This window comes from Neomonachus schauinslandi, chromosome 9, assembly GCF_002201575.2.
Source record: "Neomonachus schauinslandi chromosome 9, ASM220157v2, whole genome shotgun sequence".
Taxonomy (NCBI): Eukaryota; Metazoa; Chordata; class Mammalia; order Carnivora; family Phocidae; genus Neomonachus; species Neomonachus schauinslandi.
Window position 1 is genome coordinate 112,072,495 of NC_058411.1, and position 137,386 is coordinate 112,209,880.

At 52.6% G+C, this 137,386-nt stretch overlaps 8 protein-coding genes across 13 annotated transcripts; 4 read left to right on the plus strand and 4 right to left on the minus strand.

Annotated features, from left to right (window-relative positions):
* The first annotated feature begins 5,369 nt into the window (after positions 1 to 5,369).
* CSK (C-terminal Src kinase) lies at positions 5,370 to 24,525 on the plus strand. The gene is made up of 13 exons (XM_021693810.1): positions 5,370 to 5,989; positions 19,453 to 19,532; positions 19,900 to 20,013; positions 20,136 to 20,248; positions 20,595 to 20,814; positions 21,646 to 21,739; positions 21,926 to 21,991; positions 22,075 to 22,174; positions 22,271 to 22,361; positions 22,815 to 22,888; positions 22,976 to 23,171; positions 23,296 to 23,382; positions 23,641 to 24,525. Exons 2-13 carry the CDS (start codon positions 19,518 to 19,520, stop codon positions 23,821 to 23,823), a joined length of 1,353 nt encoding a protein of 450 aa, XP_021549485.1. The 5' UTR covers positions 5,370 to 5,989; positions 19,453 to 19,517; the 3' UTR covers positions 23,824 to 24,525.
* A 5,130-nt stretch (positions 24,526 to 29,655) lies between these two features.
* On the plus strand, positions 29,656 to 41,592 carry LMAN1L (lectin, mannose binding 1 like). The gene is given in 15 exon segments (XM_021694045.1): positions 29,656 to 29,833; positions 32,724 to 32,878; positions 32,992 to 33,099; positions 33,187 to 33,245; positions 34,600 to 34,699; positions 35,060 to 35,180; positions 36,007 to 36,062; positions 36,638 to 36,770; positions 37,107 to 37,258; positions 37,949 to 37,978; positions 37,980 to 38,042; positions 38,384 to 38,451; positions 39,535 to 39,658; positions 40,282 to 40,409; positions 41,466 to 41,592. Coding segments are annotated over 15 exon segments (1,602 nt in total).
* Positions 41,593 to 42,661: 1,069 nt separating this feature from the next.
* Positions 42,662 to 46,131, plus strand: CPLX3 (complexin 3). The gene is made up of 3 exons (XM_021694025.1): positions 42,662 to 42,825; positions 43,984 to 44,071; positions 45,910 to 46,131. Exons 1-3 carry the CDS (start codon positions 42,662 to 42,664, stop codon positions 46,129 to 46,131), a joined length of 474 nt encoding a protein of 157 aa, XP_021549700.1.
* Positions 46,132 to 51,384: 5,253 nt separating this feature from the next.
* Positions 51,385 to 58,287, minus strand: ULK3 (unc-51 like kinase 3). Its single transcript, XM_021693789.2, is given in 16 exon segments — positions 51,385 to 52,554; positions 52,673 to 52,739; positions 52,959 to 53,006; positions 53,386 to 53,426; positions 53,506 to 53,584; positions 53,670 to 53,734; positions 53,864 to 53,966; positions 54,204 to 54,244; positions 54,445 to 54,550; positions 54,694 to 54,849; positions 55,289 to 55,371; positions 55,592 to 55,735; positions 56,446 to 56,550; positions 57,103 to 57,223; positions 57,308 to 57,448; positions 58,104 to 58,287. Coding segments are annotated over 16 exon segments (1,419 nt in total). The 5' UTR covers positions 58,206 to 58,287; the 3' UTR covers positions 51,385 to 52,537.
* A 744-nt stretch (positions 58,288 to 59,031) lies between these two features.
* Positions 59,032 to 81,843, minus strand: SCAMP2 (secretory carrier membrane protein 2). 2 transcript variants are annotated; one of them, XM_021693782.1, is made up of 10 exons: positions 81,685 to 81,843; positions 69,143 to 69,211; positions 68,607 to 68,705; positions 67,938 to 68,066; positions 66,502 to 66,619; positions 65,925 to 66,053; positions 65,038 to 65,197; positions 63,939 to 64,040; positions 60,782 to 60,902; positions 59,032 to 60,585 (listed from the first exon to the last, which is right to left on the minus strand). In XM_021693782.1, exons 1-10 carry the CDS (start codon positions 81,739 to 81,741, stop codon positions 60,451 to 60,453), a joined length of 1,119 nt encoding a protein of 372 aa, XP_021549457.1. In that variant the 5' UTR covers positions 81,742 to 81,843; the 3' UTR covers positions 59,032 to 60,450. The 2 variants fall into 2 exon arrangements, with proteins under 2 accessions (XP_021549457.1, XP_021549455.1); XM_021693780.1 differs by lacking the exon at positions 67,938 to 68,066.
* A 3,528-nt stretch (positions 81,844 to 85,371) lies between these two features.
* MPI (mannose phosphate isomerase) lies at positions 85,372 to 92,481 on the plus strand. Of its 4 annotated transcripts, none has more exons than XM_021693845.2 (8): positions 85,373 to 85,423; positions 85,911 to 86,038; positions 87,125 to 87,341; positions 88,053 to 88,194; positions 88,538 to 88,720; positions 90,535 to 90,708; positions 91,705 to 91,907; positions 92,263 to 92,481. In XM_021693845.2, exons 2-8 carry the CDS (start codon positions 85,941 to 85,943, stop codon positions 92,479 to 92,481), a joined length of 1,236 nt encoding a protein of 411 aa, XP_021549520.1. In that variant the 5' UTR covers positions 85,373 to 85,423; positions 85,911 to 85,940. The 4 variants fall into 4 exon arrangements, with proteins under 4 accessions (XP_021549521.1, XP_021549520.1, XP_021549519.1 ...); XM_021693844.2 differs by having other exon boundaries at positions 87,141 to 87,341; XM_021693846.2 differs by lacking the exon at positions 85,911 to 86,038 and having other exon boundaries at positions 85,372 to 85,423; positions 87,141 to 87,341.
* A 244-nt stretch (positions 92,482 to 92,725) lies between these two features.
* On the minus strand, positions 92,726 to 99,855 carry FAM219B (family with sequence similarity 219 member B). Of its 2 annotated transcripts, none has more exons than XM_021693849.2 (5): positions 99,614 to 99,855; positions 99,316 to 99,403; positions 98,533 to 98,610; positions 98,075 to 98,123; positions 92,726 to 96,600 (listed from the first exon to the last, which is right to left on the minus strand). In XM_021693849.2, exons 1-5 carry the CDS (start codon positions 99,825 to 99,827, stop codon positions 96,436 to 96,438), a joined length of 594 nt encoding a protein of 197 aa, XP_021549524.1. In that variant the 5' UTR covers positions 99,828 to 99,855; the 3' UTR covers positions 92,726 to 96,435. The 2 variants fall into 2 exon arrangements, with proteins under 2 accessions (XP_021549524.1, XP_021549523.1); XM_021693848.2 differs by having other exon boundaries at positions 92,726 to 96,603.
* A 12,375-nt stretch (positions 99,856 to 112,230) lies between these two features.
* On the minus strand, positions 112,231 to 127,748 carry LOC110583791 (cytochrome c oxidase subunit 5A, mitochondrial). The gene is made up of 5 exons (XM_021693758.1): positions 127,520 to 127,748; positions 119,059 to 119,175; positions 117,486 to 117,607; positions 114,649 to 114,771; positions 112,231 to 112,401 (listed from the first exon to the last, which is right to left on the minus strand). Exons 1-4 carry the CDS (start codon positions 127,623 to 127,625, stop codon positions 114,658 to 114,660), a joined length of 459 nt encoding a protein of 152 aa, XP_021549433.1. The 5' UTR covers positions 127,626 to 127,748; the 3' UTR covers positions 112,231 to 112,401; positions 114,649 to 114,657.
* Between the last annotated feature and the right edge of the window lie 9,638 nt (positions 127,749 to 137,386).

The following is a 137,386-nucleotide window of genomic DNA, read 5'->3' on the forward strand; positions in this document are numbered from 1 at the left end:
AGCCGGCACTATGGTAAAACTCCCAAAGAGCAGGGACCCTCTGCCTGGGGAGGAGGTCCACAGACTCCCGAGGTCCCCAGGAGGCTGGGCTCCAGGGCCCTGCCCCCCTGCCCTGCCCGTCACTCCATCCTGGCCCCCTCCCTCCCCTCTCGCAAGTTCTACCCCTTTCAGCTCTATTGCCTTTGCTCCTGATGCCCCTCGGCCTGCTTCCCAGGCCGGGTCTGAGCGCTCAGGTGAGGAGGTTTCCTCTGCTCTGAACCCACAGCGCACCTGCACACCCTCCTGGTAACTCCCATCACCTCGTCTCACATCCGTGCCCCACTAGCCAGAACATCCCAAGAAGACAGGGACTGAGGAGGAGAGAAATATGTGCTATGAGGGAAGCATTGAGACAGTTGGCAGGGACGACAGGTACCTTAACCAGTCTGTGCCCTGGACTTAGCTCTGCAGCCTCCCACCTCCGGGAGGTTCTGAATCAGGCAGCCCAGGACCCCTTTGAGGTTGGTGGGGGAAGGGCGGCCTCAGGCCACAAGAGTGGGTCCTGCCAGCGCCCCAGTGACCTTTCAGTTGGGTCACCACCACCACTAACACCACTAATGCCACGAAGGCACCAAACCACCGCCACCAAGACTTCTAGCACCATCACGTCAGAAACAAAGACTGACTTCCTAGGAAATTTCCCTGGAGCAAACAGGTGCAGTGAAGAGAACGGACCTTAATCTGACATTAAAAAAAAAAAAAAGCTTGTGCAGAGTAAGCTCTCAGGAAATATTAGGCGTCATCATCAGTAATAATAATGAGGTACCCAGCACATAGTAGGTCCTCAGCAAATGGCAGCTCCCTAGTCCCGGGGAGTCAGAAGTTGGAAGATTCAGATCTGCGGGAGAACCCCAGCTGTGACCCTTCAGCACACAGGTGGGGAAACTGAGGCCTAGACAGGGAGGCCTTGCCCAAAGTCAGAAGCAAGGTCTGTCCCTAAAGCCTCCGTTTCCCAGGCCAACACCTCGTCCTCGTGATAAACTCTGCCAGCCCAAGGAGGGAGGTTTTCAATGTGTGACACACCTACATTCCAGGTAGCCACGCTCACTCCCACGGACAGCTTTGTAAGGGTGGGAGTTCAGGCTGAAGCTCGAAGGCTTGTGCAGAAGGCCAAGGCCTTGCCCCTACATGAGGCAGGTGCAGCTTCTTGACTTGAGGGATCCCACGGGAGCCTGCTGTCCTGCAGGTCAGGAAGGGAAAGAGGTCCCAGGGGAAGCCCATCCTGGCCTCTGTTTCCCTGAGCTTTTAGCAGCTGTGGATATCAGCGTGGCCATCCAGCCGAGCAGCCCCTGGCTTCGAGATGTCAGAGGCCGCTGTGGCCTCTCACTGTCCCCTGGTTTCTGCCCTTCCCTAGGGACTCCCAGCCCTTGACATGGGTCTGGTCTCCCTAGCCACCTTCCCTCGAGCCCCTCTTTCTACTGCTTCCACCCTTCATGTCAGCGAGACCCCGCAGGAGGGCAGTGGCATTCACAGCAGGCCTGAATGACCCCCAAAGCCCATGCCCTTTCCACTTGGTCTCACTGCTGCCCGGGGGTCCCCAGGTGCTAGTTCCTATCAGTGCTGCTAGGCCTCTTCCCCAGTGACCGAACCTTCCAACTTCCACCTTCCACAGTCTCTTTCTGGAGGAGGCTCATTCCCCAAGGGCCTGGCAGGCGCTCACCAGTGGAGATGGTGATGGCAAGGCCGAAGGAGGCTGCCTTAGGGGCTGTCAAGCAAGGGTAGCTGCTCACAGCTCAGCCTGAGCACCTGCTCTGCAGGAAGTTAGAAGGGGACTTTGCTGGAGATCTGCCTTTAATCTTGGCTTCCTGTTTTCTGCCCTGGGGGACCGCCCAGAAGGTCTGAGTTTCAAACTATTTCACACCAGCTTCTCTAAACTGTCCTCTCAGACCAAGGGGGGAGGGGAGGAGGCAGGATGGAGGGAGGAGAGGTCCTCCCCTTCCCAAGGCCCCCCGGGGAACACAGTGCAGTCCATCCATAAAGGTGCTTAAGCTCTGGACTTCTGGCAACCAACGACCAACCCGACTCTGCGGAGAGCCGGTCTAGCTCATATTATTAAAATGAAGCCAGAAGTCCTGAGCTCCGTCCTCCACATCCATGAGTTTCCAGCCTCTCTTTTTTGACTCCCCCCCAGGGTGGAGACTAGTAGCCCAGCCTGGAAGAGCAAGCGCTGGAGCCTACCTGGCGGGGGTGGGGTGGGGGCAGGGTGGGGGTGGCAGGGGGAGTGCTTCTCTTAAATTTCCTCCCCAGTCCTAAAACCCAAGGACCTCCCTCCTCTGATGATTTCTTTTCCTATAGTCTGCTGAGTTCTGAGGCTGTTTGGTGCTCCAGGCTTTGGAGGTCCTCAGACCCAAATCCCAGTCTTGGGGGTGGGACTCTAGGAAAGTTCTTTACATTCAAGCCACAGTGGCCTTGTCTGTAGGACTTGGCGCCGAGCGCCAGCTTGACATCTCCATGTCTCACAGGGGCTTTAAACCCGGTTTGTCCAAACTCTAGCTCTTGAGCGTTCCCCACCCCTGCCCCTCTCCCAGGTTGTCCCCACCTCAGCAAAGACCACCACCTTCCCCCCAGATGCTCCAGCCGTACCCAAGGATTAGGCCTGCTTTCTCCAGGAGTCTCACTCCCCACAAACAGTACCTGAGCAAGAGTTGTCACGTGCCTCACCTTTGTCCACGGGGCCCAATGCCCATCACCCCTGGCTCCCCATTGGCCATATATTAAAATCCAAATTCATGTAATAAAACACCTGGCCCACAAGGACCCCTGGGATCTGGCCCTTTCCTCCAATACCTCTCTCCCCTGCTTGTGGGCCTTGTCACCTTGGCCTTCTGACTGTTCCTCAAGCTGCTGAGCCTCTGTGCCTGGCTCCCCTAGCCTATTCTCTTCCACCCAGCATTCATGCCTTCCTGACACAGTGTCTAATCACCCTGTTTGTTTAACCTGCTGGGCAAGAACCCTGGTGGCCTTGCTTGCACCTTCATCTCCAGCCTCCAGGACAGTGGCAAGCACTTAGTAGGTGCTCAATAAGCATTTGTGGAGTGAGTGAGTGAATGAGAAGTGCCTGGGGGAGTTGGAGGTTAACCAGCTCTCCCGCTAGCGCATACCTAGTGGGCCAGGGCGCTTTATTGATTTGTCCCCTGGGCCTGGGATGCAGGGAAGGTAAAAAATGTATTTCATTCCACCGTGGAGAGGCGGAGCCAGGATTCAAACGCAACTCTATTTGACTCCAAAGTTCATACTCGCGGCCGCAGCAAACCAGGGGAGGAAATCATATGTGTTGGGGATAAAGGATGATGGCTTGGTGACAAAACTGGGACAGGAATTAGAGCATTTTCCCCAAATCCCCACAGTCCCTTCCCATTTCACCAGCTGACCCCGTCGGGGGAGGGGAGCTGTCAACTTCTCCCTTTCAGGAGCCTTTTGCAGAGCTGCCGCTTTCCTTCAGGCTGAGCGGTGGCCCCACACAGCACTACTTTATCATTCCATCTTGACCTCAGAGGAAAGAAAGGGAAACCAACCGGGGCTGAGCACCCTCCTCCTCCTCACCCCCAGGGTGGTTATCTTGCTGAATCTGCAGCATCTCTCATGAGCAGAAGGATATTTTGAGCCTGATCTTACAAAAGAGGAAACTGAGCTCAGAGACCTTAAGTAGCTAGCCCAAGGTCACACAGCTAGTCAGTGGCCCAGCTGAGATTTAACTGCGAGATTTGAACCCCCAGTCCGTGCTTTTTTCCATTACACTATAGCAATCTCTGAGACTTGATGTCTCCTCAAAGGGTAGAGGTATGACTACTACTTCCCTCCTTTTTTATTTTTAATTAATTTTTGAGAGAGAGAGAGAGTGCACGTGTGGAGGGTGGGGGGCAGAGGGAGAAGGAGAGAGAATCTTAGGCAGGCTCCACTGCCCAGCACAGAGCCCAACCCCGGGCTTGCTCTCAGGACAGTGAGAGCATGACCTGAGCCGAAATCAAGAGTTGAACGCTTGACTGACTGCCACACCCAACTCATGCTCCTGGTGTTTGAGGCTCTTTGCACACTCAGCCACGCTGTCTCTCCAGCTCACTCTCCCACGGGCCCATTACTGTCCCTCTCATTCCTTCAGTCTGGGTACACTAGACTTTGCCAGTATGCCTCATTTCCCCCACCAGACAGTGCCCCTCCTCTCTGCCCACCCAGCCCCGACTCCTTCAGGGCCCAGTCCCTAAGAAGTGCCTTGACGCCTCCTACCTACACCAGTCTGGTCTCTCCTCCATCACTAACCCCTCCCCCACGCACACACAGCCACACACACCGTCTGCTCCTGTGGCTCAGAGCAGACCACTTCCCTGCTCCTCATTAACTGTCATATGTAACAGTGGTACTTAACTGAGGGCTGATCACGTGCCAAACACTGCACACTAAGCACTTTAAATTATTTAACTCATTTCCTCACCACAAAACCTTAAGAAATTGGTGCTATTATTTCCCCCATTTTACCAAATGGGGAAACCATAGCGCAGAGAGCTTAAGTAACTTTCCGAAGGTCACACAGCTACTGCCAACAATCTCGTTGCCTCCAGGCCGAAAATAAAGCCAAGAAAGTCCCACAACTTCCTTGGATCTCTCCTCCCTGCAGCTTGCAGAGGCCCCATCTGCCACCACTCTCCTGAACCCACTCTGCAAATTGCAGCCATACTGAGTTATTTAGGGTTCCCTAGCCTTCAAGGGTTCCCATCATTGCCTGCCTTTGTCCAGGCTGTTCCCCCACCTGGGGTCCCAGTTCTATTAAGCCTTCCCATTAGCCCTCCCCTCTTTCCTGCTTTCTGTGGACCTCGGACACCACCTCTCCACCTTTATCAGTTGTTTCTTCGCACTTGTCTGTTGGCCTGTCGGTTATCCTGCTGAGAACCCCCTGACAGTAAGGTGAAGTGGCCCTTCTAGCGGACTTCAGAACAGAACGTGTCACGTTGTCACGTTGTCAGAGCCAGGAATCGTTTGAATGAAGGAGTGAATGAATGCTTACTAGTAGCTGCGAATGAGGCCTACTCTTCACTATAGATCCGAGGAGAGAGGCCCAGGTCCGGCCTCAATCGCTTCTACATCGGGGACCGGAGCCCAGAGAAGGCTCGGAGGTCGCCCCACGGCGGCCAGGTCGGCCCTCCCGGAGGGACCTTCGGGAGCCTTCAGCTCGGGCCGGCAGGTGGGGGCAGGGCGTGGGCGCGGACACACCCCCCGCAGTGCCCCCGGCGCCCGGCAGGGGGCGCCACCCCTCCGGCCCACGCCCCGCCGCGCGCCGGGCAGGCCCCCTCGCGCAGGCGCGCTGCCGCGGGCGGAGGATCCGGGCCGCGCTTCCTCTCGCCAGGCCTGCGAGCTTCCTCCCAGCGGAGCCCCGGGCAAGCCGAGCTCGGCCGCCGCCGCCACCACCGCCGCCCTCCCGCTCCCGCCCCACCCCGCACCCTGCCCGGGGGGCCTGCCGGGGTGGGGTCCGAGCGGGGCGACCGCCCGGCCGCGCCGCCGTCGGGGCCGGCCCCCGGCCAGCCGTCCCTCCCGCCCCAGCCAGCCTGTGGCCGCCAGAGCCTCCGGGGCGTGGAGCGCGGGGAGCGTCCGCGGCCCCCGATCCAGCGTCCGGGGCAGACCCCGGCGGCCGGCGCGACGTTCCAAACTCGAACCTCGGTGGCGGCGTTCGGAAGCGGAACTCTGCCGGGGCTGCGCCTGCTACATTGTTTCCTCCCCCCGACTCCCTCCCGCCCCCCTTCCCCCGCCTTTCTTCCCTCCCCGACCCGGGCCGCGCGGCCATCCCCCCTGCCTCTGTCTGGCCGTCCCTCCTCCCCCTCTTTTCGCACCAATACCTCTTTGTACCGTACCCCCCGGGGACCCCTGCGCCCCTCCCCTCCCCCCTGGCCGCATGGACCGTCCCGCAGGCCGCTGATGCTGCCCGCAGCGAGGTGGCCCGGACCGCAGTGCCCCGAGAGAGGTGAGTGCCTGGAGGGCCTGGAGGAGGTGGGCGTCCGAATGCTTCCCGAGGGGATGAGGTTGGAGGTCGCGCGTCCCGCTTCTGTTGCTTCCGTTGCAGCTGCGGTTACGTCCACTCCCCATCCCCCACGTCCCTTACCCCCCTCCTCTCCGGTTCGAATTCTCCCGGGAGTCACTGTCAGCCCGACTGGGAGGGGACCTCACCAGGGAGGTGCTGCCCTGTGAGCCCCGCGGACTTGTCTCAGGCCACTCCGAGTCTGTCCCCTCCTTGCCCCCCAACCCCGGGGTTGGGGCTGGCTGGAGCCTGGAGGGAGGGGGGCAGCATAGGCCAGGGCTCTAGAGAATGGACGCTTGGCCGTACCCTGCCTCCCCAGGCCCTCCCTGCAGGTCCCTGGCCTGCCCTGTTCTGAACCCTCCCTCATTCCCCCACCGAGGAGCCAGCTGGCTCTTCTTAGGAACCCCAGGGCCCAGCCACCTCCCTTGAGCTTGCTAGAGGTTGAGCCTGTTGGCCTCCCAGAAGAGCAGGCCTAAGCCAAGGGACCTGTGACCCTTGGGTGGGGAAACAGGGCAGGGCCTCTATGTGGGTGGATGGGACACTGGGCATTAGGACCATGCCCCCATCTCCTGGCAGCCTGGTCATTTCATTCTCCCAGACTCCTCAGGGCCCAGGCCAGGTGTCAGGAAGAGGCGTGTCCAGCCACCAGATCCTTGGAGCTTAACTAGGGGTTCACCTCCCTTCCCATTTTGAGGACCAGTGTACTGAGGCTCAGAGGGGGGAGTTGCTACCCCAGGTCTCTGGCCGAGTCAGGCTTTCTATCCTTTCCTCCTGTGCTCCGCCGAGCTGCACTGCTGTGGGTGGAGGGAAACCAGGCAGGTACCTTCACCCACCGAGGACCCAGGCCCCCAGCCTGACCCAAGGGACCTTGTGGGGTGAGCACGTGCTTCCCTACAGAGGGCTTCCGGCCCCAGCTCTGCCTGGGTCTGGGCTCAGGCAGCCCTGGTACTGCCCATGGGATTTCCCCTTGGTGCCTGCGGTGGGTCCCACCGACAGGGGATGTGGTGGGAGGGGGCACCTTGTGTGGTGGGGCCCTGGCGCTGAGTTGAAACAGCCCGGTAGTCGGTCCCGCCCCAGGCCTCCCACACGTCTGGCCCAGCCAGCACTGGAGCAGCCGGGTTCAGAACATGGATGGGATCCACATGGGGAAGGTGAGAGCCCTGTTTCCACAGCCTTGGCATAGGAGCGTGGTCAGAGTGGGCACACACAGGGTGCCTGTTCCAAGCTCCCCACCCTTTGGTGGTTCCAGTGTCTTTCGTGGTGGGACCCTCATAGGAACGGGGCAGAGGCAGCAGGAGGGAGGTTGGGAGTGTGGCAGGATCCTCGTGCTCCCTGGAGGGTGGGAGGTTCCCTGGCGGATGTTGAGCTATGTCTGGGCCCCCTTGGGGCCGCTGGTAGTTTTGTCCTGCTCAGGACTCTGCCCTTGATGTAGAGGTTTTTTTCCAGTTACCCCGACATGCATTGTGGAGGGGACCCAGATGTGGTGGGCCTATGAGGCTCCCCACACCCGGCCCTAACTTCCTTTCCACCCTGGGGGCCTGGGGCTGAGGCCTGAAGGTTGGACGCTTTTATACTGACTGTGAGCTGTATGTGTGCGACCCCAGGGTCCCAAGGCCTTTGTAGGAAAGGCTCTGGCTTTAGGCTAGCGCAGGTGCAGAGATGCGTTTTTTATCTGGTGAGCTTGGTGCCTTCCTGCCTCTCAGAAGTGGCAGCTCTTCTCTCTGCGTTGGGTCAGGGGCAAGGAAGGACCAGATGATCGTCTCCAGGGCTGCTGCAGGGGGCACCTGGCCCCAAGAGGCTGAGCCACCATGGAGCAGCCCAGAGTACAGGCAGGGGCTGAGGCCCAGGATTCACAGTGTGTGATGCAGATGCCCGAGCAAGCTGCCAGGAGGCCTCAGCGGGCAGAACGGCCTGGGTCCAGTTCCGGGCTCTTATCTTTTGAGGCATTTTGAAGCTTTGACACATAGTCCCCAGAGAAAGAGGTGCTTGGTCCAGGAAGGAGAAGGTAGGGAGAGCCCCGCACGTGCCTGACGGGCTCTTCCGTATCAGAAAGGCTGTCCCGTGGAAGATGTCCCAGATGTCAGGGCCGGATCTGGGGGGCAGTCAGGTCCCACGGAAGCAAATCTGAGCTCAGGAGAAAACTATGTGCGTGTTACTTTCTTAATGCAGAAAGTAACAACATAGCGCTACAGGAAACGTAGAAAACGACACAAGAATCACAGTTTGTTCATCAGAGGAGCTACTCTTTGCATTTTGGAGTTCCCTTCCTGTCTTTTCCTGATTTTTGTTTCCTTCCTTGCTGTTGTCATTTGAATATGCACACCATGACACCTTTTTTCCTTTCAGTTCTCTGTCTCTGAGCATTTTCTCCTGTTGCCCACACAAGGTGGAACTCTGCCCGGGGAACTTCGCCTCCGAGAAGCTGCGCCCTATTCCAAACCGCTCGGCTGCAGCAGGCTCCCCCAAGCCCCCTGACTAGTAGGCTCGCTGTTTCACCTGTCACTGTGACAGTGGGTGGGACCACAGGCCCCCAGAGCAGCCTGGTGTATGGCAAAGAGTGGGCAGCTTGGCACCCAGCCCATGTGGTTCCAGGCCCAGCCACGCCATTCAGGCTGGTCACCTCCGAGATGGGGTTCCTTTATGTACACCACGGGATGGCCATTCCTGGGCCAGAGGGGAATATGAGAAGAATCCGAACTAACTAACCAAGGTACTAGAAAGTACCTGGCACCGCCCCTAGCCTTCAGTAAGCACTTTGTGAGGAGAGGTTGGCGTTGTTCAGCAAGCACCCACGGCGGGCCGCCTCAGTGTGTGGGGATCATGCCTGAGCCAGGGTCGGCTGGTGGCTCACCCAGCAGAGGGCTGGTCTTGGCCCGTGGAGCCCTACGCTGGCCAGTGCCCTGTCCCACCTCCTCGCCTTCTCCCCTCCCCATCACCATGTGATTGGCTGCTCCAGGACACGAACCTGACCCTCCCCATTCCCCTTTGGTCTCCAGGCACCAGAGCTGACTGGACAAGGCCTCTCCTCTGAGAGCCCGGCTGCCTCCTGCCCCAGGCCAGCTTCAGCTACTTCCTAGGCCACCCCAGATTTCCCTAGTGGAGCCAGAGGCCTACTTTCCCTGGGAAAACCACGACTTGGGCAAAGAGCCCAGGCATCCTGAGCCCCAACCCAGGGATGGCATGCCAGCCCCATCGCCCTACCCTTTCCCAGTGGTGTGGGGGGTGGTGGGGGGAGGGTTTCTGGCCTAGCAGTTGGAAAGGGAGCATAGCGGTCCACAAATCACTGGGGAGGTCTTGTGTGTAGCGGGCTCCTCTTCGGCAGGGGGTACATGGGTCTGACCGGAGTGCATACTGCTGTGACACCCCCTTTCTTCCTCTCGTTCTGCTTCTGTGGAGGCCAGAGTAACTGGGAGTGCCCTCCTGGGGCCGCACTGCGGGCAGTAGGAGGAAAGCAGTCTCAACTTGGCACTCCTGGGGCCTGAGAGACCATAGCCCCAGATGACCCTAGGGTAGCCCAGGACTAACCTAGGCCGGAGGTCCTCCCCCAGGGGGCCCATTCGGTGCAGAGATCCTTCGGGCACAGGACCTCAGATTCTAGCTGCTAGATGTTCGCCTGTGGAGTGTCTCCCTCCTCCCTGGTCTTGGTGCAGGGGAAGTGGGCATTACAGCTGCCCTCCTGTCCCACAGCTTGGGCTGGGATGAGGTCACAGGGTGGGGTCCCCTCCAAGATGCTGGCCTGGCTGGGGCAAGCCCTTTGGGTGTTTCTTGGTTCCCCCGCCTTGGTTGGGGACAGGATGGGTGGAGGAGCAGGCTGCCCCCCACGCCGGGCAGGGAGCACTGCTTCCCTCCCTCCCTCTCCTGTGGGTCCCTTCATTCGAGGGCTGGAAATAGAATCCGCTAAGTAATGATTAAAGTCAAATTCAGACCTAAAAATAAAGAGCTGGTGAAGGAAGAGCTAGTGTGCTCCCTGCGTGGCTGAGGGGAGAAGCGAGCAGGGCGAGGCTAGCTTTGGGGGCCAAACCCCCGGGGGCTTCCCGGGAGAGGCCAAACCCCACTGGGGGATCGGGAGTCCTCCACCAATGGGGGGCATCTCTTTTATCCGTCACCAGTGGGGCAGACTGGCCACACCAGGGAGAGAATCCCATTTTTCCCCTGGGGAGGCGGAGGCCCAGAATGGGGAAGTGTTTTGTCCAGCCACTGTCCAAGAGCTCCCCTTGGCAGGCGTCCAGGGACCTGAGGGCCCCACGCAGCCCAGTTCGTCCTTTCTGCCTGCTCAGTTTCTCTTCCTGGTTTTGAGGTACTGCGATGAAGGAGCTTCTCATCACACAGTAGCTAGGCACGCCCCGGCGGTGCTGGGCCTCCGACCGCAGCTTCCCTCCGTCCCCCTGCCCCCCCACCCCCGCCCCTTCTGTGATCAGGGCCCAGAGCTGCAGGAACAAGCAGAAGAGAGCCACCCCCACCCCCACCCCCGCTGCTCTCCACACAGTTGGAAGCCCTGTGGCTGGGTGAAAATCTGGGTGTCATCTGATACCTGCCCACCCTGCCTGCTGCTTCTCAGCCTTGCCCAGCCCGCACCCAGTTTCTGCTGGCCCTGGGGACCTGTGCCGGCATCCTGTGCTGTCCCTGCCGCAGGGAGACTGAAGGGGAGAAGGGAGAAGGAAGCCCAAGAGCTCCTCTGCCGGGCAGCAGAGACCAGACTCAGAGAGGAGTCAGGGGAGGCCTGTGGTTCGACTTCCTGGCAGGGCTGGTGGGAGCTCAGAAGCTGGGGGATCTGCGTAGGCTGGAGCAGCCAGGAGGACTTCCTGGAGGGGAAAGGTCATGAAAACCAAGAAGCATTTGAGCTCCTTGCTTGGAGTTTCTGCCTTCCCTGTGGTTGCTGGCTTCTGTAGTTGCTAGATGGCCATGGATAAACTCTTGGCCTCTTCGTGCAAAGCGGAATATGGCAGACGAGCAAGGAGTGGGCACACTAGTGTAACCTCTGCTTCCCAGAGCAGGAGGGCCAGGCTCTAGGCAGACCTCCCTTCAGCTGCCGGCTCTCACCTAGCTGCCTGTTTTTGGAGTGTCATCCGTCCTGCCCAGGGAGAGGCTGGGGACTTTTCTCCTGACCAAGTTTAGACTGATCTGAGTTCAGATCCCTGCTCTACCCCCTTGGAAGCTGGGTAAGCCTGGTTCCTCCTCTGTCAAACAGAGATCAACAGTAAAACCTCACAGGGGTTTTTGAGGAATAAGTAACTAACACAGGGTTGGGTCAGTCGGCTGTCATTCCCATGCTTTCCTTCCCATGGTCTTGTGCCCATTTCATTTCATTTTCATTACCCATCCTGCTAGGGGAGGGTGTTGATAACCTCCTTGTCCCTCAGGTGGGTAGCAAGACCGTAAGTCCTTTGTGTTGGGCCCCCATAGCTTTACCTTTTGAGCTGTGTGTTCTGTGGGCCCCAGTTCTGAGATGGGGAGACCAAGAATCTGGGGGCCAAAGTTCTAGGCAGTTCATGGGCCTCTGGGCCTCAGTCCCCCCACCTGTAATGTGCATAGGAGACTTCAGGATAAAGGACAAGGACACTCATGATTTTTAAGTCATCGTTGGAGGTCAGTGCTGAGAAGCTGTATGTAAGTGTAGGCAAATAACCATGCAAAGCCTGCAGCCCGTGCTGGGGGGCAGGGGGACAGAGGCCTGTGTTAGGGCCCTGGGGAAGCCCCAAGTCCCTGCTGCCCAGTGCATGTAGGTAATTAGGTTCGTGAGCGGTAATTAGAAACCTTTCTGGGCCAGGAGTGTCAGCCTCAAGCCGCAGTGGTGCCTGGGGGAGGTGGCTTCCCATTAGCCTTTTCTAACTCCAGCCCCTACCTCTCCCAAACCACTAGATGGGATTTCCAGTTCCAAGAGCCACTGGGGGCAGGAAAAAGGCAGTGAGTTGCTATAATTTCGTATTAAACATTTTTTAGCTATTAACTCACTCCTACCCTTAGGGCAGGGGTGCTGAAGACTGAGGGAGGCCTAGGGTGAGTGGGGAGGGGGGTCAGGCAGCACACACTGGAGCCAAAGTGGGGCCAACCTTCCAGCCCTTTCTTGATCCCCGGAGACGTTTAGGCATCTTGGAGGGTCTTGTGCCCAATTCTGCAGTGCCTGACCCCGAGACGTGTGTGCGGTGGGTATGCTGAGGGCTCTGGGCCGCCTGCCAGGGTCAGCAGGCACCCTCCAGCCCCACAGCCTGGTGTGCGGCCAGGGGCACCGTGGTGCCCTCAGCCTGAGTGTCCTTTGCAGAACCAGAGGTGGGGCCGATCATACTGCTGCCAGACCAGCCCAACTGCTGGCCGCCCCGCCCTCCTCAGGTGCGCACACTGCCCTTTCCAAGGGGCGTGCCTAAATTGGAAGCTCAATTTTGCCTGTTATCTGTCCTGTGACCTGTCAGAACTTCCGGGCTGCTTCAGAGCCTCTGTGGATCCCCACCCTGAGCCACCTTCTGCCTTAATTAACTCTTCCATACCAGTTTTGGAAGCTTAATCCTGGCCTGGTCTAGCATACCCCTACTCCCAATTGCTTCCGGGTTCCAGCTCCCCTCCCCTTCTTCCTGGAAACTTTCCAGGGTTGCCCTTGTCTCTCTTGTCTGTGGGGGCACCGAGCACCCCTGGCCATGATTGACTATCTGGTAGCCAGGAGGACAGAAGCAGGGCCGCATTTTGGTGGTGGCCTTGGGCGGGGCCCAGAAGGGAGACAGATGAGTGGGGTTCTTAGAGCCCCTTGGGGTCTCATGGGTCCTTTCCTCCTGTCCATCCTGGCTCGCCCAGCATGGGGCTGGTTGCACAGGAAGGCTCCAGGAACCCTGGCTCCAAGAATGAGAAGGCATAGTGAACCTTCCTGTTGCTCCGGCAGCTGCCCCTGCCCCCCAGACGCTCCAGCTGGGTCCTGTGGCAGAACCAAAGTCTCTGGGGGCCATGGCCCCGAGTTCCCCCAGGTCTCTTGTGCACTTCCCTTTTCAGTGGGTATTTTTAGCTGGGTGTAAACAGTTACTGAAGGCTCCCACGCCCCATTGGGCAGTGGAGTTTTGGTGAGGGGGGCAGGGCAGGAGCCCCTTGACCTGCCCTGGCCTTCGGCACATGCTGGGCGGGGGCGGGGGCGCGTCTACAGCTGCCCCCAGGGCAGGGAAAGGGCAGCCCAGGAGTTTTTGTGCTCCCAGTTCTCCTTTCTTCCCACCTCCCTGCCAGTGCAGGCTACCAAGAAAGGCCTGCCTGAGGCTGCAGCCACTGACCTCAGTGCTTGGGCACAAAGCCCAGCCTGTTCCCGGGACCCCAGCACAAGGACTGCTGGGAGCAGGGTTTGGGGCAGGAAGTCCGAGCGAAGCGCTGACTTCACAGAGTTCCAAAGCCGCCTGTCCCCTGTCCTCGGCGGGTGTGCTGACCACTGCTGCCCCTTCGGGGTTAAATACAGTCCTGTCAGTTAGGGGACCTTGGTGTGGCGCAGCCGGCCTAGCTTCCTCCTTCCTTTGTTGCTTCATTCATTCATTCGGCACTCCTTTACTGAGCAGCCACTCTGGGCTCAGCCCCTGCTGGGGACATGAGTCAGCTCCCCCGCCTTCCCCCCACAGAGCTCCCAGGCCAGGATCAGTGAGGTTCTCACTGGAGCGCGGGGTGTGTGAGAGACGCTGTGGAGGTCCTGGAGCTGGGCAGGCACAGCTGGGGAACCAAGGAAGGCTCCTGGCGGCGGAGGGGGGGTCAAAAAGTGATTTATTTTCAATCTTATTTTTAGGGGGAAGTTAGTAATAGATACATGCGGTTTTCAAAAAAAAAAAATCAAAAAGGACAAAATAGCAAATACACAATGGAAAGTAATTTTCCCTTAAACTTGACTCCCTCCCCTTCCCATCCCAGAGACGACTCGTGTTGCCAGTTTCCTCTGTCTTTCAAAGATAATCTCTGCATCTCTGAGGTTAGGGATGACCCTTATGTCCCCTGAAAAACACAACTTGTAACATGCCATGGATGAGGTCCTGCACCTTATCTTTTTTTTTTTTTTTTTAAAGATTTTATTTATTTATTTGAGAGAGAGAGAATGAGAGACAGAGAGCATGAGAGGGAGGAAGGTCAGAGAGAGAAGCAGACTCCCTGCCGAGCAGGGAGCCTGATGCGGGACTCGATCCCGGGACTCCAGGATCATGACCTGAGCCGAAGGCAGTCGCTTAACCGACTGAGCCACCCAGGCGCCCCCCCTTATTTTTTTTCATAGCCTCCTATTTGGAGTTTTTCAAACCTACTGAAAAGCTGAAATAAGGCGCCTGGCCTGCACTGTGGGTGGAGCGTGGGACTCTTGATCTCGGGGTCGTGAGTTTGAGCCCCACGTTGGGTGTAGAGATTACTTAATAATAATAATAATAGGGGCGCCTGAGTGGCCCAGTTGGTTGAGCGTTGGGACTCTTGATTTCCACTCAGGTTGTGATCTCGGGGCTGTGAGATCGAGCCCCGCTTCTGGCTCTGCACTCGGCGGGGAATCTGCTTGTCCCTCTCCCTACCCCTACTCGTGTGGCTCTCACTCTCTTTGAAATGAATAAATAAAATTTTTAAAAATAATAATTATCATAAAAAGCTAAAATAATAGTATAATGAATACCCATATATCCTTTACCCAGATTCACCAGGTCTTAACATTTGGCTGCATTTGATTTACCTCTTTTGTATACCTAGACGTGTATATGTGGGGTTTGTTGCTGGTTTTTTGAGTGTTGGTTACAGGCATCATATCTTTCATTTCTCAGTACTTCAGCGTGCACCTCTTACATAATCACAGTACCATGATCACACTTAAGAAAATTGATGTTAAAATTCCCTAATATTACCTAACATTTCCATTTTCCCAACTGTCATCAAATGATTTTTATACCTACTATTTTTTTCCCCTGAGCCAGAATCCAGTTCAGGATCACTCATTGAATCTTGTTGTCATGTTACTTTCTCCCTTTTTTCCAGCTTTGTGGAGATGTAATTGACATATAACGTTGTGTGAGTTTAAGGTGTATGGCGTGGTGACTTCATGTATGTGTGTTGCTAAACAGTTACCGCAGTAAGGTTGGTTAACACCTCCTCACCTTGTGTAAATGCCATTTTGTTAATGTGTCCTGTGTCTCTAGTGTTCCTGTTTAATCGAGAATATTCCCCAGCCTCTGTTCATTTGTTTTGTCTTTTTTTTTTAAAAAAGATTTTATTTACTTATTTGACAGAGAGAGCACACAAGCAGTGGGGAGCGGCAGGCAGAGGGAGAGAGAGAAGCAGGCTCTCTGCTGAGCAAGGAGCCCGATGCGGGGCTTGATCCCAGGATTCTGGGATCACGACCTGAGCTGAAGGCAGACGCTTAACCAACTAAGCCACCCAGGCATCCCATTTGTTTTGTCTTTTATGACATTAACTTCGAGAGTCCGGGCCAGTTGTCAAGGCTGTGCTTGATTGCATCTTCCTGATTTGAGTCAGGTTGACAGGCTCTGCAGGAATTCCACCCCGAGGGTGCTGTGCCCTCCTCCATGCGTCCTAGCAGGAGGCACTCAGTGTCATTTCTTTCGTTATGGGTGATGCTTAATTCGATCGCATGGTTAACAAGATATCTGCCAGATCTACCTATTGTGCAGGTGCTGCTGCTGCTTTCTGATTAATCTGTGGGGTGGTCCCCGGAAGACATGTCACTGTTTCGTTCCCCCCAGAAGCTTTTCAACTTCAGCGACTTGAGCTGGCTTCTGTTTCTGCTTGCTCTGTCACATGGGTGCTCTGTGTCAGCACCTAAAGGTCTGTTCAGGCCCCGTCACCGCTGGAACTGTCATTCCCTCTTAGGGGTATCTGGCCGTTTATTTACTTGGTCCCTCATCGATGGACATAAAGATCGTTTCCCAATCTCTTGCTGCCACAGACGGATTTTGTAGGCACACGTGAAACAGAAGCAATTCCTCAGCTGTGCGCCGGAGGTTGAGAGGAAGGAAGTTGCTTGGGTAGAGAAGAGGGAGGGAGTGGAGAAGGAACGCCAGGCAGGAAGGTGGGAACAGCAGGTGGGACACAGGGCTGGCTGAGGTGCTGGAGAGCCAGCAAGGGTCCCAGAAAAGTCAAGTGACTTTCCCAAGGTCACACACACAGCAAATTGGTGGCAAAGCCAGGAACAGGAACAGTGTTCTCGCACTGCCTCCCCAAAGTGGCCTGAAAGTAGGCTCCCATAACCCCAAAAGGACCCAGGTGTGCCTGGCCCAGGCAGGACTAGAGGCCTAGGGTCACAGTAGCCCCTCCCAGCTGTTCTGGCTCTTCCTCTCTGGCCTGGAGGGGGTTGGCCCCTGGCCTGCAGGAAGGAGACCGCTGAGCCACCCAGGGCTCGTGACTTCACCAGGGAGGGGCTGTCAGCCCACAGCTTACGCTCAGCATTTCTGTGCAAAGGCAGGTCCTGCTCCTGGTGCGGGAGGTGCCCACTCCAGTCTCCAGAGCAGCCCTGGCTGCTGCAGGGTATCACCAACCCATTGTACAGATGGAGAAACCAGGTCCTGAAGTTTTAGCCAGTAGAAGAAAGGGGAGGGGTCAGCTCCTTCCCCTGCTTTCCGAATCTATGGTTGTCAGAGCGCAGTCCCTCGAGGAAGCCCCCCTCCCCGTGACCACTGAAGCCGGGCTTGCGCCTCCTCTGGGCCCCGCTTGCTTCTCTCCTCCGCGGCACTCTCTGCGGCCCATGGCAGCTCTTGGGACATGGGGCGGGGAGCTCGGGCATCTGACAACCTGAGTGGGACGGGATGCTCACTTGAGGTGTAAACCTCAGGCAAGGCCACCTTGCCTCTTTGACCTCGTCTATAAAATGGGGGTAAGAATAGCCTCCGTCGTTAGAGGATTGGATGAGCCATAGCATGCCAAGGACAGGGCCTGGCACAGAACGAGTGCTCAGAAAACAGGGCCTGTTATTATTTGTATTATTATCATCAAGTCTGTGGGGAGGTGGCGGCAGCTGCAGGCGGGGAAGGGGGTGTTTGCAAACTGACAGCCGGGTGGGTGGGGTGACTAACAGTGCCCCAGCCTCCATGCCTGCTCTGGTGGTGCAGTGGTGGTGAGTTTGGGGAGGGAGGGGGAGGCATGGGGTTGTGGAAAGCTAGCAGAGCCCCTGTTCAGAAGGGCCTGAAGGTCAGGGACCCAGCCAAGCCCAGTGGAACCCTCATTCGGGTTCTGGGCAATCACCCCTAACTAGCTATATGACTTCACCCAAGTTGTTCAACCTCGTGAGCCTCAGTTTCTGCTTCTATAAAATGGGGGTAAGAAGAGCTCACCGCTCACCACGGTTTGTGGACCACAAGAACCCAGCAGGTGGTTCCTGCCCCAACTCAGACGTGTGAATGTGTTTGATGGGGTGGGGGCGGTGTGGTGAGCATCTGTGCTCCCCCTTGTTGGGCCCCAGTCTCCCTGTGCTGACAGCAGAGATCTACGGGCTGGCCTCTGGCGACAAGAAGCACTGTGTATCCTGGGAGGAAGGGAAGCCTTTTTGTCTGGAGGAGAGAGACGGGGTTTATGCCAAGCCCTGCGCCAGATCTTCTTAGTCCAGGGGTCTCAGCCTGCATGCAGGGCCTGCCTGTCCCCACCTTGCAGGGTGAGGGATCTGAGGCTCAGAAGGGTTGAGTCATTCTTCCGAGTTGCAAACTCAACAGAGCCAGGTCTGCCTGACCAGAAGCAGGAGCGAGGCCTGGAAGGGGTGCCGGTTCTCCCTGGCTTCTGCTGTCCTCAGCCACGCACTTCCCTGCTGAGGCCCCCAGAAGCAGACCCTGGTTCCTCAGTTTGGCGTTTGAAGCCCCTGCTGACCTGCAGGGTTGACGCCAGGCGGACCCCGCTCCAAACTAGCCCCCGCCAGCAGACTGGTAGGGTGCTCGGATGGTCAGGGTATGCTTCCCACCCGCCTCCAGTGGGCTTGCAGCCGGGCCCTTTGCTCTCGGCCAGCCCTGTCTACCTGAACCCCTTGCTCGGCTGTCACCCCAACCCGGGCCACCTTCTCCCACTTGCCTCCCGTCTCGAAGCTCCCCACTCTTCAGGGCTCGGCTCTGGGGCTCCCTCCTCCAAGAGACCCGCGGAAGCCCTGTAGTCCTTGCTCACCTCACACACCCGGGCACACGCACTCAAGCGTCGCCTCCCACTGTGTGGCCTGGGGTAGGTGGCATTGCTGCCTGGCCCTAGACCTTGTCCATCCTGTCAGATGAGCCTGGGAACAGGACTCTGGAGGCTTTCTCCTAACACCCTGCGACCATGGAGAAGTCCCCGGCCTGTCTGAGCCTCAGTTGCCTCAGTCTCCTCTCTGTCAACAGAGAACAGTAGCCCCAGCCCCGTGACTTCCTGAGACAGGTGCTCGGGGGCTCTGGGCTTCAGGAAGGCAGCAGCGGTCGAGGGGGCGCCAGGCTGGGTGTGTAGGCTGGAGCAGCTTGCTGCTCTCGTAGTGTGGGTTGGCTGGAGGTTTTTTTGGAGGGGCTCAACTTTATTGAAGTAAACCTCCACACCAAAACGTGCCCCAGTCATAAGGGTGCAGCTCAGTGAAGTACCTCAAAGAGAACTCAGCCCCCTTCCGGTGGCACCGAGCCCTCCCAAGGGCAGTTGCCATCCTGCACCATGGACTTGGCCAGATTTTGAACTTCATACAGTGTGAATGGGATTACACAGCCTGTGCTCTTCTGTCTGGCTTCTTAGTTAATACCATTTCGGAAATTCATCACTGTGGTTTCATTATTCAGTTTATTCACGTTCGCTGCTGAGCAGTGAAGCTCTGTGAAGTCACCACAGTTTAGCCAGCTTACTCTTGATGGGCATCTGAGCCGTCCCCAACGTGAGGTGGGCGACAGATCGTGCTGCGCGAGTGCTCTCGTGGCCCTGTCAGCGGACAGCTGCCCTGTTTTCTCTTGGGTGTGTGCCTAGAAGTGGGAGGGCTGGGCCGTGAGGTCGGCGTACATTTGACTGTAGACATACTGCCCGGGCACGTTTTTATAGGCAGCGGAACTCAGAGGCCCACAGAGAAAAGTGACTTTCCCAAGTCACATTGCACCTTCCCCGGGTTCACAGAGCCCTGGGCTCCCTTCCCCCACAGACCACATAGCTAACATCCGGGCCTGGGGCTGGGGGGGCAGGTGGCACTGGTGCTGCTCACCCCAGAGCTTCCTTTGCCTCTGTTGGCCATTCGGTCGGGCTGGAAGGCCCCCGTGGGCCTAGGGTTGGGGACTCCTCTGTCCCTGGGGGTCCATAGCCTTCATGCTCCTGCCTCCCCCCTATCCAGCACTCTCAGGCTGCTGGGACTGGAGAGGGTGGATGGTCCTGGCCCGAGTCCCAGCTCTGGAGGCCTACGGTACCTGTTCACATTGCTGCGGGGAAGGAATGGGAGCCCAGTAACTGGGGGGAGCCAACTCCTCACCCCCTCCTTGGTGTTGCCCTTCTCCCGGCAGCTCTCATGGTACCAAGTGACACGGCGGCCTTCCTGTGACCCGGGGACGCCAGACCTTCTGAGAAGATGTCAGCAATCCAGGTACTGTGGGGGCGGGGGGTCTAAGGCTGTTGAGTATTCCCCCCACCTGTGGAGGGGTGCTGAGTGGAAGAGAGAGAACAAGGGCTCATATCGATCTGCTCCCCTTGGCCCAACCCTGACTTTCAGCAAAGGCAAATTCTAGGGTGCACTGTTAGACCCAGGGCCTTCAAGATGGGAGTACAGATCTGGGGGCAGTGGGGGAGTCTCGTCTGGAACGCACCCAGAGGTCTCAGGGCAAGGGTGGGGGGCATCTCACCCTGGCTCACAAAAGCCAGCCAGGAGGCTCTGACTTCAAGAGTGGGTGGGCAGGTCGGTGGAGATGGGCTCCGGGCTGCCTCCACCTGCCCACCTGTCACCTGCCCTGCAGGCCGCCTGGCCATCCGGTACAGAATGCATTGCCAAGTACAACTTCCACGGCACAGCCGAGCAGGACCTTCCCTTCTGCAAAGGAGATGTGCTCACCATTGTGGCGGTCACCAAGGTAATCGGGGACCTCACATGGCCACACCTACCCCCTCCCACCTCTGGGCTTTCCTGCTGGGTCCGGGCTCCCCTGCAGGCAACGGTGGGCCTGAAGGTGTGTCTGGGCTGCCCTCTCCCCAGGACCCAAACTGGTACAAAGCCAAGAACAAGGTGGGCCGTGAGGGCATCATCCCAGCCAACTATGTCCAGAAGCGGGAGGGCGTGAAGGCCGGCACCAAGCTCAGCCTCATGCCGTGAGTACTGCTGAGGAGCAGTCGGGGTCTCCAGTGCGGGGAGGAAGGAGGACAGGAAGCCCTGGTTCCCTTAGAGGAGTCAGGAAAACAGAGGCAAGAGTAGGGGTTGGAATGTGTGAAGGCTCTTCGAGGTGAGGGGAAGGGCATGGGTGCTAGACCTCAAAGGTGGGGGGTGGGCCTGGGAGGACCAAAGGAAGAAGGGTGGGAAGCAGAAGATGAGGGCTTCCGATGGCTGGCTGAGCCGGTGGGGGCCGTGGCGAGGTGCCAGGCAGAAAGTGGAGCCTGGCAGACGTGTGGGGGTCAGTACCCTCCAGCCGCCATGAGCCCTGGCCTGGCCTCCCCCCAGCTGGTTCCATGGCAAGATCACACGGGAGCAGGCGGAGCGGCTTCTGTGCCCACCAGAGACAGGCCTGTTCCTGGTGCGGGAGAGCACCAACTACCCCGGGGACTACACGCTGTGTGTGAGCTGTGATGGCAAGGTCGAGCACTACCGCATCATGTACCACGCCAGCAAGCTCAGCATCGACGAGGAGGTGTACTTCGAGAACCTTATGCAGCTGGTAGAGGTGAGCCAGGCCTGCCTTCCGGCACAGTCCCACCTCTCCTGGCCTCTGGGAGCCTGCGTGTCCACCCCCCCCCCCCCCCCCCCTTCCCCCCCCCCGCCTTGACGAAGCACCTGCTCTGTGCCAGGGTTGACCTCTGACCCCCACAGTGCCACCACAGGGAGAGCGGCACTGTCCCCATTTCACAGGCCAGGAGACAGGTTCAGAGCGGTTAAGGGACCTGCCTCAGATCACACAGCCGTACATTAGAGGTGCCAGGACTAGAAGCTGGGTCTGGCTCATCCCAGAACTAGGCTTCCCTCCAGGCCCTCAGAACTTCACGCCCACGTGTGTGTATGTAAGCATGTCTTCATGAGCTGTACCCTGACGGCTGGGGTCCCCCCGGGCTCCTGCACCTGCATGGATATGGCCACGTGGCCTTGCAACTCCTGAAGCCAGTTCCGCCAGCCACACCTGGCTTCCTGGAGCCCCAGCGGCAGATGCCTCCTGTGGCTGGGGAGGGTCCTGGGCACATCTGGCCAGAGCCTGGTGTCTGGACTGAGCCAGGGCTTGCCTCCGCCTCGGGATGCTGGTGAGGCCCGTGGCCCGGCGTGGTGGCAACAGCCCGGTATCTGTCCAGCACTTGGATGTGACTGGGAAGTGGGTCACAGATCTGAGTCTGGGGCCTCCCTAATCCTTCCCCGGTGGGAAATGAGAAGCCCTCCCAACCCAAAGCAAGTCCCGGCTGGGTGGGCTCGGCCTCCGCCGCCCTCTGGCGGTTAGAGCCGGAAGTGCATGTGAGCGGCTGGGGGCGCTCGATGGGCCGGCCCTGAGCACCTGCCCGGCCCTCCGCAGCACTACACCTCGGACGCAGACGGGCTCTGTACGCGGCTCATCAAGCCAAAGGTCATGGAGGGCACAGTGGCAGCCCAGGATGAGTTCTTCCGCAGTGAGTGCCATCCCCGCTCCCTGTCCTCACTTGCCTACCCGCCTCCTCCCACCCAGGCTCCCTGGCACTGCCCCCATCCCGGAGGCTTTGGGGACCTCCAGGGAACGCCACACACGGGGTCCAGGCTGTGTGTGCTGTGCGCCCGCTCTGGCTTCACCCCTCACTGACACCCCCTCCCCCTGCCAGGCGGCTGGGCACTGAACATGAAGGACCTGAAGCTGCTGCAGACCATTGGGAAGGGGGAGTTTGGAGGTGAGCGGGAGGGGGTGGCAGCCCTGGGAGGGCCAAGGGCCTGCAGAGGGTCCAGGGAACAACCTCCAGCCCTCTTCCCCCAGACGTGATGCTCGGTGATTACCGAGGGAACAAAGTCGCCGTCAAGTGCATTAAAAATGACGCCACTGCCCAGGCCTTCCTGGCTGAAGCCTCTGTCATGACGTGAGTTGGGGGCCGAGGCTGGGTGCGGAGGTCACCCCGGGACAGGGAGGAGATGGGGAGGCTTGGCAGGCTCTGATCACCCCCCTCCTGCCCCAGGCAACTTCGGCATAGCAACCTGGTACAGCTTCTGGGCGTGATCGTGGAAGAGAAAGGCGGGCTCTACATCGTCACTGAGTACATGGCCAAGGTGTGCACCTGCCCTGAGGGCCCGGCCCCGTCCTGGCGCCGAGCACTCGGGCTTTCCAGATGTCCCAAGCCCCTCACTGCTCCCTCGGGCCCCTGTCTCTGAACTCTGAAGTCACCAGGCAGGGCTCAGCTTTTGTCCTGACTCGTCATTTATTCCCTGTGACAAGTTGTGTACCTTGCCAAGCCTCGATTTCCACATCTGTGAAATGGAGATAGTATCAGAGTTTACCTTAGAGGTTTATGAGGTTTAAGGGCGAATGCATGAAAACTGCTGAGCGCAGTGGCCAGCTCGTAGAACCTACTACTCATTCAGCAGTGATATCGGGCCCTTCCTCCGCTCCTCCCCTCTCCTCGTATCTCCCTCAAGTGTTCACCCAGCCCCAGCCCGGGATTCCAGAGGGCTGGAGGGCCAGTCTGACCTGTGGGGCCGGTTGGTCTGTCTGTCCTGCCCCAGGGGAGCCTGGTGGACTATCTGCGGTCGAGGGGTCGGTCGGTGCTGGGCGGAGACTGTCTCCTCAAGTTCTCACTGTGAGTGAAGCAGCACCCACTGGGGGGGGGACCCTGCCCGGCTGCGGGAGCCCCGTCTGAGGAGACGCGTGGCTGGCTCTCTCCCAGAGATGTCTGCGAGGCCATGGAATACCTGGAGGGCAACAACTTCGTGCACCGGGATCTGGCTGCCCGCAACGTGCTGGTGTCCGAGGACAACGTGGCCAAGGTCAGCGACTTCGGCCTCACCAAGGAGGCCTCCAGCACCCAGGACACGGGCAAGCTGCCAGTCAAGTGGACAGCCCCGGAGGCCCTGAGAGAGAAGGTGGGACAGGCCTCTCCCCAGAGCCTGAGGAGTGGGGGATGGGGGTTCTGGGTTCCCCACCCCCCACCCCCGCCAAATCCCCAGCTCCCAGGACCTGACACTGTTTCCCCCACCCACATGGCAGAAATTCTCCACCAAGTCTGATGTGTGGAGTTTCGGAATCCTCCTCTGGGAAATCTACTCTTTTGGGCGAGTGCCTTATCCAAGAATTGTGAGTCGGGTGCTGGGGCCGGGGCATGGCTGGGGCTGATGGTGAGGCTTTTGGAGCAAGGGAGGGCTGGGCAGGAGAGGGAGCCATTCTGGGCCCTGCCTTCTGTTCTGAGCCGCAGAGCCGCCCTTGGGACTTTCCAAGTGCCTCCTGGGCCTGTCTCTGAAGCCCGGGTCTGAAGGGGATCCCTGAAACTGAGTCGGGGCCCCTGGGGGGAGGGGTCAGGCCCTGCACGGACTGACCCCACCCACCTGCCCACAGCCCCTGAAGGACGTCGTCCCTCGGGTGGAGAAGGGCTACAAGATGGACGCCCCCGACGGCTGCCCGCCTGCGGTCTACGAGGTCATGAAGAACTGCTGGCACCTGGATGCCGCCGCGCGGCCCTCCTTCCTGCAGCTCCGGGAGCAGCTCGAGCACATCAAAACCCACGAGCTGCACCTGTGACCGCTGGGCCCCCCAGCGCCCCGCCCCACCCAGGTCGTGGGCCTGCGGGGACTGAACCTGGAGAGATTGTGGACCTGGTGCCCCCACTTGCTGGGCCCAAGCCTGAACTGAGCCCAGCGGGCCCGTGGGCCTCTTTCGTCTGCCCCAGCCTGCGCCCCCTCTGGCCCCCCAGAGATCCTGCCTAGGCCTGGCACCTTTTCTCATGGACTCACCCGTGGGGCTTCGGGAGCCCCACCGAAGGGCCAGGAAGGGAGGAGGCTGGGGAGCATGAGGCAGATGTCCCCTACCGTGGTCAGGCTTCTCCTGGCCTCCCATCTCTCGCCTTCTTAGAGTTTTATTCCTTTCCTTTTTTGAGATTTTTTTCCCGTGTGTTTATTTTTTATTATTTTTCAAGATAAGGAGAAAGAAAGTACCCAGCAAATGGGCATTTTACAAGAAGTACGAATCTTATTTTTCCTGTCCTGCCCACTGGGGTTGGGGAGACCAGGCCCCTCTCTAGGGACCCATCACCCCAGCCTTGTGCCCGTGTTCCGTGTCCCGTGTCGCCTCGGTCGCCCCGTGTTTGCGCTTGACCACGTTGCACTGTTTGCATGCGCCCGAGGCAGACGTCTGTCAGGGGCTTGGAGTCCATTCGTGTGCCACTGCCACCCGCCCACCTGCCTTGTGAGATGGAATCGTAATAAACCACATGAGGACACCGCTGCCCAGCCTCGGCGCTTCCTCCGCCCAGCCTGCCTGTCCCGCCCGGCCCCCTGTTCTGTGCCATCTTGTCCATCCCCCTGTCTCTGTGAGTGGGGCTGTGCTTGCCCTGGGAGCACGGCCAGGAGATGTAGCCGCCGCTTTGTGTCCGCTGCACGAGCGAGTGTCCTGTGTCTGCCGTGGGGGAGCCCTCCCCTCGCCCCCACCGTCCTGCTGTGGCCCGGGCCCAGGCGGCCGTCCTGAGCTTGGGAGGGCCCCGGCTGCCTGCCTTGCCCTGGTGCTCAAGCCGACAGCACAAGGAGGGCCGGAGCCAAGGATGGGGAAGGAAGCCGGGCCTGAGCAGATGGAAGCGGGGGTCCCTGGTTGGAGGCAAGATAAATGGCTCATGGCTCAGAGAAGGTGCGGACCCCGGGGCGTGAGGGAAGGGGAGGCTCTGAGCGGCTGGTGGTTCTCACAGCTCATCCAAGATGGAACAGCACGGCTGCATGTCAGCGTGTGCCCAGCCCCGTACCTGAGGACACACAGGTGGAGGGCCTTCCCCACGCCACCTTGGGGGCCACAGATGGAGAATGAGGGCCAGCCGTGGCATTTTCTCCCCTCACTCAGGTTGCCCAGGGTCGGTGGTCAGGGCAGAAGCTGCAAAGATTGGGGGAGGCTCATTTCATTCACTGAGACAGGCACCGGGGGTGGGGGTCCCCTTGTCCCATTGCGGCTCTTACCCGGTCCCAGCCAGTAGGACCCGAAATCCAGGGAGTTCCGACTTTGCCATGTGTCTAGTGTGCGCCTTGGCCCGCTGCAGCCCAGCTGCCGGGGTCTGCTCCCTCCCCTCCCCAGCCCAGATCAGCAGTCTCCCCTGATCTATCCCCTCTGTACATCACCAGCCTCGTTTTTCCAAGACCAGACCATTCATTCAACAGCAGATATATTGAATAGCTGCTTTGTGCTAGGACTGGGGCTTAGCAATGAGCAAAACAGACCTTGTGGAGTTTCCAGGTGGGAGGACAATCACACAGACAACCACAAACTGATAAGTGCTATGGAAAAAACATGTATGCCATAGCAATCGGATCTTGTCTATAGGTCAGGGAGGGCTTCCTGTAAGAGGCAGCATGTAAGCTGAGATCAGAAGGGTGAACAGGAGGTGGGGGTGAGCAGCAGCATTCCAGGAAGAGATGCTGGGACTGGAGGGAGGGCAGTTTGTTCCAGGGTCTCTGGAAAGATGGTGAAGCTATGCAGGGAGCCTTGAGGTGGAGAGAGAAGGCTGGAGCAAGGATTGGGTTTTGTCACCCTGAGAGCCATGGGGAGCTGGTGACAGGTTCTGAGCAGGAAGGTATTTTTGAAACAATCACCCAGGCTATTGGAGAAGTTCCAGGGAGCACAGGGAGGACTGATCAGTGTAAGAGAGGATGGCGGGAGTGGACAGCCTCCAGACGGATGGGAGAAGCAGCCGAGTGAGCTTGCCAATGGCTTCATGATGTAGGTGAGGGGGGCGAGGAGCCAGCGCAACCCCTGAGGAGCAGAATGGCTGTGGGGAGGGGCAGGGGGGCACCAGGAGACTCCTGTTCAGCACACATCATGAGTTCTACTAAGGGCGTGCTGAGTCTTAGGTGCGCCATTGAACTGCCAAGAGGCGATGAGTAAGGTTGGAACCCAGAGGCTGGAGCGGGGAATCAGATCAGTGTGTGGCTCGGATTGAAAGCCATGGTCAAGGCGGAGGTCACTTTGGGAGGACGTGCAGAAGAGAAGAGGGCCCAGGACCATGCTGGGGAGAGCTCTTCACGTTCAAAGGCCAAGGACAGGAGGCTGACCGGGCAAGGTACAGAGAGGGAGGTGGCAGACAGCCCTGCGGCAGAGGCAAGAGACAAGCCAGCAGGTCCCTCCTTCCCAGAAGACCGGAGCCTGCCACTGGGGTTGGTGACTTCAGCAAAACCGGAGTTTGCGGGGGTGCAGATTCCAGGCCTGGCTAGGGGGTGTGAGCTCTGCGGGAAGCCTGCCAGTCTTGGGAGATTGTAAGAGCTGTGAGAAGGGGAAAGAGGACGAGTTAGGGGATTTGAAGGCGGCAGAGGCGTGAGCAAGTCTGATGCCAAAGGGAAGGACGTTTACCTGCAGGCCTAATCCACGTGCTGAGGGGGCAAAGACAGAGGTGCAGGAGTGGCAGTGATCGCAGGGGGAGCCTTCCTTAGAGCAGGAGCGGTGGCTGGACGCCCGCCGGAGCACAGGGCATGTGCCTGCAGTGGGAGCCAGCACCCAGGGAGGAAGCCACTGGCTGCGCTCCAGTGACGGTCACGGCTAGACCCGGGGGTGCGTGGCAGGGGGCTCTGATTTAGTTTGCTGACATCTGTGGTGTACTCCCGCTGTGGCCAATGTCATGCTACCAGCCTGACTTCACTGGCGGAGCATTTTGACACTTGGCTGGGGTTCAGAATCCTGCAATGGTGCGTGGCCGTGGGATCGGGAGAGAAGGGGCGGGGGCCAGCGGACGGGGACCCACGGGTGTGCAGCCCAGGTAGCCAGGGCTTTCCACCTGGTGGCCTGTGAGTCCTCCTCGTTCCTTCCTTCCGTTCTCTCACTCGGCCTATGGCTTTTTTGTTCCCTCCTTTCTTTTCTCTCATCCTTCTGCCCTATGCTGGCCGCTGGCTTGGCATAGACAAGCAAGACAGGGTTCTTACCCTCATGGAGCTCATGACTAATGGGGATCCCACTTAGGCTCAACTTGATGCCCAGAAATCTGGCGAGGAGGAGGGAGCAGGAGGCTCTCGGTGGCTTCTCAGACGCCTGGAGTTCGGGCAGGGACAGAGAATGAGGTGCTTCTGACAACAGAAGGGCACTGCCTGGGCAAAGGTGCTGGGGTGCCATAGGCTGGTACGGCTGGGCCTCAGGTGCCAGTGGGGGGCTTTCAGGAGCAAGCAAGCCTGGAGAGAAAGCAGGGCCCAGACCCCACCCGGCTCTGCAGATCCCCTGAGTTTAACTTTGTACAAAGATGACCAGGAGTGATTGAAGTGTTCGGGACCAAGGAGTGATGTGGTCAGATCTGCATTTTAGAAAAATAATTCTGGCTAGAGTCTTGCCCTGGGGCTGGGAGTGTCCAGAGTGGAGACAGGGAGACAGTGGGGAGGCTGCAGCTGGTCAGGCAGGAGGTGGCCGGTGGCAGCCGGGCTGGGGAAGCCATAGGAGGTGGAGAGGAAAGTAAATACAGTTAACATGGTACTGATCCGAGTGCTCACTATCGGCCAGGCCGTATTCTCAACACGCTAGATGTCATCTCATGTACCCCTCCCAACAACTCCTGGAGATACATGCTCTTATTCCCCCATTTTACAGATAAAGAGACAGGCTCGGAGATTAGAGGATCAGGTAAGGCGGTCTAAGAGTAGCAAGAGCAGATTGAAGAGCTTGTTCTGGTTTGACCAGGTACGGGGTAGGGGCTGCCACCCCTGAGACCCTAGCCTTGGACAAGGAGATCAGGAGTTTAGTATGGGTGTGTTGTCTGGGGGCCTTTGGGACATCCAAGCAGAGATGTCCCCTGCAGAGTTAGACATCATTCAGGCCTCCAGCTCCAGGAGAAGCCTGGTTGACAGCAGAGGTTTGGGGGTCATGAGCACAGCAACCGTGCTGGAGGCCGTGGGCACAGGCGAACCTGGCCAGGAAGCAGGTGGAGAGTGAGGAGAGGCGCAGGCACAAGGAGCCGCAGCGTGAGGGGCCGGGGAGGAAGGGCAGCGGCAAAGGAGCCGCTAAGGGGCCAGGCCCAGGCCGCCAGGGCCAGGGGAGCGAATGTTTCGCGGCTTTCCACGTGGCAGAGAAAGGTTGAGAAGTGTCCACTAGAAGCAAAGAACAGGGTCATTGTCAGGCCTTGCTGGAGCTGTTGTCTTGGGGCAGTGAGGGCAGGAGCGAGAAGGACTGAGTGGGGGGCGAGGGAGCGGGGCCACCCCTATCCACATGCTGCCCTTCACAGCATGGCTGGGACCGTGAAGGTGAGGGGGACAGTGGGTGGAGGTGGCCCAGGGCTTACTGTTGAGAAATGAAGGTTTCCTTTTAGTGTGTCCTAAAATTTTCCACTTATCGCCTTGATTTTAATTAATTTGTAGAGCTTCAGTAACTTAATCCTACTGGGAACTTACAAAGTACAGTGAAACTTCAGCTAAGCCAGATTTCTTGGCAAATGAGCCAGCCACTTGGGAAAATGAACATTTATTTGAGTGAAAATATTTGAAATATAGGATTTCTTTTTTAAAACATTTCTAGTACGGAAATAATCATATAAACATATGCAGTAGAGAGAAGACTCTAATGAACGCCCACATCCTCACCATCCAGCTTGAACAGCAGCTCCAGACCAATCCTGTGCCCTCCATGCCCCCCTCCCCCCCCCCCCACCAAGCTCTGAGCTCCGGGACCCTTGGAAGCAGATCCTAGATATCAATTCATTGGTACAGCTTTCTTACGTTTCTCTAAAAGACAAAACACTTTTTAAAAAAATGTGACCACAATACCATTATTACTCCTAAGGTCTTTAACAATACCTCCTTATTTTAATCAAGTATTCATTGTTCAGATTTCCCCCAACAGTCTCATTTTTCCCCCATCCGTTGGTTAAAATTAGACTCCAAACAAGGTCCACACATTGCATTTATTGGCTCTGTCTGTTAGGACTCCCTTTCTTTTCTTCATGTACTTTATGCATGGAGGAAACGCGGCTGCTTGGAGGCGTGAGTGTTGCGAATGTGGGACTGAGCTGAGCGCCCCCGCGGAGCAAGCAGGACAGGGAAGGCCGAGGATGACCGGGCAGTCCAGGTAGTCGGGTCACCTATCTGCAGGAAGGAGGCAGAAGGTGGAGGCCCGTCCTGAGCAAGGGGAGAGGCCAGGGCTGCTGGAGCTGAGGGAAGGCGGGAAGATGGCCTGAGCCCAGGAACAGGGGCAGAACCAGGTGGGCGAGAGGTCAGGGGCCAGGCTGGAGGTGAGGGAGAGGCTGGGCCTGAGGTCAGGCCTGGAAGGAACAGGATGTCTGTGTCGTGGATGAAGGGAGAGGACAGTGCCAGAAACCAGCTCCTCCCTCCCTGGCCCGGTCCCCGGAGCCCCTCCCTGGCCTCCCAGCTACAGCTCCTCCCAGGGGCCCGGACACCAGATCCCCTCACAATGCTGGTGGTCGGTGGCCCCGAGCCCTTGTTCTGCCTTCTCCTCCTCCTGCTCCTGGGCCCCCACAGCCCTGAGGGGGCCAGTCCTCCTCGGAGAAGGTTTGAGTATAAGCTCAGCTTCAAAGGACCAAGACTGGCGCTGCCTGGGGCTGGAATACCCTTCTGGAGTCATCATGGAGGTGAGGGGCGGGGTGGGGACCCGCTGGAGGGGCTGACGAGCTCTGGGCAGGCGGCTGTGACTTGGTGGGGAGCGGGCCTGCCGGTACCAGCCGCTGCCCAAGAGGGCTTGTCTCCTCCTCCACCCACCACAACCCCACCCCCATCCACCAGTCTCAGTCTCTCCTCTCTGCCTCTCTCTTTCTCTGCGCTAGGACTTCCCTCTTTTCCTTTTGCCTCTCCTTGGACCCCCTCTTCTTCCTCTGCCTCTTGGACCCGTAAGTACACACATGCTCGCTCACATGCTGAGCCTCAGACACACAGACACAAGGCAACTTGGACCAGCACCCGCCTCCCTCCTCCCTGCTCCTTGCCGCCAGGAGAACTGGGGCTGCCTGAAAGGAGGTACCCTCATGGCCAGCTGTTTTGCCATAGAGGGCACCAGCTCTGCCCTGTATGTGTGTGTTGGGTGGAAGCAGGCGTGAGAGCATCTTAGCTTCGGGAACTTCCAAGCCCAGGCCTACAGAGTCTGTCTTCTACTCGATCTCGTTCAAAAAGGATTTTTTTCCCCGATGTGGGGCTCAATCTCACAACCCTGAGATCATGACCTGAGCCGAAATCAAGAGTCAGACGCTTAACCCACCCAGGCACCCCTCAAAAAGGCTTTCTGAGGACTTATAAGGACCCAGGCAGTACCGAGGAGCTTAAATTAGGAATGAACAAGATTAAGAGTTAAAGCTGAGGCCGGAGATGAGTCCAGGAACATGGCTTGTCACCAAAACATGCTGTGCGGTCTGCCCGCCCTTCAGAGTTGGTCCATGGATCTGGTTCAGAGCCACCTAGCAGGCAAAGCAAAGAGAGAAAGCAGATCCATTATGTGTTTGTGTCTATGAGAGGGAAGTTCTGAGACAGGGCACGATTCCTGACTGAGACCAGAACAAATATCCCTTTAAGATGACAGGCCTTGTCAGGAGGGTCTTTGGCCCAATCTTCCCTCACAGAGGCACAGGAGGTAAACAAAGGAAGGGGCTGATTCTCACAGCACCAAGCCAGGCTCTGCCTCAGGCCTACGATGGCAGGGCCTGTACAACCAACACTCCCTGTTCTGGGCCCGGTCAAGTCTGGAGTGTCCCAGACCGTACAGGGGAGCAGAAGCACGTTCTCCAAGATCACGCAGTGATATTCGTCTTGTCCGTTCGTTCATTCACTCATCCTTTCATCAGACTTCCACCACCATGCCCCTCTGTGCCCAGCCCAGAGACACAGGGCTGTCAGACTCAAGGAGCCCGCAGTTTGGGATGAGGTCTCATGGACAATCCACATAAAGCTGAATGCATAAGTGTCGTATACAGTGGACAATCCTTGCCTCCTACAAGTCACTTCGGATGCAGTGGTGGCCTCTAAGGGCCCCCAGGACATTTGGCCTTACAGCCTCTGAGCCTCCCCGCCCCCAGCCCTGGCCTGGCTGAGCAAACAGCCTGGATTAGCAGTCTCCGGACAGTCCTGGCAAGGCCTGGGCCTTGGGCCAGGTTCCAGGCTGGCAGATCAGAGGGGTGGGGAGCCAGCTGGGGTGAGACCTCTGATCTCCCTTCCCCTGATTCCTGCCAAGCCTGCCTCAGTTTCTCTCCCCTTTCCCTCCTCCTTCCACCTAGGTCTTCCCCTAGCTACAGCCACTGAGAATTCTCACACCCACACTCCATCCTCCACCCTTTCCTCACAGTCCTGCCAGCCAGTTCCCACCTTTGCTTTCATGCTTTCCTCACCTTGGAATGTCCCCTAGGTCCCCCGACCAGGAAGCCCCTAGCCTCATGTGGCCACACTGGAGTCTCTCCAGGCTTCCACAGCCTGGAGTCCTGAACCCCAGCGTGACTGTCCTAGCAAAGCACTCTGCTGGCCTGTGGCCTTGGGCACGTCCTTTTCCTTTACAGGGACTGTTTCCTACCTGAGACACAGAAAGGGGTAGACACAAATCTCTCCTGTGGTGGAAGAAGCTGACGCTTGAACAATGCAGGGGTTGGGGGAGCCGAGCCCACACACAGTAGAAAATTAGGGTATAGCTTGTGATGCCCCCAAAACTTAACTGTTAATATTGACCAGAAGCCTTACTGATACACAGACAGTCAAGGAACACATATTTTATGTATGTGTTATAACACATGTCTTATATACTGGATTCTTATAATAGGGTAAGCCAGGGAGAAGAAAGTGTTATCAAGAAAATCATAAGGACGAGGGGCACCTGGGCGGCTCAGTCCGTTAATCGCCCAACTCTTGGTTTTGGCTCAGGTCATGATCTCAGGGTCCTGGGATCAGGCTCCACGCTCAGTGCGGAGTCTGCTTGAGATTCTTTCCCCCTCCCTCTCCCTCCCCCTCTGCTCCTCCCCCTGCTCACGCTTGTGCCCTCTCACACTCTCCTTCTAAAATAAATAAATTTTTTAAAAAGGAAAAGAAATCGTAAGGAAGAGAAAATACATTTGCAGTATCATACTGCAGTTATCGAAAACATTTGCGTATAAATGGACCCATGCCATCAATCAAGGGTCAGCTGTACTTTGGAACCAGATGAAGCTGAGTTCCAAACCACTTAGTTCTTTAACTCTTCTGAGCCTCAGTTTCCTTGTGTGTAAAATGGGGTCTTTTAAAAGCAGGCTGCACAGATTTGTGGTGAGGCTTGTGTGAGAAGGCAGGTAAACCTCCCCCCAACCCCATGGATCTGGCATCTGTTGCCCTCCCCTGGCAAAGCCCCCCCCCCACAGCTGTGCTGGGGTTCCCATGTCCAACACCTGGCCTGTTATTTCCTGGCAGGCCTTGATGTTACCTCCTTTTTTCCCCTGGCCCAGCCCAGGCCAGAGAGAGAATGATGGGGGAAGTGGGGACGGTGGGGCCCCGGGCCTGAGCTGCCCTGGTCCACAGATGCCATATTGGGCCTGGAAGAGGTGCGGCTGGCCCCATCCATGCAGAACCGCAGCGGCGCCGTGTGGAGCAGGGTCCCCGTCCTCTTCTCTGCCTGGGAGGTGGAGGTGCAGATGAGGGTGACCGGGCCGGGGCGCCGGGGAGCCCAGGGCGTGGTGAGTGGCCCCAACTCAGGCTGGGCAGAGGGGGTGAGGCCGGGAGGCGGGTGGGGAGCCCGAGGTTCCGGTGTCCTGAGGGACCCCCGGGCTGAGCCGCTGGGGACCCGCAGGCCGTGTGGTACACTCGGGGCAGGGGCCAAGTAGGCTCTGTCCTGGAGGGGCCGGCCTCGTGGGACGGCATCGGGATCCTCTTCGACTCCTCGGCCCAGGATACCCAGGTGAGTCGTGATCTGCCCCCCCCCCATCCACACTGCCATGTTCCTCCCTGTGCCCGCGGCTCAGGCTGCTTATCCCGTCCCATGCAGAACAGCCCCGCCGTCAGCGTGCTGGCCAGCGATGGACACACTCACTACGAGCCGCCTGGGTAAGGGCCTGTCTGGACGGACCCCTACCCCTCTCCTGGGCCATGAGAGCCTCAGCGGTTACCCACACCGCCGACTCGTGCCCCTGGCCCAGCCTCTGACAGCCCCCCACCCCCCACCCCGCCCTGGGCCTCTTTCCCCGGGCTCCCTCCAGCTTGGTCCCAGCTGGGCCTCCTCCGGGGCAGGGGCCGGAGTTTGCTTGCACTTCCCCGGAACTGCCCCACCGAGTCCTCAATTCATTCAACCTAACAGCCCCCCCTTGGGGGGCCGGGTGTGAAACGGCACAGGGCAGAACCTGTGCTGGGCGCTGTCACTCATAACATCTCATCTGATCAGCAACACTCTGGAGAAGGGGGGATTATTAGTCCCTGATTACAGGGAGGACGTTGAGGCCCAGAAAGGTGGAGGGACTTGCCCGAGGTCACACAGCTGTGTGCAGAGCTGAGATTTGAGGCCAGATGGACCACGCCCTGCCCCTGCGTCAGCTGCCCGCCTGCCAGTGCCTTCCCCTTCTCCCGGGTGATGTGGCTGCCCGTCCCACCCTGGGCCCGGCTGCCTCCTCGCTGTCTCTTAGCAAACATCCCTTAGCTCATAACAATTAGAATAATTGCCAGCGTTTATGGAGCAGAGCTTACCGGTATGCCGGGCACAGCGCCAAGCACTTTGCACTCACTGTCTTAGTTATAACATAACAATGTTATGAGGTAGTTTCAATTATTATCCTCATTTTAAAGATGGGGCAACTCGGGTCTGGAAGGATGTGGTAATTTGCCCAAGGTCCCACGGGCTGCTCTTCGGAGCTGTGGCTTCTCCCTGCTCTGTGCCGCCTCCCTCCTGGCTGAAGGCAGCAGCGACCGCACTGGGCTGTGTGCCTGTGTGCCCGGAGACCCTCGGGAGCCCTCCGGCCCACAGACCTCGGCTCGTGCTGCCCGTCCTGAGTCTGTCCTGCTGCTTCGAGCTTGGAGAAGCCTTTCCAGAGGCGCAGGGGCACGCGGAGGTTAAGGGAGGGACAATGGGAGGATGCAGTGGGCCTGGGGGACTGAGGGCAGAACTCCACTGTTGGTCCAGGCTCTGTCCCCCGAGAGAAAAGTCACAGGAAGGCCTTGGCCTCTTCTGTAAACTCCGAGTCCCAGCACTCTGCCAGGCAAGGCTTGCTTTCCCACTCCTCTCTCTCCTGCTAAAGAAGCACACTACAGCAAGGGAGACTCAAGCTAGACCACAGGGACCTGTCCCGTCCCAGGTCACCCAGTGGGGAGGGTGGGGTGCCGCAGGCCCACGCAGAACGGCCTCTGGGACCGCCCCCACCGGCCCGGCCTTGGGTCCTGTGCGGCCAGGCTGGATTCCAAGTGCCCACAGGGACGGAGCCAGTGGGGTGCTGGGCTCCTGCCACCGGGACTTCCGCAACCTGCCGTACCCCTTCAGAGCACGGATCACCTACTGGGGGCAGAGGCTGCGCGTGAGTAGCCCCTCCTGCTTTTGCAGGTTCTCTGGGCAGGGAGGGTCAGACCATAGGGCTCAGAGCTACAGAGTTGCTATGTGAGCACCCATGACCCCAACCACATGGCGTCCCTGGCACATATGGGCGGCGCTCTCGTGGGACCCTCCTCCCTGCACAGATTGCTAACCCCCAGAGCACATACTTAGGAGGGCTAGCGCGAGACCAGGTGAGCGCGTCCCTCCACGCCATTCTGACACCAGGCCCTGCGGCCGCCTTTACAACCAGGGGAGTCAGTGACTCAGAGGTGGAGATGATGCTAGGGTCAGGGGAGAGGAGGGGGTTCCATGCGCAAGGGGCTCAGTCCTCTGTGCCCCTCAGGTGTCTTTGAACAGTGGGCTCACTCCCAATGACCTAGATGAGGTCTGCGTTGACACGGGGCCCCTGCTTTTGGCTCCTGGAGGTTTCTTTGGTGTCTCGGCAGCCACCAGCACCCTGGCAGGTGAGGACCTTCTGGGCAGGTAAGAGCAGAGGAGTGATACCTAATGACCCATGACCCATCCTGAGCACACCTTCTAAAGAGCTCTGGGTTGAGTGTGGGCCAGCCACTTGCCCTCTATGTGGCCTGGGGAGTCATGCACGAGCCCTCTCTGGGCCTCTGTTACCATCGGGGAAGCTCATGTCTGCCTTGCAGAGTTGCTGAAACTCTCAAATAGGATAAAGCACAAGAAGTCTTTAATCCAGTGATGGCCCCATAGGTGCCCCTAGCTGGGAACTGTGGGGCAAGTGGAAGAGGGACAGCCATGAGGGACATTTACGGAACTGGAACAAAAGGATATAACATAATGAAGAGTCTACGGCGGGACCCACAGCTGGAAAGCAGGGCGCAATCTGAGAGTGGGAGCTCTTGAAGGCTAGGACTTTGGTCTTCAGACTCCAGACATTAGGGAGCCATGGCAGGTTTCTGAGGAGGAGAGTGACATGGTCAGAGCCATGCTGAGGAGGCAGTCATTGCGTGGTTGCTTCTACCAGTAGCAGCCATGCTCTGGGGCCTGAGGGTGTCACCCGGTCTGTTGCCCTGGCTCTAGCCACTCACCGTGGCCCACCTTTGGCTCTGTGTGTGGGTCAACCCTCACAGTCCCCCCATCTGCTTGTCTGACCCTCACACATTTCTTATGAAGTGAGCAAGACGAGGGATAGAGCTGCCCAAAGTCACCCAGGTCTCCTGCCTGCCTGGAATATAATGGAGCCTGGGGCGGCGGGGCTGAGTAAGTGGGCGGCTGGATGGAGGGGGGCATCTTCCCTTCCTTTCTCTCCCCGCTTTCCAGATGACCATGACATCCTGTCCTTCCTGACCTTCAGTCTGAGTGAGCCGGGTCTGAAGGTAATGCCAGCCCTGGGCCGGCCTTCAGGGGAGAGACAGCCCAGGGACCCCTCCCCGCCCAGATGCTTCTGCTCACATCACGGGCAGTCAGTCCTATCGTTCCAGCCTTTATCTCTACAGCTATCTGTCTATCTCTCTGAGCTCTGCTCAGGCCAGGCCTTGTTCTGGGCAGTGCTGGGGGCCAGAGGTGACCTAGAGCTAGGCCCTGTCCCGAAGCATCTCCCCAGCTGGCTGGGGGCTGCGGGAGCATGGAAGAGGGGCCCTGACCGGCCAGGGGGAGCAGGGAAGGCCACCTGGAAGAGATGAGCTTGAAAGGGCCGAGCGAGGTAGCTGAGAGGAGGAGCAGCGGGGACAAAGGTCTGAGTCCTGAGAGAGTTGGGGAGCTGGGGCAGCAGCAGGAGGGAAGGGTGTGGGGATCGGCAGCAGCTGGGCTGAAACCGCAGGGCCTGGGGGCTGAGCTGAGGGAGACCCAGCTGGAGTGCTCCAGGAGGAGGGTTGGAGGCCCCGTGGGAAAGCTCCCTTCACCTGCAGATCTCCCATGGGTTTCAGGCCTGAGTTTTATCTTCTTTTTCCAGCCTCCCCCCCAGGCCTTTCTGGAGATGGAGGAGCTCCGGCTGGCGAGGCAGCTGGAAGGGCTTCGGGCAAAGCTGGCCCTGGGCCCCAGGAAGGATGCGATTCCACAGCCGAGCTCTGAAGTCCAGGAAGAGGGTAGGGACCCAGGGAGCAAGCAGGTGGGGCAGGGGCCCATTTGAGTACCACAGGATCCTCTTCCCTTCAAACCAGGAGCCCTTTAACTAATGGGGAGATGAAGGTCTAAGGAGGCCATATCTAGCAGACCCTGGGTCCCGGCTACTCTGTCTTATCCCCACCTCACCACCCAGGCAAATCCTTCCAGGGGAGTCTTGGAGGCAGAAGCCATGCCTTTCTGCTCCCCCTCCCCCAAGGCCAGGCCTCTCTGATCCTGCTTCCAAGGAGCCCCCAAAAGATAGGATCTGCTATCTCACTGCAGCTGGCTGCATGTCCCAGCTCTGCCCCAATCTCCAGGGGAAAGAAGCTTTGGCCTGGAGGAGATGCTGGGCAGACACCGCCAGATCCTACAAGCTCTCCAGGGTCTGTCCCAACAGTTGACCCAGGCTGAGAGGCAATGGAAGAAGCAGCTGGGGTCCCCAGGCCACACGAGGCCTATGGGAGCCTGGGTGAGTGGCCCCTGGGGCACCCAAGACCCTGCCTGCAGGCCTGGAAAAGCAAGCTCCCTCAGGCACTGGGTCCCTGGCACCAGTGGGCTCCCTCTGTCCAGAAGGAGGAGCAAGCACTATACTTGGGAACTTGTCTCCCCCAAGGTCTGGAGGGAAAGGAGAGCCGGGGTGCGGTGCTGCAGGTGGCAGGATGGGGTGGACCTGCCAGGCAGGGGAGCGTGCAGGAGGGTGGCCCTGCACGAGCACATACCCACGGATCCACGCGGCTGGGGCTGGGGAGAGGAGATGCCAGGTATTTGGACACAGGCTGTAGACAAGTGCCAGAAATAGACTGGGTGCTAATTTGCATGTAGCTCCACATGTGATTTGGTTCACACACGGCTTGCTTAATGCTCAGATGCACCAGAATCCTTGTTTCATCTCCACTGCCATCCTGGTTTCCCCTCCAAGAAGCCGTGCCCCATGGCACGCCCAGCCCGGGGCCTGAGAGCTGGACTCAGTCAAGATGTGAGATGCCGGGCAGAAGAGACCCGTGACTCCTGGGAGCTTTGCTGGGCTCTGGCAGCTCAGGCCTTTCAACTTGTGTCCTCAGGCCAGAGCAGCTGAGGCTGGGTTGCTGGGGGTGGGGTGGGGTGGGGAGTGGGGATGGTGCCGCACCCCAAGGCCAGGCCTCTCTGATCCTGCTTCCAGGCCCAGAACTCCTCCTGCCAGATTCTATCCCACCCCAGAGAGGGGCGGTCACTTCTCCAGGCCACTCAGCAAGACAGAGGCCCAAGCACTGAGAGTTGTTCGGCACTGGCCCCATCTTGGACTGTGCCCTGGGGGGTAGTAGGTAGGAGAGGACTGGACTGGGCCTCTGCCTCCTTCAGGGGCAGAACCATTTCTGCAAAGGGCAGAAAGCCCATGACCCTCAGGGGGAGGGGCTTGAGAGGAGGGGGAATCCAGAAGCCCAGCTGGACAGAGGAGAAACTCAGTGTGTCGGATAATGTCTAAACTGATGAGGGGCCAGGCAAGCTGGCAAGGACTTCCAGAAGGAAGAGGGCTACAGTGTCCTCGGGGAAGAGGGACTCTGAGAAGAGAGGGGCTGTGCCCTGGGCCCTAGAGAACAGGGCGGCACTCCTGCAGGACTCTGCCAAGGTCAGCGCCCTGCTCCATGGACAGAGGACTCTGCTCCAGGACCTGCAAGAGATGAGGTAAGGGCACCTGCGAGGAGGGGTCCTGGGGGAGGGACAGAGAAGCCCTGCTCCACCCACTTGCTCAGCCTCAAGTTCCTCCATTGGCCCCCTATTCCTTTCCTCACTTCCTGAGCATCTGGCACGAGGTCTGGCACATAAGGAGGGGCTGGGGCAGAGTTAGGTTTGTCCAGTTGAACTGAACTTAATTGAATCAAGTTTAAAGTCTGAAATTCCTAGTTTAAAAGTAACTCTCCCTGGAAGGGACTCTTCATGAGAGCCCCTATCAGACACCCCACTTGCCCAGGGAAAGTTGATAAATCTGAGCCGTCCTTCAGTGACAGCTCCTGGAAGGAGGGGATTTTTTTTTTTTTTAAGATTGTATTTATTTATTAGAGAGAAACAAAGCACAAGCAGGGGGAGCCAGGCAGGGGAAGAGGGAGAAGCAGACCCCCTGTTAAGCAGGGAGCCCACTCGGGGCTTGATCCCAGGACCCTGGGATCATGACCCGAGCCAAAGGCAGATGCTTAACTGACTGAGCCACCCAGGCGCCCCACAGAAGGGATGTTTTAATGACATTCTTGGAGGAACCATAACCAAGATTGGGCCCAGCTGAAGGGGGGGGGCAGTCCCTGATTTCTTTTTGCCCCCCCTCCAGCCCCCCGACACCCCACTTTAGGCCAAGCCTCAGGAGCTACCTCTAGAGCTCTGGGGACAGGGAGGTCACCTTGATGCCACAGAGGAGGAAAGCTTCAGGCTAGATGCTGGATTATGGGTGCCTCACCCACATCTAGATGCTTGGGGGTGGGGACATGGGAAGAGGGAGAGGAACTAAATCCCCTGGGGGCTGGGGATGGAAAGCAGAGCCCAGGGAGGCTAGAGTTGAGACAGACAACTTTAAGGGGACCTTTCTCTGAGCTAAAGCTGTCTGAGGATACAGGAAGAAGGTTTGGAGAAAGAAGACAGCCCCTAAGAAGGTGCCCTATGGATGGTGCCTGTTTCCCACCAGGTGCTGCTGTTAGGGATTATGAGAAATGGTTAGGAGGTTTGGGTGCAACCAGAAGGCATAATGAGTCATCTCCCTTGGTTTCCACCCCCCACCAGGGATGCAGCTGCCCACGTGGCCTCAAGAGCCCAGCTCTTCTATCTGCCTGTGGGCACCAAGCATCATTTCTTAGAGCTGGCCCAGATCCTGAGCCTCCTGCAGAAGGACCTTCAGGGCCCACTGGTGAGAGGGAAGGAAGGGGTACCATGAGGACCCCATCCTTGAGGTCTGGGCTCAGGCCCCCTTCCTCTAGCACTTCTGCATCCCCAGGCCCTCCTGCCCTTGTGCTCCCCTCTTGGGACTGCTGGCAGGCACACCAGTGTCTGTGTCTGTAATACACATGTGATCTTCTCTCTGCCCTCTCTGCCCTCTGGAGGCTCCCATAGACTCTCAATGCCAGCAGGGCCCTGGAGACCCTTGGGTCCAACGCCCCTCAGTGACCAGAAGGGAAACGGGAGTATTCAGAGCTCGGTGATAAAGCCCTCCCTTCCCCGTGCCCCATCTTGCTCTTACCTTTGCCCTCACCATCACCTTGTCTTTCGTTCTCTACTTCTCTCTTTCTCATCTATAGAGCCTTCGGAGAGCCCTGATGATCCCAGGCCCTAGGCCTTCCCAGCTGTTCCCACAGATGGAGCTAGAGGGGGGGATGCTTTGTTCTCTGACCCCTCTCCAAGTTCCCTGGATGAGAGCCAGGGTGCCCCAAGCCCGGGGAAAGGAAGTAGAGCCCACACATGGCCCAGATCCCAGGTCCCCTTTTTCCTTTTGGGTGAGAAGCTGATCCAGGACTTTAGAATGTCCCCTTTCAGGAAGCAGCAACCAAGAAGCCCCGCCCACCTGGCCAACCCCCAGGGGCCTCCTCATGCCTGCGGCCCAACATCTTCTTGTTCTTCCTCCTCATTCAGACTATAGGCTTCTTCTGTTACGTGCACTTCAGGTGGGTCTTCCCATGGGTAAGACATCCTACACCTACCTGGCATCTCTTAATTCTGGGTCATAGCCACTTGATTTGAGAGATGGGGCACTGAGGCCCAGGGGGACTATGCCTGGTCTACCAGCTGACAAGGAGCAGCATGCAGGCTAGGACCCATTTTTCTGATAGGCTCTACTGACCACTGGCTCAATTGCTGGCCCCATCTAAGTCCTGCAATCACAGAAATCACTTGCTGGTGTGAGAAACTGATGAGTAACTGATAGTTATGTGGTCAGTGCCATGATGGCAGGAAGCTCAGGGGCTATGACAGTACAGGAAAAAAAGCACTTGACCCAGCTTGGGGCGATCAGGGCATTGACCTGGAAGGGACATTGGATATGGGTCATCAAGGTAACTAGAAGTTTTCCAGCCTGTCAAGATAAGTAAAGGCATCAGTGCAGAGGAATAGCATGAGAAAAGGCATGGAAGCATGAAGAAAGCACAATATTCTGGAGAAGAAGTGGCAAGTTCAGTACTGTCAAAGCAAAGTGTGGGACCAGTTTGTGAAACTGGGCAAAGAGAATTTAAAAGGTGGTCGGAGGTCACTAATTCTGCTTGGTGGGTGTTTGTTGAATGAATGAAACATTTAGAGATGGAGAGTGTGCTAAGGTGCTCAGAAATGGGACTGACAGTCCTTATTGGTGGAATTTCAAGACAAGAAGAATCAGTGTGGTCTGGGGTGGTGCTGGGGGAGAAGTGAAGTGTGCTGAGCTTTAACAGCACAGTAGAAGCGGGGACAGCCTCCAGGTGAGAACAGCAAAGGTACAAAGTGGAAATGATGACAAGCTTATGCATTATGTAGGCTTGCAATGGTGGCCATAAGGCTGGAGCCACCTGGACAGACCCTGAATGCCAGAGGAAGAATGTGGTCTTGTTGGGGCAGGCCAGGGAGCCACAAAAGGTCCTAGAACAGGGGAGGCTCTGGGGGAGAGATGCTAGAGAGGTGAGTGTGGGAGCCTGGTCTCAACAACCCCAAAGGCAGAAATCCAAGTAACCTTCTTCTCCTTTCCCTGGCAGTAGGCAGGAGCTGGACAAGAGCCTTTGGGACTGTTTGTCCACAGGCAGCCCTCTGTGTCCTGCACCACGCATCCCTGGGGCCCTGGGGGTTCTGAGGAGGCAGCCTCTCTCCCCCAGCATGCATGCATGACTCACCTGACAACCCTGAAGGAGGTGGATGGTGTCTAGGGAGTAGAGAGCTTGGCCAATACCTTCTCCTTCTGGGTGCCCAGCTCCTGCCTGCACCTTAACTTTTGCGGAGCTCCAGTCTTATTAAAGGTGATTTACATCTTCCCATGCCCCATGCTTTGATATGCTCATTTACCTTCTGACTTCACCTTAATCTTTCTGAAGGCTTTCACCTTTTCTGGACAGGTAGCTGGCAGTGGGCTCCAAGCAGGCAAGGAGGTCAAGGACTGGCTTGATTGCCAAAAGACCAGATACCCCACAGCCTTGAGCCTTTAGAGGATGGAGGGAGAGGAAGTCCCAACTGTGTATAATTCTATCCCCAAATTCACCCAGAACAAAGAGTGGTATCTCCAGGGGTCCTTCTTGGCTCAGTCCAGCCAACATCACCATGAACAACCCTCTCCTTCTCCACTTCTTGCAACTTTAGGGTTCAGTGGGGCTGGTAAGTGACGGAGAACTCTGAGGCAACCCATGGAGACATAATTGGGATTCCTGCTTTCTGGTCTCCCTCCCTTTCCCAGCGTCCAGATCTTTGAGCAGCTGCTGGGGCAGCGGGATGGGGAGGATGGGGTAGGGCCCAGGGCTGGATCTTTGCCCCTTGCTGCCACTTGAAACCGCCAGCTGAAATCCTGGCTCTCAGCGACCTGGGAGAGGAGGGGGTGGAGGAAGAGTAGGGAGCAGGGTTCCAGGCGCATCAGTGCAGCCCCTTTCCCTGGGGAGCGACCCCACCCCCGCAGGCCCTAATCCGTTGTCAGCAATGCCCAGGCGGAGCTTGGCGTGGAAGGAGGCACGTGGGGGAGGCGGGAGTGCGGAGCGGGCACGTGGTCCAGCCTCCTCAGCCCCGTGCATGCCCCCCGCCCCCCGTGAGGAGGGGTTTGGGGAGGTGGGGGCGGGCCTGGGCAGGGGCGGGCGGCGGGAGGCTCAGAGCGTGGGGCGCCGGCCCGCGGCAGGAGCTGTCCGCGAGACCTAGTGCTGAAGTAGGTGCGGACGTGCCTGGCTCCCGGAGCCCGGTGCCAGGGCCAGCGAAGACCATGGCGTTCATGGTGAAGACTATGGTGGGCGGCCAGCTGAAGAACCTCACCGGGAGCCTGGGGGGCGGCGATGACAAGGGGGACGGGGACAAATCGGCGGCCGAAACGCAGGGCATGAGCCGAGAAGAGTATGAGGAGTATCAGAAGCAACTGGTGGAAGAGAAGTGAGTGGGATCCTTTCCTGCCTCCAACGACCTTCCCCCACCCCCTCCAGCCACCTGGCCCACCACTAGGGCGGTTTCAGACCCCGAGTCTCCTTACCTTACTTTTTTAGACATGGTAAGAAGCTGGGATCTGCTTTCTAGGCTAACCCCAGATCCACCCCATCTCAACCCAGGACCCCGTCCCAGCTTCGCACTCTGGGCCCAGAGGGAGTGGGGGCAGGGACAGGAGGGACCTGGGATGGGGTGGGGGCACGTGCATTTCTGACGAAACAAGTAATCCCTTAATCCGATCTGGTCCTAGCTGTCTGCATCTTCCAACTGGAGCTCCTTTGAGCCTGAGGTTCTGAGAAAAGCGATGCAGCTGAGGGCTCTCAGAGTCACAGAGACAGATCTTGAGAAGGGGCACTCAAAGATATTGAGCCCAATGTCTACTTGTGTGCAGGCAGTGCTGGCACAGAAAGGGAGCTGGGGCTGGACTCCAGAGCTAGGCTGCTTAGTTAGGTTCAGATCCAGGTTTTTCTTCTTTTTAGCTGGGTGACTTTAAACTGGTTACTTAAACCTTTCTGTGCCTCAGTTTCCTCTTCTGTAAAATGGGGATGGTAACCATAAAACATGCCTTATATATTTAGAAGGATTAAATTATTTAACGCATGTAAACTGCCTAGCACAGTGCCGGGCACATGGTGTATCATTAAATATTAGCTATTATTTCGCTTAATCCTGATAATAGTTTTGTGAGTTGCAAAAGAGGGAAATAAGTGACATACTCAAAGTAGCGGTGCAGCCAGGACGCAAACCCAAGTCTGTCCCGAATACTTTCCCCCACACGACACAATCTGTCAGGAAGGGAAAAGACAGACGGAGTTAAGAAGACGCGAGGGACACATATTAGGGTCTGCGGAGCGAGCCAGACAGGCTGACGCTCCCTCCCCGATAGTCCAGTGGCAGGTGCAGGGACAACAAAGGGCCGCGATGATGGGGGGAAGGCAGCACAGACTAACCGAGGCTGCCAGGTCGGAGCACCCTCGCGACACACAGGCGACCCTGGCAGGAGCGAAGCTGTTCGCGCCGCGGGACGCGGAGACCCCTCCCCCTTTCCTCGCAGACCCCGCCCTTTCTCTCAGCCCTTGAGATGACTCCGCCTCGGTGCTCCCGCAGGATGGAGCGGGACGCGCAGTTCACGCAGAGGAAGGCGGAGCGGGCCACGCTGCGGAGCCACTTCCGAGATAAATATCGGCTGCCCAAGGTAAGCTTAGGAGCCTGGTCTGGTAGGCACATGGGGACCCTGAGCTTAGAGCTCCCCACTCTTTCTCCGGACTCTGGTCTCTGCAACTCTCAGCTCCTAAAACTCAACGGAGTTCTTGGTTGGATCCTTCGTTCTCTGACTTAAGAGGCCAGGGCTTGGTGCTGAAGGTAAGCCCAGCCTTCCCAAGACTGATAGGTTTGTGTTTCTGGAGCCAGTTCAGACCCCTTCTCTCCCCCCACGTCCCCCTTCCCCAAACCCCAATCAGGCCCAGGCAGATGAAGAAGTGGAAGGCAGTAGATTTTACCACAAGGTTGAGTACACTTGGAGCTCCTGCACACCCAGGGAGGGCGGGGTCGGGTAGAGAATGCAGCACCCACTGTGTGCCAGGCACTTAGCCTTCATGCCCTCATGTAGCCCCTCAATAATTCTTCCATGTAGCTATCACCCACACTACAGATAAGGAAACTGAGGCTCAGAGAGATTAAGGAACTTGACAAGGCCACACAGCCAGCTAGTGTTGGAGCGGGGTCAGAGCTCAAGCCTGTGAATGTGGAACCTCAGCTTGCTGTAGGACCCCTGGCTGCCTTCCAGGGTATGGAGTCTGCCTGCAGAGAGCAAAATGCCAGTTGGTTGGTCAACAGCCAGGAGGATGTCTCCCATAGGCACTGCAGCACTAGATGGGCATGTAAGTGTTGCCTAACGAGGAAACTGAGGCACAAGGTACTCCCAGTGCCCAGAATCTTCCACCTGAATTGGAAGATCAGACATGCGAACATCACATTCATTCATTCAACAAATGTTTACTGATCCCTTGGCTGCCTCTGGCTCTCCACAGGGTACCAGTCTCTCAGCGGGAAAACCAGTCCAGAAAGCTGGGAAAGCTATTGAGTTAAACCCAGCTAGGAATGGAGTCATTGCTCAAATGCTTGACTAAGCACAACCCCTGTCATCAGGGAACTCTGAGTCTAATAAAAGAGGGAAGACTTGGCTGTAACTGAGTAGGACATAAAGTGGGAAGCGCCAGGGTCTCCAAAGGGGTAGAGAAATGCAACGACAACCAGTAGGTGTTGTGCAAAGAGATCACAAATGTTGGAATCCATGATGTAGGTTTATTTTTTTAAATATTTTATTTATTTATTTGAGAGAGAGAGAGAGCACAAGTGGGGGGAGGGGTGGAGGGAGAGAGAGAAGCAGACTCCCCGCTGAGCAGGGAGCCTGACACGGGACTCAATCCCAGGACCCCGGGACTATGACCTGAGCCGAAGTCAGCCGCTTAACCAACTGAACCACCCAGGTGTCCCCATGATGTAGGTTTAAAACAAGCGCCCCTGCTTCCTAGTTGTGCGACGTCCACAAGTTATTTACTTAAATTGAATAATTTACTTACTTAAACTGAGCCTCAATTTCCTTATTTGTAAAATAGAAATAAGAATACCTACCTCACAGGGGTATTTTGAATGTCAGCCATAGAGTAGGCACTTGATAAATGGTATCCGTCACTGTGATCCCTATGTCCTCCAGCATAGGTAATAATAGCCAGCCTATGACTTAGCTGACTGGAACAGTTTGACTCCTAAGCATTTTCATTTTGCTTTATTCACTATGCTAGTGTCTTCAGTATCTCAGAGTGAAGTTAGGTGGTATAAAAGTGCAAGGTCTCCATGTCCAAGTGTCAAAAGCTTGATCCTGGGATGTGGGGGTGGGGGCTGAACTCACTGGAACATATGGCTCAAGAATCTAAGGGTTGGGAGCCCAGTCCAGGCCTCCTCCCTGTCCCTTCAACTCTGGGTCTTCCTGGGCCTCCAGCCCCACTCCACCTCCTCCCCTCTTCCCTTCAGAACGAGACAGATGAGAGCCAGATTCAGATGGCAGGTGGAGACGTGGAGCTGCCCCGGGAGCTGGCCAAGATGATTGAGGAGGACACAGAGGAGGAGGAGAGGGCCTCCGTCCTTGGGCAGTTGGCCAGTCTCCCTGGCTTGGACCTCGGCTCACTCAAGGACAAGGCCCAGGCCACATTGGGGGACCTCAAGCAATCAGCTGAGAAGTGCCACATCATGTGACTACTTCCCCTGGGGTTGCCCACTGGGGTGACCAGGGGGCTGGGCCCACATGAGGGCTAAGAACATGTCTCAATGTCCAGGGACCCACACCCCATCTTAGTTTTGTTTCCCCCCGTCCCATGTTAGCTCAGGACCCTTCTCATCCATGGCCCAAACCTGCCTTCTGGTCTCTCCCTCTCCACTGGGACCAGAGTCCCCATTCCTCACCCTTTCCCTCAGGACCCACCCTCTCTGCTCAGCCTGGAGAAGCCTCCTAAGATTGTAGGAATAGGCCCATCTCCCTCCGGCCATGGCCCCAAGTTCCTGCACACAGGAGCACCCATAGAGAGACACAGAGAGAGACATGGAAACCATGGCGTGTGCGGAAGCATGCACCACAGACACATCCTGGCAAACACACACGCACACGCACACGCACACACGCACAAGCCAGCCCCTGTAGACACCAACTCAGACATGCTTAGAGGGCTCTTTGGGCAGACACACTCAGTAGATCAGAAGCCCAACTTTGAGCCTCTTTGTTCATTCTCCTTGAAAGCCACTGCTCTTTCTGGGCCTCACTGCATCATCTCTAAAATGGGGGTGGACTGGGTAATTTCTAAGACTCTTTCTGGCTTGGCCTCCCTGGCCCTTGGAGCCCACCCCGCACTCCTCCTTGGGCTGGACAACAGCTGCAGCCAAAGCCTCGAGCGGCTGCCATTGTACCGTGGGCTCTGGCTCCCGGGAGCTGAGTGATGCTGTGTGAGGGGCCGAGTGCCAAGGATGAAGCTGGCACTGAACGGTAGCCCAGGCGGCTCCAGGCCTTCTCTGGACCCACGCCCAGGCAATTTCTGTTCTGTTCCCGTAGAACTCTCTCTGGATTCCATAGCTGGATCTCCTGTCAGCTCTGTGAAAAATAAAAATTTGAAATGATGTACCTATCCTCCCACTTCTTATAGACCTCCAGGAATCCTGGGGTTCGCAGCCCCACAACCGTCTTCACCTGTAGCTTCATAGCAATGCCAGCCTCTATTAGATGTTCTAAGTCCTACCCTCTCGGGGCCGTGGGCAAGGGCAGGGTTCCCGCACTGACCTAGGGCGCCGGGTCCAGCCTGGGGCTGGATGAAACAGGTCTGGGCTTTGAGGAGGGTGTGGCAGCCAGCTGGATGGGGGTGCACATGGACATGGCCGGGCCTCCGGGCCATTACTTGGGACCCCAGGAGGGGCTACGGCTCAATCACAGCTGTCTCCAGCACCTACACCTACCCCCCCTTCTCACCTTGGAGACGGCAGGTATAACAAAGAGAAGGCAGGGCCACTGCCTTCCAGTCCCGTCACTGCTATGTGACTTTGAGCAGGTCCCTTTCCCTCTCAGAGCCTGTTTTCCCTGCTGTGAAATGAACTACCCCTTCTCTAAATAACAATGTTTCCAAGGATGACTGTTTGTAAAGCCCTTGACACTAGACCAATAAATGACAACTGAATCCTTAAAAAAAAAAAAAAACCCCGAAGAGCCCAAATCTCATCCTACTTACCTGTGGGGGGGTCCAGGAAACCAACCCCAAGCAGGCCACCCCAGGGCCCTGAGCAGTGACAAGGTGCTACAGGCTCACCCCAGGTGTCCCTGCTTGGCACCAGCCTTGGGAAGCCAGCCAAGGTTTACAGGCAGCACAGCCATATGAGGGTTTGGTTTCAAGGGCAAAGTCTCCATTGGGCCTCCCTTGTAAAATAAGAACAAGAAACCTAAAACCTCGGGCGCCTGGGTGGCTCAGTCGTTAAGTGGCTGCCTTTGGCTCAGGTCATGATCCCAGGGTCCTGGGATCGAGCCCCTCATCGGGCTCCCTGCTCGGTGGGAAGCCTGCTTCTCCCTCTCCCACTCCCCCTGCTTGTGTTCCCTCTCTGGCTGTCTCTCTCTGTCAAATAAATAAAATCTTAAAAAAAAAAAAAAAAGAAAAAGAAACATAAAATCTCTTCCGTAGGTAACATCAGGAGAAACAGGTGGAAAAGAGAGGAGAAAAAGAGAATGAGGAATGAGGAGGGTGAGGACAGGGAGGGACATAGGCCCAGGATGGGGCGGCTTGGGCTGTCACGCCGAGCCTTCCCTCCTGAGCATCTCCTGGGAAGGGGCCTGGGCCTCTGAGCTGCTCCTAGGCTGCCCCCTGGTCAGTCTCTGGACAAAACCCCCTCCTGACCTTCCTGGAGCTGGAGGAGACCCAAGCTGAAGCCCCAGGCCGGGTGTGTGCGGGGGGAGGTGCATGGGCCTCCTCAGCTGCATCAGCAGCAAGGCCCACGTCAGCACGCCACCCTCCAGGGACCTTCTGCCTAATGGGATTGGACAGACCCCTTTTCCCTCAGTGGTTTGCAGGACCCAGAGTGAAAGAGGCAGAGAAGCAGGCCGTGGGGGAGGCTGGGGGGTTAGCACTCACTGAACCCTCACAAAATGAGCTGGTTGGGGCCTGGAATCAGGGAGATGGGGGTGCTGAGCCCCCACACTCGTTTCCTCCTCATGCCTGGGGACCCCAAAAAGCCCTGACCTGTCTGCATGGCTCTGGAATGGGGGGAGGAGGCTCTGGTGCAAAAGGAGCCAGCTCTGGGGCCCAGGCAGAGGTGGGCAAGGAGGACAGGCTGAGGGGTCTCCAGGCTCTGCTGGCCTCTCCCTGCCTCCCCTCTTACTTCCCCTGCTCTCAGGGCTTCTCTGCCAGTCCACGTCCTTCTCATTTGTGCCTCCCACCCTCTTCTACTCCGTTCCTGGCTCCTATCTGTCCCATACTCACACCCTCAGGTGGGGGGCTGCCTCTGTACCTGCCCCCACTCCCAAGCCCTCAGGGCCTGTCTACGTGACCACTGGCCCACTACTCTCTTCCCGGCCGGTTTCTGCTTCCACTTATTCAACAGTCACTTGGTCCGTGACTGGTCACCCCCCTGGTGTGATGGGAGGGCCACAGAGAAAGCCACTTGCCCCCAAACTTCCCTTTTCACAGCAATTAAAACCCTGCCATTAGGACAGCGTAGTTTAGAGTAAGCCATTTACCTCCCTGGGCCTTTTTCTTTCTCCTGTTTTTCTTCCCTCCTCCTTCCCTCTTTCTCATGCTTGCAGGCAGTCTAAGGTTACAGTAGATGTTGAAAGGGGACGAGACAGCCCCTGCGTCCCAACCCCCTCCACGCTTTCAGGAGGAGAGGGATGGCAAAGATGGCTGGCCTGCTCCCCTCACCCCACCCCCATTCTCCAGCCCCGTAATATGGGCGATTTGAGGAAGTTTGGTGACCCCTGACCTACTCCAGTCTCCTTCTTCTGCCTTCTACCTACCCAGACAGCTCAGGCCTGGTTCTCAGAGGGAGAGGGGTACAGAGACAGAAGCAGTGATTTTCCAGAGACCAGCTGGTCCCCAGGGAGGAGTTGGGAGGGGGATGGGGTTTGGAGTTCAGAGGACCTCCCCTTCCCCCGTTGGCCAGATGGTACCTCCTCAGACATGGAGGCCCCCCGGCAGGCGCTGGGGACATCTGGGGGAATGTTCGCTCGCTGAGCCTGAGATGCTGGCTGTGCCTATTGACCCGGGTGATGCCTGAGGCTGGGTTGGGGGCGGGGAGCTGTGCACGGGGGAGTGGGAGGGGGCCCCAGAGCCTGCTGCCCTGCCTCTCACCCTGGGCCTGCCAGGCACACCTGTTCCCAGAACCCTGCGGGGCAAGGCTCAGGGAGAGCAGGGGAGCCAGGGTGGGCTGATCCGGGGGAGCAGTGGCGCTGAGGCTGCCTCAGCCTTATTCAGCAGGAACCGTGCCTGCGTGTGCGCGTGTGTGTGTGTGATCACGAGTGTGAGTCCATGTGGGGTCTGCGTGGGTCTGTGAACCTGAACGTAGCTTTGGTGTTTCTGTGTCTACTGCCTGGGGCCTGTGTCTGTGTGTTAGTGTGTCTGTGGGATTTCAAGTATGGGGATGAGTTACTCTGGAGAAAGTAATGTGCCCCTTCCCGTCATGTCCCAGCCTCAGGGCTGGGCCACCTCCCCTATGGGGGCTGGGATGGCAGCTGGCTTCTGGGGACAAGAGCTCTTCTAGATGACTCCTGCAGGAACCAAGGTTCTCTGTCCTTCCACTTTTTCCTACTTAGCAAAAGAAAGGGCAGGCTGGGCACAGGGACACCTCAGTCTGCTCCAGCAGCCCATCTGCTGCTCCCAGGGCTGGCCCCTTGGGAGACAGAGGGACCCAGGCTCAGGTGCTCCCCCAGCTTGGCCTGGCGCTGGCTCTGGGCTTGGGGGACTGAGTGGAAGTGGGAGGACAGGGCGGATGAGGCACACAGATGATGGGGCGTGTCTGCCCTGCTTTGCGCACTTTCAAAGTGTTAAATGTGAGAGACGGAAACTCTTGCTCCTAGGAGGAAAAAAAAATATTTTTTAAAGCAGATTAGCATATTTCCCATAGGTCTCTGCCATTCGAAGAGAACCCTAGAGAACAAGCCGCACCTCCTCGGGCTGGACTGTCTCCTTCCTTGGCAGGTGGCTTAGACAGGACCAGCTGGGCCTTTCCCGTCCCTGAAGTGGGGCCCTCCCCCCACACCCATCTGTAGGAGTTTCAGGCCCTTGTTCGGGCACAGCCAATGCAGAGATCACATACACACTGTGGGGTCCGCAGGCCAACCCTTGAGCCCATCATCCTTCTGTTCAATTGGTCTTTCAACCCCGTCCTTCCTCATTCCCACTCTCCCTCCCATCCAGTCTTCACCCACCCGCTCACTGGGTCCAGTCACTTTCCTTCCTTTCCCTCATTTTTCTCACTGAGGCTTTCTTGGGCAGCCCACTCCCAGAGATAATCTGAAGTACATTCCTTGCCCTAAATCTGAAAATAACATTGTGTTGAACTTGTATTGTGTCAGGCCCCTACACAGTAACTCCTTTAATCCTTACGAACCACCACCACTGGGCGCTTACCTTCATCCTCATTTTACCAAGAAACTGGCTAATCAATGGGTCCCCAGCTTCAGGGCCAAAGGGCAGAGCCAAGATCTTGGCCATGCCTTCTGCCCCCGGACCACTGCTCCACACTGCCCCCCAAAGGCCAGGCCAAGGGCTTCGGGGGAAATTAGGTCCCTCCCAGTATGGAAGCCCTTTCCTGGCCCCACTGGAGGGCCCCCACGGGATGCACTCCTCCTCCCTTACGTCCCCAAAGATGCTCCTGTATGCTGGAGATAATCCTGCTTTTCCCAGCTTTTCCTGGGACCCCTCCAGCCTCAGCCTGTGAACAGGGGATACCCTATTTTTCCCAGGGCAAGAAGAGAAGCACGAGTTCAGAAAATAATTTAATAAACAATGAATTACATTCTTTACACCTAGCCTCCTGCAAGGAAGACACCTCTTGTCCCAAGGAGGCACTAAAGGGCACAAAGGTTAGAGATCACCAGCACCCTTGTGGACTTTTTAAAAAGAATCCCCAAATAACTCCACTGTGTGTACATTCTTCTCCAGATTAAAGTCACTTTGTCCTCTTAAAAGCCCATGTGGGGAGCTGAGGAGGTATTAACAGCCCCATTGGAGAGCTGGGGAGATCAGGCCCAGAAAGGGGAAGGGACTTGCCCAGGGTCACACACGGGGGGAGCTGCAACGTCAGACCCAGAACCAGGTCTCTGGGTTTGCTGGCTCCTCCTCAGCCTGATGGGTCCGGCAGCCCCCATGCCTCCCCGCTCCAGGCCAGGACCAGCTCTGTGGCAAGTAGGGGCGAAGGATGAAGGCTGAAGACCACTCCCCTTGTGCCCCCTGGGCCAGAGCAGGAACAAGGCATGGCTTTCTTAAATTTGCCCCACCCCTGCAAAGTACATTATTTTCATGTCTGAAGGATTATCTTAAAATATTCAGAGGGTGGGTGAGGGTCAGCTCCCAGGAAAACGGGTGAGCTCTGTGGGGCTGGGTGCACACCGTGGGGTGGGTGGTCCCTGAGGGGTCTTGAAGTGCCCCATTCCAGTGCAAGGGGGGAGGTGAGTTGCAGTAAGGGTTCCCAGGAAGGACAGGGGTGGGCACAGGGCATAGCTGCCTGCTGACAGGGAAGGGGCAAGAGCAGAAGTGCCCTGCAGAGGGCCCCCTGCCCTGTTCTCAGAGCAAACCCAGAGGCCTCTTGCCCCCAAACTGACAGGCTCAAGATCCAACAACCACCACATAACCAAACTCACACGAAGGAAACTCTTCTCCCAGAGTCCTGCTCCCTTTCCCTCAGGGGCCAAGGCCCAGTGCTTCCAACACCGACATGGGCCATCAGACCGTCTGGGAAGTGCAGAGGATCCTGAGGGGGGGCTAGAGATGCTGGGATGTGGGGGGGTCCTCAGAGTTGCCCATCCAGGAAGCCTGCTCTGTAGCACTGCACAGGGCCACAGGATTCTGGACATCAGTCTAGGGGAGTGTATCCCCAATTAGGGGTGGCTGTGGTCTGTCCAGTCATCCCTCCGGGGTCACTGCAGGGTGCACGCTGTGGAGCGGAAGGGGGGAAAGTTCGTCTTAAGTCTCTGGCACAAAGGCAGAATCCAGCGCTGCCCCCAGCCCTTCCCCCTCCTTGGTAGAGGGTCCAACCCCAGGGCAGGACTCACAGCTACGAACAGACTCCGACAGTCCTTCTTTGTCCAGGGTCTCAGCGGCCCAGCGAGACTCCCTCATCTGTGGAGCGTAAAGGCAGCATAGGGGTGAGAGACAGCCAGAGGCGGGCACGGGGCCCGCACCGAGCAGCCGCTGAGTGACTGAGCACGAGTGCCAAGGACAGAGACAGCGATGGGGAGACCTTCAGAGGAAGACGGAAGGGGGAGACACGGAAGGGGGCGCAGGCGACAGACAGCCATAGGCAGAGAGGGGCAGAACACATCCAGCCCGCGTGCCCACCTTGACCTGCTCCTTCAGGTATTCAGCTCGAGCCATAAGGTTCTGAACCTGCCGAGGGAAGACACGCCCATGGGGGTGTGGGTCGGAGGGGCCTTCAAATTGCTTTCCTCCCCGCTCCTGACGCTCTCCAGAACCCTCTACCCCATCCGAACCGCCCCCGAGCTCTCTATCCGCTCCCTTCTCCAGGAGGCCTTTCCAACCAAAGCAGCGTGCCCACTTTCCGCTGCTGGCTTCCCAGACCCTGTCTGTCCTGGCGCCCTGACCCCCAGCACCCGAGCCCAATGGAGTGCGCGGGGCCACTGACCTCCCCAGTCTGTGAGCTCTGACTCCCAGACTTGGAACACCCTGAGGGAAGCTGAGGAGGGCCCCCAACCCGGGAGGCAGGGGGAAGAGGAAGCCTCCCAACCCTCCCAACCGCAGTGGGCACCTCGGTGTGAAGCAGCTCCCGCCTCCGGCCCGGGGGCTCCGCTACAAAGAGAGGGGGGACGCGTGGTGAGGGCTGGGCAGCCTGGGGCTTGGGGGAGTGTGGTGATGGGGGGGGCCTCACCTGCCAGCAGCACCAGCAGCTCCCCCAGGCCGTGCTGGTACAGGCCCAGGGCGTCCTGCTCCCCGCCGGCTTCCTCCTCCTACAGCCACAGGGACACGGGGTCACTCAGGGTCATGCCCTGGGCTCTTCCCGCCCCGTATGGACCCCTCGCACTGGGTACAAACCTTGGCTGTGGCAGCCGAAGCCACTTCCAGGGCAGCAAGGAGGCGAGGTTTGTCTCGAGCCATCTCTGGGATGAGGGCAAAGGCTCAGGGTGAGGGAAGCAGCCTGTTTTTCATCTCAGGGAACCTACCCCATGCTGCTGCCCCCTCGGGCTGGAGGGAAGCTGCTGGGGGCTGAGGCCAGGAGGCGAGCCTACCTCTGAGCAGGTCTTGGGCAGAGGTCCCCTGCCTCAGCAGGGCCTGATTGGAGGAGGAGACGATGACTTTGAGCTCCTCGGCCCGGGACACGTACTGTCCCACCTGCAGGAGGTGAAGGGCTGAGAAGGGGCTGTCCCACCCCGACTCCCTCACCAGCACCCACCTCCAAGTTCTCCCTCTGGGTCCTCAGTGACTGCCCCACACTGTAATGGCAGGGGGCCCCTGAGGCGGGCTGGACCCTCCCTGGGAGAGAAGCGCTGGTGCTCAGTTCTAAGAGAGCCAGTCTGCAGAGACCCCAGGATCGCTCACCCCTTTCCTTCAGGAGACTCCCTCACCCACCTTTGCCTTAATTGCCTCCTTCCGCTGGGCATCCACTTCATCTGTAGAAAGTGGGGGCTTACATGAGGCATCTGCCCTGCCCCCATACCAAATCCTCCGGAATCCTCAAAAGGACCAAGGGCTACATTTACCCTCTGCTTTGTCTCCCACAAAATTCTGGGTGGGGAGCTGCTTCTGGAATCCATCCACCGCAGCTGAGGCCGCCCCACCCCTGCTACACCCAGGGGCTTCGGGCACTCACAGTGCAGGGCAGGCACGAAGAAGTCCAGCGCTTGGCAGTAGAGAGATAAAGCGGCCGCAGCATCCCCGTCCTGGTCCTTCTTCACAGCCTGCACCACCAGGGCGGTCTGGGGGACAGGCGGGTCGGGGGTCAGCCCCACACCCCATGCTCACCACGAACACAGAAAGGCAGGTCCCCGGTGCACCACCGAATGGGGTCGATGAGCCCCCCACCTGCCCCCTCCCCATGCCCTCCCGCCGGCCTGCTTACTTATCGGGCCAGGCTCTCCCCACTGGGCATGTGCTCCAGGTCCACCCAGGGGTGGGCGAAGAAGTCCTCGAAGGAGATGCGACGGCTGGGGTCCCGCTCCAGGAGCCGCTGCAGCAGGTCCCTGCAGTCTCGGGAGAGCGGGGGCCGCAGGGGGAGCTGTGGGGGGGTGGGAGACAGATCACACGGGGCCCCAGCACCTCAGTCCCCAGCCCAGAGGCCAGTCAGGACCACCTGGTCTGGGGACGCCCCAGAGGGACACGTGTGCAGATGGAGAATCGGAGCCTCGGGAAGAACAGTGACAGGACAAGGCGCTGGAGCCAGTGGAGAGCCACGCCCTTACTGGAAGCCTTGCTGTTGGGAGCCCTGCGTGCAGGTGCTTCTCCCCTCCCTGGGTCACTCCTGGGAAGGCTGGGCCTGACCTGCTTGCTTTGCTCCCACAGGGGGCCCACACACAATCAGTGGGGCAGGCCCTTTGCTCCCTGCCATGAGCGACCTGGGTTCCCATACCCCGGGCTGTGCGGGTGCAGTGAGGGCTCAGAACTCAGGGCCCTGACCCCCTCTCCCAACAGGTTGCCAAGCACCCTTCAAGACCCACCTCGATAACCCGGTTGCTCCGGATCTTCTCCTCCAGCTCTGTGAATGACCTGGAGGCAAAGGGGGGCTGCCCGAAGAGGGCTTCTGTGGAAGGGAGGCAGAGGGCAGGCTGGGAGGGGACAGGGTCAAGCCTGGCCTGGCCCACTCCTTGGGGTGGGGGCAGGGGGGCTGACACCTCTCAGGGCAGGGTCCCCGGGCCCGCAGAGTCACATTCGTTAGAACCCTTCAGGAGTGGCCCAGAGAGGCCTTGCCTGAGGACACAGGGCGGAGGTCCCTGGGTTGGGGCTGGGGACAGAGCTCTCACCGTACAGGATGACCCCCACAGACCAGAGGTCCACACGGGCGTCGTACTGCCGCTGACACACCATCTCGGGGGCCATGTAGAGCGGGGAGCCACGGAGCACATGCTTCTCGTCCCAGGGAGACATGTGCTGTGCGAAACCGAAGTCTGCGGGCAAGAGGCCAGGCAGCAGGGCCCCAATTCTAGCTGCTGTGGCTCCTGCCCTTTAAATCTTCACTCTGGGCTCCAGTTCAGGGCTCCTCCCCACCCGCCAGGCTCACCAGGATCAATCCTACTCTGCAGCCTCTGCTCACACCCTTTCTCTCCAAATTAGCCTAGAACACCCTCCTACATCTTCCTCTGGGAGCCAGCCCCCTCAGGCATCTTTTTCCAGGAAGCCCACCCTGATCGCACCAGCTACGAGGATAAGGGCCCACCAGGGATTAGAAGCTGAGGTTTTACCTTGCTTTCTGGCCTCCCAGCCTCAAGTCCATTCTTGGCCACAGCGACCTCCTCCCCCCTCATCCTCCAACACTGCCACAGACCTAGTCGCAGGTTGAGCCCCAATCCTGGTGACGGACCAATTCCCAACCCTGCTCACACACTGAGCCCTTCCCATGGTCACACACAGAGTCCTGACCCTGACTCTAGACTGAGCCCTGACCCCATCCAGTCCACTGCTGGAGTCAAGTGTGGGGAGCCCAAAAAACGTCCTGCCTTTTGGTGGTGGGGCCTGTCCTTGCATCTCCCAGCCCGTCACTGCTTGATGACTCAACAGAGGGTGCCATGAGAACCAGGGCTGCTGAGCGAGCCTGGGCAGTGGGAGGCCTCGGCACACCCACCCTCCAAACCTCATCCCTGCTGTTCCAGACTCACACCTGCCAGTTTAAGGTGGGGCTTCTCCAAGGAGCTCAGCAGAATGTTCTGTGGCTTCAGATCCAGGTGAGAGATACTCCGTTCATGCAGGAACTGCAGGGCACTAGCTGGGGAGTAAGAAGACCCACACGGAGAAACAGGTCAGAGGAGCCCATCCTTCACCTGCCCCTCGCCCCCTCCAGCCTTACATCTGCCCCTTCGAGCTTGTCCAACCTGACTTCTGCGCTGGCTGCTCTACTGAATGTCTTAATACTTAAGTATCAGGTTCCCGCCACTTCTAAGAATTTGACCCCTACCCCCCTGGACCCATTCACAAGTCCCCTCCCCCTCCCAGAAGCCTCCCTAGCCCCCCGGCCCTTAGGGTCTTGTTCTTTTCCTTGGCAAAGCACTTGAGTTCTACCCCTGGGCCCTGGAACGTTCTACGAATCCGTTATATTATGTTCCACGTGTGGAAACCTGGACTCCCCACAAATGGGGGCTCCTCTCTGTCTCTCATGACATCCTTAAACCAGGGATAGGCACATGGGAAAGATGGGGCCCTAACAATCCAAGCTGAGACAGAGACAACTGCTAAGAAGGGCTCTAAGCCTGGGGTGGGGGGTTGAGGGGGGGGCAGAGATCACAGGAAGGGGTGTCAGGAGGGGGTCAGAGGCTTTTACCCAACTGCTGCATGAAGACACGGGCCACCTTCTCAGGCAGAATCCTGCGGGTATGGATGAAGCGAGACAGGTCACCCCCTGCGCAGAACTCCATGATGAGATAGATGTTGTCGCTGTCCCACTGTGGTTACAGAGGCAGACAGGCAGCTTGAAGAGAATGTCCCTTCTCCACTCCCTTTGGGGTGGCCCCACCCCAGGCCCGCACCTGGAAGTCTTTCAGCTGTACGATGTGGGGGTGTCGAATGCCCTTGAGGATCTCAATCTCTGTCAGGAGGTTCTCCACAGATGCCTTGTTCAGACTCTTCTTGGCTACGCACTTTATGGCTACCACCTCACGAGTGTCCTTCTGTGGGGACAGGAGATTTGAGGATTCTGCCTTGAGGGGGCCAGAGCCCATGCCTGGCCCCTCTTCCCCCATCACACCAGCCTCCAGGCTTCCCAGCTTCCCCTTCTCAGGCCAGGGAGGCACCCAGATTCTGGAATCCCCGCCTCCCCACCCAGCCTGGTGTTCTCCGACGCTGCTCCATAATCTATCTCATTGTATTCTAGAGTGCCCCCACGAAGGCATGTCATTCAGTGCTCTAGAGCGGCGCACTCCGATTCCTAACTGGGTCCAGCCTTCTAGAACCCTGTCCCAGACTCCTCCCAGCCCATCAAGGATCCTCCCTGTTCTGCGCCTATTCTACAGTCAGTGACACCGAGCTCCACCGAGGCCTCCACCTGCCTCTCCAGACAAAACAGGGCTGTGTGGGCGTGCGTTTGTTTTTAAAGCCTAAGGGTGGCAGCCAGCTCCCAGCTCCTCCACCGAAGGGCGGCCGGCCGCGGGGCCGTCACTGCTCGCACGCCGCGTCTCGCCTCTCTCTCGCCGGACGCCCACCCGGGCTCGCTCGGGGTCTGGCGGGCACAGGGGCCGGGCCCTCACTGGTTCCCCAGCCCCGCCCGTCCCTGCCCGGCTCTGGGGTCCCCGGGGGGCGCCCCGCCCCGCCCCGCCCCGCACCCACCTTGGCGTAGGCCTTGTACACTGTGGCGTACGTGCCGCTGCCCAAGCGCTCGGTGAGGATGAAGCCGTCCAGCCGCGGGGGGCCCCAGCCGGGCCCCGCCATCCCAGCCGCCCCGCGCCCGCCGCTTCCTGCTTCCCTGCTCCGCGTTCCGGCGCGCAGCCCAGCGGTCAGGGCGCGCGGCCACGGAGCGGACTCCACGCTGCCCCCAGCGCCGCCCGCCGGGACTGCAGCGCGGTGGGCGGGGCGCCAGCCCGCCCCGCCCCCACGGCCCCGCCTCCCCCGGGTGCTCCAGGGGCCGCTTTGGGGCGCCTCGCCACTGGAGATCACGTGGTGGGAGCACTAAGGTCCCCGCCCCCGAGCCGAGGCCAGCAGATGAGGTCGCTGGGGGGTAGGGGGGAATCCCATCCAGGCTTTATGGCTCACGTGAAGGGCAAGTGGGGAGGAGCCGGGCTGAGCAGGCGTGCCGGGTGCTGGGGTAAGAGTCAAAGAGGCTCCCAAGGGTGCCCCTCCGGCCCAGAACCAGCAGCTCTAAAGTAGAGATACTGGGACAAGAAGGTGCTTTTGGCCAAGTAGTCTCAGGAAGGCGCTTGGCCCCTCCCAGACCAGCCAGAGCGGGGTGGCCAGATGCAGAATCTTTTTTTTTTTTTTTTAAAGATTTTATTTATTTATTTGACAGAGAAAGACACAGCGAGAGAGGGCACACAAACGGGGAGTGGGAGAGGGAGAAGCAGACTCCCTGCCGAGCAGGGAGCCCGATGCAGGACTCGATCCAGGGATTCCAGGATCATGACCTGAGCCACCCAGGCGCCCCAGATGCAGAATCTTGACTGTCTCCTCACTTACCACTGGAGCAGCCAGCTCAGTGCAGGCTCTGTGGGCCACTCCCATCCTCCCAAGTCCACCAGACATTACGACCAGTGTTGTCTGAAAATGTCTTGTTTTTATTTAAAGCACAAAAATTGAGACATAACATATACATTTGTACATGAAGAAAAAAAATACCAGAAAGTTTACAAAACCTTGGTCACTGCCATGATCATTCAGTGGCTCTGGGGCTGAGTGGGCTAGGAGTCTGCACGCTGCCTCAGGGTGGGCCCCAGGTCCCAGAGGCAGGCAGTTGGCCAGCTTTTTGAGAAGTCCCTTCAGTCCACACACCCACCCCTGTATACAGCCTTTAGAGGACAGGGTGGTTTTATCGGTGTCATCCCAGGTGCCCATCACACTGACACACCTGAGGAATCCCCAGGGCCAGTGACAGGTGACTTAGGTTCTACTGGGGATATGGGAGAACCCTCTGAAAAGTGGCTCATCAGTCCAGCATGAGGGATGCAGTTCTGGACTGATTCTTCGGTGCCCCCCCGGAAGAGTCATACACATGAGATATTGCTGGAGGGGAGAAGGCAGAGTGGGGTAGAATCTGAGGCCCCGGCAATGGGCCACTGTCCCTCAGGAGGAAATCAAAACAGGGCCAAACCACACCAGGACAGTCAGACTCCACCTTCCTAGACAACTGTCAAAGGCTGGACAGGACTATTTGGGGTCAACGTCCTCCATCCCTCCCCATCCCCAAATCCCAGCCAACCCCACTGCACATTCAGTAAGTCTACAGAGGGGAGAGGGCTCAGAGAGGACCCCAGAGGGTACACATGCCTCCCACACCAGGAAGGTGCAGGGGGTACTAAGGGGCTATAAATCTGTGAGAAACATAAGGCAGGGAAGAGCCTGGGAGCAACCATGCCAGAGGCTCTGGAAGCCCAGAGACCACTTCAGAGTGATCTGGGGAACAGAGCTTTCCATCCACCTGGACTGCAGCTCATGTAAAGGGGAGCCCTGGGGAGACCACCCAGTCTGGGCAGGAAGGAAAGGCAGGACTGTGGAAGCCACAGGCTGGGTGTGTGGAGCCAGATTCAGGCCAGGCCTACTGGGGGAGGAGTGGAGTCCCAGGATCCTGGCAGAAATAAAACTCCAGCTGGCATGGGCCCAGGACAGCTGGTGATTGCAAGTGTGTACGTGTATGTGATGCGCGTGTGTGTATGTGTGTGTGTACACGTGTAAGGGGAAGTGAACTACAGTCCCACTGCTTCGAACCTACCAAACCACCACCAGAGAAGGAAAGACAGCTTTTTTTTTTCTTTTTTCTCTTGTGTAAAAAAAAAAAAGTCCCTGTCCCTCCCTCCCCTCCCCTTGGGCAGAATGGAGAGCTGGTGGCTGAGGAAGGAGGAAGGACCGAGCAAGACCCTCCCCAGGTCTGTGCTGGGCATAACCACTGTTTAAGGCACCCACAGAAAGTGCAGCTAGAAGGCAGGCAAGAGAAAAGGCTGGGGCAGACAAAGGAGAGTCAGGAGGACTAGTTCCCCTGGAAGGCTCCTCGGGCAGCAGATGAGGCAGTGCTGCGGAAGGTCCTACTGCTGAAGATTCCCTGGGAAAACTCCTCCTGGGCCTGCTGGAAGCTGGCCCCCGTCCGGCGGTACAGGGAGTGCACCTGGGGAAAGAGGCTGCGGTGAGAAGTGTGCCCTGGGGGCCTGCGTGACCTACCCCGCGGAACCCTGGTGACAGTCACTGGACCTCTGGGGACCCGGGGGCCCAAGTGCCTCCAGTGATGGGCATCCCCAAGGCGAAGGCAGGAAAGAGGTGCCTTGCTTCCTCAGTTTGCTGTTGGCCCAGCACCCACCACTCACCCGCTTCAGAAGGAAGAGTGAGAGCCCGGCACACAGGGTGAAGAAGCCAGCCACCACCATCATGATGATCGACACAGCCAAGTGGCGCTGCTTCAGTGTAGACAGGGCTGCGATCCAACCACTGCAAAGGGGGGAGGAGGAAGCCAGAGGGGACACAGTCAGAGTGGGCCCTAAAGGTCCCCAAGAGGGGCTCTTCTCTAAGTGGCCGCTGTAGGCTGACCGGCCACCACCCAGCCACCTCGCTGCAGCACAGAGCTGTGGGCCAGAAGCCCTTGGCCTGTGAGACGCCAGGCCTCTGTTAAGGCTGACAGGCCCCACACTGCCCTCAGACAGAAGTAGTCCAGGGGAGGGCCTTTTCCTGCTGCTCTAGGGGACATGGAAAGCCTGGCTGCTCACTCCTGAAGCCCGCCCTCTGGGAAACAGGACCACTGGCCAACCCACTGCATTCATCCCATCACCTCAGCTCCTCCTGCCGGGACTCAGGGCAACCCCTCTGCCTCCAGTCAGTCATGTTGCCTTCCTGAGCCCCAGTGTCCTTACCTATAAAAGGGGATATTCTCGCATTTCCTGACTTGAGAACTTGCTACAAAAAAACATGCAGAACTGGCACCAGGACAGACATACAGATCAACGGAAAAGAACTGAGAGCCCAGAGATAAACCGGTATGTCGATCATCAACTGTTTTCTGACAAGGGTGCCAAGACTTGGTGCTGGGTAGCCACATGCAAAACAATGAAGCTGGACCCTGACTTCAACCACACACAAAAATTAACTCAAGATGGATCAGAGACCTAATGAGAGCTAAAAATAGAATACTTAGAAGAAAACAGTTTACTCTCCAGGACTCTGGGTTTGGCACTGGTCTTAGATAGGACACTGAAAACAAGGAACAAAAGAAAAAAATTGGACTTCATCAAAATTGAAAGCTTTTGTGCATCAAAGGACACTATCACAAGAATGAAAAAATAATACACAGAAGGCAGAAAATGTGCTAAACTGATGTTAGTATCCAGAATATATAAAGACCTCAACAACAAAAAAGCAACCCAATTACTAGAGAAAGACCTGAATAGACATTTCCTCAATGAAGAAACACAAACGGCCTAAAAGCACGTAAGAGATGGCCAACATTATTAGTTATTCAGGAAAGGCCAATCAAAACCACAGCGAGAGGGGTGCCCGGATGGCTCAGCTGCTGAAGCACCCGGGTCTTGGTCTCGGGGTCGGGCCCCATGTTGGGCTCCATGCTGGGTGTGTATACACCTCTAGGCTGGGAATAAAACAAGCGAGGACCCTCGTACACTGCCACCAAGGGGAACGGACTTACCATGTGACCCAGCAATCCCACTCCAGGTACATACCCAAAAGAACCAAAACCAGGTATTCAAAGACTTGTACGAAAATGTTCATAGCAGCACTGTTCACAACAGCAAAAAGGTGGAAACCACCCCAGGGTCTGTCCACTGATGTGTGGACAAGCGGATGGACAAGTACTCCATAAGAAGGACTGATCCGTGTTACAGCACGGGCCTTAAAAACATCACGCTGAGTGAGGCCAGTGCAAAAAGCCACACACTGTACGGTCCCATTTATAGGGAATGTGCGGAGTAGGCAGATCCAGAGAGAGACTGAGAAAGAACAGCTTCACGGCCGCCAGGGGCTCCGGGAAGGAGGGAGTCGGATGCCTGCTGATGAGTACCGAGTCTCCTCTCAGGGATGACACAAATGTCCTAGAACTAGACAGTGGACAGGGCCTCATATCACTGTGGCTCTACTAAACGCCACTGAATTTTTTACTTTAAGATGGTTTAAGTGGTCAATAAAATAAATTTAAAAAAAAATTTTTTTTTTTAAAGATTTTATTTATTTATTTGAGAGAGAGAGAATGAGAGACAGAGAACACGAGAGGGAAGAGGGTTAGAGGGAGAAGCAGACCCCCCGCTGAGCAGGGAGCCCGATACAGGACTCGATCCTGGGACTCCAGGATCATGACCTGAGCCGAAGGCAGTCGCTTAACCAACTGAGCCACTCAGGCGCCCCAATACACTGTCCATACAGTGAGGGCAGTGGCAGAAACCCCATAAAATAAATTTTATGTTCTGTGTATTTTATACTCGATAACAAGAAAGGGGGGGGTTCTATCCATCCAGCCGTGGGGCTTGGGAGGTGAGGTGGGGAAGGCACTGGGAAGCTGGAGGCTGCTGAGCTCGTGAGGGGGCGGAGGGGGAGGGGCAGGGCGGCGGGGGGGGGGGCAGGGAGGGGTGGGGGGGGCAGGCCCAGACCAGAATTCGAGCCTTCTGATTCCTGGGCTGGGAAGCAAAGAGCACTTAGGCCACAGCCTGTCTTCCGGGATCTCACTGAGGGTAGTGAGTGATGACATTTTCAAAGAGAAAGGAGCCAGCCCAGAAACAGCAGGGCGAGACGGATGAGGGGTGGCAGGAGGGCAGTGGGCACGCTCGGAGCGCAAGGTGAGTCAGCCCCCTCCCTCCACCCTGCATTTGTCAGTTCCACTGGAGGGAAGGGACCAAAGTAGTGCAGCCCTTCCAGGCTCGGGCTCTCAGCCAAGCGGCAGTCGACCTTTCTGTAATGCTCCCTGTGCACTGGGGCAGAAAGGAAAACATCAGCCGGCAGCTTTTCTTTTTGAGGCTAATTTTGAGCCAAGGACTCCAGCACCCAGGAAACTCAAGACAGCTCTATGCTCAAAGCAAGAAGGAGAGGCTAGGGCTTCATCCTGACATTACAGGGCCTCTGGACAAAGTCACAGCACAGAGTCTGCAAAAGGCCAGGGCCTCTGTTGGCAGCTGCCCAAACCCGAGGGCTCGCCTGTGGCCTGTAGAAGCAGCACCAGCCTCTGGGAGGGCACGGCAGGGCAAAGGAAGAGGATGCAAGCCTCCATGGGATGTAGCCCTGGCAGCCTAAGGGTTCAGGGCAAGTCCACCCACAACACCCCAGAAAGTGGTGAAGAGGCGAGGCAGTGAGCGGTGACTGGTGAAGAACTGGAGGGGCACGGAGGAGGACGCCAGCCAGCCCGCCCCCCACCTTCCCGGCCAGGGCGGAGGATGGGTCCTCGGGAGGGCTCTGTGGGAGCGAGGAGACAGGGCGAGAGAGGCCAGGCTGCCTCCAAAGCATCATCCCTTCATGCTGCCCAGGTCTCACCTGTCCCCCAGGCCAGGGATGCCAACCAGCTGGATGATATAGATCCCTATTTGACAAAAAAATATGAAGAAGAACACGAAGAAGCTGAAAGAGTTGTCGGACCTGTGGAGAGAGGGGGAAATCCAAAGTCACAAGTGGGCTTGGGGTTCACTCCTCAGTATTCCTCGCTTGGCATGGCATGAGGAGCCAGGAGGGGAGCGCAGACAGAGCTCCAGGGGACCAAATGCACTGTCCGGAGGACACAGACATCCACAACCATAATCAAAGAGGGCTTGCCACTCACTGTCCTCGTTTGAGGGGTCAATGCTTGACCCCTTACTCAAAGAGCTAATAAAGTTGCTCCCCAGAGGACGACATAAAGAGCCTAATGGTCCATTTCCTGGGGTACGTATCTGCATTTCATAAGAGATAGATATAAATATCTAATAATAAAACCATTGGCCTGGGTGTAGAAAAGTTATTTGGGGAGCACAGAACTCTAGACCAAAGCCCCTCTCCACGTCCTCGAGGGCTGGCGTACTGCCTGCGGAGTGCATGGGTTCGGCCACTGCCCACCCCCTCCCTGGGGCCTGCTGGGCTCCCAGGCCTGAAAGCAGCGACTCAGAGGCACAATGCCACAAACCCTAGGGCTCTGTGTATCTATTCTAGGTCAACCGGTCCGCACTCAGCAGGCTCGAGGGAGTTACTGGGGAGGCAGGAGAGAGGCGGAAACAAGCCAAGAGCGATAAGCCATGGGGAACTTATCAAAGTGGACTCCCTGAAGCCTCAGAAGGGAGCTGAAGAAGCCCCGCCCTCTTCCCAGTGACTGAAATCCTACCGCATTAGATAGCATGGGAGCAGGGGGGAGCGCTAGGACCCCTCTCTAGGTCTCCAGTGCCTAGGCCAAGGACAGTGCCCAGAACAGACTGTGGGCACAACATCTCAGGAAAATGGTTCCTGACCCCCATCTGCTCCCACTGTGGGTGGGAATGGGAAAGTGGATCGCCCCACCATCCTGTTCTGCTCTAAGACTGGGATGGGGCCCCTGGGCGTTAAGGCCCTTGGCCTGCTACCTGGGATGCCAGCCATATACTCCCTGCCTTGCCCCAGCCCCACTCACCTGAAGGCCTTATAGATGGGTCGGTACCAACAAAGGAAGGCACAGGGGGTGAAGATGATAAACCACAGGATCGAAAGGCCAAAGTCCACTCCCTTGGTGCTGTCGACTAAGAACCAGGCCAGGCAGGCAAGCAGGTTCAGAAACAGAGTCACCGAATGCACTGGGGAGGGTGAGGAGAGAGACAGATGGGCTGGTGCCGAGGGGAGGGAAGGGCTCCCAGGCCTGGCAAACCACCCCCTGGAGAGGACGTGAGGTCCATACAGTGAGGGCAGTGGCAGAAACCCCAGTCCTTAGTCTGCACCAAGGCAAGGTGAGCTCCCCAATCCTGGTTTTCTGGGGCAGCAAAACCAGGGACCAAACCAGTTCCTAAGTGATAGTGATAGTTCCTAAGTGAGGGGACAGCCCAAGCATATGAAGGAGGGCAGGGGGTGGAGGTGGGGATGCAGACTCAAGGGCTGATCCCTGGGGAAGAAGTCTTTCTTTCAGTGACTCTTGTCCCTGGCCCTGGAGGGCCCACAGTGGAGCTATAGGGAGTCTTATATTCGGCCGCACTCCTAGGAGCCGAGGGGCCTGTGGGGAGGGAGGCCTTCACCTAAGGAGGGCCTTCACGGCCAATGAGCCCCACAGGAACTCTGGCGCCTCACGCTAGTCCCGCCCTACTCGATCCGTGGTGTGAACTGGGGTGAGCGGGCCCTTTCGGGAAGGTTCCCGGGGCAGGAGTAGACCGTGGAAGGCCAATCGTGTGGGCAGAAGCCCCCCCACCTCCGCAACCCTGGCCCAGCACTGAGGAAGGCTGGAGTCTGCGGTGAGGAGCAGCCCGAGCGGACAGGGCTCTGGACTCACACCCCATTTTACCCCGGAGCTCAGGCGGCAGGAGTGAGACTCACACATCCAGAGATAGTAGAGCATCTTGCATATCCGCTGGTAGTCGGCAGGGATCTCTACCGAGAAATCCTGGTAGAAGCAGGGCTTGACGGGGCACCAGAAGGGCAGGGGTGGCCAGTTGTTCTCTCTCACTGTGTGCGCAAGAGGCAACAAGGTCAGGCTTGGCCTCTGCGGCAGCACGCGGGATGCACGCTCCAGCAGTTTATGGGCCAAACCAGGGCTCCCAGAAGGGCACCGGCAAGTGGGAGTCAGGGTTGCCATGGGTAGGGAGTAGGACGGGCAAAGTGGGATGGGGCACGAATACCCACAAGCCCACTCCAAGATAATGGATCCCAAATGCACTGGGAAACAGAGCAAAAGGGCCTTAGTGAGCTGGGAAGGAGTGCAGAAACAATCTACAGCCGCGAGGACCACGCTGTGGGCCTCCTGGCCTCCACCTCGCTGCTCTTCCGCCACTGGCACCAGCGCCACTGAGATGATCTAGAGCCCAACAGAGCTCCGGGGCTGCCCAGGACCAAGCAGGCTCAGGGAAGGCCCCTACCCCAGGCACGCTGGCCCACAGCCAGCAGTCTCCCTCACCGTGTAAGTTGGCTGCTGTGTTCTGCAGCTCCCGCTCCTTGCGCTCTAGCTCGGCTGCTTTCCTGTCCAGTTCTTCCTGCTGCCGGAGCAGGCTCGCCTGTGCTGCGGAGGCCACGGCCTGGGGGGCACGGAGCGTGGGGGCAGCCGGACGTGGGAGATAGGGGGATAGCGTCAGCCTGAGCAGGAGTCAGAAGGGCCTTGCCCCACACAGGGAGAGCCAATCCCAGCCCCACGGTGTCTTGGGTACCAGAGACCACCACAGGGACGCCAAGGTGGCCCGTCTCCTACTGCCTCGACACCTCTGTCCTCTTAGGTGTTAACCAGCCTTAAGCAGGGCTCTTGTCTCCCCTTCCTCCCTGAGCTTGAGATGAGAGAACTATCTCCCATTCTGGAAGCCAGGCAAAGTTCAATTATAGTGACCTTTGGGGCAATAGCAAAAGGAAAATGGCCTCACAAGAGACTAACCTGTAACCAGAAACCCGGAGAGCTACACCTCACTTGAAGAGCCTGGAGGGTAGGGCGCCTGGGTGGCTCAGTTGGCTAAAGCGACTGCCTTCGGCTCAGGTCATGATCTCAGGGTCCTGGGATGGAGTCCCGCATCGGGCTCCCTGCTCAGCGAGGAGCCTGCTTCTCCCTCTGACCCTCCCCCTCTCATGTTCTCTCTCTCTCGCTCTCTCATTCTCACTCTCTCAAATAAATAAATAAATCTTTAAAAAAAAAAGAAAAAAAGAGCCTGGAGGGTGTGCATGTGAGGGGGACACAGTGGAAACCTGCTAGCAGTGAGTGCAGGGGAGGCACGCAGGGTGGACCAAGGTGCACCTAGGGCCTCAGGGATCGAAGCACCACCCCAGCCCACCCCCAGGAGCGGCCCCCTGACGTCCACCTGAACTGTGACCGGCTACATCCCAGGCCAGCCCCCTCGGCTTGGCCCTGCTCTGCCCGGCTTTGACGACGTGCAGAGTCCAAGCTTTATTCCCTGTCCAGGCAGAGCAAGGCCTCCGAGGGAGGCCTCCAGGGAGCTCCAGGTGAGGCACTCCAGCCCAGGCCCTGGGCCCCACTCCTGACGGTGCTACAGCCACTGGGGCCCGGCTCCTGCGAAGCCTACAGTCCTTAGGGAGCAGGTATCAAACGAGTCATCCTGCAGGACGACAAGCCAGGCGATGTGCACGCGCGCACGCCTACACACGCGCGCTCTCTCCCTCGCTCCGAAAGAGCTCTCCGAAAGAGCTCTCCGAAGAGCTACGGCTGCCTTCGGGAAGTAAGTTTCAGGCCCCGGGGGCAAATGCAGGCCCAGAATTGACCCCGCTGGACCTCGCTGAGGGTCTTAGCCCTCCCTCCCAAGTCCGGTCAGACAGCAGGAGCAGCCTGGGGCCCACAAGAGTCCAAAGCCCGGCTCGGGCCTTGCCCTCACTCACGCTCATCTACACTTTGCCTACCTTCGGAAGCTTTCGCATGTAGCTGTCTCTGAGAATACTATCTCCTCCTAGTAGCATCTGCCTCTCTGAGAGCTCACTCACTGCCAGGAATCTGGTAGGCAGGAACTTGCTAGCCTGTCTAAGCAGGAGCTGCAACATAAAACTCCACTGTGGGTCACGCTGACCAGGGCGGCGGGCAGCACAAGACGGGGCGATGAGGTGACGGAGTACAGGGTCAGGACGAGGCAGACAAGATTCACAGTATTTGGTGAAGGGACAAAGGACAATAGGAAGGAAGGCAGGAATAAAAGAGGTGGAAAAAAGAAAAGTGAGAGAGAGAGAGAGATTCTGGGCCCCGAGCAAGAGAGAACAAACCAAAGGTTCCAGGAGGATCTGGAATGGCACAACAGGGGCAAATGCTCTCGCTGAAGACACCGAGGACTCCAGCCTGGTAAGCAGAGCTTATTTTTTGGTGGTAGTAGTGGGGTGGGGGTGAGGATCTAGGCTGGCTGAGCAGACTCTCCATGTGCAAGTGACCAGCTCCAAAGAGATGATCAAGAGGGCCCCTGAAGGGGAGCCAGGAATAAAGGCCCTCTGTCCACCCCCTCCCCTAATCTCAGGGCTCAGCTACTGGTCTGGGTGCTTCCCTTGCAGGAAAGGAGAGGCTAAAGGAATCTTTGTCAACAGTACCTGGGGGGTTGGCTGGGTTGGTTCCACCGAGGGCTGGAGAACCGCTGGCTGCGAGGGCCCAGGGAGCTGTGGGACAGGAACTGTTGTCGCCGCATTTGTCTGCATGGGACACACCAAAGGAGGCGGGTGAGTGGCTCCACCGGCCAGCCACTCGGGGGCAAACGCACAGCAGGGTGAGTGACGCGCCCCTGCCTCATCCCCTCGGGGGCAGGCCTGGGCCTACCTCTGCCACTTCCTGGCCATCAAGCCTCCGGCGCTGGGCAATGTGGTGCTTCCCCCAGCACCCCTGGCCTTGCTGGAGCCACAGCTCCCCAGCACTGCCCTGCTCTCCTTGGGGAGGGGCCCAGATCACAGATCCCAAGGGGAGAACTGGTGACTTCTTCACCCTTCCCCCCACCCCAAGCTCATGTTAGGACTGTCCTTTTGAGGACTGAAGCTTCTCAGAGCTGTCTCTGCCTCTGCCAAGGCTCCTTGTCCCAGAAACCTAGCACCAGCCAGAGGACCCAGGGACTCAGAAAGAGTGCATGCTCACCAACCTCTGAGAAGGGGTTGAATTCCGCCAGGCCACCTTGCGGAGCATTGGTCAGCTGGGTCACAGAGGGATCCTGCAAAGGTAAAAACAAAATAAAAACAGCCATGAGATGCCTGGGGAGAAGCGAGAACCTTGATGAAGGGGAGGGACAGCGCCATCTCTTGGTCCCTCCCAGGGATACCTGGCTGAAGGGAGTCTGTGGAGGCCCTCCCTGGGGCCCTGAAAAGCCTCTCGGGGCTCCTCTCAGGAGCCCAGCCCCTGCCACATCAGAGCTGTGGTCTCTTCTCCCTTTCTGGAAAAGGAGGAGAGTTCAGCCCCGATGACTTCTCAGAAGAGACCCAGAGCAAGCTTCCCACTGTGAGACCTCGGAATAGATACCACCCATGTCCTTTTTAGTGCCCTTTCCAGATTCAAAACGGTTCACAGGGGGCGCCTGGGTGGCTCAGTTGGTTAAGCGACTGCCTTCGGCTCAGGTCATGATCCTGGAGTCCCGGGATCGAGTCCCGCATCGGGCTCCCTGCTCAGCGAGGAGCCTGCTTCTCCCTCTGACCCTCCCCCCCTCTCATGTACTCTCTCTCATTCTCGCTCTCTCAAATAAATAAATAAATCTTTAAAAAAAAACCCAAAAAAAACGGTTCACAGTATTTACCTCCAGGGACTGGGGTGTTGTTGTTTTTTTTTTTTTGGTGGGGGGCGGGGCAGGGGTAGAAACTTATTATTTACTTCACAACCTTTCTTAACTGTTGTATTTATTATTTTACAGGAAACACTTATTCCTCTTCTTTTTTAAAGGACAGGTTTAAGGTTCTGGAACAAAAACATGCTGCTGGTTGCCAATGCTGATTTTATTAAATCAGACACACTTGCTAGGAATAGAGGCATGAAGGGCTCAGATGAAAATCCGAGAGAATGTTTTTGGGTTTTTTTCTGGATTCTTTTCAAAAAATGCAAAAATGTTCTTTGAACACAGTCTTCCCCTGAGTTTTCCTTCCTGAGTCTTCCCTTCCCCATCTGACCTCTGCCAAGGCCAGCCCTCTGGCCTAGGGCTGCCCAGCACTCCCTGTCATCTCCTTCACCCCAGCAGCCTCATCCTGCCCCCTCCAGTCACTCTATCATCCCTTCCCCTCCCCCTTCCCCGTACATAATAGGTACGGGGCTCAGGTACAGCTCGACAGCGATGCCTGGGCTCTGGGAGAAATATCTGTGAAGGATGGGCACCAGGCCGCTGGGCTCCGCCAAGGCCCTGGTTACAAGGCCTCCCCTGGCCCCCCTCTGTGTACCTAACCCTCCCAACCCCCATCCCTCACTAGGGTCCACACGCTCCCGTCCTGCTGGCCCAGCTTCACCTCCACAGAACAGATTCTCAAATATGATATTCACATTAGACAGACCCTCAGAGGACAATCCCCTCACATCTCAGATGTGGAAACAGACCCTCACCATGGTGCTGTACTTGTCTTAGGTCTCAAAATGGCTGGCTCCCTATTCTGTACATTCATAGAACCAAGGGTCAGTGGTGAGTGCGTTCTCTCTCGTTTTTCACACATACCAATTCTCATCTTCCCACCTGGGCCTCTGATTCCTGACTGGTGAGACTGGCTGGCTGGCCCCAGGGCCTAGCCCAGGGCTGGGCACACAGCTCCAACCCACTTCTCTCTGGACATACCTCATCTCTGCACCCCCACCCAATTTCCTCTGCAAGGAGGCCACATGGCTATGTCCTTTCTGCTGGACACCATCCCTGTCTGGTGGCCCCTGAAACTTGGACAAACTTGGACAAGGTGAGGTTCAGAAGGCCACCTGAGCTGGAGGAACTGGCCTTGAGGTTATTCGCTGGCTGAATGACTAGCAGATTTCTCCCAGAATCACTGGGCTGGCCTCCTGCAAGAAAGATGTGGGGCTCAGGCTCTGTTCCCCTTTCCGACTCAGCAAAACACCAAGCCACAGCAGACTGGGTGAGCTGAAGTCACTGAAATCAGATCCACCATCCAAGAACTGGTTACCTGAGTCTGTGTCACAGGACAGAGGACAGAGGGGTGGCTCTGGTAGCAGTTTCGGGTACTGGCCCACATGTCTGCCTGACGTGCACACATTTTAACAAGCAACCTCCAGACCATGAAGAGAGGTCATTTCCTTTACCGAGGTCAGGCAGAAGAGGATTCTGGGGGTGAGCGAGCTGACTACTCTGCCTATAGTGATCTCTCCTCCTTTTTTCTAAAATCTTCAAGGGGTCCTGGACCCCTCACCAGACTCACCATAAACAAATACTGTCTCCGCTAGCAGGCTGTAACCTCTGCAGCCAGATGCTTCTGTGTCTAGTTCAAACTTCTGGCTCCTAGTGCTTGCTGAAGGGCCCGATGCAGAGCAGAAGCTCCTGTGATGTGTGAGAGTACATGCTGCGTGCTCTCCTCCACTGTCTTGGGAGGTAGGGCCCGAAAGCTGGGGGGCGCCTGCATGACTGCAATAGTGCCAGGGCCCAGAAGCACCCTGCCTCAGAAGGGGAGCCTGGAACGCTTTGGGAGACCTGGGCTCTTTCTGAGAGATGAGCAGCACAGGCCTGGCGGGGGAGGAAGGGAGCTGACATTTACTGTCTCCCATGTGCCAGGCTTGCAGAGTGATGCTATGGTGAAGTTCTAGTCACCCCAGAACTAGCCACTGTGTCAAGCTGTCAGAAATGAAGGTTCTACCAGCCTTCCTCAACCTGGTTCCTCAAAAGAATTATGGCCCAACGCCCTAAGGCATCCATGTCTGCAATGACTTGACTTCTCTCCTACGCATATACAATAGTCCTGGTTCTAATCCATCCTTGAGAGAATGGAGAAAACTGTCACTTCAACCAGCTTCTTGTGCTCTGTGGCTCAGCTGAGCAGCCCTGGCTGAGAAAAGCTACAACGTCCCTCCCATTTCAATGCCATGACCACCCTGTGAGGAGTCTGCAGCTGGAGAAAGCCCCAGCTCAGAAAGAGGAAGTAGTGTGTCCAAGATTCCAGGGGTAGTGGCTGAGCCGGATCCTGAATTAGTCTATCTCCAGGGACAAAGTGGTAAGCCTGAGAGGGGAAGGCTTGTTCAGCAGTGTGCCCCCAAAGCCTAGTGCAGTCAACAAATGAAAGGTGCTCCATGTGGATGAATGAAGGAACCCCACTCCTGAGGAACACTGATAGGGCACGTGAGTGACCAGGACAACTGTTTCTGTTCAGTTTTCTATTCCTGGACTTCAGGAAGTCCTTGGGGAACACCCATGGTAGCAGACATGCAGAGTCTTGTACTAAGGACCACATTGACTGGTATGAATGAAGACCCTCAGCTTCTACTCCAAACCACAAATAAGAAGTCCACAGCAGCAATCTCCTTTCCCACTCGCCAAGCATCAGCTGACTCTTAAGTGGGTCAAGTAGTTATTTCAAGGGATGGCAAGAGCTGAGTTTCACCTGTAGAGAGGTAACCTAAAACCCCCTTGGTACACAAAGGACTCAGACCGGCTAATGCCCTTCGTTGAATTTGTAACAAAGAAAACGCGCCTGCACTCAGTTCTTTTCATTCAGGGAAGAGTCACGGTGTGAGGGACACACCAAGACGAAGAGGGTGCAACTCTTGACCTCCTGGAGCCAATGATGGATGGTTCTAGCAGGGACATACATGCACAGCACAAGAGCCCAGGGCAGAGTGAAGAAGGGAGGGGAGGGGAAGGCAGGGGAGGGGAGGAGAGGCCCACCACCGCGGGGGAAGGGGAGCCCTTCGTGTGACTTCAGTGTCAGTGTCAGGGAACAGAGGGAAAAGAGGCAGGCAGGCAGGCTGGAGCTCGCCGGGAAGGGCCAAGAAAAACACACTTGTTTCCAGCCAGTCACTTTCCATGTCACAGGTCCTGGCTGTGCTTGGGCTGTGACTTTTCCTTGCTTTTCCTTTTTTTTTTTTTTTTTAAAGATTTCATTTATTCATTTGAGAGAGAGAATGAGAGACAGAGAGCATGAGAGGGAAGAGGATCAGAGGGAGAAGCAGACCCCCCGCCGAGCAGGGAGCCCGATGTGGGACTCGATCCCGGGACTCCAGGACCATGACCTGAGCCGAAGGCAGTCGCCCAACCAACTGAGCCACCCAGGCGCCCTTTCCTTGCTTTTCCATCCTGCATTCCACCCAAGCTCCCCACGTGGGATTTATTTCAGGCTCCAAATAAACACATTAAATAAACACTCTTCAACAACAACAACAACAACGACAAAACTCAGGCACTCTCTCTGGGAGGCAGAGTTACCAATACTTTGGAACCTCCGTGAAGTCCTATTTGCTTTGGAGACAAGGCTGTGTGTCATATGACAAAAAAGGGCAATCATTCCCAGACTGGCTGGCTGGGTCCCAAGTGAAAAGAGCCACAGTTAACCTTGGTACTCTCTTACCTGAGAATCCATCATGAGGAAATACGATAAAAATATGTAAAAATCTGTATCTGCAAAGATATTTATTGCACCAATATTTACAATAGGAGAAAAAAATCAGGGGCGCCTGAGTGGCTCAGTTGGTTGAGCACTTGATTTTGGTTTCCGCTCAGGTCATGATCTCAGGGTCGTGAGATCGAGCCCTGAGTCAGGCTCCACACTCAGCAGAGAGTCTGCTTGAGGTTCTTTCTCTCCCTTTCCCTCTGCCTCTTCCCCCATTCACTCACATTCTCTCTCTTTAAAAAATAAATAAAAACTTAAAAAAAAAATCAGGAAACAACTTAAGTAACCAACGACAGTAAGCACAAGAATGTTTTGGTACATGTCCCTTCAATGGTCTGAACAGCCATTAAAAATCACAGCTATGGACACAGGGTACGATACAGAAAAGGCTTTGTTATATGAATCCCAAATAACAATTTTGTCAAAAGCACTCATATGAAAAGAGACTGGCAGGAAAACACATCAAAAGAACAATGGTTGCAAAAGGCAAGAAATCTAAATGATCTAATTTGTCTTCCAAATTTTCCATATGATTATGTTATTTTTACCTTAAAAACATGCGTACCCACACATTTTAAAAAGAGCCCGAGGGGGGGGGCACCTGGATGGCTTGGTCGTTAGGCGTCTGCCTTCAGCTCAGATCATGATCTAGGGGTCCTAGGATCGAGTCCCACATCGGGCTCCCTGCTCAGCGGGGAGCCTGCTTCTCCCTCTCCCACTCCCCCTGCTTGTGTTCCCTCTCTCGCTGTGTCTCTCTCTGTCAAATAAATAAATAAAATCTTTGGAGAAGAAAAGAAAAAAAAAAGAGCCCGAGGACCCACCAAATGAGCAAGGTGCAGATGGGGCCTCTCTCCCTGCCACGGCAGTAATGTACAGAGCAGCCCAGGAAAGTGAGGCTGAACCACCTGGCCGGGCACCAAAGGCCCTCCAGGACTCGGCGCCAGAACCCTGGGCAGCGGTCTGTCCGTGGTCAAACTGAGCCACATGCCACCTCCTTCCACCTTTTTCCCTCCCTACACAAACCGTCCCACACCAAGCACAGGGCTAGGACACTGGAAAAAAGCCTTGGTTCCTGCCCTCAAGAAGCGGACAGTGCAGAGAACAGCAGGCAGGGCGGGAGGTGGGGCAGGATGCGCACTGGAACAACTGCTTCACGGAGGGAGGGAGGGGAGGCAGGGAAGGCTTTACTCAGGCGGCACCTGAGCTGGATCTTGAGCGATGACAGGTGTTTAGCAAGCACGAAGGAGGAAGGCACAGCAGCTCTACAGGATGTGGGGCGACCCAATCGGGTGGAGGCCAGAATTCATTCAAGGCAGGACCAAGGACACAGAAGTTTACTGAAAACACTGCAGGGGGGCAGTGGGCAGGGCAGCTAAGGAGAGACGGTCTGCCACGAGGCAGTGGTGGGGGCTGTAGTTAGAGGGGACGTGAGAAGGTATAGGAACGTATGGAATTTTCCTTTTTTGGTACCTGTGCCCGGTCGTAAGCAGCCCATTGGTCAGCCGGGGCTTATGGATCTTCTGAGATGGGTCACTTAATAAGCCTGTTTGCATTTAGCTAGGGGGACACTGTGGGCCCTTCTACCTGACTCAGGTTTCCAGGGCTCAAGCCTGTCACTTAAAAGCAGCTTCTAGGGGCGCCTGGGTGGCTCAGTTAAGCGTCTGACTCTTGGTTTTGGCTCAGGTCATGATCTCAGGGTGGTGAGATCAAGACAAGGGTTGGGCTCTGCGCTCAGTGGGGTATCTGTTTGAGATTCTCCCTCTCCCTCTGCCCCTACCCCCGCTCTAAAATAATCTTTAAAAAATAAAAAATAAAAAGAAATAAAAAATAAAAGCAGCTTCTACACAGGAGACGGTTCCAGGGGCTGTGGGGTGAAGAGTATGGAGAGAGGAGCCAGGAGCACCAAGGAACCAGCCTGCAGCAGGGGTCAGGCCAGGCTGCGGGAGTTTGGACTCCAACCCATGGGCAGCGCAGGACAACTGGAGACCAGTATCTCTGCCGCAGTGAGGAGAGTGCCGGGGGGAGGGGCGGGGGGCGCTGGCCAGGACCGCAGTCCCCAGGGGTGACAGTGAGGACTGGACTAAGGCATGACAGCTGGGAGTGGAGGAGGGGGACAGACTCCAGACGCCCTGCTCAGGGAGATGCCACGGGCTCGGCCACTCTCTGGGCAAGAAAGGGGGAAGGGAAGTTGAGGGACTGGGTGGCTAGCTTGGGTGACTGGTGAACAACGCCACTGCTGAGCAAGATCAGGGATCACGGGGGAAGAGGAACAGGTTTTTCAAGGAGTGGGTGTGTGGGACCAGGGAGAGGCCCGGAGAAGATATCGAGTTGGTCTGGAGATACCTACGGACTAGGTCTGCTTGAAATGGTTGGCAACGTCCAGGGGAGACGTGGGAATACTGGTTGAAGCTCAGGAAATGGTAAAGGCTAGAGTCCTAGATTTGGTTTGTCTGTCTTTTTTTTTTAAAGTAGGCTCCACACCCGATGTGGGGCCTGAACTCACAACCCTAAGATGAAGAGTCGCACACTCTACCAACTGAGCAAGCCTGGCGCCCCTAGAGCTTTAGATCTGTGATCGCGGATGAGGATGCTGTTCTGAAGCCATAGTGAAAGAGGATTTCGCTGCCTCCGTTTTGACCTCAAGCACTCTAGCTGGGTTCTTCTTTCCAGCTTGTCCATGGGTGCAGGCTGAAGACCGCGAGCGCAAAGCGTCCTGCGATGGGAAACGAATCCACGCCCTCAAGCAACAAGGACTGTCCTGAGCCAGCAAGACTCCACAGGTGACTGACTTGAAGACAATGAGCAATTTAACCTTCACTGCCTACCTGGGACACACCGACCTTTGTCCCACACTTTCCTGAGATAAACCTGGAAGGCTTTTCCAGCGCTTTGGAGACCAGCTTTGAGATGCTAGCCCGCTGTCTTCCCGGGGTCGGCTTCACTGCCATAAACTCCTCTCTGGTTTCACCACCACTTGTCTGCCTCTGGATTTTGTCAGTGGCAAGTGGCTGAACCTGCTGTTTGGGTCCCCAGAGCCAGGTGCTCCTGCACCCCACGTGCTAGCTACAGTGTAAACGGAAGAACTTACTCAGAGAGGTATACGGTGAGAACAAAGTCAAGGACAGAACTCCAGGTTTCACAGCCTGAAAACAGGAGGAAGGTGGTGAGAGTCCCAGCGCTAAAGAGGCCGGGACAGAGAGAACAACCAGAGGGACCGGCCAAGCAAGCGAGTGTGCCCCAAGCAGCAGATGTGTCCCAGGCCCACAGCGGGAGAGGCGGGAGGCTCTTGGGGAGGGGGAAGAAGTACCTAGGGCTGCGGGGCATAGCGTGCAGAAGCGACTTGGTTCTTGGTGCTCCGTCACCTGAAATAGGAAATACCCTCTCTTCCCATCTGCCAGGCTCTCTGCTCTTGGCCTAAGCCTGTCTACCACAGGACTCTGCCCTTCCTCTTCAGATCCCTCGCAGCTCCTTCTGGCAAGTTTTGACTGCCCTCGTCATACCCAGTGTTATCGTGAACAGCTAGCATTTCTTGGCTCTCCTGCCAGATCAGAAGCTCTGGCAGGCCATGTGCTCATTTACCCCCATCTCCTGCACAGGCCTTTGGAGCAGCAGAAGCTCAGTGACGGGGCGCCTGGATGGCTCAGATGGTTAAGCATCTGCCTTCGGCTCAGGTCATGATCCCAGGGTCCTGGGATCGAGCCCCGCATCGGGCTCCTGGCTCAGCGGGGAGCCTGCTTCTCCCTCTCCTTCTGCCTCTCTCCCTGCTCATGATCTCTCTCTCTCTCTCTCTCTCTTAAAAATAAGCTCAGTGACGCGCATCTCAAGGGAGCACTGCAGGACAGGTCACACCTTGCTGATGTGTACAGCACTCTTCTCTGAAAGAGTGGCAAGTATCCCTTGTTTGTCCTGGTTAAAAAGTAGGATTATCCTACTCCAAGTAGCTGCAAAGAAAACAGAAGTGTAGGGCTCAAGTTCAGCTGTGTCTCTAGCCAGGCGCTTTCTAGCACCCAGGCTGCCGCCAGGTGCCAGCCAGAGAGGCAGGGAGGGGACTCCCACCCCCCACCCCCCAATCTGGCAGCTGTCTGGACTCCCACCATCAGAACTTGACCATTTTCAACTTTCTTGAGACAGTGCTCCTATTCCACAGGGAAGTTCTAACAGGTCCATCTGGTGGTTTTAAGAATTCCCGCAGTTACAGTCAAGCTGGAGCCCACCCTCTCTGGGAAGTGGCAAAGCCTCGGTGTCTGTGCGGGGAGCTTTGTTCACACCCAAATAACGTTTCTGCCACCACTCTCTCCTCCCACAGGAGAGGAACGTTTTAAATCCTTGGGAAGCAGCCACACCACTGAGATTATCTTTTTTAATTGTGAGGAGGCAACGTGTGAAAGTGATACTGTGCGATCTGGCAAGTCATGGCGCCGGAAGGTTTTCTCTGTTCAAGCACCACCAGCTACTTCACGTCCCCTCTTTGGCATCGGTGCCGTCTGCCTGGGGCAACGTGGCAGAGATGCCCAGCAGGAAAGCAGCCCGGGCACGGGCCTGGGTGACCTGCCTGTCGGCAGACTGCTAAAAACTCAGCCCGCTCCCTCTTCACCACCAGACAAGCCTTCCTGAAAAGGTTTTGGGAGCAGACACGCTGGAATCAGTCCAAAGCAGGACCCACATACCCACAGAGTGCAGAGCAGAGGCACCATAATTAACAGAGGGATGAGGGAGTGCCAGGGGCGGTTGTGAAATCGGTCATCCTTGGCTTGAGCTTCCTGCTTCCTCCTGGAAGTTTGGTAAAACCTCTGCTGCACTCTTGTGACAACTTTGCACTCACAGCTCTTAGGCTGCAGGAAGTTTGCTAAGAATCCCAATTATAACTCTACGCAAAGAAGAGGTCATAAAAGCCCACGCCCACAGCGCAGGAGGGGGTGCGGGGGGAGCAGGAAGTGGATAAAAACACGGGTAAAGAAGTCAATTTAAAGGCACACCGGAAGTTGCATGGCCTATTACAAGAGCTAGCAGAAAAAGGACTCCATGGTTGGATAACTCTGAGAAGTGCTGGGTCAGATAAAGTTGAGGAAATATCTTTACTGTAGGATTGCTCAGAGCCTTTCACAAACTAACAAGCCTTGTCTATCTGCAAGAAAAATGGAATACAGAGTGATTCCCAAACTTATTTGACTACATAACCCTGAGCACCTTTCAGGACTGGTATTTCTCAGAAATAGGCTGTTAAAAAAAAAAACAGCATACGTGTCTTTTTTTTTCTAAGGAGTATTCTTATCCCTTTTTTTTTTTTTTTGAAAGATTTCATTTATTTATTTGACAGAGAGAGACAGAGAGAGAAGGAACACAAGCAGGGGGAGTGGGAGAGGGAGAAGCAGGCTCCTGGCTGAGCAGGAAGCCCGATGCGGGGCTGGATCCCAGGACCCTGGGATCATGACCTGAGCCGAAGGCAGACGCTTAACGCTTAACGACTGAGCCACACAGGCGCCCCACAGCATTCGTGTCTTAAAAAGCACAGTATAATCTGTATTATTCCAGCCCCACACACTGGGGGAAAAAACTTGCGCAGGTAACACTGATCAGTGAGTACTAACTAAAACTCACTTAGCTAGTACTATCACCCCTACCAGTATTCTCATTTCAAGAATGGGGGCAGTGATGATGAAGATACAGTCTTCCCTTAGCTGGCCTAAATAACCCCAATGCAGTTCAAGACCCAACATGTGAACTTCAAAAGCCCCAGATGTGGGCTCCTTACTGCTGCGAATTAGCTGGTGACTCTGACATGTCCCATCCTTACTGGAGTCCTGGTTTCCTCCTCTCTAGACTGAGGGGTTACAATAGATTTCTGAGGATGCTCCGGCTCTAATAGTCCACCATGGACTACACTTTCATGACCCACCATGGAGTGACAGAAAACATGATTCTGCTCTGAAAGCTGGCTAGGTGTGACAGTTCCTGAGCCTATCACCTCTCCCCTTGCTCTCTCCTGAGCTCTGTGCTAACACCCTGGGTAAATGAAGCTGGGCTCACACCCAGTCACCCCAGGGCTGTACCCTCCCAATGTCCCAGCCCTGGAAGTCAGGGAAGCAAACACTTCCATCACAAGGACAGGGAGGGCAGCTCTCCAGGAGAGCTGGAGGGCCTCATGTCCAAAGCTCCTTCTCCCCACGGGACTGTGTGCCAAGAGGAAAAACCCAGCCCAGGGTAAGGAGGAGCAGAGTCACAGCCAGGCAGCTTTTGTCTTCCCACACAGGATTCCCCACCAGATGTTGCTCTTTACAGGACCACAGCTGCTTCCTGTCCTGCCATATCCTGGGGCTGCCTGACGACGGACAGACTGTCTCGCTTGAATGCAGAAGTTACTTCTACCACAGTTTGCACAATCATTCCTGGGGCTGAAGATGTGGTTTAAGCCTAAGACTTTCAAGCTGCTATTAATACAGGGCAGCACTCAGGCCAATTATCTCGCCCACTGCTAACGCTGGGGACAAGCTCTCTGCATCTCTGGACAGCTGACTGCCTCTCAGATAGCAGCACACATTTTATTTCTGATTCTGACAGGGAAAAAAAAAAGCCAATCATTACACAGAACGTATTCCAAGAGACTACTAGATCCTTACTAAAATTCAAAGTCCAGTGTTATAAAGCAGTTTTGTAATTAAACCAAGCTCTTACCAGATGGCACTTGCAGAAAAAAAAAGATGCAAATGTTTTTTCTTTACTCAACTAACAGAGATGACTGCATTACATAAGAGACAAGGTCCCTGCAAAGGTTCCGTCAAGAAGCATCAAGCTGCAAGAGTAATGTTCAGGATGTTACAAAGACCAAGCTACTAAAATTTGCCCTGAGGGCTCCCTTTGACTAAATATCTTGAGACCAAGAAAGAGGCATAAAATGTTCACTTGAACAGTACACAATTATTCCCTGCTAGTCTCCTTTGTTTTTGCTCTGACCCTTGAAGGAATTCAAGGTGAGAAAGCTCATACTGTGAGTTGCAGGAAGGACCCCTCTAAGTACTTCCCCCCCACCTGCAGGAAACTTCGCAGCTGCCAATGACCAGAATAAAATACAAGCAGGATGAGTTAATGCGCCTGGTGACATCCTGACAGAGCAGAAACCTCGGAGCTCATAAATCACCAGTCAGCACAATTAAGCTTCCCTAGAACTGGTTTTGAGCAGACATGAAACAAGAGGCACAAGAGATCTGGAGCTAACAGGAGCCCCAGCCCTTCATTGTGGAAAAAGAATACCCCTGTACCCTCAGCTAAAAGGCAGAAAGGTTTCGGCTTTAAGTAGGAAGACTTCTTCCGCTATCCTTTGCTCAAAAGATCAGGCCAGCTCAAAGGTCAACACATCTCAACTACCCTGTCAACACACACAGGTCCATCAGACCACACTTCTTGTGCTTCAAGTCCCTCAGAGCCCCCTCACTTCTCCTCCCTCCCTAACCTGGGCTCTCTCTCCCATCTAGCCAAATCCCAGGCCAAACTAGACCCATGGCCAAGGTGTGGAATTCTCATAAAGTCCATATTTCAGCGTGCGTTGGCTACCTCCCCACCCTCTCCCAACCTTCCTTTCCTAGCAAATCTCAGTGGGTCTCCTAACCCTGTAGGCTAGTTTGGTTGTTCGGGGGGTGAGGGGAGAGCTGAACTTGGGATCTTCCCACATTTCTCCTTCCCACTAGAGGCTTCCACCTCTTCATTACGTTTTCGTCACCCCCTTTCCTAACGTGACTCAAGGCAGATGTCTCCCCAAGACTGCGGGATGGGGTAGCCACACTTCCCCCTCACTTGAAGTCGCTTCTCTCCCCGACGCTGGGGGTCTCCCTAACCGCGTCTGCTTCAGTCCCCTCCCCTAGCAGGGTCCAGCCAGAGGGGCGACATCCGGGGAGCTAGAGGGTCCCACCACCTCTCCCCAAGCTACAGCGCCCCGCCCCCTCCGCAGTTCCACCTGCTGCTAGTCCCGCCCCCCAAACACTACTATAGGCCAGCCCTCAGAGCCCATTCTCCCATTGGGCAGACAGCCCGTCTCTCCTACGCCACGTCTCCCCGCTCCAGCGAAAGAGGCCGGGGCCGCGGCCTTCGGCACTAGAGAGAACTGAGTTGGGGGCTCTACCTGGAAGGGGTTTACGTCCACTGGGTCTGCGAAGGGGTTGGTGTCGAAGGACGACATGGCGGTCGGGGGCTGACGAGCGAGCTCCGCGAGCGCTTCTGCCTCCGGGCACCCAGACCCAGCGGCGCTCTCCGTGCAGACCCTCCACTTCCGGGAGCGAGGCAGCCGTTCTGGCGCAGGCGCAGCGCCCTCCCAGGAGGGCGTGGCCCTTAACGTCACAGAGGTCCGTCCCGCCCTCCTGCCCAACCCACTACAGAGCGGCGGGCGGGCGTTCGGCTTCCATCCGCTCATTACCTATATTTGCACTTCGGGACTAGGGGCGGCGCCCAGGCAAGAGGGAAGTGGAGACGTTCCCAGCAGTCTGAGAGCTTCCAACTTGTGTTGGAAAATTCTCAAGTAAACTCCGCTAAGTGGAGTCGGAAAGTTAACCCTTTCATTTCCCTGGAGGGCAAGTTTGGGAAGTCGCACTGGTCCAGGCAGGAGACTGGAGTCTGAGCCTATTTCGGCGGGAGTGCGGGACGGAGTTCCTGACCCAAGAGGACTTCGCTGAGCTAGGCGAGGGTTCTGGTGGTAGAGCCGAGCAGAGGGGTTCTTCTCGGAAGAACCGACCGTGCAGCTGTCCCACACACGTGCTGAGCCCTGATTCTTTTAGGTGTTGCCCCCTGCTGTCAAGTTTTATCGTTTTAGTGATGAGGATCCCTGAGCCCAGACAGGTTTAGGGCCTGAGCTGGGATTTGAATCTGGACATCAATTATTTGTTAAGGGAATGAGGGATTTCAACAATGCGGTTGATGGCTGCTCCCCACTACCCTTATTTCTTCATGTCTTTCTGCTCTGCTCATTTCTGCTGCCACCGAATCCAGCCACTGCCATTCTTTACCCTGCTCTCCTACAGGGCTGCTAATTGGTCCATTGTTGTTTATGTTGTAAACAGAAATCGCTTTAAAGGGGACAAAATACTATAAAATATAACAATATCGATCGTTTAAAATATTATTATAAGATAATATGACATGTTATTTTTTAAAACCTTACTGCTTAAAGTCTTTCAATTATTTTCCATAAAGACCCGAATTCTTGTATGGCCTCTAGGTCCTGTAGGATCTGCCCCACCTATCCAGCCCTCCTAGTGGCTTTTCAGTTCCTCAAACTTCCCTTGTTCCCTCCCACCTGGGGGCCTTTGTCCATTAAGTCCCCTCTTCCTGGTGTGCTTTTAGCCTATGCCCTCATCAACCCTAGTTAACCCCTACTTATCCTTTTATCCAAGCTCAGATGCCCCCTCTTCAGGAGTGGCCTCTCCACTCTATAGGTTAGATCACCTCCTTCTACTACAACAAATGCTTATATTACCTTATAGTTTTGCTTCATAATAGGTATTGCAGATTGTTAAGTATACACTTGTATTGGTGGTTATTTGTTTATGTCTGTCTCACTCACAAGACTGTAAGCTCCACAAGGGCAGGAGTAGGGTCTGTTTTGCTCATTGTTTTATTTCTGGCACTAACATAGTACCAAGCACATGATGGGCAATAAGTAAATATTTATTGTTTACCTCATCCACTTTTCTTACCTTCCTCTTTCCTGTCTAAATTCCAACTTCTCCCAGAAGGTTCATATGGCTAGGGGAGTGGGGATGAGGAGAAGAAGTATTCAAAGGTAGCAGGTATGTGAAATGTGCTGTTTGTAGGATTCTTGTATTTTCCATTTTATTATTCCTTAGTGTAGGGTGAAGCTTCCTTTGAAGTGTAGGCTGATTTATCTGGGCCAGGGGACCCTGGGGTAGGTGGATGTCCACAGCCAGGCAGAACATTACAGAGGAAACCACCTCTTCTATCCCCTCGGCATGTGAGGTAGAGACTGTGGGAATTGGGGAAGGGGGAGGGAAGCAGAGTCAGGACTGTAGGCCCTCATTCCACATGCTTCAGCTGGCTGCCCTCCTCCTGGGCTGCTGACTGAGGTCCAGATGTAAGGGCCTATTTCCAGAGGATTAAGCACGATTACTCCACAAACAAGGCCCAGCCCAGCCTTCAGCATGCAGAGCTCCAGGTGATTCTCCCTGACTTCTGTGTGTGACATGTGAGCAGGTCAGCCTGGAGGAGCGACTGGGTTTGTGTCTGCAGGGAGGATCAGAGGAGCACCGAGCACTGACTGCCTTCCTGCACCTCACACCATCCCATCTCACTCTCCCACACACCTGTCAGGCTGACATTGTTATCTCCATTTTATAGAGGAAGAAACTGAAGCTGAGGTGGTTAAGGGCCTTGCATGTGACATTTGCCATCATCAAGCATCAGTGAGTCCCTACTTAGATCACAGCAATTCTGGGGCGCCGGGGTGGCTCAGTGGTTAAGCATCTGCCTTCGGCTCAGGTCATGATCACAGGGAGTCCCACATCGGCATTGGGTTCCCTGCTTGGCGTGAGGCCTGCTTCTCCCTCTCCCATTCTCCCTGCTTGTGTTCCCTCTCTCGCTGTCTCTCTCTCTGTGTCAAATAAATAAATAAATAAAATATTTTTAAAATTTTTTAAAAAAAGATCACAGCAATTCTTTGCTACTGACTGAGCTACTCAGTAAAAGCTGAAGTTCTCACAACAGCCTGCAAAGTTCTGCCCACTGCCTTTCCTCTCTGACCACCTCACGTGTACCCCGCCTCCACACACACGCTCACTCTGCTCCAGCCACATCGGCCTCTCTGCTATTTACTCCAGAATAGGACAAACACATTCCCACGTTCCCACCATAGAGTCTTTGCTCAAACTATTTCTTTTTTATTTCTTTTTAAGATTTTATTTATTTATTTGAGAGAGAGAATGAGATAGAGAGCATGAGAGGGGCGAGGGTCAGAGGGAGAAGCAGACTCCCCGCCGAGCAGGGAGCCCGATGCGGGACTCGATCCCGGGACTCCAGGATCATGACCTGAGCGGAAGGCAGTCGCTTAACCAACTGAGCCACCCAGGCGCCCGTCTTTTTTTTTTTTTTTAAGATTTTATTTATTTATTTGACAGAGAGAGAGAGACAGCTAGAGAGGGAACACAAGCAGGGGGAGTGGGAGAGGGAGAAGCAGGCTTCCCCCCCGTGGAGCAGGGAGCCCGATGCGGGGCTCGATCCCGGGACTCCAGGATCATGACCTGAGCCGAAGGCAGTCGCTTAACCAACTGAGCCACCCAGGCGCCCTCAAACTATTTCTTGTGCCAGAACATTCCTCCTCACCTCCAAGTCTGTGCTCAAGCCTCCCCTCCTCCATGAGACTTACCGAGACATTTAAAATTCGGCAAACTGCTTCCCACTCCCACCCACCCATCCTTACTTTTCGTGGAACTTATCTTCCAACATACTATATGATTTACTTATTTATTATACTTATTTGCCCGTCTTCCCTTCACCAGAATGTACGCTCTATAAAGGCAAAGGTATCTTGTTCTCGGATGTATCGCCAGCCCGCGGCATTTTGCCAGTGCTCAGTAAATCTATGTCCCGTGAAGGAACGAACGAATGAATACTGAGACCCAGGACTGCGGGCCGGAAGTCTCTGGGCTGCTGGAGGCTCCTCGTGACAGCTGGAGGGTGGCAGAGACATGAAGAGTCCGAGGAGTGTCGGCACAAGGCACACGGGCCTCCAAGGAGGCGCTGGAGGAACTACATTTCCCATGAAGCTCTGGGAGCAGAGGGGCCGCGGGTGCTGCCGGGAAGGGCGTACGAGCCAGAAGCCTGGTCCGGTACCGGGAGGATGGCCGTTCAGCAAGGTGGGCTGTCGCCTGGGGGCCGAGGAAGGTGGGGGTGGGTCGCGTCGCGGGGACCCTTCCAGACCTGATATGCCAGGTGGGACCCAGGCTTGCGACTCCGCGGAAAGACAGATGGGCTCTGGACAGAGGAGGGGGCACCTGCGATGGGGATTGAGCCGTTTTTTCAGCGCTCGCAGGAGGGTCTTGAGGGGAGGAGCCGCGCGTGGATCACTTCGAGACGGGGTGTCGTGTAATAGGTTCCTCCCGCTCCCTCCCCGTCCCTCCACGCAGCTATCTCCCTCACGTTTACGGAGAAGCCTTACTGCCCGCTTTACAGATGGGAATATCGAGGCCTGCGGAGAACTGTCTCAACAACCTACATACTACTTATTTGACTTCGTCCCCCAGACAGAACCCTCAGCTCGTGTCTAGTTTTCCCAAGACTGTAGGGTCAGGCCTCAGGAGTGGAGTGGAAGCTGACCCACGGTCTCTGCCCTCCTGCCCCCAGTATTCCCACTTTCCTGTGCAGTGCAGCACTATGCCTGGGGGAAGATGGGTTCCAACAGTGAAGTGGCTCGGCTGCTGGCCAGCAGTGACCCACAGGCCCGGATCTCAGAAGACAAGCCATATGCAGAGGTGAGACCTGGGTTGGATTTCATTTTATATATTTTTTAAAGACTTTATTTATTTATTAGTGCAGAGCGAGAGAGAGCAAGAGTTGAGGGGAGAGGCAGAGGGAGAGAAGCAGACTCCCCGCCGAGTAGGGAGCCCAACATGGGGCTCCATCCCAGGCGAAGACAGATGCTCAACAGGCTGAGCCACCCAGGTGCCCCTGCATTTCACTTTAACAGCAGGTGAGAGGAAAGGATTCCTCCACTCAGAGGGCCTGGGGCAAGTCCTGTGGATCAGCTGGGAGAGGGAGGCCGCAAAGAGGGAGGAGGCCCTCTTGGCTCTTCAGATCCCATCAGGTGATGAATCCAGATGGTAGCACTGAAAGAAGAGAGGTTTTGTCATACTAGGCTGGGATTTCCGGTACCCTTTACCCCCAAGAACTCTCAGCATTTACTGAATTTTAATTCAACCCTTTTTTTTTTTTTTAAGATTTTATTTACTTATTTGACAGAGAGAGAGACAGCTAGAGAGGGAATATAAGCAGGGGGAGTGCGAGAGGGAGAAGCAGGCTTCCTGCCGAGCAGGGAGCCCGATGTGGGACTCGATCCCAGGACCCCTAGATCATGACCTGAGCTGAAGGCAGACACTTAACGACTGAGCCACCCAGGAGCCCCTAATTCAACCCTCTTTGACAACTAAAACTTTTACTTTGACTGGCTTTTACATTTTAATAGCCTAATATATGTATTTTTCCTGCCCATTTAGGTGAGATAAAGCCAAAGCATAGCAAGGCCTCTACTTCTGAGATTGGAATAAGTGAATATTAACTCTTCTCAGAGCCATTTGAGAGAGCTTTTTAGTGACCTTGACAGTGCAGTTGTCATTCTCATTGGACAGATGAGAAAATCGAGACCAAGTGACCAGAAATAACTAGCCCAGGCCTCCACAGCTGGCTGGAGGCAGAGCCTGAAGTGGGTCTCCAGACTACTGGTGTTCTGGGGTCTGCTGCCTTCCTATATGTCTGTGATGGCATGAGCATTTATACCCAGGCCTGAGAGGCCCATCTCAGGATTCAGGCTGGTGGTGCCAGGTTCTTCTTTCCCTCCCAAGTTTCCTGTTTTTCCAGCTGTGGATGGGGTCCCACCCCCGGGGAGATGCCAAGATCCTTGACAATCGCATCTCACAGAAGACCCTAGGCCAGTGGATTGCCGAGAACCAGGACTGCTTGGGCTCAAAGGTCAAGGACACCTTTAATGGCAAGCTGCCCTTCCTCTTCAAAGTGCTCTCGGTTGAAACGGCCCTGTCCATCCAGGCACACCCTAACAAGGTACAGGGTCAGAGTGGGATGGAGAGGTCAAAGTACAGAAGAACTCATGTCAAGGCCCTCCCACTACTTTTACTGCTGCTTTTTACCCCACCCACGCCGCACTCCAGCCCAAAACTAAATCCAGGCCTGACAACTCCCAATTTAGCTCAGGAAGGCTAGATGCTGGTGACACATGCTGGCAGCCAAATCTCAGTGGACAGCTGACCAGTCTGTGCCGAGGGAGCTTCTCCTTGGTTCCCCTCATCCAGCCCAGGACTACTCATATCTACTGTTTCCCCCGCTGGCTCTCTGGGAGAGTTCACCTTCCAGAGCAGAGCAGGCATCTTAGCTGTTGCCTCAGCTCCTAGGCATTTGTCTGTCCAAACTTCTCATTTCTAGAAGGCAGAGTAAGACCCAGAGAAAACAGCGATGTAGCCAAAGTCACACAGCTTGTTCGTGTCCGAGCTTGGTTTGGTGTTTGGGCTTCCTGATCCCCAGTCCGGGCCTCTTAAAGTCTCCCCCAGGTTTGGCCTGTGTTCCTGCCCTGGGTTGGCTAAACCCTGAGTTTCTGCATGATGCCCTGACTGGGCTCATTGCCAAAAGTATGAAGCCACTGCTGTCTGGCGACTGGGGAGGGGAGAGAGCAAGGGCCGGGTGGGACTGGTGTCCTACTAGCCTGGTAGGTGGTGACTGCACCTTGACCGTCCTCCTCTTCCCCTGACCATCCCACAGGAGTTGGCAGAGAAACTGCACCTCCAGGCTCCACAGCACTACCCTGATGCCAACCATAAGCCAGAGATGGCCATTGCCCTCACCTCCTTCCAGGGTTTATGTGGTTTCCGGCCCATTGAGGAAATTGTGACGTTTCTGACAAGTAAGGTTGGGCAAAATGCTGAGAACATGCATACTGGGCCTATGATGCATGGGCAACCCCAGGCAGAGCTGGAGCAGTGGCAGAGAACAGAGGCTAAGTGTCACAGGAACTGGGAGGCTGGTTGGCCTGATGAATTCTTGAAGCCACTGGGGCGGGCCTGTGAGACCAGGCCCAGGTGTGGTTGCTGAGGCTGGTGGTGAGCAGTTGGTTTTCACCTCAGAGTTTGCTTAGCATTGCCTGGCTCCTTGGTTAGGGGAGGGATAGGGAGGCCTCCTCCAACTTCCTGCTTCTTTGCGTTCCATCTTGCCCTTCCTGATATGGGCCCTGGCCTGGCCTTCTGCAGAGGTGCCTGAGTTCCGGTTTCTGATTGGAGATACTGCAGCAACACAGCTGAAGCAGAGCATGAACAGGGACTCCCAGTCTGTGGCCTCTGCTCTGCAGAGCTGTTTCTCCCACCTGATGAAGAGTGAGAAGACGGTGGTGGTGGAGCAGCTCAACCTGTTGGTGAAGCGGATCTCCCAGCAAGGTGGGTGTTGTGCGCCTGGGTGCGGCGCCCTGTCCTGCCTTTTGCCCCAGCACAGACACTAGTCCGTGAGGACAGGCCTCTCAACCCTTTGGCGCAGGCGGAACACCAAAATGGGCCCTTAGATGACTTAGATGGCCTATTAGCAACTGAGCATTTCTTTCTGTCTTTGTGGAGCAGGGCCCTAGGTTGAGTGCTGCTTCCTGACTGGCTCTTTTCTCTAGAGGGCTGGAGACAGATGGGCCTGGACGACTATTAGGAGGTCTTCCACCTAGGCATTCTGAGACTTCCCCAGCCCTACAGTTGCTCCGCATGAATGGATTTGTACTTTTGGCCTAGAGAGCAGGAAGAGGATAAGGGGATCCTCATCTTTTCTCAAAAGGCCTGAAGCCCAGAAGCCCAGGACTTTGAATCAGTAGATCTCCCTGCCCTTTTTTTTGTTAATACACACACACACACACACACGTTTCCTTAAATACCTGCTCTGTGCCCAACCTTGTGCTAACTAAGGAGAGTTCAGGAAATGACTGTGATGGGTGTGGTTGTCACATTTGGGTTGGGAGGTCAGTACAAGCAGTATAAAACAAGGCAGAATGGACTCCGGGTATGAGCTTACAGGGCACATGTGATGAGGCCCCAGCCCCTTCTTTAGGAGACCCTGGAGCTCTTCTGGTTCTCTCTCTACACATTTCTCCTGCTACCTCTGAGCCACAGAGAATTATTTTATCCAAGCATATCCTTTGTTTTCTTTGTTTTTTTTGTTTTGTTTTGTTTAGTTTTTGGTGTTGTCTCTGCTTGCATGCCTCCCCTTTGGGGCTTCTTGCACTCTTGACAGAACAGATTACTCTTGCTGGGAGTTCCCAGAACCCCCTGTTCCTAAGTGAGGTAGAGCCTTTAGCACCTGTGAGTCTATATCATCCCATCCACACTTGTGAAAACCGGGGTTTTCTCCAGGCCACGGACCTGGCTCTTTGACCTTTATATTCCCAGTGCTTAGCACAGAGCGGGTATTCACGTCTTTGTACGAAGACTCAGAACCACCCTCCAATCCAGACCAGCTGGTTTCTTCACTTTGGCACTGACACATTCAGCTTTCACTTACTCATGCCCTCCCCTCTTCTCTGCACACTCAAGAAATTTGAGCTCACCACCCTGCCCTCCCCTAATTTCTAAAGCCTTCCCCCACTACTCTAGCCCAGGCTGAGGACACATTTTTGGTCCTGGGCGTATTCTGCCTCTTGCTCTCTGGGGTGACCAACCAACTCGGTTTGCCTGGGACTTAATGATTTTCTGAGACACAGTACTTTCAGGGCTAAAAAAGGGAAGGGCCTGGGCTGTCTGGGACAGTTGGTCACCCCATATGGAACTCTTGGGTTATCCCCTAAATAGATTGAGCTCTACAGCAGTGGTCCTCAACCAGGGGACACTGGCAATTGTCTATAGAGACATTTTTTGTTTCCAAACATGGGTTGGGGGTGCTATCTTTTGGGTGGAGACCAAAGATGCTGCTAAACATCCTACAGTACACAGGACAGCCCCCACAACAAAGGATTATCTGGCCCCAAACTTTAGCCCTTTTAGTGGCTGGAATAATGCTGGGCACATAGACAATCAGAATGGGGAAAATGGTATCTGTATGGGCTGGAAGATCAAGGAAGGCTGGCCCCCAAAGGGTGGGGTTGTGGCTAGGAGAACACACCTACCCGTTTCTGGATTCCTGGGGGCAGGGATTTGCCCACGACTTGCTGGCCAAGGTGGGGCTGTGAATACCACTGAGTGTGTTCCTAAGTGGCCTTGGGCTGCTCTGTGACCCTCAGTGGCTGCTGGAAACAACATGGAAGACATCTATGGGGAGCTCTTACTGCAGCTGCACCAGCAGTATCCAGGTGATATTGGATGCTTTGCCATCTACTTCCTGAACCTGCTCGCCCTGAAGCCGGGAGAGGCCATGTTTCTGGAGGCTAATGTGCCCCATGCCTACCTGAAAGGAGGTGAGCCACGTTTTTTTGTTGTTGGTGGGTTTTTTTTTAAGATTTTAAGTAATCTCTGTAACCAGTGTGGGGCTTGAACTCACAACCTCAAGATCAACAAGAGTCGCATGCTCCTCTGACTGAGGCAGCCGGGTAACCCAAGGTGAGCCACGTTTTAACAGTGAGCCCCATTACCAAGCCTTGCTTCCTCATCTAGATAAGAGGGGGAGGGGTCAAAGAGAGACCTTTAAGGTCCCACCAGCTCTGACCTCCCAGGGTTCCTGGGGTGGGCCGGGTAGTGGCCAGTAGGGATGAAGAATGCCAGCTTAGTGTTAGACACTGCTTGAATCTTCACACGGACCCTGTGAGGTCACGGTACTCTCATGCTCCCCTGTCTGCATGTATGGGAACAGTCTGAACCCAGGCTACACTGGAGCAAGGCTGTTGTTCTCTCCCCTGCCTCACACTACCTTTGCCTGTCTGTCCTATCTATCTAGAAATTTTTGTGAGAAAATACATTGCCACAGAAAGGTGTCACATTTTTTTAAAGATTTTATTTATTTATTTGAGACAGAATGAGAGAGAGAGAGAGCACATGAGAGGGGGGAGGGTCAGAGGGAGAAGCAGGCTCCTGATGCGGGACTCGATCCCGGGACTCCAGGATGATGACCTGAGCCGAAGGCAGTCGCTCAACCAACTGAGCCACCCAGGCGCCCAAGGTGTCACATTTTGACTGTTGGCTATTTATCCACTCACGGACAGGATTCTGTGGTAGAATAAAGTCTGGGGAGGGTTGGGGCTCCCCCAGGGGCTAACATGACACCCCCTGGCAAAAGTGGGTGACCTGCCACCTGTTTGTGGTATCTCTTAGCCCATTCTCCCAGATTATGCATTTCACACATTTTTGCCTAACTCTGCAGGGGCTTCATGGCCCTCGGGTTAGGAGGCCCAGCCCTGGTGAGCCAAACTCCAAGACATCCTTCATCAGGTTAGCACATGACACCTGTCTGTCCCCAGACTGTGTGGAGTGCATGGCGTGTTCAGACAACACTGTTCGTGCTGGCCTGACACCCAAGTTCATCGATGTGCCAACCCTGTGTGAAATGCTCAGCTATATCCCCAGCAAGGACAGGCTCTTTCTTCCAACACGGAGCCTGGAAGACCCCTACCTCTCTATCTATGACCCCCCTGTGCCAGACTTCACTGTCATGAGGATGGAGGTGAGTGGGGGTGGCGGCGGCTCTGGTGGTGGGTGTCTTTCGTATGGCAGGAAAAAGCCTGGCAAGGGCCACAATGTGGAGTACACCTGGAGCTGGGTTCCCTTTCTTTTACGCACTTAAAGGAGGTGGCGGGGGGGGGAGGGCCCACACACGTCACAGCCGCAGCCGCGGGGCCTACCCATTCCTCTTTGTACCAGGGACCAGACATGGGCCTCCATGCTGACGGGAGCCTGAGCAGTGGGGGAGAAGGTGGGCGAGCTCTCCCTCTCGCTGCCCCTGAGGTTGTCCTGGCTCCCCCGTGAGCAGACAGGCACAGAAAATGAGCTGCATCATCCTGTTGCTTCTTTCTGCCCAGGTCCCTGGCTCCATCACTGAATACAAGGTCTTGGCAGTGGACTCTGCCAGCATCGTCCTGGTGGTCCAGGGGAGAGTGACAGCCAGCAGTCCTACAGCCCAGACGCCGATCCCCCTGCAGCGTGGTGGGGTGCTTTTCATTGGGGCCAATGAGAGCGTCTCACTGAAGCTCACTGCGCCCGATGACCTACTGATGTTCCGTGCCTGCTGCCTGCTGTAGAGACCATAGCCTTCCTGGCTCTCCTCTGACGGTTACCCTAAATCCTGGCCAGCCTCTTCTCAGGCCCAGCTCCGACCCCATCCCTGCTCTAGACTTGAGTATGCCCTGGAAGAGCGGAGGTAGAGTAGTGAGCTTGAAGGTTGTGACTCCAGAGCAAGCCTCGGACAAACCATCTTTCTCTTGGGAGGAGGACCCTGGTGAGGACTAAGACCTGACACTCCCTTCGTATCCTCACCATACCTGAGCCAGGCTCTCCTCAAGGCAGGAGGCGGCAGCTCTGTTCCAGCCGACAGCATTAGGCAGGCTGGTAAAAATCTGTGATTAGCTCAGCATCACTCACAGCAAGAGGGTAGGTAATTTCTACGAACAGTGTTCTGGCCCTGGGACTGCCCATTTCCTCAGCTGCAAAGGAGGGGGAAAGAGTAGGCCTGTGGACTAATGTTACTAATTGTCATCCTCTGGCTCTGTCAAAGCAATTAAAGGTCACTTGTGTTGGGCTATGAGGTAGAGCAGTCAGCCTTCAGCGTTCCAGTCCTTGAAAAGTGGGCTGATCGAGCCCTTCCTGGATGTCAGTTTTTGCTTTAATTGCTGCTTCCAACGGCTCCCCGGGGTGGGTCTGTATGGAGCCTTTTATAGGAACATATGGGAGGGGCAGCCAGCTTCAGCTTTAGCGCGGAGCTTGCAGGCTGACCTCGGGTCCTACAGATCTGGAAGGTGAATCTAAAGACAGGTAGTCAGGGCAAGATTCCTAAGTGTTCTCAGGTGGCCTCAGGGCAGGGATCAGCAAGCTAAGGCCAGCAGGCTGGATTGAGCCACAGCCATCATCTACATTCTGTCCCGCAGCTTTCAGGCTGCAGTGGCAAAATGTTACAGATGCACTGGCCCTTCACAGAGAAAGTTTGTCAGCCACTTCTTTAGAACACGTTCAGTCGTTATACATACGGGGATTTGGGGACAGGACGACCCCATTTGTGTTGTGAAGAGAAACCTAGCTACATTTTCTAAAATGGCAGAAAGTATATAGGACATCTACTCGCCCTGTGCCTACCCTCTAGACATGGATACACCTCTGTAGGAGGTGGCACAGCTGTCTGAGATCCTGTCACCCCAGACTAAGCAGAGCTGCAGGCTGTTCACTCCTTCCTGTGGAGTAAAGGTTTAGACTGGCACAAAAGGATCTTTCTGGGCTGCTGCCCATTCTAGACCCCCTGCACAAGGGAAATCCAGGAAACTACCTTCAAAAAAGTTCTGGCCAATCTGTTCTGGGGTTTTTTTGGCCTCCAAATTTTGTTCAGCTAAAAAACAAAAGATGACCTGGAAAAACAAAGGGTCTGCCAAAAGGAATGCCATCTAAAGAGAAATGCTACAAAGGTGTGCTCCCTCCAATGATGCAGGCCTGAAAATGATGCCCACTGGGAATAGCAGGGAGAGGGAGATCCTAGGAGGAATGGCCACAGCTGGGGCTGTTAGGCTTTTCATTTCAGAATCAGAGGGCTGTGGTCTAGGCCTTGCTTAAAATCCTATTGCAATACAGAGACAGCTCAACTAGCATGATTGTATTTATTCTTAGAAACTTCCAGAGCTATAGAAGCCTAAGCCAAGAGTTCTGTACCTGTAAACACCATACACATACTCCCCTCTGTGAGGTTAACTGTGAATACACCCCTCTCTCCCCAGGACACTGTCACCTGCAGAATACCTAGCACTCTGAATTAAGGCACTTGGGCCCTAGGCACCTTGATGCCTTTACTGGTGACATTTTAGCCTGGGACCTCTCGCCCCAAACAACAGACCATTCCTACCCTGCCTAGCTGCCCTGTTCCTCCAAATTTCCCCATAAAGATAATGCCTTCTGCACGGAGTCAGCCAGTTCTGGAACATCCTCTCCAGGATCAGTGTTTACTTAAAGTAACAACCATCTGGGGGCCTCGGTCTTGGGGTCCTGCTGCCACCTTCACCCACAGCTGCTGCTAAATGCTCAGGCTGTTCTGTCCTGTCCAATTCCCCCACACATAATGTGGCCCCACGCGGCTTCCTGCTACCACCACCGTCTCTCTACACTGCCCCGCATCTGTGCCCTCTCTTCGTGTGCACTTCGGCACCTCTGCAGAAACCAGAAAGGCCTGAAAAGAGTCTCTGTGGAGGGGCGAGGGGTTCGGGATGAAGATGTTCTTCTGTCTTCCCTGCCTGCAGGCATGGGCACCAAGTGCTCGGCAGGTGAGGCACCCACCCGTGTGGCTCTGCAGAGTCCCACTCCTGGACCAGTCTGCGTCCCTGATTCCCCAGACCCCAACCTGAGGTGCCCGTGGCCTCTGTCCCGTCTCCCTCCTGTGATGCTGCTAGATTCTAAAATGTTAACCACAGCCCCTTGGGTGCCATATATTCTTAACTTTTAGATTTGACAGCAGCACCAAGACAGAGGCCAATCAAGCACTGACAGATTACCCTCGTCATCTGACAAGGTCTTTTTAACTGACCTTCTCAGCCTTCCAGTCACCTCATTGGGTAAAACAAGAGTCCATGTGATCCCTCATTCCTCTAGAGGCTACAGGACATCAAATAAATCACCAGATCAGGCACTTCCCATGTGGGGCCCACACCCCAATCCTAACTACCACGCCCCTTAGGCTGGGAACCGTGTCCACACTCCTCCAGTCCTCGCCACGGCTCTAGGTGAGGCCAAAAAAAGGAACCACTGAAAACAATTCTAGAGAGGACTGGAAGAGCAAGATACCATCGGGGGTGGGGTGAACTAGCATGGTCCCTGGGGAGATGATGCCTGTCTCAGCTGTGTTCACACTGAGGGCTGAGGCTGGGCTGCCCCACAGGTTTACCATAAAGCCCAATCCTCAGTATCTGCGGGGAAGCCCATGCTGGAGTGAAGAGAAGCCCTCTGCAATGGGCGATTATCTCCTCAGGCAGGGGCCCTGGGAGCTGGCACACGTCCCTCCTCCCCACGCTGGCATCCTGACATGTAGGATGTACAGCCCACACCGCTGTGCCATACACTTCTCACCCATCGCTATTCTCAAGTTTCAAAAGCTAAATAGGAAGGCACCTGACCGCTCCCTGCAGCTCCCTCTGCTGGTCACCCAAACCTGCAGGCTTCTGGGGCGAACTCCAGTCCCTTCACCCAACCTTTACACTCAAAGACTGGGTGTTGAACTAGCTAAGACCAAGACAAGGAATGGTAACCAAGGAAAGACAAATAAATAAATATGTACATAGTGGAGCAATTTTTCTCTAACTAGGGGTGGGCTGACCACAGTCACTAAACCCACCCAGTTTGAGCCAGTTGGGGATGCTCTGGGTCCAGGGATTCTGGAAGCCTTGATCCTGCTGTGCCATCAAGCAGCGGGCTGTATTCCCTGCCAGGGCCAAACAGGTGCAAGGGGAAGAGAGCCAAAGGGCCTTGCTTTATGCATTCTTGAGGGTCCCATTGTAGAGCCAGGAAGACGGAGCATTATGGAATTTCTTAAACTGGTCCCAAATAGTTCAGCTAGTTTCCAAAGACTCCCAGCTGCGAGCCATAAAGTGCTATTTTCTGCTTCCATACAACACCGTCCAGCATAGCCCGGGCACAAAAGCTCTTTCTCCCTCCATTGAGCAGGACAAATACCAGTCAAGATGTCTGCAAGATTTCCTTAGCCAACTCTGTCACCACAAGCATCAGGATTCCTCTGTTCCTGCCCTTATTAAAGTGGTTTTTCCAAACTCTGCTCTAATAGCAGAGGAAAACTGCAGAATTCCACCTGTCACCCTATGGCCCAGATGGGGGCCTCTGGCCTGAGAAGCACCAGGTAAGGCATAACTGCAGGTCATTGACCTTCCCAGAGAGTCAGTGCCGCCAGTGATTCTGGGGCTCACAGCAGTCCTCACTGCACTCTGTGACCTAAGAAGGGCCAACAGCGCTCTGCAGGCATGGTGAGCAGGGCCCATCTTAGGGGGTTATGTCTACTGGAGGGTACAGGAGGAAGAGTCCCCAAGACAGCACCAGCAGCAGGAACACGTTGAAGAGGCCATAGGCTTGGGAGGAATGAGGTCCAAGTCCTCATCATCTGGAATCTCATCCAGGTGATACCCATCCTGGAGCAGCTGCCGGCTCACATCCTGGTTCACCTGCTAAGAGCAGAAGAGGAGAGAACTATAAGCCAGGTGGCAAAGCAGAAATAACTGCTGCCCAAAGGGCAGACCTACATTCCCTTACCAGAGCTTCCTGTCCACGCTCCACCCTCAGGCCAACTCCACGCATCACTGGACTACATGAGGAAGTGCCCCCACCCAGCAATGAGGGGCCCCAAGCAGCCTGAGCCAGTACTGTCCAGGCTGCAGTGTCACTAACCCCCAGGGGAGCTGTTCTCACTAAAGAATCCTAAGGCATCTGATGTAAATATCAGATTCCAGATTACATTTGAAAGTCAATGGCCTGACCCGCTGGTGCCTGTAAAGGCTGAAGAATATGGGACAACGATACCAGAACAATGGGGTAGAAGATGAGTTATGTAGGGACAGGGTGGGGAGCAGCTTTGTCCGCACTGCCCGTTAAACACGTTAGCCTTTATGCCAGCAGAGCTTGCTCCCTGCAAAGTGGAACCTGTCAGCCTCGCTTTACCAGTTCCGCTGAGCAGAAGAAACAGGAGATTGGGAATAGCATAGGACTTTCTCTGGCTCTTGGCTAATTTTTCTTTTCTTAGTTTTAACAATCTCAGGCACCCAGATATTCAAGGAGGATAAAATTTACAAACTGCTTCTATTCTCTTTGGCAGACACTCGGGGTGTGGCCAAGGGTTTCCAGAACAAGGAAAAAATACCAGTGGCGTACAGTCATGTCTCCAGCACTCTGCCTCTATCTAAGGCAGTAAGCTGCACATGACAGATCTTTCCATCCCTGTGTCTCTGTCTGGGACCGTCACTCCGGAAATGTGTGCAAAAGGCCAGCCCACTGGTATCTCAGTCTGAGCTCTCATTGATGGAACAACTGAAGGAACACAAGTTGTTTGGCCTGGAAGAAAGCAAGCTTGGTGGAGAATGGCCAGGGGAGAGACAGGAATGCTGATCTCAGATAAAAGGCAAAGGAAGGGACACTAGAATTACTGGGTGACACTGGAGGGCAGGCCTAGGACCACTGAGTCCATCCTGCAGGAGACATTTCAAATTAATAAGGAAGACTTCTCTAAGAGCTACCTGATGAAGGAATGTGTGTGTGTGTGTGTGTGTGTGTGTTGGAATAAGGGCAGGCAGCAGGGCTTCTTGGAGGGCGTGAGTACCCAGTTACAAGAAGCATTCAAGCAAGCAGAGGCTGGTAAACACTTAGGTGGGATTTTTCAAGAGGATTCCTTTTCTAAGTGGTCACCTGGGCTAGAAGACTTATGAGGTCCTTTCAGCCCTAAGGGTCTATGGTCTCTTGGATTTTCGACAGCTTTCCTCAGACACCTATACCTCTGCTGGGGGAGTAGGGCAGAATAGAAGATTGGAGAACAGACCGGAAGTCTGGCACAGTGCTGTGCATACAGCAGGCACAAGACAAGCATTTGGCAGTGGCGGTGACGCTGCCTGCAGCCTGGCCCCGTGCAGAAAGGCGCTCTGGACTTGCCTCTGCAGAGGAATACCCGGAGGAGTATCTGGATTCCAGCTCCCCATCACTAGGAGAAGAGGAAAACAGTCAGTTCAGGGGGATGCCTGTAAAGCCCAGCTGCAAATGGCAAGGTGGAGAGCATGCAAGGGGGTCTGGAGGACTTGTGAAACAAAGACCATCACAGAACTCAAGCCCAGAATCTGTCATGAGTACCACTGACTTGTTGTATTGGCTCTAGCAGGGACGGGGTCACTGTCACTAACAGTGAAGATATAACAGGGGAGGAGGATTCCCCCACACAAGATTAGTGTTCCAAATCGAAGAGCAGCATGATCACCTGAGTCCTCTAACCAAGCTATCCTGGGAAGGGATAATGCTCTGAAGACAGCTCTGGAACATGCATGAAGGGTCTTGGAAGAGATCTGCAGTTTTACCCAAGTCACTCCCCAAGGGATATTTTCCAGGAGAGCACTCACCTGTCAGAGTCGAGGGACACCAGGTTTTCATCTGGACTCTGACTAAGGGCAGTATAGCCCTTGTTAAACTTCACTGACCTGAGAGGAGATGGGGAAGAGACCAAGCATAGATAAAGCAACATTTCACAGGGAAAGCCAGAGTTCTTGCTCTTATGGAAAAAGAACTGACTGTAGTACTCCTGTCTTGCCTTCTACCTGTCGCACAGCCACCGCTGCCTGCCCTGTATCTGGCTATAGCCACTGGGAATATGCACTTTCCCACACCACTCCCCCTACTGCTCCTGAGGAAACACCTACTCTTTCGAGTAAGGGAAAGCTCCCCCACTTCACCTTACTTTAACCAGAGAACAGAAAAATTGCAAGTCCTGGGGCAAATCTCTTCTTCACCTCTCTTGAGTTTGAGCTCTTATCTATAAGAGGCGCTGGATAAGGTCCTATCCAGCCCTCAGAGTTTACCATTCTGTTGAAAAAGAAATACAGCACTAGCTGTTCCCACACTGCTTTCTATCCTCACTCCTAGGGAACCCAGCCACTGTGCCGCTCCCAGAGGATGATCCCATGCACTGACAAAACTGTTATTCCAAAGCCCTTTCCTTGACATCATTACATCCTTAAAGGCAAAGAAAAGGTCATTCCTCTTCCCATTTTAAACTAGTGAAAAAGACGGGTTGGCGTCAGGTGAATCACTAGCTCGGTCTTAAAACGTGAGAACTCTTGTCTCCCAGCCCGAGGACCAAGGCCTTTTCTGGAAACTGCTTGCACAGAGGTGGCGCCTGCTTAGACCTTTTCGCTGAAGAGTCGGGGCGGTTCGGCGAGGCCCCCAGCATGCCTTTTCTCCGCAGAACAGCCTTGGCCAGGTCCCGGTGCTTCTCTGGAAGTCAAAGGGCCCGGGTCAGCGGGGTCTTCCCCACTCCGCCGTGTCTCCCAAACGCCAGGAGCCCCCTCTCTCCGAACAGATTTTCGGGGACGCGAGCGGGCTGCAGCTGCCCCTTCGGGGTCGCCCCGGCAGGGCTCCGGAGCCTGCCCAGGGGACCAGGTAGCCCGCCCAGGCAGAGACACCCCCCCATCGGGCCGCACTCACGCAGCTTGGCCTGAATGGAAGGCGCGCGCGTCACCATGTACGGTCCCCTCTTCTCCACAACCGCCGGGGGCCGCTCCCCCAAAAGGGGGACTCCACTGCCGCTTCGCCCGAAGGGCAGCCCCGCAGCTCCCGCTGCGCAGTCCGGGGTGCCGCCGGGCCGGGGTCCCGGGGTAGACGTCCGTACCCCGGGCCCGCTGGAATCCGCGGTCGCCATGCTCCGGCGACGGCCCGCCGCGACGCAGAGCCCCGCCTCTTGGCTTACGAGTCGTAGGCAGGGAGGGAGGCGGTCTCTTCCGAGAAAGATGGAGACGCGCAGGCGCGGGCCTTATCCGTCCAAGCTTTCCGGCCCCGCCTGCCGTGGGGATAGCACAATTGTTCCGCACTCCCTGGGTCTGGGTACTTTCAGTTCCGGCTTTTGAGATACACCGCTGTACTTATAGTCGACCGGAACTTGGGCATGTCGAGGCCAGTTCTGGCTCCAATGGAAAGAAAATACCGATATTTATGCGTGTGCGCGCGCTGGGCGGAGCCCTTTCCCCCCACCCCCCGCGGCGCGCACTCGCTCTCCGCATGGGTCAACTCGCCACATCCCGAGCTCCCAAAGGCGAGCCCTGGAGAACCTGGGTTGAACCCAAAAGAGCTGTATGAGGAAAGGAGATATTAAGCGCCCTTCTCCAGAAAAAGAAACAGGTCGGAGAGGTTCAAGGCCTTTGAGCCGGTCAGACACTAGAGGCATTGCCTGGGCTGATCCATCTAACGTCAAACCCCCGTTACTTTCAACACTATTTGGTGCGCGACTCTCTTTAGCCTTCAAGTTTGCACATTTTAAAATGGAGCCAACATCACTGCCCGCCGTATAGCGAAAAATAAGTGCAAAATAGGCTGTGGAAAGAAGGATGAAAGTGCACTGAGTCTGTGTGTGGCAGGGCACGGAGATGTCATGGCTCTTGACTTCTCTGGCCCCCAAGGGATGTGCTTGTGACTGGCTGGAAAGAAGCTCCAGATCCTTGTAGGAATTGCCGAATCTCATGAGGCCGCCAGGGGCTAATTGACTGGCCTCCACAGGGTAGATCAACAATATGCAATTTTGAGTCCCCAGGGCCACCCAAACAGTTGAGCAGTACTATGCCTTAAGCAGGATAAGAAAAAAAATTTAGGACTGGAAAAATCAGAAGCACAGAGGAACGTTAACTATTTTGGTGGATTCCACCCTTTAAAAAAAATTGTTTATTTTAGATAGAGCACGAGCACGAGGGGCAGAGGGAGAGGGAGAACCCCAAGTAGACTCCCTGCTGAGCGCAGAGTGAGAAGCAGGCCGATCCCACAACCCTGAGATCATGACCGAGTGGAAACCAAGAGTCCTTCGCTTAACCGACTGTACCACCCAGGCGCCCGGACCCCCGTCTTAGACGTCCAGAAACAGCAATTTCATATGGCTCAACTTTTTTTTTTTTTTTTGAAAGTAGGCTCCAGGCCGAGGGTGGAGCGCATCTAGGGGTTTGAACTCAGGACCCTGAGACAAAGACCTGAACCGAAATCAAGACTCCACCCCCCCCTTAATGGACTGAGCCACCCAGGTGCCCCCATATGGCTCAACTTTATATTGAATCCTCATGACTTCCCAGTGTAGCCGGTTGTTATTCCTATTAGGCAAGTGAGGCTTTGACTTGGTCAAATTCACCAGTTAAGTGGGAACCCTGGGATTTGAATCCAGCTCCCTGTGGACTCCAAAGACATGTTTTTCTCATGGTTATGCTGCCTGTTAAACTGATGGGGACTTCACCAAGGGCCAAAGAAAATGTGACCAGAACCCACACGATGTCACAAAGTCTCCAGGAACTTGTAGCAAGAGTGTGAGTGCCCTCATTCATGCCCCTCCTAGATCTCCCATCATTAATGCTCAGTTAATTACTATGTGATTGAACAGGTTCTGCCACTTACTAGCCAGGTATTTAACTTCTTTATATCTCCATTTCTTTAGCAGAGAAATGGAGATAATAGTAGTACCTATCCAACAGAATTGTGAGGTTAACTTGTAAAGTGCTCGGAATGGCACCTCGCATATAAGAGCTCAAGATATGTAACTTTAATGGGGGAACATGCAACTCTTGATCTCAGGGTTGTAAATTCAAGCCCCTGGGTGGGTGCAGAGATTACTTAAAATCTTTAGAAAAAAAAAAAGTAACCTTACAAAACTTAGAGTGTTCTAGGAACTTAGTGTTTATTCTCACTTGGCTTTACGCTTCCCAAGGGCGGACTGCCTTGTTTATTTTGTAACTCTAGTTTTGATCCCTTTCACCTTCATTCTTTTTATGACTGAATAGTATTCTATTCTATATATATGCCATTTTTTCTTTATCCATTCATCCATCGATGGACACTTAGGTTGTTTCCATATCTTGGCTATTATAAATAATGCTGCGGTGAACATGGGGGTGGTGCATATATCTTTTCAGATTAGTGTTTTCATTGTCTTTGGATAAATACCCAGAAGTGGAATTGCTGGATCATACAGTTCTATTTTTAATTTTTTGAGGAAAACTCTATACTGTTCTTCATAGTGGCTGCACCAGTTTGCATCCCCACATGAGGGTTCTTTTCTCCACATCCTTGCCAACACTTGTTATTTCTTGTCTTTTTGAGAATAGCCATTCTAACAGGTGTAAGGTGGAAATCTCTCTACGGTTTTGATTTGCATTTCCCTGATTAGTGATTTGAGCACCTTTTCATGTGCCTATTGGCCATCTGTATGCCTTCTTTGGAAAATTGTCTATTAGGGTCCTCTACCCATTTTTTAATTAGAGAGAGTGTGAATGAGAGGGGAGGGGCAGGGGGAGAAGGAGAGAGAGAATCTCAAGCAGGCTCCTAGCTCAACGTGGAGCCCAACACAGGGCTCGATCCCACGACCCTGAGATCATGACCTGAGCTGAAATCAAGAGTTGGACACTTGGGGCGCCTGGGTGGCTCAGTTGGTTAAGCGCTGCCTTCAGCTCAGGCCATGATCCCAGGGTCCTGGGATCAAGCCCTGCATCGGGCTCCCTGCACCGTGGGAAGCCTGCTTCTCCCTCTCCCTCTGCCTTCTGCTCTGCCTATCTGTGCTGTCAAATAAATAAAAACAAAAAAAAAAAAAAAAAGAGTTGGACACTTAACCTAGTCACCCAGGGACCCCATTTTCTGTCCACTTTATTTATTTATTTATTTTTAAAGATTTTGTTTATTTGACAGAGACACAGCGAGAGAAAGAACACAAACAGGGGGGTGGGAGAGGGAGAAGCAGGTTTCCCATGGAGCAGGGAGCCCAATGTGGGGCTTGATCCCAGGACCCTGGGATCATGACCTGAGCCAAAGGCAGACGCTTAACGAGACTGAGTCACCCAGGGGCCCCTGTCCACTTTTAAATCAGATATTTTTTTCCTTTTTTTTTTTTTTTGCTATTGAGTTATATGAGTTCTTCATATATTTCAGGTATTCACTCATTGTCAGATAAAATATTTGCAAAGATTTCTCATTCAATAGGTTGCCTTTTCATTTTGTTGATGGCTTTCTTTGCTGTTCAGCTATTTTATTTTATTTTATTTTATTTTAAAGATTTTATTTATTTATTTGACAGAGAGAAAGCGCGAGAGAGGGAACACAAGCAGGGGGAGTGGGAGAAGGAGAAGCAGGCTTCCTGCGGAGCAGGGAGCCTGATGTGGGGCTCGATCCCAGGACCCTGGCATCATGACCTGAGCTGAAGGCAGACGCTTAATGACTGAGCCACCCAGGCGCCCCTGTTCAGCTATTTTAAAAAGTTGGTTTTTTTTTTAATTTTAGAGAGCACACACACACCCATGAGCAGGAGGAGGGGCAGAGGGAGAGGGAGAGAATGTCAAGCAGACTCCCTGCTGAGCGTGGAGCCCAACACAGGGCTCAATCTCACGATCCTGAGATCATGACCCGAGCCGAAATCAAGAGTCAGATGCCTGACTGAGCCACCCAGGCACCCGCTGTTCTGCTTTTTAGTTTGATGTAGTTCCATTTATTTTTGCTTTTGTTGCCTTTGCTTTTGATGTCAGATCCAAAAATCATCAACAAGACCAGTGTCAAGGAGCTTACTGCCAATGTTTTCTTCTATGAGTTTTATAGTTTCAGGTCTTACATTCAAGTCTTTAATCCATTTTGAGTTAATTTTTGTGTATGGTGTAAGATAGTAGTCTGGTTTCATTCTTTTGAGTGTGGCTGTCCGGTTTTTCTCAACACCATTTATTGAAGAGACTGTCCTTTCCTCACGGTATATTCTTGTCTCCTTTGTTGTAAATTAGTTGACCATACATATGTGGGTTTATTTCTGGGCTCTCTATTGTGTTCTATTGACCTAGAATGTTTTTATGCCAATACCATACTGTTTTGATTACTACAGCTTTGAAATATAGTTTGAAATCAGGGAGCAGGTTGCCACCAACTTTGTTCTTTCTCAAGATTGCTTCAGCTAGGGGCGCCTGGGTGGCTCAGTCGTTAAGCGTCTGCCTTCGGCTCAGGTCATGATCCCAGGGTCCTGGGATTGAGCCCCGCATTGGGCTCCCTGCTCTGCGGAAAGGCTGCTTCTCCCTCTCCCACTCCCTCTGCTTGTATTCCCTCTCTTGCTGTGTCTCTCTCTGTCAAATAAATAAATAAAATCTTAAAAAAAAAAAAAAGATTGCTTTAGCCATTCAGGGTCTTTTGTGGTTTCATACTTATTTTAAGATGCTTTGTTCTATTTCTGTGAAAAATGCCGTTGGGATCTTGGGAGGGATTGCATTGAATCTATAGATTGCTTTGGGTAGTATGTACATTTTAACAATATTCTTTCAATCCATGAGCATGGTATTATCTTTCCATTTGTGTCTTATTCAATTTCTTTCGTTAAAGTCTTACAGTTTTCAGAAAGTTTTCACCTCCTTTATTCCTAGGTATTTTGTTTTTGAAGCAATTGTAAACGGGATTGTTTTCTTTCTGATAGTTGTTAGTGTATAGAAACAACAGATTTTTGTATATTGATTTTGTATCCTGCAACTTTACCAAAATCATTCATTAGTTCTAGCAGATTTTGTTGGGAGTCTTTAGGATTATCTATACATAATAGATCATCTTAAAATAGTGACAGTTTTACTTCTACTTTCCCATATGGATGCCTTTTATAATTGGTCTGGCTAGGACTTCCAATACTGTGTTGAATAAAAGTAGAGTGGACATCCTTGTCTTGTTCCTGATCTTACTTTCAGCTTTTCACTTTTGAGTGTGATGTTAGCTGCAGGCTTGTCATATATGGCCTTTATTATGTTGAGGTACGTTCACTCTAGACACACTTTGTTGAGGTTTTATCATATATAGATCTTGAATTTTGCCAGATGCTTTTCCTGCATCTGTTGAGATGATCACATAATTTTTATCCTTAATTTGTTACTGTGGTGTATCAGGTTGATTGTAATTTGCAGACGTCAAATCTCCTTGCATCCCTGGAATAAATCTCACTTGATCATGGAACATGATCCTTTTAATGTATTCTTAAATTCAGTTTGCTAATATTTTGTTGAGGATTTCTGCATCATGTTCATCGAGAGTTAATTTTTCCATCCGTGAACATGGTATATCTTTCCATTGTGTCTTATTCAATTCAATCCTGCTACTTCCCTCTGAAACTCTTTTCACATCTCACAGGTTTCATACTCTAACCTTTGACTTCTCCCATTATTGGTAGAGCAGATAACTACATGAATCTGCGGGTCTTTTGTGAGGTCCCAGGTCACCAGCTTCACTTTCATCCCCACATTAATTCATGTCACTTCCTTCCAGGGAAGATTTATTTCCCAATCCTCACAACATCTTTATGTGGCACTATCATACCCATTTCACATATGTGTAAGGAAAGTGAAGTGAGGGTCACAGGGATTAACTGATCTGCCAAAGACCACAAAGTTGTAGAGGTGAGGGTTGAATCCTTATCTGCTTCAAAAGCCTGTCCTGTTTTTGTACTAGTCAGGTGTGTGCGTTTAATGTTATAGACTGAATTTTATCCAACCCCAACCCCCATTCATATGTTTAAGCTCCCCAGTTTAACAGTTGAGAGATAAAGCCTTTAAGTGATTAAATGAGGTCATAAGGGTGGGGCCCTAATCCAATAGGACTAGAATCCTTATTAGGAAGACACACCAGGGATGTACGCACAGAGAAAAAAGCCCCATTTCTTCATTTTATTATTACATTATTGTCTCCCATCAGCTGATGGGTAAATATACAAAGATGCTAGGACATACTGACATCACATCCGCCTTGAGGGGATCTAACTGGAATTTCACATCATCTGTGTAGTATTCTTTAAAATTTTTATTTATTTTTTAAAAAAGGTTTTATTTGAGAGACAGCATGAGCAGAGGGAGGGGAAAAGGGAGAGGGAGAAGCACACTCCCCGCTGAGTGTGGAGCCCAAGGCAGGGCTGAATCCCAGGGCCCTAAGATCATGACCTGGGCTGAAGTCAGACACTTCACCACCCAGGCGCCCCTTAATTTTTTAATTTTTTTAAGTAATCTCTACACCTAATGTGGGGCTCAAACTCACAACCCTGAGAGTCACACATTACTGACTGAGCCAGCCAGGCACCCCTCATCTGTGTAGTATTCTTGCCAAAAATGTTTAACTGGATTTTAATCATGAGGAAACAAGAGTGCAGACTGTAAGGCATTCTACACCACCGCTGGCCTGGACTCTTCAGAAAAATTGACTGTATATATCTTATGGCAAACTTCTTGAAATATATTAACAGTATTGTGGTAATGTAGGAAGAGAAAGTCCTTATTTTAAGGTATCTGCTTAAGTATTTAGGGGTAAAATGCCATGTCTGCAATTTACTTTCAAATGGTTGAGGAAGGGGCGCCTGGGTGTCTCAGTCGTTAAGCATCTGCCTTCGGCTCAGGTCATGATCCCAGGGTCCTGGGATCAAGCCCCACATCGGGCTCCCTGCTCCACGGGAAGCCTGCTTCTCCCTCTCCCACTCCCCCTGCTTGTGTTCTCTCTCTCGCTGTCTCTCTGTCAAATAAATAAAATCTTTTTTTTTTTTTTAAGATTTATTTATTTATTTGACAGAGGAGACAGAGATAGAGAACACAAGCAGGGGGAGCAGCAGGCAGAGGGAGAGGGAAAAGCAGGCTCCCCGCTGAGCAGAGAGCCCGATGCGGGGCTCGATCCCAGGACCCCGGGATCATGACCTGAGCCGAAGGCAGACGCTTAATGACTGAGCCACCCAGGCGCCCCTAAATAAATCTTAAAAAAATTTAAAAAATAAAAACTCAAAAAGCAGCCATAGATAATATGCAAATGAGTATGTGGCAGTGTTCCAACAAAACCTTGCTTACAGGCAATGAATTTTGAATTTCATATAATTTCCTGTCACAAAATCTTTTTACTGATTTCCAACCATTTAAAAGTGTACAAAACAACTCTTAGCTTGTGGGCAGGAGAAAGACAGGTGATGGCCTTTGGCCCAAGGGCTATATAGTTTGCCACCCTTATCTTGGAGATAAAGGAGATACACAGTGAGAGCAATTTATTTTTTTTAAAAAAAGATTTTATTTATTTATTTGACAGAGAGAGGGCACAAGCAGGGGGAGCAGCAGAGGGAGAGGGAGAAGGAGGCTCCCCGCTGAGCAGGGAGCCCAATGCGGGGCTGGATCCCAGGACCCTGGGATCATGCCCGGAGCCAAAGGCAGATGCTTAACCAACTGAGCCATCCAGGCGCCCCATTGAGAGCAATTTAAAAGGCAATGCTCATTTCTGCAGTCTAAGGTACTGTTGTAACAAACTTTAAGGGGTCTAAAAGTGAGCATTTACAATAAACTTCAAGCACCCATCTGTTTCTAGTAGCACAAATGACTTACTTAGGCAAAAACAAAATTTAGAAATCTCAACAGAACTTAAGATGTAAAGAAAACAGGGGCGCCTGGGTGGCTCAGTTGTTAAATGTCTGCCTTCGGCTCAGGTCATGATCCCAATGTCCTGGGATCGAGCCCCGCATCAGGCTCCCTGCTCAGCGGGAGGCCTGCTTCCCCCTCTCCCACTACCCCTGCTTGTGTTCCTGCTTTAGCTGTCTCTGTCAAATAAATAAATAAATAAAATTTTCCAAAAAAAAGATGTAAAGAAAACAGTAACTTCCAGCTAGCTACCAATTCTTTCCAGCTCCATACGAAATCTCCAGTATGTTAAAGAAATGCCAACATTTTCTTTTTTCTTTTCTTTTTTTTTTAAGATTTTATTTATTTATTTGAGAGAGAGAATGAGAGAGAGAGAGAGCACAAGAGGGGGGAGGGTCAGAGGGAGAAGCAGACTCCCTGCCGAGCAGGGAGCCCAGTGTGGGACTCGATCCCGTCACTCCAGGATCATGACCTGAGCTGAAGACAGTCACCCAACCAACTGAGCCACCCAGGCGCCCCCAACACTTTCTTTACCACCATCTTTCCAATTACCCTCTTGTGACTTTTTTTTTTTTCCTTAAGATTTTTGTCTGTCAGGGTGCCTGGGTGGCTCAGTTGGTTAAGCGACTGCCTTCGGCTCAGGTCATGATCCTGGAGTCCCTGGATTGAGTCCTGCATCGGGCTCCCTGCTCAGCGAGGAGCCTACTTCTCCCTCTAACCCTCCCCCCTCTCATGTACTCTCTCTCTCTCATTCTCGCTCTCTGAAATAATCTTTAAAAAAAAAAAAAGATTTTTGTCTGTCAGAGAGAGCAAGAGAGTGAGCAAGCACAAGCAGGGGGATCAGCAGGCAGAGGGAGAAACAGGCTCCCCACTGAGCAAGGAGCCCATTGTGGGACTCGATCCCAGGACCCTGGGATCACGACATGAGCCTAAGGCAGACACTTAACCAACTGAGCCACCCAGGTGTCGCAGGACTCAATTATCAGGACTCCTCCCTCCTGCCTCAATTTCCTAGAATCACTTCTTCATCACCTCTAATTCAGCCACAAGTTCATTATAAAAGTCATCACCCAAGCTGAAACACCCAAACCATGGAATATTATGCCCCATTAAAAAGCAGGAGACAGATGTGTATTAATTGATATAGAAAACTGTCTACAATAGTATAGACCTAGCAAAGGGGAGATAAACAGGTTTGTAAAACAGCATGCAAAGTATTACACATGCACCAAGGAGAAACATCTGGAAAGATGGGTCATCAGAATACTAGTAGTGGTTGTAACTGGGTGGGGAATTTCAGGTGTTTCATTCTTGTACTTTTATTGTTTCATGAACGTGTATCATCTTTAAAATGAGAAAACCCAGGAGCGCCTGGGTGGTTCAGTCAGTTAAGCATCCGCTCTTGATTTTGGCTTGGGTCATGATCTCAGGGTTGTGGGATCCAGCCCCACGTCGGCTCAGCGCTGGGCCTGCTTGAGATTCTCTCTCCCTCACCCCGGACTTGTGTATTGTCTCTCGTGCTCTCCCTCCTCTCTCAAAAATAAATAAATAAACAAACACATACATACATATACACACAAATAGAGAAAACCCAGTAAAGATATATATATATATATATATATATATATATATTTTTTTTTTTTTTTTTAAAGATTTTTATTTATTTGACAGAGAGAGAGACAGTGAGAGCAGGAACACAAGCAGGGGGAGTGGGAGAGGGAGAAGCAGGCTTCCTGCCGAGCAGGGAGCCCGATGTGGGACTCGATCCCAGGACCCTGGGATCATGACCTGAGCCGAAGGCAGACGCTTAACAACTGAGCCACCCAGGCGCTCAATATATATATATATTTTTAAAGATTTTATTTATTTATTTATTTGAGAGAAACAGCATGAGAGGGGAGAGGGTCTGAGGGAGAAGCAGGCTCCCCGCTGAGCTGGGAGCCATATGTGGGACTCAATCCCAGGACTCCGGGATCATGACCTGAGCCGAAGGCAGTCGCCTAACCAACTGAGCCACCCAGGCGCCCCCCAAGATATTTTTATTTTAAGGAAAAAAGACCACCACCAAAAATTCCTTAAAAAAAAAAAAAAAAGTTTAAGACTTTATTGCAGTTGTGCCTAAATATACTTTGGAGATATTCCAAAATATTTATTTACAGATGAAATGACATGATACCTGAGATTTGATTCAAAATATTTGGAGGGGCGCCTGGGTGGCTCAGTTGGTTAAGCTGCTGACTCTTGATTTTGGCTCAGGTCATGATCTCAGGGTTTTGAGACTGAGCCCTCCATCGGGCTCTGCACTCAGCAGGGAGCCTGCTTGAAGATTCTTTCTCCCTCTGCTCCCCCTACCCACTCTCTCTCTCTCTAATAAATAAATAGATCTTCAAAATATTTGGAGTGGCGGTAAATGAGGATATAGATGAAAAGTGAGGCCATGTACTAATAATTGCTGAAGTAGACCTGGGAATACTACTCGTATCTTTGTAATGTTTGACATTTTCTATAAAAGTTACTCCTCTCTTTCCCTCTCAGTGTACCTGCTCCTGCAATTTCAGCCATTAGCCTACTTTACATGTGCCTCCAAATGGTCTTCCTTAGAAATCTCGCTTTTTGCTGTTTCAAACCTTAAATTCTTTAGTCTTAGGCTCTTTTCAGAACTCTAGGCCTATCCTACCCACTGATGCCTGTAATTTGACAGGTCCAGAATCAAATGTAGTTTTTTTTTTTTTAAGATTTTAATTAATCTCTATACCTAACTTGGGGCTCAAACTCACAACCCTGGGATCAAGAGTCATGTGCTCCACTAACTGAGCAGGCCAGGTGCCCCAAATGCAGTACTTTCTGAACCAAGCTCCTCTTTTTGCTGACTCCAATTGTCCCACAAATGGTACCATCACTGAAATCTGTAAAATGGCCCTCCTAAGAGTTCTCATTCCCTGATTTAGTAACTACACCTAAATAATGTGATTCTCAAAGTCATCTCTTCCCATTTTTATAGCTACCACCCTGATTTAAAATCCTTATTAAGTTATAACTACACCAGGGCGCCTGGGTGGCTCAGATGGTTAAGCATCTGCCTTCGGCTCAGGTCATGATCCCAGGGTCCTGAGATCGAGTCCCACATCGGGCTCCCTGCTCCTTGGGAGCCTGCTTCTCCCTCTGTCTCTCTCTGTCTCTGTCTCTGTCTCTCATGAATAAATAAATAAAATCTTTAAAAAAAAAAAAAAGTTATAACTACACCAGATAGCTTCCTAAATTGTGATCCTAACTCCAATTTCTTCAGGCTCCAAATCTGTTTCTCCTATTTACTGCTCTATTATCAAGTACCTGGCACAATGCTTGGTATATAGTAGGTATTCAATAAACATGGCATGAAAACCATCATAGCACTCATTTCTTACCCTTGTAGATAGTTGTAAATCTATGTTCCCTCCTCAGGCCCCTCCTATGATCGTAAGAGCAGAAACCATTTCCATCATTTTGCATTCCTCCTATAAGGTAAGAGCCCATGATACTGACATGGTCCTTTTTCAGCTAGTAATAGTAAATCCTTTAGATCTGGGGAATTGAAAAAGCAGATTTAAAGGTGATTATGTATGCACATAGGGGAACTATTAAAAAAAAAAAAAAATCCCTCCTCCCCAGTGGCGCAAAGGCCAAACATGTCATATAATAAATAAAACTACCTTTTAGATAAAGCTGTGGATAAACAAACACCCCCAATCCTTTAGGCTTCAACTTAAATGTCATTTCCTCTCTCACAGTACCCATATGTATGTTCACAGAACTTTAAAAATCTCTGCCATAATGTCCTTATATAGGTGATTCTTCTGTTTACATCCCCCCACCCCATCTCTAGGATTTGGGAGGCAGACCTACGATGATGTCATCCCTAGGGGGAAGCAACCTGAAGAGAATCTGGAGGAAAACAGAGCAGTGTGAATGGGACATTGTATTACATGGAATGAGGGAAAAGAGCTGCCTACAGAGGGGTCAAACCTAAGAACCATACCTATCAGCTACATAACTGAATAAACGTATGTGGCTGTTTTAGTTTATTTACATTTCTACTTCTTAAAAGAGGGGAGGAAAACTTTTTGGTAGGGAACCAGTCTTTAATAAAAGGTTGTGGTGATATCTTACCAAAACGGATTTTACTAACATTTCCTTACTTCGCTTTAAGAGAAAAGACATCTAAACCTCAACCTAATATTAATCCTATTTCCTGACGCTGCAGTCTGAATGACTATACTAGAAGTCACTCAGACCTGGAACCTCTTTCTCCAACAGCTGGTCTCCAATAATATGGGACTCCTAAACTAAGATGGGATTTGTGTATTCTATTAATTCTCTCAAGAAGTAAACCCATTTCTTTAGTTCTTGAAGCACTGAAAATCTATCATATAGATTTTCATATATCAAATACATCAGTATTTGATGTCCAAGGCTAATACTGCACTGCTAGAGAAGAACAGGTAGGGAAGGAAAAGGTCACTAAGAGAGAAGCTGGTACCACATAGCACATCCTCAAGACTATCTCAGTAACCACTTTTAAATTTATTTCATGTGAGATGGTTTCCAGAGAATTAAGGCAGTTTTCTCAGCACATAGTGGCAACAAAACCATGAAATCAATGGCTCTGTGAGGGCTCATTTTCTGCTTTTCAAAGCAAACACATGGAACAATACCTAATTTCAGTTCAAACTCATTTCCCTTTTATTCAAGTCCAAGTTACCATTACATGGTTTGGTACTCAATAAAGGAAAACTTGTTCAAATAAGGTAGGTAATATGTTATCATCAGTATTTCCAGGTGATTGTTTACAATCAAGTAGCATTATGAATAAATCCTTGAGAAGCCCATCTGTAAGAGAAAACATGAAGAATTAGCCAGAAAATAAAGGAAAGGCAGAAATCTTATTAAGAATAACCTTCTTTATAGCAACAGCCCAGAGAAATCACTGCCTCTGTGTAGCCTTTTCTGTTCTGACTTAATCCTGCCTATAGCTAACTCACAAGGGTGTAGCTCTGCGGCTTTTTTGTTGTTTATATGCCTAGTACTTACTGGGGTAGTCCTCTTTTCCAATCATAAAAGTGCTGGGGAGTTGCCCTTTAAAATTTTTTTTTTTTAAAGAAATATGTCATTGCAGCTAGAATATATCCTAGGTAACAAAGATCTTCTGGACTCCTTGGAATACTACTTGATAAAATAAAAGTTAAGCTGAAGTGTTTACAGATATCCTTGTAAGAGTCCATTATGAAATATGAACCACACACAAGAGCTTCAAAAATACAAGGAGGAAATCTTCTATTCTGAATGCCTAGTTTTCTCACAGAAATCATTAGTACACACATTAAAAAAAACCTTTCATGTATTACAAAGATGAGCTAAATGACTTCAGGGAGGTGGTGGTGGTATGGGGGTGGACAAAGATAAAATCAAGACTTCTGCTCCAGAGCAATCTTTAACCAGGCTCACTGGACCTTTATCTTGTGAGGGATCTGCTATCAGCTCCTTCAATAATTTTGGGTGCACTTTTTTTTTTTTAATTTTATTTTATTATGTTAACCACCATACATTACATCATTAGTTTTTGATGTAGTGTTCCATGATTCATTGTTTGCGTATAACACCCAGTGCTCCATTCAATACGTGCCCTCGTTAATACCCATCACCAGGCTAACCCATCCCCCCACCCCCCTCCCCTCTAGAACCCTCAGTTTGTTTCTCAGAGTCCACAGTCTCTCATGGCTTGTCTCCCCCTCCAATTTCCCCTTCTTCATTTTTCCCTTCCTAATATCTTCTTCTTCTTTTTTTTAACATACAATGTATTATTTGTTTCAGAGGTACAGGTCTGTGATTCATCAGTCTTACACAATTCACAGCGCTCACCGTAGCACATACCCTCCCCAACGTCCATCACCCAGCTACCCCATTGAGTGCACTTTTATTGAAACCTTTATAAGATAGTTTAGTTCCACTATTTTAAAAATGAAGTCCTCTTACTCTTAGGAAGCAATCCTCTAAGCCTCATTGTTTAACACTGAGAAATGAATATAGCCTTAGTAAATGCCTACGCAGGATGTGTGGCATAGTAAGAGCAATGGACTCTGGGCTGGACTGCCTGGCTTTAAGTGTGGGTTCCAGTACTGGCTATATGACCTTGGACAAGGTGCCTCAGTTTCCTCATTAATAAAATATTAAAATGGGAATAATTATAATAATAGTAACTACCTCAAGGCATGGTTTATGAGGGTTAAATGATTTATAGAGCACTTAAAACAGTGCCTGACATAGAAAGAGTTATATATGCTATATGTCTTTAAATAAAATAAAAACAAGTCACTGCTTACATATTTTCTGTTTTACAAAGGATTCTCGGGGTGCCTGGGTGGCTCAGTCGTTAGGCATCTGCCTTCGGCTCAGGTCATGATCCTGGAGTCCCAGGATCGAGTCCCACATCGGGCTCCCTGCTCAGCAGGGAGTCTGCTTCTCCCTCTGACCCTCTTCCCTCTCCTGCTCTCTATCTCTCATTCTCTCTCTCTCAAATAAATAAATAAATAAATATATATATAAAATCTAAAAAAATACAAAGGATTCTCTGCACACTCCTCACTACCTAGAAAGTCTTGTGGCTGGTTCTATTACCTGCGTTCCCACAGAGAACAGGTATCAAATAAGTTTTTATTATCAGTGAACATTTATTGACTGTTAAATTCTAACGTGGGCACACAAAAATGAATGCATCAAATTAATAAAACCCTGTTAAAATAAACAGATGTATAAAAGCTTATGTGATGAACACCTTGTATGCAGTGGACTACCTTTAGTTTGGGTGAGGTAAAAGGGATGGAATTTTATGTTTGAAATATTTAATATAGATTTTTAAATAAGGAGGCTTCCTCTTGCCTTTACACCAGTAAGAGAACAGTTATAACTAGAAATGACAATTCTAGTTCCTTAAACTTACCATCATTAGTACTCTCTAAATCTTTATGTTCATGGCCTCTAAGGAGGCCATTAAAAGGTCTTACTCTGAGAAATCGAAATGTCATTTACTCCCCGCTCTCTGGATTCATTTCCTGCCTTATTCAGTGGTATGTTGCTTACCCATGGGGTTTATACTTTGTCAAGGCCCAGTTCCTCTGGAGTGGAGATTCCCAGTTCATTTAAAGTTGGTCTAAGTTCTTGGATGACATAAGGGTAGATTTCCTTATGAGGTCCTGCTTTGTCCTGATGGCAAAGAAAATATTGACATTTAGCTCTCTGAAAAGCTGTCTCTATTAAAAAAATGAACTTGAGAATGCTTTTAATTACATATGCAGAGGTGAACTTGAGAATGCTTTTAATTACATATGCAGAGGTTAGTAGCAGAGAATACATGTCACCTACTTTTAACATATTAGTTCAACAAACAGAATAACTTATGTAGGCTCTATTCAAAGTAGGCTTTTAGGCACCTCGAGAATAACTAAGACCGTTAGATTAAATCCAAAAAAGAAAACCAAACCAAACCAAAACATTTTAAAACCTCAAGTTACTAGAAAAGGTGGTGATGACAGAATTTTGTGAAGATAATTAAACATGCCCAGCAGCAACAGGAATAATTAAGTTAACACAAGAAAAGTTTTTAAATCTGCTTCCAATTTGAGATCGTAACTGAATTAAGTACTGGTGCTGAATGGATTGATAGCCTACAGAACCCTTAATTATCTTACCCACTGTAGATAAAGTAATGTCACACTTTCCCTCTTACAGACTTGAATTTCTTTCTTATAGACCATGTCCCTTTGTGGAGAGCTATACTTGAAGAATATTTATTTCCAGGGCAAAAGGGTTTTGACAAATACCATAATAATATAATTATACCTATTTTTTCACAAGCTTCTTCAGGGACAAATATTAAAAAGTCAAGTGGGGACCCCTGGGTAGCTCAGTCAGTTAAGCGCCTACCTTTGGCTCAGGTCGCAATCCCAGGGCTCTGGGATCAAGCCCTGTGTCAGGCTCCCTGCTCAGCAAGGAGTCTGCTTCTCCCTCTCCCTCTGCTTCTCCCACCCCTACTCGTGCCTCTCTCTCTCTCTCAAATAAATAAGTGAAATCTCAAAAAGTCAAATGGACTAAGAGAGTGCCAAGCTGCTATTCTTCTGCCTTTAACAAATTCTAGGTCTCTTTAATTGCATTTTTTTAAAAAAGATTTTATTTATTTGGCAGAGAGAGAGAGACAGCGAGAGAGAGAGAACACAAGCAGGGGGAGTGGGAGAGGGAGAAGCAGGCTTCCCGCTGAGCAGGGAGCCTGAAGCGGGGCTCAATCCCACGACCCTGAGATTATGACCTGAGCTGAAATCAAGAGTCAGACGCTCAACCAAGTGAGCCACCCAGGCACCCCTTAATTGTATTGTTTTAAATTATAAAATTGTTTAAAATGCAATGTATTCATTTTTCATTACAGAAAAACCAGGAACCATAATCAAAAGAGGAGGATAAGTATATATCCTCTTACATTTTCATCTATGTATTTTTTTAAATGATTAGTTTTAATAAACCATGACTTTTTTCTTTTTTTAAGATTTTACTTATTTATTTGTCAGAGAGAGTGCGCACAAGCAGGGGGAGCAGCAGGGGGAGGGAGAAGCAGGCTTCCCGCTGAGCAGGGAGCCCAACGCGGGGCTCGATTCCAGGACCCTGGGATCATGACCTGAGCCGAAGGCAGCCGGTTAACTGACTGAGCCACCCAGGCATCCCTCATCTATGTATTTTTTTTTTTTTTAATAAAATGGGGTCACACCATAAAAATCATTTCGTAATTTTCTTCAGTTAATATAGTATGAATTGTTGGGGCGCCTGCCAGTTCAGTCGGTAGAGTATGTGATTTTTTTTTTTTTAAAGATTTTATTTATTTATTTGACACAGAGAGACACAGCAAGAGAGGGAACACAAGCAGGGGGAGTGGGAGAGGGAGAAGCAGTCTACCCGCAGAGCAGGGAGCTTGATGCGGGGCTCATCCCAGAACCCTGTGATCATGACCTGAGCCGAAGACAGATGCTTAACGGAGCCACCCAGGCGCCCCGGAGTGTGTGATTCTTGATCACAGGGTCCTGAGTTTGAGCTCCACATTGAGTGTGGAGCCTACTTAAAATTTAAAATAATAATAATAATAACACACTATGAATTGTTTAATGTTGAATACATTTCCACAACATTAATAGATAACCTCTTCTGGGAAGTCCCATCTTTCTTAAATCACTAACAACATTTAACTTCATACCACAAAGAGCACAAATAACCTTCGTACATCCTTAATTATTTCAAGATAAATTCTCAAATGGAATTGCTGAACAAAGGGGTATCAAGCAAAAAAAAAATTTTTTTTTTAAGATTTATTCTTTGACAGAGAGAGACACAGCAAGAGAGGGAACACAAGCAGAGGGATTGGGAGAGGGAGAAGCAGGCTTCCTGCCAAACAGGGAGCCCGATGCGGGGCTTGATCCCAGGACCCTGGGACCATGACCCGAGCCGAAGGCAGACGCTTAACGACTGAGCCACCCAGGTGCCTCGCAAGCAAAAAATTTTTAAAAGATTTTATTTATTTATTTGACAGAGAGAGAGGGATAGAGCAAGCACGAGCAGGGGGAGTGGCAGAGGGAGAGGGAGAAGCAGACTCCTTGCTGAGCAGGGAGCCCAACTCAGGGCTAGATCTGAAGGCAGATGCTTAACCGGCTGAGCCACAGGTTGAGGGCCTTGAGGCACCCCTCAAGCATGATTTTTTAAAACCTTGCATAAATTCTGCCAAACTGCTCTCCAGAAAGACTGCAATTGCAATGCACATTTCCTACAGCTATAAGAACTAATTTTAGGTATTTTAACAAATTCAAAAACACAGGATATGCTGATACCTAACAAGAGCCCACCCACATCCGGAACAACTTTAACAGTGATATTTCACTGACCTTAACAACCTCTAGGATGCGAACTGCACTAGCAAAATCATTTAACCGTCTGCATGCCCGTAAAGCAGCATCAATGATTTTGGGTTCTGGAACCAGATCATAGCCAACGAGCGTGTTCATCCCTGTCAAAATAAAGACGAGCCATATCAACCTGGAATATCCTCATATAAACTACAATTTAATTATCTACATTTTTACTGAATCATAGACATTTGATCTTGTCTGTCTGAACCTCTATTCTCTTGTCTATAAAATTAAATAAGAGAATCTACTTTTAACAAATTCTAGATAGTAAGATCATAGTGGATCTTCCACAGTGAACTAGTGGAAAGAACTATGCAGTAGCATGCAGATTGAAGATAAACAAAACAAAAAACCCCAAAAAACAAAAAGAAAAAAACCACAAGAGTTTTCTTAAATGCTAATACTATTTTCGTATTAGCTGGCTTCTTTTCAAACAAGAGGGTCATTTTCAACTCATATCCTTAACTCTTAGCACAATGTATATACTTTGGTTGCTTTAAAATAGATTTGATTGGAAAATAATCTAAAAACAACCCAAGAAATGCTTAAGGAGAGTTAATGAAGTCCAAATGAGGACATTACGGAGATATAGAGAAGCATTAGTGCACATTCAACCAGAAAATGACTGGGCATGATTACTTTCAGCTCTGCACAAAATGACACATCATAAAATTTAAGATTCTCTTAATGGGAATGCAGAATTACTGTTCTTTTCATTACTGCTACTCAAGATTATTCAGTAAGAATTTTCCTGGTTGAGGCAAAATAAGAGTCATTATTATATTACTGTAGATGAGTCTGAAGCACTTAGATGTCCTGCTTTTAGTTATTTTAATATAAACAAAAGACACAGTGACTACTATGCTAGAATACAGTCAGAGACTGAACTCCTGGTCTGAGACAAATTACGTACACTTAAAATTAGTTATCTACTTGACTAATAGACTGGTTATCATTAATGTTACCTACTCATGTTCAGTGCACATCTGCGAATTAGGAAAAACGACTTCTAGGTTACTTAGACTGAACACTAATTCAGGGCAAGACAAATCATAATTCGAATAAAAATAACAAAAAACCCAAACTAATACCAAGAGTTGGGGGGAGAACCAAATGACTCCTCGCTTAACTTATCTAAAAGGTACAAAACTGTTAACTCTTGCTCATACTGATCTATCATTATAGCAGTGGTTTTCAATAGGGTGATTTTGTCCCCCAGCAGACATTTTTGGTTGTCACACTGGGGGTGGGGGTGGAGTGAGATGGTGGTTTGCACCTAGTAGGTTGAAGCCAAGGATGCAGCTAAACATCCTACAATGCAAAGGACAGCCCTGCAACAAAGAATTATCTGGCCCAAAAAGTCAATTGTGCCTGCTTTATAAGAAACACTATGAAGGCTATAAACTTTCCCAACTGCAAGTTGCATGACAATACCTAGTTTACATGAGGCATATTTTCAAAATAGCTGCTTTCAACACAGTAGTGAAAGACTACAAAGTAGTTGCCAATTCTATGCCAAAGTAGACAAATATGCCTATGTTCCAATTACCTTTACGCAATTCCCAGGCATCAATATCTGGCTTGTTGAAGTATGTCACCCAGCGAGCATCAAACTCCTCATCTGTCTCATGTGACCCATGGGAGTAGCAGCGAAGTGACTGGACAGCTACAATGAAGAAAGAACAATGTCTTCAATGTACAGGAAGAAATAATACTTGACATATCCTGTCAATACATTAAGGTTATTTGTTTGCTCTTTTTAAATTGTGTTAAAATATGTACAACATCAAATTTACCATCTTAACCACTTTTAAGTGTACAGCTCAGGGGTGTTAAATATATTCAATGCATTAAATTCTGAATCAACTATATATATCGTGGTAGGAAAATTACTCAGCAGGTCAAGTAAAACAAATCTTATGTATTGATATGAAAAAAATCGTAAAAACGAAGCAAAGAAAAGCAAGTAGAACAAAAAGTACTACGCATTTTTTTTTTAAAGATTTTATTTATTTATTTGTCAGAGAGAGAGAGCACAAGCAGGGGGAATGGCAGGCAGAGGGAGAAGCAGGCTCCTTGCTCAGCAAGGAGCCCAATGCGGCACTTAGGGGGGCCTAGGTGGCTCACTCGGTTAAGCATCTGCTTTTGGCTCAGGTCGTGATCCCAGGGTCCTGGGATGGAGCCCCGTGTCAGGCTCCCTGCTCAGCAGGAAGCCTGCTTCTCCCTCTCCCACTCCCCCTGCTTGTGTTCCTGGTCTCGCTATCTCTGTCAAATAAATAAATAAAATATTTAATTAATAAATGAATGAATGAATGAATAAAATCTTAAAAAAAAAAAGAAAAAAAAGTAGCCTGATGCGGGATTTGATCCCAGGACCCTGTGATCATGACCTGAGCTAAAGAGATGCTTAATCGACTGAGCCACCCAGGCATCCCATTATGTATGTATGTTCACTTTTTCCCCCTAATGTGTAATGTAGCTTCAAATTGTTAAAAGTGGTCATCTTTGGAAGGAAAAACTATTTCTTTATATACTTCCATAATGTCTGAATTTTTATGATAAGCACAGTATTAATTCCTAGTTTTTAAAAAAAATGCCCATTCCAGTTCTTAAGCAAATTTATAAGATGTATTTTTGATAAATTAAAAAGAAATCTTATGCTTGCTATTAAATTATATTCCAAAATAAATTACACAACTTGACAAAGCAACAGTAATTTAAAAAATTGTTTTATCAAACTATAGTCCCCTCCCTGCAACTTCTGATAAATCCCCTAAGAGGAAACATACCCTCTCACTTACACCCGATGAAAAAAACTGCTCTGTAAGATACCTAAGAAGTGATAGTTTTAAATATAACATTATATATAAACAACAACACAGGACACACTGGGGAAAGGACAGTCTAATAAATGGTGTTGGGAAAACTGGACAACTACATGCAAAAGAATGAAATGGGACCACTTTCTTACACCACACACAAAAATAAACTCAAATGGAATAAAAACCCAAATGTAAGACTGGAAACCATAAAATTCCTAGAAAAAAACATAGGCAATAAGTTCTTGGACATCAATCTGAGCAGTATTTTTTTGGATCTGTCTCCTCAGAGAAGGGCAACAAAAGCAAAGATAAACAAATGGGATTGTATAAAACTAAAAAGCTTTTGCACAGTGAAGGAAACCATCAACAAAAGGAAAAGGCGGGGTGCCTGGCTGGCTCAGCCGTTAAGCGTCTGCCTTCGGCTCTGGTCATGGGATCGGCTTGGGTCATGGGATAGAGCCCCTCGTTGGGCTCCCTGCTCAGCGGGAAGCCTGCTTCTCCCCCTCTCACTCCCCCTGCTTGTGTTTCCTCTCTTGCTGTGTCTCTGTCAAATGAATAAATAAAATCTTAAAAAAAGAAAAAGAAAAAGACAACCTACTGAATGGGGGAAAATATCTGCAAATGATAAAACTGGTAAGGGTTTAATATCCAAAATATATAAAGAACTCACACAACTTAGTATCAAAAGAGCAATCTAATTAAAAATGGGCAGAGGACCTGAATAGACATTTCTCCAAAGAAGATATACAAATGGCCAACAGACACATGAAAAGATGCTCAACATCACTAACCATCAAGGAAATGCAAATCAAAATCACTATGAGATATTACCTTATACCTGTCAGAATGGCTATTATCAAAAAGGCAAGAAATAACAAGTGTTGGTGAGGATGTGGTGAAAAGGGAACCCTTGTGGACTGTTGGTGGGAATGCAAACTGGTGCACCCACTATGCAAACAGTATGGAGGCTCCTCAAAATACTAAAAATAGAACTTCCATATGATCCAACAATTTCACTTCTGGGTATTTACCCAGAGAAAACAGGGCGCCTGGGTGGCTCAGTTGATTAAGTGACTGCCTTCGGCTCAGGTCATGATCCTCGAGTCCCAGGATCAAGTCCCGCGTCAGGCTCCCTGCTCAGCAGGGAGTCTGCTTCTCCCTCTGACCCTCCCCCCTCTCATGTGCTCTCTCTCTCTCTCAAATAAATAAATAAAATCTTTAAAAAAACAAAAAACACTAATTCAAAAAGATACACGCACCTCTATGTTCATCGCAGCATTATCTACAGTAGCCAAAACGTGGAAGCAAACTAAGTGTCTATAAATAGATAAATGGATAAAGAAGATGTGGTATGTATATATACAATGGAATACTACTTAGCCATAAAAAAGAGTGAAATCTTGCCATTTATGACAACATGGATGGACCTAGAGTATTAGGGTAAATGAAATGAGCCAGAGAAAGACAAATACCATATGGATTTCGCTTGTATATGGAATCTAAAAGATATAAACAAACAAAACAAAAAGAGACTCAGATACAGAGAACAATCTGGTGATTGCCAGAGGAAGGGAGCGTGGGGGGTGGGCAAATAGGGATTAAAAAAAAAAAAAAAAAAACAGGACACATTTAGAATTCTGCTCCCTATATGGGGCGGCTGGGTGGCTCACTTGGTTGAACATCTGACTCATGATTTCAGCTCAGGTCATGATCTCAGGGTCCTGGGATGGAGCCCTGAATCCCCTGAGTCCTGTGATCCATGTCTGGCTCCAAGCTCAGCAGGGAGTCGGCTTGAGATTCTCTCCGATTCTCTCCCTCTGCCCCTTCCCCACTCGTGCTCTCTCAAATAAAGAAATAAATCTTCTTTTTTTTTAAGATTTTATTTATTTGCCAGACAGAGAGAAAGAGCGTGCACACAAGCAGGGGGGAATGGCAGGCAGAGGGAGAGGGAGGAGACTCCCCGCTGAGCAAGGAGCCCAATGCAGGACTTGATCCCAGGATCCTGGGAGGGAGGGGAGGGTGGGGAGGAAGGGGAAGGGAGAAAAGGAGGGGGAGGGGAGGGGGAGAGGGAGGAGGAGAAGAAGGAGTCGCATGCTCTACAGACTGTGGCAGCCTGGGACCCTACCCTATACATCTTTAATGCAATAACTGACAGGAGAAAGAGCAGAGAAAAAAGAAAGAAAACAGAAAAAGATGAAAAGGTGAAAGACTAGCCAATTCTGGAAATGGACTGTTACTGCTACATCAAGTGGAAAGATTCTCATTTAAATTACCATTTGAGCCTGGAGCCAAATAAATACCTGCCATTAAGTCACAGAGGACCACAACACAAGTTCCAGTCTTCCCAGAGACATAAATTATCTCCATTATTCAAGCCCAGAATGAAGAACATGTGCATGAATGGGCTGGAATTGGCCATGCTTTAATTTCTATGACAAGAAAAAATAATGTATCTCTAGACTTCAATGTCTTTTGTAAGTACAAACATTTAATCAAAAGTATGTGGATATTTAATAATGCTTACAAGACTAATATTCACATTTAATATATCAGAAAGTACAGGTCACAACAACCTTCCAACCCACTGTTACCAAAAATTTATAAGCTACCTTTTTCAAAAACTAAAATTATCCTTAGCTTAGGGGTAGGTGGTTGGCTCAGTAGGAAGAGCATGTGACTCTCTGATCTCAGGGACATGAGTTTGAGCCCCACATTGAGTGTAGAGATAAGTAAATAATTTTTTTAGAATACTTAAAGCACAGTATAAAATGTTATCACTTTTTTTTTAAAGATTTTATTTATTTATTTGACAGAGAGATAGAGAACAAGCAGGCAGAGAGGCAGGCAGTGGGAGAGGGAGAAGCAGGCTCCCCACCGAGCAGGGAGCCCGATGCGGGGCTCGATCCCAGAACCCTGGGATCATGACTTGAGCCAAAGGCAGCCACTTAACCGACTGAGCCACCCAGGCGCCCCGTTATAATCACTTCTGAAGACTGTTTAGTGCTTTCTTTTCTTTTTTCCTAAAGATTTTATTTATTTGTCAGACAGAGAGACAGAGCATAAGCAGGGGGAGTGGCAGGCAGAGGGAGAAGCAGGCTCCTGCGGGGCTCGATCCCAGGACCCTGGGATCAATCTGCTGAGTCACCCAGGCATCCCTTTACTGCTTTCTTATCAAGTTAAACACACACCTACCATACCGCCCAATAAATCCACTTCTAAGTGTTTACCCAAGAAAAATGAAATAATATGTATTCCTTCTCCAGGGGTAATTATTACATGTACCTTTTCTACCACCCAGAAAAGTGTTTAATACCCATTTCCTTTAGCTCACTGCTGGGCATGATTTCACTAGATGATTAGCAGCTTTGTTTTGTTTTCTAACCAAAGATAAAGATGACCAACAACTACAAATCCTAGGCAAGGAGAATGATGGGTCACCTTCAATAATTTGTTCACTTTTCCTTCCGGAAGTCCCAAATTACAAACTGGTTCTATTACCATAAAAACTTTTACGAAACAACTATTTATAATACCAAGCATGCACTGGGAACATACATCCCCCTTCCAGCATGGCAAAATCAGACTCTCCCACATGGTTTAATTGTATTACTAACGGTGGCGCCGGGGTGGCTCAGTTGTTAAGCGTCTGCCTTCAGCTCAGGTCATGATCCCAGGGTCCTGGGATCGAGCCCCACATCAGGCTCCCTGCTCCGCGGGATGCCTGCTTCTCCCTCTCCCACTTCCCCTGCTTGTGTTCCCTCTCTCACTGTGTCTCTCTCTGTCAAATAAATAAACAAAATCATAAAAATAAAAAAATTGTATTACTAACTTCAATAAGGGGTAGGAGTAGGATCTATTCTCCTAGCTGTGCACATGCCCATCATATATTTAACATTTTGATTTTTAGGTGAACTATGTAGGCATTCTCTTTCTCCCCTACCAACCCAACTTAGCATTTTCACTTAGGTCTGAGTTTGCAAGGCAAAGTATTTTGAAAACAACAGCTCAGTGCTTTCATACAACCTGAAGGTTCCAGAGTAAGGAAAGAGAAGTGTGTGAAAAGGGACATTTCTATAAACTCAATCTAAAAGCTCTTTCTAACACTACTTTTTGGTATTCAGTTAAGCACGCTGTTAAAAAACAAAACAAAACAAAAGGGGTGCCTGGCTGGCTCAGTCAGTTAAGTGTCTGCCTTCGGCTCAGGTCATGATTGTAGGGTCCTGAGATCGAGCCCCCCATTAGGCTCCCTGCTCAGCAGAAAGCCTGCTTCTCCCTCTCCCTCTGCCCCTCCCCCCGCTCATGCTCTCTCTCACAAATAAACAAACAAAATCTTTTTTTTTTTTAAGATTTTATTTATTTATCTGACAGAAGAGAGACACAGCGAGAGGGAACACAAGCAGGGGGAGTGGGAGAGGGAGAAGCAGGCTTCCCACGGAACAGGGAGCCTGATGCGGGGCTCGATCCCAGGACCCTGGGATCATGACCTGAGCCGAAGGCAGACGGCTAATGACTGAGCCACCCAGGCATCCCCCAAAAATAAAATCTTTAAAAACAACAACAAACAAACAAAAACCTAACATTCTTAGAAAAATTAATCCCTTTAGTTTAAATTTAGTTAAATCAGATAGCTTTCAACTTAATAACTAATCGGCTCGGATAAAGCCCCCCAAATGAACATTTTGGTGTTGGTAATTCTAGGAGAAAGGGAAAGAAATGAATAATGCAAAGGGCACATGAACAAGCTCAAAGGCAGGATGGTTGAAGTGCAAGCCTAAAGAGCAGCCATGGACTTTGGGGCCCAAAGTCTGGAAATCTAGAAGTATAGGAGTAGTGCAGAAAAGAAGGTTGGAAGGTGATTAGAAAGTGCTACCTAAATTCAGCCCTATGGCAAGAAAGGTAAAGAGAAAACTTCTCCCATTCTTCCTGGGTTATCAGGGTTAGGATGTAGGCGCCAGGTTTAAGGGTTGACTAAAGAATTTAACCACTATTTTAAAATATTTTACATCAGCAGTTATTGGAAAACAATGTTTCAAGTTGGAGGCTTCTGGAATTGGGTTGTCACTTAACTAGAGCCAACTTGAGGCCCCTCAGGTTAACCCCTCCAGAGTTCTCCCTGTCTTTTTTTAAAGATTTTGTTTATTTATTTGACAGAAAGAAAGAGAGCACAAGCAGGGGGAACAGCAGGCAGAGGGAGAAGCAGGCTCCCCGCTGAGCAGGGAGCCCGATTCGGGACTTGATCACAGGGATCATGACCTGAGCTGAAGGCAGACGCTTAACCAGCTGAGCCACCCAGGTGCCCCTCAAAGCTCTCTTTCAAGGATACTCTCATTTGGCCTTGAATAGCCTCATCCAAAAAATTTTATTCTTTTTGACTTTCAATTTATAAAACCTGTTCAGTTTTATATGGATAACAAATCCTAACCTGTAATTTGCAAAAATGAAATCCACTATAATAAAGCAAATACATATATAAACATTTGTGCCAGGCAAGATGCTAAGAGTTACATTATTTCATTTAAGCCTCACAACTACCAAAGATCCTGATTTTAGAGATAAGGCAACTGAGTTTTAGTGTTAATTAACATGTCCAAGGTCACACAACTAGAAAGTAGCTGACATAAATATAACCAACACTACCTCCTTGTAGCAAATATTTATGTCTATGGTACAAACACCTGAAATAAAGATTTTTGTTTATAAATTATACCCAAGAGTGGAAATAGAACACCTAGGAGATAAACCAACATGTTCAAACTCATTAAGAGGAATCCCCTTAATCTACAGTGTGCCAAAATTCTCTGCCTTTTCCCCAGCCTGCCACAAAATGTAGCAATGCTTTTGAAGAAGTCAGAAGAAAACTCCCCAAAAGGTATCTATATGAAAAAATTGTAGTACTTTAGCATTTTAGATAAGGAAAAAAAACAAAAAAAAAACCCATAAAATTTGACAAACATCAGGATGGGCCAAAAATAACTAAAGCTAAGAAACTGAAAATAGTTCCACCACTAGTAAAGGAATCAGTTTCCCAAGACTGGCCTCAATTTCCTCCTTTATAAAATAAGACCATCTTCACGAAGTGCATGCCAGCCTTACTGTTCTACGATAAATGAATGAAGAGAAACACATTTCTTAGGTTCTGAAGGGTCTAGTTACAACACTCAAGAGTCAAGAGAACAACCTTACTAGTTTTGAGTTTGCGTTCATACGTTTAAATCTGCATGCTTAGGGCCAAAATTTCACATTGCAGCATATACTACCATCATGGACCAAGATCAAAGTGCAGTTACACTAACTAAAGGTACCGTGCTGGAAACAAAATCTCCCCACACACACAGGGGGAAGGCACAGTAAGAAAGAGAAAGCAGCAGCACAACTCATACTCCAGCAGTCAGGTTTCTGACCGAAAGCAAAAAATAAAATAAAATAAAGCTTCCCTTAGGTCTGTAGAACCCAGTATTACTAAGTGTGTGGGACCCAATTTTCGGAAGAGTTATATTCTTATTCTAAGACCTATCAATATTCAGGCTCTCTTCCAGACCTCAGGAAACAATCATACATGGAGATCTATCGTAAAAATGGAAGGACTGGAACGTGGCACAGCAGTCTCTGAAACGACAGAACGATCGGTCTTTGAAGGTGACATACAAAACGCTGAGAAAGGCCTGATAAAAAAGTATACTGTGTCCCACAAGGAAGCATTTGGTGTCCGCAGAAGACACTATGGGTGTCCAGGTCTCCGGAAGGGCCACCCCTGCCCCTACACCGATCGCGACGCGCCGGGAGGCTCAATGTCACCTTCGCCGACGCGCTGTAGGCCGGCGGCGGACACTCCCAGTCAGGTGGCTGCAGGGGTCAGCGCCGGGGCACGGTCACGGCCTGGGGACCGAAGGGGGTCCAGTGGGCGCGGGAGGCGCGCTGCGCCCCTTCCCTGGGGCCCACACCAGGTCCACACCTGATCGGTCCGCGGTGCGCGCACCAGGAAGTCGCGCTGGCGGAGGACCCGGGGGCCGCGTCTTCGAGTCCCCCGTAAGTGGAGGTGGCGGGGAGGGCGGCCAGCGGTCACCAGGTTCGTCCGCCCGCCCGCAGGGCAGGGGCTAGGCCGCGGGGCAAGCCTGCCCTCGAGTGGCGGCGGGGGACCAGGTCACCGCAAGGACACGCGGGCGCTAGCAGTGGCGGCGGGGACCTTACCGGCGGCGGGGCCGGGGACCCGGGTTGAGCACAGGACGCCTCGAGGGCTGGCACGGGCGGCTGCGGCTGTGGCTACAGCGCAACGGCGGAGAGCGGCGCCGAGCATGACGGCGATGGCGGCGCGCAGTCCAAGGCTGAAGAGAAGCCGGGTGTGAACTCACGGGCCGCTCCGGAGCTCGCGGGGGCCGGACTCACGCACCGACGCACGGCGGGCGGAGCGTGAGGTCCCGCCCACTGCGGCGCTCGCGCCTTGGCGGGCGTGGGCACGACGCGGACGCTGGCGGGCTACGGCGGCGCGCTAAGGACAAACCATTTCCACGCTATGCCCGCCCCACCCCGTCCCGCCCCACCCAGTGTCTGGTTGCGGCCTCCGTGGAGCCGGGATGTAAAGTCCGTGAACTTCCCCGCGGGGGACGGTATAGTGGTTCAAGTCCGGCTCGAGAAACGATTCCGTCAACCCAAGATGGGAGGAATAAGGGGCTCCTGGCGGGCTCAGTCGGTAAAGCAGGCGACTGTTGATCTCGGGGTTGGAGCCCCACCTTGGTCTTAGAGATTACTTAAGGAAATAAAGAGATTTAAATGGGAGTGTTCACAAAAATAGCAACGACAAGTTATAATAAAAAATACCTTCTTTGTTTAACCTCTTCCTTTCCCTGTTGGAGCCTAAAATAAGAACATGGGTGGGTGCCTGGGTGGCTCAGTTGGTTAAGCAACTGCCTTTCGCTCAGGTCATGATCCTGGAGTCTCAGGATCGAGTCCCGCATCGGGCTCCCCCCTCAGCAGGGAGTCTGCTTCTCCCTCTGACCTTACCCCTTCTCATGCGTGCTCTCTCTCTCATTCTCTGTCTCTCAAATAAATAGATAAAATCTTGGGCGCCTGGGTGGCTCAGTTGGTTAAGCGCCTGCCTTCGGCTCAGGTCATGATCCTGGAGTCCCAGGATCGAGTCCCGCACCGGGCTCCCTGCTCGGCAGGGAGTCTGCTTCTCCCTCTGACCCTCCCCCCTCTCCTGCTCTCTCTCTCTCATTCTCTCTCTCAAATAAATAAATAAATAGATAAAATCTTTAAAAAAAAGAAAAGGGAAAAACACAACTGCGTACTTGTCAGGGATCTTATTAGTAACTATTCTTAGATCACAAATCCGCAAGCATTAAAAAATTAGTTCAGCCACTTCACTCTACAGATAAGGAAACAGGCTCAGAAGGCAAGCTGCTTGCTGGCAATCAAGGCTCTCAAATCCTCAGTTCTGAGGACTTACCTGGGTATTTGTCCTATGCCGACTTATGATTTCAAATCCATGTTTTGAAAGCTTGTTTTGGACAAAGCTGTCCGTGGCTTGAATTTGTTTAGAATAACTTACTTTAATGAAATTGCTTTGAAGTTGGATATTAAGATTTTCTAATGGAACAGTTGCATCTGGAGCAGAAAAGACCCTTAGGTTGTTGGCAGCATAGTAAGGGCAGTGGTGTCTATCACATGATGGACTTTTAAACTTTATAAAGAATTTGTGAGGACTTACCAAGAGCATCCCGTCTGGACAAGACTACCCTTTGCTGTTCTCGGAAGAACTTGAGACACTTGCTCCTGCCATGGCCAGGCTGGCTGCTCTTGGTTGGCAATGGTATTAAACCACACAGCAGTCTCACGTAGGTAAGGGACATCTGTTCCCGCCTTGGCAAGGCTACTCCTTGTAGGTAGTGGCACAAACCATGTGATGTTCCCTGGAGTAATAACCTTTAAAACAGCCTACTTTGCTTACCAACACCAGTGCCTTGGCCTGCTTGCTCTGTGCCCCAATAGTGAGGGATCTAGGCAGGCAGCTGATATCCAGCTTTTAGTTGGAAGGACTGACTCTACCAAGAACCAACTGGTAGAAAGATACACCGCAACTAAATTTGGACTTTATTTCTTTCATCACTTTGTCTGGAATAGTAGTGTAATAAATCTGTCACTGGTTTAGAGTATGTTATTTTTTATTGGCTCCATAAGAGACATTATCCTGAATGCTATTGGCTTGTGAAATATTATTATAAATTATAATAAACACAGTGAACCTGTGTTAAGTAAATTATTGGCAAAAACAATCTCAGTCTCTGAGCATAATTTGCCTCAAATAAAATAGTATTTTTGGCCAGATGCCTGCCCCAGTCCCTACAGGAGGGCTCCTATAGCAGACTGCTCTGAAATGGGGTTGATCACATTCCAAGGCTCTTATCTAATCTGGCCTTATTAACTACATCCTGATTTTGAGCTCCTGGCCAGTGGGGCCACTTCCCAGTCCTGAATTACCACGCTGCCACCCAGAGTTAATGAAATAGTCTCTTGTCTTGGTATCCTTCATTCTCTATCCCCGGACTCACTGAGGAAAGAAAAAATGGACATTCAGGCTCCTCTTCCTCACTCCAGGCCCTTTCTCCTGGGTGTGAGCATCTGCCTTTCTCTTTTCCCTCCCTAGCAGTGTGGCTTTAGGGGGTATGATCCTGGCTGGCAAAAGGGTAAAAAAGCTTTTCTTTTCAAAGCACCTGCTCTCACCTTCTCCCACCAGCCAAACCAAAGAACACTTGGAAAAGCTTTAACCTCATTACCTTTCAATTAGTATTCATCAAATCAAGAGCTGGAAGCTCAGGATGAGGTCAGGGCTCCCATAATTAAGAAAGTACTGGATGGGGTATATTGCACCTGAATCCCAACTGGTCTCTCCACTTTACCTCCAGTTCCTTAGATTGACTACTAGAGTGTTATTTAATACAATTAGGGCTATAATTTATTATGTGTCACTGCATGCTGCAAACTATTTTTTTATTTATATTTTTTAAAATAAATCCTACCACCAACGTGGGACTCAAACCTACAACTCCAAGATCAAGAGTCACATGCTCATGTCCACAATAGCCAAACTATGGAAAGAGCCTAGATGTCCATCAACAGATGAATGGATAAAGAAGATGTGGTATATACACACACACACCATGGAATATTATGCAGCCATCAAAAAATGAAATCTTGCCATTTGTAATGACCTGGATGGAACTAGAGAGTATTATGCTAAGCGAAATAAGTCAATCAGAGAAAGACAATTATCATATGATCTCACTGACATGTGGAATTCGAGAAATAAGGCAGAGGATCATATGGGAAGGGAGAGAAAAATTAAACAAGATAAAACCAGAGGAGACAAACGATAAAAGACTCCTAATCTCAGGAAACAAACTGAGGGTTGCTGGCGTGGAGAGGGGTGGGAGGGATGAGGTGGCTGGGTGATGGATACTGAGGGGGTATGTGCTATGGTGAGCGCTGTGAATTGTGTAGGACTGATGAATCACAGACCTGTACCCCTGAAACAAATAATACATTATATGTTAATAAAAAAAAAGTCACATGCTCTACGGACTGAGCCAGCCAGGCGCCCCTGCAAACTATTATCCCATCTAAGCCTCATAACAGCCTTGTGAGAGAAGTATTTATCCCTGTTTTACGGATAAAGGAATAGACTCAAAGGGCACTTGCCCAAGAATCACACAGCTAATAGATTCTTAGATTTGAGACCAGGTTTGTTTGATTCCAGAAATTGTGGGTTTTTGCCCCACCACCCCCAAAGATAGGCTTTGATAGCTTCTCAGTGAATTCCAAAGCCCCTGCTACCTTGGGGGCAGTTCTCAGCCCTCATCACCAGTATTCGTTTTCTGTTGCTGCATAACAAGTTACCACAAACTAAGCAGTTTAAAACAATTCCCATTTATTATTTCCCAATTTCTGTAGGTCGGAAGTCCAGGCATGGCATGATTGGTTCTCTGTTCAGGGTTTCACAAGACCAAAATCAAGATGTCAGTCAGGTCTGAGGTCTCATCTGGAAATCAGAGTCCTCTCCTTTGCTTGTTCAGGTGGTCGACAGAATTCGGTTCCTCACAGTTGTAGGACTGAGTGCCCTTTTTTTTTTTCCTGCTGTTAGCCAGGAGCCACTCAGCTCTTACCACATGGGCCCTCCATAGGCCCTCTCACAGTACCTCAGCTTACCTCTTTTAAAGACCTCATCTGATTAGGTCAGGCACATCCAGAGAAACCTTTCTTTTGATTAACTCAAAGTAAACAGGTAAGTAGCCTCATCTTGGAAATAATATCCCATCAGATTCACAGATTCTATACCAATTATACAAGGTATGTACACCAGCAGGGACGAATCTTAGGGGCTGTCTTTGAATTCAACCTACCACACCACCTAGGTGGCGGGGGGGGGGGCTGCTCCTTCCCAAGTTTGCCCCCAGCTGCGCCGCCAGACCCCAGTCCATTCTGTTGCTTCTGGTGGGTGCACCTTCCCAGAACAGTTGAGGCTAGACATCCTGGCTCTTGCCCAAGGCCATCAGGGTCTTTGGTCTCTTCCTATCATCGTCTGCCCTGAAATCCTTTTCTGTCCCTCTGGAGGAGCAGCCGCTGGGCTCCTGATGCCTCAGGAATGTCATAGCCACCAACTGATGTGCCCATCAGCTTCTGCTGCAGCCCAGAGCCTTCATCCTGGAAGAGCTGTAATGAGGCCCTTCTGATGTGTGCAGAGGGGACAAATGATGGTACTGAGGAACTTGTGAAGATAAAGGCACTGTATTTCTAGTAAAGGGAAGATCACAGTCCAGAAAAGCTCTTATTTTCTCCAGTGGGAATGAAGTGTGTACTGGGAAAAAGTGAATGCTGCCTGTCCAGGCTGAAGTCGCCCTTGAGACCAGTAGTCTGACTGATCCTACATTGCCTCCCTTTCCTTAGGCCCTCCTTGAGCACCTCCAGTGATGAGGATTCCACTGCTAGGGGGATAGGGGTGAATGCGAGAAGGCACCTGAGAAAATGACGTTCTTGCTGCTACTGAATTATCGCTCTGCCGCATACCCTTAGACAGGTTACTTCACTTCCTTGAGCCACTTTCCTCATCTATAAAATGAGAATAATAATGGAAATTACCCAATAGGTTATAGGGCAGATTTCATAAGATTCCATGTAGTGCATGGAAAACATGGTCCTGGCAGGCATACGGTTAGGTCTCAATAAATGGTGACCAGAAAAAGCATTTTCCTGGGGCGCCTGGGTGGGTCAGTTGGTTAAGCATCTGCCTTCGGCTCAGGTCATGATCCCAAGGTCCTGGGATTGAGCCCCACATCGGGCTCCTTGCTCCGTGGGGAGCCTGCTTCTCCCTCTCCCTCTGCTGCTCCCCCTGCTTGTGCTCTCTCTCTCTCACTCTTTCTCTCTTAAATAAAATATTTTTTAAAAAGGTATTTTGCTGTTGTAAAATTATAGTTCTTTTCCCAGGGCAGGGCAGCTTGTGATACGGGGGACAAGGCATGGAGGTGATATGGATAAATACACCACCTTGGTTGCCTGAGAATCAGGGAGAAGGGGTGGTAGAAGGAAGCAGCCTTCAAAAGTAATCCTGTGGGGCTACCATTAGGAGGCTTTCTTTCTTTCTTTAGATTTTATTTATTTGTCAGAGAGAGAGAGAGAGACAGAGCACAAGCAGGGGGAGCGGCAGGCAGAGGGAGAAGCGGACTCCCCACTGAGCAAGGAACCTGATGTGGGACTCAATCCCAGGACCCTGGGATCATGACTTGAGCCAAAGGCAGACACTTCACTGACTGAGCCACCCAGTCATCCCCATTAGGAGGCTTTAATGATCCTTTTTCACAGTGTAGTTACTTATTTCTACTAAGTAATTTCCTAAAATATTTCTTTTTTTTTAAAGATTTTATTTATTTATTTGACAGAGAGACACAGTGAGAGAGGGAACACAGGCAGGGGGAGTGGGGGAGGGAGAAGCAGGCTTCCTGCTGAGCAGGGAACCCGATGTGGGGCTCGATCCCAGAACCCTGGGATCATGACTTGAACCGAAGGCAGACGCCTAACGATTGAGCTACCCAGGTGCCCCTAAAATATTACTTTTTAATTAGAAAATCATTAAAAGATATAAATTTTATTGAGCTATGACTTACATACTATAAGATCCCCCTTTTTAAAAATTTTTTATTGTTATGTTAACCACCATACATTACATCATCAGTTTTAGATGTAGTGTTCCATGATTCATTGTTTGTGCATAACACCCAGTGCTCCATGCAGAACGTGCCCTCCTTAATACCCATCACCAGGCTAACCCATCCTCCCACCCCCCTCCCCTCTAGAACCCTCAGTTTGTTTTTCAGAGCCCATCGTCTCTCATGGTTCGTCTCCCCCTCTGATTTCCCCCCCTTCATTCTTCCCCTCCGGCTATCTTTTTTTTTTTTTCTTAACATATATTGCATTATTTGTTTCAGAGGTACAGATCTGAGATTCAACAGTCTTGCACAATTCACAGCGCTTACCAGAGCACATACGCTCCCCAGTGTCTATCACCCAGTCACCCCATCCCTCCCACCCCACCCCCCACTCCAGCAACCCTCAGTTTGTTTCCTGAGATTAAGATTTCCTCATATCAGTGAGGTCATATGATACATGTCTTTCTCTGTTTGACTTATTTCGCTCAGCATAATACCCTCCAGTTCCATCCACGTCATTGCAAATGGCAAGATCTTATTCCTTTTGATGGCTGCATAATATTCCATTGTATATATATATACCACATAAGATCTCCCCTTTTGAAGTGCACAGTTCAGTTGTAATATATTCACTCTGATGTGTAACACTATCACTAATTCCAGAATATTTTCATCACCCCAAAAAGAATCTCTCTACCCAATGGCACCCACCAACCCTATCCTAAACAACTACTAATCTGCCTTCTGTCTCTGTGGATTTGCCTATTCTGGACATGTCATATAAATAGAATCACACAATATGTGTTTTTTTGTGTGTGTCTGGTATCTTTCACTTAGCATAATGTTTTCAAGGTTCATCCATGTTGTAGCATGAATCAGTACCTCATTCTTTTTTATGGCAGACTTATACTCCATTATATGGATATACCACATTTTGTTTACCCATTCATCAGTTTATGGACATTTGAGTTGTTTCCATGTTTTGGCCGTTAGGAATAAGGCTGCTATGAACATTGTGTACATGTTTTTGTATGGACGTATATTTTCAGTTCTTTTGGGTATACCTGTAGGAGTATCATATGGGCCAAATGGTAACTCTATGTTTAACTCTTTGAAGAATTGCCAAATTATTCCAAAGCAGCCTCTACCACTTTGCATTCCTGCCAGCAACATAATGCAGGTTGCGGTTTTTCCACATCCTTATACCTTTTTATTTTTTTAAAAAAGAAAGCGAAGTCTTTGTAGCTGATTGAGCTGGAACCTACACCCTCAGTTTCCTTTCTGGAAACAGGCCCAGGGCAGGGAAACTCTGAGTCTATTAGCTGCCCATCCCCCTCCGCCTCCCAGCTCCTGGAGCCCAGTCTCTCTTTCCCAGAACCACCTCTAGGAGGCAGCTCACAGTAGTTCTTTAACAGTTAAGTTTTCTCTCCAGAAAAGGGTTCAAGTTGGCTGAAGGGAAAGAGAAGGGGATTTAATTTTATGTCTCTTCTACCAGTCTGAGTGCTGTTCTCTATATTTTAGCTCAGGGAATAGTCAACCCTGATTAACTATCAAAAATCATATGAAGATCTAGGGGCGCCTGGGTGGCTCAGTCGCTTAAAGCATCAGCCTTTGGCTCAGGTCATGATCCTGCGGTACTGGAATCCAGACCAGTGTTGGGCTCCCTGCTCAGTGGGGAGCCTTCTTCTCCCTTGGTCCCTCCCCCAGCTCGTCCTTTCTCTCTCTCTCTCTCTCTCTCAAAGAAATAAATAAAATCTTTAAACAAAAAAAATCATGAGGATCTTTTTTTTTAATTTTAAAAAGATTCTATTTATTTGACAGAACAGAAGCAGGCTCCCTGATGTAGGGCTCAATCCCAGCACCCTAGGATCATGACCTGAGTCAAAGGCCGACACTTAACAGACTGAGCCACCCAGGTGCCCCCATATGAGGATCTTATTAAAATACCTATTTCTGGGTGCCTGGGTGGCTCAGTTGGTTAAGCGACTGCCTTCGGCTCAAGTCATTCTTGGAGTCCCAGGATCGAGTTCCGCATCGGGCTCCCTGCTCAGCGGGGAGTCTTCTTCTCCCTCTGCCCTCCCCTCTCTTGTGCTCTCTTTCTCTCAAATAAATAAAATCTTAAAAAAAAACCAAACCGATTTCCAGGTCCTTCTTAGGAGATTCTGATCCTGTTGGTTTGGAGGTCAGCCCAGGCAATCTGTATTTTTAACAAGTGTCCTAGGTTGATTCTGCTGATGAACGACGGTTTGGAAGCAAGATATTATATCCTTTATCCCACAGTAATCTGGCCCATTTTGCAGATGAAAAAGTTGAGGCTCAAAGAAGAATTAACTTGTCCCAAATCACAGCTTGACTTTCTCCAAAGCCTATATGTTCAGTGTGACGCCAGCCATTATATTTGGTAGCACAGGCCTGCAGAGTAGGGAGCCTCTCACAATATAGGACTGGAAATTCTGGTAACAAGGACCTTGGCAAACACCCTACATTCCTCTTCCCTATTTCCACTGAACGTGGTGAGAATACGTATTGTATTTGATTCAAAGGCTGTTATACCAAAATACCACAGGCTGAGTGACTTAAAACAACAGAAATTTATTTTCTCACAGGTCTGGAAGTTTGAAATCCAAAATCAAGATACCGGCAGGACCATGTTCTCTCTGAAGGATCTAGGGAAATCTGTTCCATGCATTTTTCTTAGCTTCTATTGTTTGCTGGCAATCCTTGGCATTCCTTAGTTCGCAGCTGCGTAACTCCAATCTCTGTCTCCATCTTCCTGTGTTGTTCTTCTCTCTGCGTGTCTGTGTCTTCTCTTTTTTAAGGACACCAGTCATACTAGGTTAAGGACCCACCCTACTTCAGTATGACCTCTTCTTACATATTAATTACATCTGCAAAGATCCTGTTTCAAAATAAGGTCACATTCACAGGTACCAGAGTTAGGGCTTCAACGTACCTTTTGGGGGGACACACTTCAACCCACAATATCTATCATAATCAGCAGGTGTGACACAAAACCCAAATCCTCATGCTGGACATACAAATCCAATCACTATGGTGGTGCTTCCTTTCTGAAAGCAGGTAGAACCTAAGGGCCTAGATGGGAAGAGAAGCTTGGTGGACATAGGGGAAGATTTGGCCACCATCCTTGACAGTTAAGGACTTTGATGTGGCATCAGAACAGTTCATAAATCTGGCTCAACCAGACTTTATTCATTCAGTCAACAGCTCTGTGGGCTTCCTATGTGCCAAGAGCTGGGTAGGGAGCAAGGCAGGCAGGATCCATTCAGTCACAGCTTCTGGTTTATTGGGGGTGACTGACAACCAGAGGATCATACTAATGAGGGCACAATTACAAACTAAGATCTGTGCTCTAGGAAGAAACCTGGTGTCACCAAGGAGACCCTCCTGTGGCTATATTTTCTCCTTTCCTCCCTTCCTCCTTTCCCTTCCCTCCCTCCCTCGCTTTCATCAGTTATCCTTCTCTTGGGAGACCTGGAGGTGTTGCAACATCTCAGTGAAATACAGGGGACTAGAGCATCCCTAGCAGTGTGGGCATAGCAACAGCCCAAAGTGCAGGATTAATGGGGTAGAGGCTGGGAGATGGCGGGGTGAGGAGGTTCCTGTTAAGGGATAAGTGTGGGACAGTGTCTTACTCAGGTTTTTCCCCTACTGTGCAGTGAACATGCCTGGCAGATTCATGGCCAATGGACAACAGCTCCTAAAGCTTTTGGGCCGGGCATGCAGCCTAAGGAGGAACTCTGGGTGTGTTCTTTTGTCCAAAGGCTTTATAGTTTGGCCCTACGTAGCATGTCCCCTGGGATGCCAAGAAAGCAGGCCAAGCCCTGGCCAGGTAGGGTTAATG

Excerpts from the sequence above, each read along its gene's own strand:
- SCAMP2 (XM_021693782.1), bottom strand. The coding sequence starts at position 81,741 with ATGTCGTCCTTCGACACCAACCCCTTCGCAGACCCAGTGGACGTAAAC. Across the intron at positions 68,706-69,142 it reads AATTCAACCCCTTCTCAGAG|ACAAATGCGGCGACAACAGT; the intron begins GTTGGTGAGCAT and ends TGTCCCATGCAG. Across the intron at positions 60,586-60,781 it reads CACTCTTCCTTCTGAAGCGG|GTGCACTCCCTGTACCGCCG; the intron begins GTGAGTGGTGGG and ends CTCTTTCCCCAG.
- CSK (XM_021693810.1), top strand. Across the intron at positions 20,249-20,594 it reads ACCAAGCTCAGCCTCATGCC|CTGGTTCCATGGCAAGATCA; the intron begins GTGAGTACTGCT and ends GCCTCCCCCCAG. Across the intron at positions 21,740-21,925 it reads CCAGGATGAGTTCTTCCGCA|GCGGCTGGGCACTGAACATG; the intron begins GTGAGTGCCATC and ends TCCCCCTGCCAG.
- CPLX3 (XM_021694025.1), top strand. The coding sequence starts at position 42,662 with ATGGCGTTCATGGTGAAGACTATGGTGGGCGGCCAGCTGAAGAACCTC. Across the intron at positions 42,826-43,983 it reads AAGCAACTGGTGGAAGAGAA|GATGGAGCGGGACGCGCAGT; the intron begins GTGAGTGGGATC and ends GTGCTCCCGCAG. Across the intron at positions 44,072-45,909 it reads ATAAATATCGGCTGCCCAAG|AACGAGACAGATGAGAGCCA; the intron begins GTAAGCTTAGGA and ends TCTTCCCTTCAG.
- FAM219B (XM_021693848.2), bottom strand. The coding sequence starts at position 99,827 with ATGGCGACCGCGGATTCCAGCGGGCCCGGGGTACGGACGTCTACCCCG. Across the intron at positions 99,404-99,613 it reads TTCCATTCAGGCCAAGCTGC|AGAAGCACCGGGACCTGGCC; the intron begins GTGAGTGCGGCC and ends TTTGACTTCCAG. Across the intron at positions 96,604-98,074 it reads CCGGGTATTCCTCTGCAGAG|CAGGTGAACCAGGATGTGAG; the intron begins GCAAGTCCAGAG and ends TTCTGCTCTTAG.
- LOC110583791 (XM_021693758.1), bottom strand. The coding sequence starts at position 127,625 with ATGCTCGGCGCCGCTCTCCGCCGTTGCGCTGTAGCCACAGCCGCAGCC. Across the intron at positions 119,176-127,519 it reads GGTCCCCGGCCCCGCCGCCG|CTGTCCAGTCACTTCGCTGC; the intron begins GTAAGGTCCCCG and ends TCTTCATTGTAG. Across the intron at positions 114,772-117,485 it reads GCATCCTAGAGGTTGTTAAG|GACAAAGCAGGACCTCATAA; the intron begins GTCAGTGAAATA and ends CTTTGCCATCAG.
- MPI (XM_021693844.2), top strand. Across the intron at positions 86,039-87,140 it reads AAGACAAGCCATATGCAGAG|CTGTGGATGGGGTCCCACCC; the intron begins GTGAGACCTGGG and ends CTGTTTTTCCAG. Across the intron at positions 87,342-88,052 it reads TCCAGGCACACCCTAACAAG|GAGTTGGCAGAGAAACTGCA; the intron begins GTACAGGGTCAG and ends ACCATCCCACAG.